Source organism: Gavia stellata, chromosome 9 (genome assembly GCF_030936135.1).
Source record: "Gavia stellata isolate bGavSte3 chromosome 9, bGavSte3.hap2, whole genome shotgun sequence".
Classification (NCBI taxonomy): Eukaryota; Metazoa; Chordata; class Aves; order Gaviiformes; family Gaviidae; genus Gavia; species Gavia stellata.
This window is the reverse complement of record NC_082602.1, coordinates 27523382-27647631: the sequence shown is the minus strand read 5'-3', so window position 1 is coordinate 27647631 and position 124250 is coordinate 27523382. Positions and strand designations below refer to the sequence as shown.

At 41.0% G+C, this 124250-nt stretch overlaps 2 protein-coding genes across 2 annotated transcripts; one reads left to right on the top strand and one right to left on the bottom strand.

Annotated features, from left to right (window-relative positions):
• Window positions 1–29991: 29991 nt before the first annotated feature.
• COL17A1 (collagen type XVII alpha 1 chain) lies at window positions 29992–68032 on the top strand. The gene is made up of 56 exons (XM_059821402.1): window positions 29992–30046; window positions 30796–30840; window positions 32049–32147; window positions 34117–34254; window positions 34617–34664; window positions 35600–35635; window positions 37173–37220; window positions 37607–37750; window positions 38744–38887; window positions 39621–39692; window positions 40722–40805; window positions 41160–41231; window positions 42554–42718; window positions 43092–43181; window positions 43321–43365; window positions 44003–44152; window positions 44609–44824; window positions 45458–45496; window positions 45914–45940; window positions 46409–46435; window positions 46929–46991; window positions 47167–47271; window positions 47770–47832; window positions 48489–48524; window positions 48666–48719; window positions 50015–50050; window positions 50250–50285; window positions 50702–50764; window positions 51095–51130; window positions 51513–51584; window positions 51951–51977; window positions 52619–52654; window positions 53192–53227; window positions 53464–53544; window positions 54534–54569; window positions 55258–55338; window positions 56567–56620; window positions 56742–56783; window positions 57596–57658; window positions 57818–57877; window positions 58784–58810; window positions 58898–58939; window positions 59102–59167; window positions 59534–59581; window positions 60608–60721; window positions 60997–61134; window positions 61725–61808; window positions 62808–62936; window positions 64087–64176; window positions 64734–64847; window positions 65108–65260; window positions 66062–66481; window positions 66672–66812; window positions 67420–67482; window positions 67716–67787; window positions 67983–68032. Exons 1-56 carry the CDS (start codon window positions 29992–29994, stop codon window positions 68030–68032), a joined length of 4575 nt encoding a protein of 1524 aa, XP_059677385.1.
• Window positions 68033–70450: 2418 nt separating this feature from the next.
• SLK (STE20 like kinase) lies at window positions 70451–121780 on the bottom strand. Its single transcript, XM_059820895.1, has 18 exons — window positions 121605–121780; window positions 100440–100604; window positions 98045–98093; window positions 97126–97275; window positions 94408–94480; window positions 93996–94190; window positions 93242–93323; window positions 92114–92242; window positions 88736–90160; window positions 87241–87371; window positions 86843–86966; window positions 86412–86591; window positions 80945–81074; window positions 80575–80699; window positions 79393–79581; window positions 78108–78233; window positions 76413–76526; window positions 70451–75797 (listed from the first exon to the last, which is right to left on the bottom strand). Exons 1-18 carry the CDS (start codon window positions 121752–121754, stop codon window positions 75651–75653), a joined length of 3684 nt encoding a protein of 1227 aa, XP_059676878.1. The 5' UTR covers window positions 121755–121780; the 3' UTR covers window positions 70451–75650.
• Between the last annotated feature and the right edge of the window lie 2470 nt (window positions 121781–124250).

The window sequence follows — 124250 nt, the reverse complement described above, 5'->3', positions numbered from 1 at the left end:
ATTGGGTATTTTAGCAGTCTATCAATTAAGCAGGAAGCCCACAGCACCCAGCAAACATAATGCAAGTTATCACTATTATTTCTTAATGTAAACAAGAGTCTATAAAAAGCTACATCATGCCTACGTATACAGTATGTCACAAATACGCAACAAATCTTACTAAGCAGCTAAAAATTTCAAGCCTAAGAGCTAGCTTCAACAGACTTGTTCAACTCTTTCAAAATAAATCCTGTGACTCTCTGCTTTTACATTCTAATGCAGATTATTTGTCTTCAAGTGACCATGACTACAATGAATACTTTTTCCAACGGTTCACTAATGCTGTTACTTTAATTCTGTTTGGCAGCACATTCACATAGATCTCCTGCACTCTTAAAATCCTTCTCCAAGATCTCAGCCTAAGAACCCTTTACATTTTCAAGCAGCGATGCTATTTATCACACAGAAAAATAATTTTGTCCAGCAAGTAAGGAAAACTTGGGCTAGAAGGGGAAAAGACATTTTTGCACTTCAGTACTTACTTGATCACACTTTGGGTATGTCCCTGATGCTACCTACCTCATTTTTCCTGCTTACAGCTACATTACATAACAGCACTCACTCTTTTACATTCCCCTCTCACCAACCGAAGGCTCTATTAACACTCAGTAACAATTTTTCCCTAACTACTTTCCACCCTACAGAGAAGCAGAAGGTAGGCTGGGCAGTTCATAAGCAGAGCCACAGATCCAATGAGCTTTTTCTGAGGTGATGCACCCCGGAGGGCCAAGAGGCACCCCAGAAACGGAGCATATCAGAGACCCGCAGCACAGTCAGAGCCCAAGCCAGAGGCTGCTCACACGCCATGGAATGAGGGGAGGCCCCTCACGGAGCACAAAGCCTCGGCCCTAACGAGGCCCAGCCCGCCCCTAGGAGCCAGCTGGGCCAGGACCCGGGGTGAGGGTCAAGGAAGGAGACAGCCCTGAGGGACCCTCTCCCCCAGCATCACTAAGCCGTGGGGAACAGAACCCACTCCCCTCAGACACCAGGGAAAGGAGCCGAACGGAGAGAACCCTCCCCGAAACCGCCAGCACCTCACCGGCCTCAGCGCTTCAATCTCCCGCTTCCGGGAAAAAGGGGCGGGGAGAGTGGGGCGTCGGCTGTGCGCCTGCGTGCGCGCGCGGCGTTGTGCCTAGCCGGCGCAGGTTGCGTTGCGCCTGCGCGCAGTGGAAGGCGCTCTGGGGCTGTGGTGCGGGCGGGCGCGCGAAGGTTGTTCCTGCGGTCGGTCGGTTGGCAGATACGGGGCTGGGCGCCGCTGCCGTGAAGGCGCTGTGCAGAGCAGGGCTTGTGGACCCCCCCAGTGCGGGGCATCCCTGGGAACCTCGTACGCTCATCTGTTGCAGCTGGGCATGTAAGGCCATGCTGTGTCCCTTATGCTGGGGTCTTGCCGAAGGCCAGCTGCCATCTCGCTGGAAGTGTCCCTGTGCCAGGAGGGGTTCTCCAGCCTCAGCTTGGGGCATGCCCCACCGTGAGTGGCAGGCCAGGCCCAGGCCCAGGCCCAGGCCCAGCCTTTCGGCATAGCCAAGGGAACCACAACTCTCCACCTCGAGCCACCTATCACTTCTACCTCAGGCACTCTTCTCACGGAAGGGGAAAAACTGTACCCAAGGAACGCACCCGGAGAAGTGCGATCTGAACAGTGCTGTTTTGGTTGTGAGGGAAGGAGAAAGAAGTGAAAATGAAGAAACTTGATGGGAAAAACAGGCAGGTAGATTGTGACAAGGAGCAGCCCTAGCTGTAGCTGCAGTCGTGCAGTTCAGAGCAGGATTAGAGAGTGTCATGACACTCAAAGGCACTGATAGAGCAAGCATGATTTTCGTATCTTTCTCAGCAAACTTCCCTTCCATGCTGCAGACCTGGTTTCCCCATGTGGATTTACGTTTCTCAAGACTGATTTGTACAAAATGTTTTTCCAATATAACTGTCAGGACTGAGAAAATGAACTGCGGAAGGCATAACAACGACAGCTCCCAGCCCGCTGCGTGTAGATGATGTATCAGTGGTTTCTCCAGCCCTGTCTACAGCTGATCTGCTCTATACAGTGCATCGAGGCCTCACACAGCTGCGCTGAGTGTTGTACATGGAATATACGCACCTGCATGCCCTCACCAGATCATGCCCTTTAATTTCCTGCCTGGTTCCTCCTCACAACCACAGACGAGGATGCTTAATTTTCTCTTCGCCTTGTGTAACTCCTGTCTGTATTGAGACTAGATAAACTGTTGCACCGAGAGGTGAGTAAGCACTGCGTGCAGGTGTGACTATGTTAGCAGTTGCTGTGCTTTTGACCGTAAGTATACATAGATTAACTCCAAACAGAATTTCACAGGAATGATAGCAACATTTTCCTCTCCTACAGTAAAAAATTATCTAAGCATTCAAAGCCCATCTAGATCAAGTCACTCTGGGAAATCTGAGAATTTGGGACATTTAGATTACTCCTTGTATAGGAGTTGACTGTCTATGGGTGAAATTGATTTAGAAATAATATTCTCAGTAGCAAATATGGGACGTTAGTTTATGTGACTTAAGTTGTATGATATTTTATAACCATCTAGTGAAAAAACTTGCACAATACCTCAACTGTTGAGGCAGTTTGAAGGCATTTTTTAAACCCGCCCCTTTTTTGGTTTTGGGGTTTTTTTTAATACCTGCAGCTAATCTAATGTCATAAATGTTTTGTTTTTTTAATATGTTAAAAATGTACTCCTGAGTGCAACAGTAAAAGCGCTAATAGAACTTCTGCTGCACATTTATCAAGTGGGTTGGATCGCAAATAAACTGGAGCTTTGAGATGGCATGTCTCCAGGTTCACAACATATTTCCTTCTGTCTCAAGGATGGTCCCTGCTTCAAATTACTCATGCTCTATTGTACAGACATGTTAAAAGTTGAGTTGCACAAGAACAACAGAAAGTTTGAGATATTAGATCAGTTGCCAGCTGAGATTCCAGTAAGATTTTACAGGAACATAACACATGAAAAAGTCATCCTGTGTATTATCATTGCTACTTTATTACAGCAACGCCCACGTGCCCCACCCTGGGTGAGGATTACAGTCTGCTTGAGATTGTGAATATAGAAAGACAGTTCCACACGTTGGGTTTATGAGTTTAATGTACTACACATAGAGTAGAGAAAAGGAAATATTATTATCGGTATTCACTGATGGGTAATCACTCTAGGAAGAGATCCTGTTTCAGGTTGGTATTAAGTGTTTAGCTGTGTTTTCTACATTTACCTATGGGTTTACTTGGTGTTTACAAGTAGTACTGCAAAAGCATGACTTGTCCACGATCTGGCAGGAGGCTCCTGATGGAGCTGGGAATTAGAATGTAATCAGCCACTGTCCAGTGACTATCCAGTACTTTCATTGCAGAAACCCAATAATGATGGATATTATTTTACCTGCAACTTAATGATGGCAAACAGGAGTCAGACTAAAACCTTCCTCTGAAAAAGTGCACATCTGTTGCCCTTGAGCAAAAGAGATTATCCATGTGTTATTGATACTGGCATGTTTATGGCACACTAGAGTGTTTCTCATACTGTTTATTTAAGCTCACCGGTACGTGCACACAGCTAGCAAGTTCATTGCAATACAGTCTTTATCAAGCACTATAATGCTATTGTTTGGGTTTTTTTTAAATTCCTTTTGTGATCAGAATAATTTGGGGTAAGAAAAATAAAAAAAAAAATGCATGGGAAATTGTGCACTGGGTAGTAAAATTATTGAGCTCTATTTGCTGAATATACTGCTTCCCTTCAGAGAAACTTGTTTCCCCAAGGAGCCAGAAGGAAAATGTGCTTCCTGGTTTTATTTTCTTTGGTGTTTCTGTGATGACATTTTAGTGATTGGATTTTTTTTTCAGTTTACATCAGTTTGTCTGCACAATTGAAAGATATTCTTTATGTATCGTCTCTTTCATTAATCTTATATTACCAGAAGAGCACTAGGGCTCACATGTCAGCACTGACAGGACAAGAACATGTTACATTCCCCTATGGGCATCATCTGTAGTAGCAAAGCCAAAGTGGAGAGTAATAGTAAAGGATACTGACTTTGGGATTATTGGAGACTCCAGTTTGACCTTTACGGGGTCTTCTCTTCCAGAGTGCTAGGAGCAGCACAAAACTTCCGTTTAACAGCTTGCTGGGCACGACGGCCAGGCCTTTTCTCTCTGAGCATAGCCAATAACTACAACTGAGATGTAGTTAATGTACTAAGTTTTAAGGCACATACACATTACCCCTTTCTCTCATTTTTCTGAAATCTGTTGATCTTGTTTAAAGTCAAATGATGTATCCTGACGCATGAAGTACACTCTGCACTGTCTGCATATTCTCTCTTGCCTCAGGCAGGAGGGTGGAGTGTTTTTATGTGCCTAACCACTAACTGCTGCAGAAATTTTTAAAATCCTACCCACTTCAGCATGGGCCTAGGGCGGTGTTTTTGCTGGCTGTAATTCACTCCTCAGAAGAATGTTCTGACTTGCTTATAGCCATGTAAATATATCAAGGGAGGGTCTTTATAGACCAGATTCCTGGAGTAAAACCAGTTTATGACAACAAAACCTGTCCTTTGGAGATAGATTCTGCTTTCATAATGGTGCAAATGTCCAGTAATTACAGTGAAGTCACTAGAGTGACATCAGCATGAAGCTAAAGCAAAAGTAAAATTTTGTTGCCTTTTCTGCTTTACATCTGGGGCTTGCTTTACATCAATTTTCAAGGTACCTGTCTTGAAAAGGAAAACTGACATAATTTACTGTAGCTGAGAGGCACTGCAATTTGCCATTGCAAAAGATAATGTAAGAGCCAGCTGAGATGGGCTTCCTAGGTCTCACTGCTGCATGTGCGAGTAACCAAGTGGGTAAGGCATGGTGCTAATAAAAGGGAATGGTGTAAGACTGTCTCTTATTTTTGTGTCTGCTTGTGGGATTTTCTCTGACATAGTCATACCAAAAATTACAATTTGAAGCCTTTATGAGACTGTAGCAAACAAAGGAAACAATAAACAGACCTTCAGTGTTCTTGTCTTTGCTGGAGAACTGATTGATCATTATTTTAAGAAAATTCAAGCCTTTTAAACCTAAGCCCTTGCCCAAACTAGTCCCTGGTACAGCTTTTGTCATCTCTGATGGTCTGATCATATTTTTTTGGATTGTAGTGGAGCTTGAAGAGTCGTTTCATTTTCTCACATACTTAATACAAAAGTTCATTTCATGCTGTGTGCATGTAACACTTAAACTGCTCGCATTTATCCGTGCTACTGAAATTGGTGAAGCTGAAAAAGTGGACGTGGTTTATTTGCTAGTGCAGACAAGCTAGTTTGAGGGCGGTTACCCCATAGTCTGTAGGCCTTGGGTGGACCCGGTGGATTAATCTGGGGTACCAAACAAGTCATCCAGTGAGCAGGTAAGCACAAACAGAGATGCACACCTTACCTTCTTCCTGGACTCCTGGGGGTTTTCCTTTTGCTCTGAGTATAGACATGAGTGAATAGTGTCCATCATCACTTCAGCAGCATCACTGGTTATCATTTTGTTTTAGGACAAATAACCATTCTGCTGAGCACACCTCCTTCCTTACCAAACTGTAGCATCAGCAAGCAGGATTTAAAAATATGCTTCCTCCCTGTTATTAAGAAACAAATTAGGTCATTTACCTGAGCATAGAGAAAGCCTTATAAAGTAAAAATTTAGAGGTCTTTTCCTAAGGATGAAATACGGAATGTGGCGCTCATGGAAGTTTTCCATCTCTGGATACTGCTGACAATGAAGTCACATCTAGCGGGCTGAGATTTCAATGTGGCAATGTTGTCAGGCACTGACCATGCTTATGTTGCAAACCAGGCTCACAGGTTAATACACTCATGTGAGAGTTGGCTTAAAGCTCTTTCCTGTTTTCCTGGTCATACAGTTAGTAACTTAGATAACGTTTTAAGTGTGAATAATTGTTGTGATATGGGGGATATGCCTGTGTATTATTCGTGCAAACAAAATCACACGTCTAAGGACAGCTGCCTCAGGATTGTGAGGCAGGCAGTTCACCAAGAAATATGAACAGGTATGAAACTCTCACTTTTTAATATAAAGGTTGAAGCAAATTCTTTGAAAGTCAAAAGACTTAAGGTACTTACAGAGAATGGGAACTCAAAAAATACTTGCTTATCACCCCTCCTCTCAAAATACTCAGCTATAGGGAAGGCAACAAGAATGTTTTCTGTGTCGTTTCGTTTAGCAAGTAAAAAGTGCAGTGAAGCTTTTTGACTTCTCATTTCTTGAGTAAAATATGCTATTTGTGCCAGTTATGGCTCATTTCAAAATGGATATTTCAGTGTTTGTGAGCTGTATTGCTTTTGTTCCAATTATTTCCAAAGTAATTTCACTGCAAATTTTCTATTCACGTTCATATCTGAAATAACGGTATTTTGAGTCTCTTTCTCTACATAGGCATACAGAAGGAGCTTTATTGATGAGTGTGTAATATTTTCTTACAACCTCAATGGGTTGAAGTGATTATTCTTACGTTATTTTTACCATTGTCCTGTTGCCTTACTGCAGAAGGGCAGCTTAGCCCTTGTGGCATTTGAAGTCATTGAGAAAGTTCCTACTGAAATGAAGGGAAGCAGAACTATGCTATCCTGATGGAAGTTAGTAGAAGTGTGGCATATGGAGTGAGCTAACGGTATGATTTCATGTGGTGCTGAGATACTGGAATTGCAGCTGACTGCATTAGCATAAGTGTTTCACACTGTGTTTAATGTGTGAGAGGCAACCAGTCTCCCTCTCAACACATTAAGGAAATTTTGGGTGAAGAACATTTGGCTTAAATGGAGTCCAGGAATGCTGAACTGATGCTAAGTGAAGAAAAAGAATTCTTTGGTGAACCAGGTTAGCAAGTGCTACCCACTTTAACTGGGGACGTTTTCCCATCAGTAGCCCATGTAGCTTTGAGGTTGTGTCCTGGCATCAGTGACCTCCATCACGCATATTGATAGTCATTGAACAAGCTGGTTTTGTCATCAACCTCTTTGATGACAGCCATGCCATACCATTTCAGCTAACACTCCTCCAACTGGAAATCTCCCAGTACATTCACAGCTGAAAGAAGAGTTATTCTGGTTTTGATGTTTTAAAGTTTAGTGCATTTTTCCCTTGAGTTAATTACAAGCGTTTTATGGGTAACGTGCCAGAATAAGCTATTTTGTCATTGTTAAATGCTTGGTGTTAACTCAACACATGGGTATGCATTGACAAGTTTTCTCTTGAAAGACTGCACAGGAGTTAGATCAGCAGATAGATCACCCTGGAATTTTAGCTAGCTTGTACTCTGCCTCTTCTAGAGTCTGTGAAACCAGGCATGACTAACCTTAAAACTGTCCACACTGATGTCTGGAAGGAAACTCCTATGTGGGATTCATTTTTGTAAGATCATCAGTGCACATATGGATGCACCCTGCTTAATCATGTGTGATACATGAATACAAAGAGTAATCAAGAATATCGTAATCTACTCTGTGCAGTTTATTTTGTTTGGTGATACCTTTCTTTTCCATTTCAGTAAGAAATTCTGGGTCAGAATTTTTTTCCTTAAAGCAGGATTCTCACTTTCTAAAATCAAGCCTAGAAGCTGTTAAACTACCTCTGGTCTAACACTTCCTTGTCCTAAGCTTTTCTCCCAAACGTAAAGAGACATGCTTTCTCACAAATATCGCTACAATGCAGGAAGTACTACTACTTTGCATTACCAGTTAGTGTACCTAGCTGTAACTGCTGATTTTCTAAAGATGTGTTTTAAAAAAAAAAAAAAAAAAAAAGGACGACAATAGGCAGAGGTTGGAAATGGCAAAGAGGAGGAGGATCCCTTCTCCCGACAGAATGTTTGTGCCAGTACCTGTTACTGGAAGGTCTTGGTGTTTTCCTGTTGCCTTCTGAAGGAGTTTCAGGTTCCACTTAGAAAAAATAAATAGCTCTTCTCACTGATCTCCAGCTTCTTAGTTACACCATGGGTACGTCTTGCAGGTAAGAAGTACAAATGTGTCTCCAAAGCCAACACTGGTGAGATGCTGAAAGTTGATGCTGGCCTGCAACATCAGAGTCACTGCATAGCACTGCTGGAAAAACTGCAAATGAAGATGCTGCCCTTTCTGGTCAGTGCTACAGGCAATATCCCTCAGTTCTGCCAGTCTCATTATTCCAGATGTAGTATGGATTTTTAATGGTCAAGCCTGCAGTCTAATTTTGAGACCAGACAACCAACCTCAGGTACAGCTCTCTGGAGAGTCCATCAGGCAGTGGAGAAGTTGGGAGCACCTCAAGAAGCTAAAGAACTCATACGTTTTCCTTTTATCATTAACCTGAGTCCACCAAAGATACATGGCCATGCATATTGCCAAATTTCAGAAGCAGGCCAGAGTGGTGAAGTCATTCTGTCATGCACTCTTAAGACTTGGGTGTGTCACCAGGACCACAGGAGCAATACCATCGAGGAAGAACAAACTAATAAGGACGTTGCTCATGTATATATCTTACACAGATATATTTACTTTTCCTTTTCTAAGTAAACCTATGTGCAAGAACCATCCTCACAGATACATTGGAGAAGTTGCAATGACTGATCATCCAAAATGTGGAGGATCAAACCCCACACCCTGAAGTCACTGTGATAAACTCTATCGCTGCTATTGATTATTGCACTGAGTTTTGAAACAGCAAAACCACATGGGCCAATTTAATCTTTAGCTTAGCTGATTTCATGGAAATTTATGATTTTATATCAACACTAATTTAATTTGATTAATTTGTAAGCATTTTTTTCATCTGCATAATTTGGGTAGAAGAAAGGTATGAAAAGTGTGGTGAGAATAAATGCTCAATGGCTTTCTTTGTGGGAAGAAGCTAAGTGGGAAATGCAGCCTTCTTCAGTGTTTTGGCTTATTAAAGCCGTTACTAGAACGAATGCAACTGCAATCTAAGATTCTCTTTACATTTATGCCCCACAGATGCAGCCATGTTCAAACTGATGCTGTAGGTGATTAAACTGTGACTTAATGTTCATCATCTCAGGCTGAGGAATCCCCAGAGGAGGTCACCAAATCAGGAAGCTCTTTCATGAAGAGATGGTTACGTGTTCAAATCAGAGCATCTTTAGAATATATTCCACAAATGAATGTTGACTGTGTTTTCCCACTGATGTTTAAAAAAATGCAGATCCTAGGTACAGTATTAAAAAATGCATTGAAGGGACACTCATAGCATATTCTTTCTAATTCTTTAAAATACTGCTCGCAGTTATCCCTAACAGTTCCTGAATTCTTGTCACAGAAATATTCTGTGAATATTTCACATGCACACAAGTATATAACAAACAGTTCTCTTGTATTTCGATCACATGCTTGTTTGTTGCTAAGTTGTTTGTAAGTTGGAAGCTGTACATCCCAATTTTTTATTGTACACTTACTTGTATTGCTTCTAGATGCTGGTCTTTTTTCACTAGTTTGTTATTGCCCAGTTGTGCAGACACTGTACGTTTGTTTTAGGAAAAGCTGAAGGATTGCACTGACGCTGCAAATAGCTCCAGTAAACAGAAGTAGGAGCATGTAATTCTAATAGCCCCTTTAACACCAATCCAACCATAGTTCACTGCCTTCCCTCCTGTGAGCTGATTGCTCTGGCAATTGCTTAGTCTCTGTTTCCATTCTGTCTTCTTCCCACTTGGTCTCTGTCTTCTGAAGTTTTCATTATAATATTTTATGTGCATGTATTGGCTTGTTGATTTCTTTATGTTTCACTTGACTGCATATGCTTGGTGTGCATTAGCTACCACAGATGCTATTCTGTCTTCCACATTTTGTGTACTCAAATGGAGGGGATGGAACCTCTTTATGGATGAGGATGGGGATATATGTGTGTATCGCCACATTAGGCATTAGACATGGCTGTTTATTGGCAAAGGAATTTGCTTCTAGACATATTAAGAACACCAGTTTCCAATACACACTGTTCGTGCCTGCACTGTTAAGAAAATACCTTATGAAACTGTAAGTTAAACACTGCCCGCTGGTCAGGTAGACAAGGTTCACAACAATTTGGCACTGCTTGTCCTTCATCAGCAAAATATGGTAGTTTTTACCTGCAGTTACAAATTTAAAGACATTTTGCAAAACTGCCAGATTGTTATTATCAAAACAGTAATTAACTGAAGTGTCATGCAATTAAACTAGACCAGCATGTGTTTGACAGCCTTGGGCAATGCTAGGAATGAAGTCCCCAGTTCAGCACAGTACTTAAATATGCATGTAGCTTTCAGCATGTGGGTAGTCCCCATTATGGCTAGCGGTAGTTCTCATGGATCAGAGGTCTAGGAAACTTGGTGTCTGAGGAAAGCTGCAAGAACAGGAAAAGCTTAGTCTGCTGTTGAAAACCCTAATGGCATACATGACAACAGCATTCAAATACATAAAAGGCGGTGGCAAGAAAGGAGATAAGTTATACTGAGAATGGAAGAAAGGAAGTGATCCTCAGCTGAAGCAGGAGATACTTGTTTTGGAACTTCAAGACATTTTCTAATAGCAAGTATGGTGAGATATGGACCAGATCACCTTGGGAGGCTCTGAAACCTCATGGAAATTTTTAAAAGTCTTTTGAAGAAAAGTCTATCAAGAATAGTTAAGGTGGAGCTGGATCTTGGGACAGAGAAATGGACAAGATGGACCTAATTGAAGGCCTTTTCAGCCTTATTTTCTACAGTTGTATAATTTTATGTGCTTACACACATGTACATCAAAAGAAATGTATAAAGACTCTCACAGAGTTTGTCCTTAAAGGCTAAGGCAAATGTTGTTCTGTCAGAAGGGGGAGCACTGAGTCAGTATTCTTACTGGACTCCCTGTCTGTACCTCATCTTTACAAAAGAAACTGGATTCAGTGAACTCAATGTACCAAACTACAAAAATACACACACTTGCTTGTGAGGGTTCTTCACTTCAGATCACCACCTATACTGTGTTCTATCTATTATTTTTATCTTGCCATCAGACCTAACAGAACAATTTTCTTAGTACAGATTTTTATTATTTGGGGGGGGTGTAAATATTGTGTTCTGAACTCTTTAATTTATGCTGGAAACTAAAAACATCTTTAGGTATTGTGGTTACAAAGCCTTCAGCTGACAACTTTAGTCATGGATGTTATTAAAGTAGAATCCAAAGAGCAGTTCCTTTGCAGGCACTGGGTAGGGAAAGCAGCCACCATAACACACATCTGGCAACCCTGCGATAACAATAAATATATCCAGAAAGATCCATCCCAGCAGGAACATCTGAAATACATAACATATGGAGTGAGGATGAGCCCAGGGTGCCTTGATTTTGATAAGAGAAGGCTGTGTGTTATCACAGGTCTCACAAGCTGAACTTCTGATGGAAGCAAATTAATAAGAATCTGAATTGCTTTGAAATGAAAAGTTTGAATAACAACTAAGTTTCCAGCCAGTCATCTTGCTGAGAAGAAGTGACACACAACAGACCTGGCTTTTGGGAAAGTGCTTTGGATAAGAAATGGGATTTTTCAAGCAGAGACATGAAAATAGAGATGGGCACAGTCAGAAGGTTCACAGCCAAGTCAGAAAAACTGCCAGGAACTGGAAGCAGAGGCTACTTAAATAGCTTGGATCCAAGTTTTGAGTGTTCACTTGCAAATGTCTTACTCAGAACTATTTTAAATATAATCTGCTAGTCTGAAGTCAGTGTACAAGCAACACACTGAAAATAAAAGCTTCCTTTTTCCCCAGGGTTCTGCCCTACCAGCTGAGCAGCTGGAGCGCAGTGTACTTGCCATCATGCCACCATTTCTCCTTTTATTTTTGATTTTAAATGCCTTCTTGGCACTGGAAAAAAGCTGGTTTGGAAAACGAGATCCTCTTGCAGGCAATGTTATGTGAAGGAGTGATAGAATCACTGATAGCCATTACTGGGGAGAGGAAGGAGTAAAAGAGTAACTCTGAGCCTAGGAACCAGGTTATGTAGAGGCTTTTCCAGTAAAGCCAGCTACTGCTCATTACCTTTCTCTGAATATTCCTTGTTTATATCTTAGTTGCTTTACTCATTGCAACTGAAATTGTAATACTCATCTTTTGCAAAAATGGTTAATTATTCTAGGAGAAACCCCATTGTGCAAGGCAGTGTGACCCCAGCCAGCTTAGGATCATCTTTTCCTTGTAACCAATAGGAGAAATGTGTGAAAGAACTCAGCAGTTAAAATGAAGAAGCATTCCTGCCTAGCTCCATAGAAATATGAGTCCTGCTGAAAAGAAAAACTTCCCAATCAGCTCTGGCATATTGGAGAGCTGGCCCTACAGTTGTCACCTTAACATTGTCATTTTGACTGTAACAATGAGTTACAGATCACAGAATCACAGAATCACAGAATGATAGGGGTTGGAAGGGACCTCTGGAGATCATCTAGTCCAACCTCCCCCATCAGAGCAGGTTCACCTAGAGCAGATTGCACAGGAATGCATCCAGGCAACTTTGATTATCTCCAGAGAAGGAGACTCCACAACCTCTCTGGGCAGCTTGTTCCAGTGCTTGGTAGATGCAGCAGCTTGGGACATCTGGGTTCTAACTGTGGATGAACTAACTGTAAGATCATTGTGCATGAGAGCTGCATGATTTCTATAGATATTATTATTATTACTATTTTTACTACTACTACACCAATAAACATGGGTAGATATTCCACAGACTGCATTGTACTTCTGTGTTCTTATGAAGCAGAAATAAATAATATCAAAGGGCCACAGACCCGCACTGATCTGTTTTCTTCTCTTCTGGGCCACAAATCTTCTCTTTGTTTATCCTTCAACAAACAGTTTTTGGTTGGAATTAGCATATCACTTGTGGTTTTGTATGGCAAAGGTGTGTCTGGCTAGAGATTTGCTTGCAGAAGCATAATCTCTAATGAAAAGCGAGAAACTTGGAAAGGTGTGAGGGCATGGGAGCATAAAGAAAATAACTACGAATGGTGCTGAATACTGTTTTTAACCCACATAAGAAGAAAGCTGCAAACTAAAAGATGATCTAGATTAAAGAACAGTGAGGGATCATAAAACATTAAAAAACACTTGTTAATGAGCTGCCAGCTATGACTTTTGACTTCTATAACGTTGCTCAAATATGTACTCTCATTCTAACTATTGATAAATGGTGTGTCTCTAACTACTCTATAACTCCAGCCACAGTTTCCAGCTTTTACATATGCCTGTTCATAATTAACTCAGAGTCAAGGAAAAAAAGAATGTGAGGGGACTGGCTTATTTTAACCCTTGTCTCTGTTTTTTTCTCAATGGTTTCTGAATAGAAGTGTAGAGTCTAATGTTGTGACTGTTCCCTGTGGGTCTGGGCTGTTGTTCGGTCTCACTGGGAACGTTTGTATGCTCAGGAATTCTGTGCCAGGTTGTCATATGTAGATGTGAAACTTGATCAAGGTTACTGAAGTGTTGGATATCAAAATAGAAGGAAGTCCACAAATGCTATAATTCATTTCAACACAACAAGATACACATAAAAGGCACTGTGAAAGAGATAAATAGAGTATTTATAAAAATCCATATATAACAACAGAATTTAAGAAAGATAGACCTTGTACCTTTTGGCCAAGATCTGAAAAAAAAATCCCAGTGTGGAACAAAGTTGGATCCCAACTTCAGTCTGTTCCAGCTTCCTCATGAACAGATCTTCGCTCTGATCTGTATTACCTCCAGGATAACCACTATGGAGCGGGCAGCACACTGTAGACACTTTACTCTCTCCAAACCTTTTCAATGACCAGGTTGAACAAAGAAAGACCACTATGCTTTCTGCAAAGCTGATATAAAGTTGTCTTTTTGTAAACAACCACCTCACCTTGAAAGTCAGGATAAAAGTATGTTCTAGACAAAGACACCTATAACTTCATTACTGAATGAGTTCTTAGCAGACTCTGACTCAGGTTCAGATCTGCTGAACAGTATGACTCCTCTAATGCCTGTTTTTGATGTGCTCTTGTGGAGTCAAGGGTTGCTTATCATGCCCTGCTATGGCATTTGTAGCTTTTATTACCCATGACAGATAGTTCAAAACTTGTTGACTTTGTTTGTTCTATACAGTGCATCTATCATTATCTTTGTTGAAGGATTGAAAGTCTGACATGTAATCATTCAGTCCACCCACCTTATTCCATTTCCTAAGAAATTGGTTGATGAATTTGAAATGGCTTAAGATTTTAATCATATGGATTAAAGACACATAATTAGGAGGAGAAGGATACTGTACTGGTACGCAAGTGATTTAGAACCTGTGACCAAATTCATCACAGCCTAATTTGATGTCTTCCACTGTGAGCCTCCCATCCCTCTGTTGAGGACAAAAGCATTTGCCCTGTTTTCAGATATCTAGATGAAAGCTTCTGTGGATGCAGTATTGAAATTGGGATATGAGCTTCTGGGTTGCATCGCTTTGAAGAACTGCGGTCAGAGTTCCCTTTTTATTCAAGATGTGATAAAAATGAAGTATTTTTCTTACCCTCTCACATATTCTCCCTGCATCCTTGCCATAGGCCTTGTGTGCAGTATAGAATATAGCAGCTTTGGCCTTTATAGCCTCTTTGCTTACTGTAAACAGCATTTAAAAAACAAAATACTTTAAAACTGTTGTATCAATCTTTTATTCTGGACCCAGATTTTTATTGGTGCTATTAACTGCATACTTCTTGTTTGCAATAATCCAATTCTTCATTTTCTCAGTATGTACTGAGCTCTCTACAACTACCTGAAAGGGGGTTGCAGAGAGGTGGGTGTTGGTCTCTTCTCCCAAGTGACTAGTGACAGGACAAGAGGAAATGGCCTCAAGTTGCACCAGGGGAGGTTTAAGCTGGATATTAGGAAAAATTTCTTTACTGAAAGAGTGGTGAAGCATTGGAATAAGCTGCCCAGGGAGGTGGTGGAGTCACCCTCACCAGAGGTGTTCAAGGAACATGTGGACGTGGCATTGTGGGACATGGTTTAATGGGCATGGTGGTGTAGGTTGATGGTTGGACTTGATGATCTTACAGGTCTTTTCCAACCGTAGCGATTCTGTGATTCTGTGATTCTGTGAGGAGGTTTTGGAGGGCGCGGGGGGTTGAGTTAGAAAAGGTGTACATAGTAGCCTACAAAACACTTTTAAATTGATACTGTAACCAGAGTGTCTCTGTGTAATAGCTGACATTTCTGAATAAATAAATATTGCTTCTATCATGAATAAACGCTTATAAAAACTTACCCCCTCAGTATAGATCTGATGGTGTATTTGCTTGCCTCAAGGGAATGAATATCCTTTCAGCAGAACTCAGGAAGAATGGCGATCTTTTTTTTGGAAAAAATAGTCAGGAAAGCTGAAAATCTTAGCACTTGTAAATTAAAGTCTCAGGTATTAAATCAAGGAGTAGAAACAATGCACTGTAAGTTAAATGAGCTGTTCCATTTTGTAAATAAAGAGTAGCTCAAGACACGGTTGAAGTGAATAGACCAGGGAAAGGTACTAAATTTGAAAAACTTCAATACGACAGCTCACACAACTCTGCTGCCCGTCATGTGAATTGAAGTAACACCTTCCCTCCTATGACCGCAAAACTTAGGAATTAATAAAATTCCAAAGCTCCTTGCTAAAAAGAGAAGACAAGGAAAAATTTGTGAAAGGAGTAGAAAGAGAACAGTTAATATATATGTCTTGAAGAGGATACTTAGCAGTTCTTGAAGAAGGGAAGAGAGAAAAAAGTGATGGAGGCAAAATTTCGGTAACGTAGGCAAATGTTTCCAAAGAGGCAACTCTGAAGAAGTGTTATTAGCTCTGCATAAGATTAACTCATTCTTTACTTCAGTAATTTTTACAGTGTGAGAGAGAAAGGTCTCCAAGTCAGTCTCCAACCTCAGTACTAAAAAGATGTAACAAAGCCTCTAGCTGCCACGTGAGGTGTGTTCTGGAGAGCGATTTTACCAAGAGTCTCATGTCCCATCTTGTGCTTGCAGACCTGCAGGAGATCAGCAGTCTTCTACCCATGTATATCGGATAATAATATTTTATGCCTCTGGAATGTATCCTCTAATAAAGGAGTGCCATTTAAATTGGGGCTTTGCAAGCCTGCACATGGCAGGTGAGGCTGTGTGCCCCAGGAAAAGCAGGTGCAGCATGACAGCAGCCAGGAAGAAGGATTTAAGCCTTTCTGAGGACCAGTTCAGCAAATAAAGAGAAGTTAGAAATAGGAATAAAAACAGTTTCACACACCTTGCCACAAGCAGTTATTGCAGATGGTATGATGTTGCCTTCAGAATCAAAATAAGATCCAGATTGCTCCTTTATAGTGCATGGTGTTAATCCAGATCTAAACAAATGCAACAGACACAAGCATAATCCAGCTTTACGCTAATGGAAACCAGTTTCTTGATTTAAAACTCTTTTGCAATACTCAGATAAGCATATGTTTGGAAATCAATTTATGGTTGTAAAGCAGCTAGGAGAATAAAAAGCTGATGTAGACTGAAATGCCCATCCCTCATAATAACACCAATCTTTACTGTGATAAATGCCAATCCATGATAAATCCCTAATGATCAGTAACAATAAACAGGGCTCACAACAGAGCATGTTCCCTTAGAGGGAACGCCTTAGTAGCCCAGCAGGGACTTCTCATTCTGTTGTTTACTTTGGCAGTGAAAAGTGAGCACCACCCTGAAATGCTTGAGAGCCTAATCACAGGAAATACCTTCCTAGAGAAGGAGGAGGATCATGTTGACAGGGACCATCTCTGGAACAGAAATCTCGTAGAACTCTGTAGTCTTCCATTCAAAGTCTGACTTAGGAAATTTGTTGAATGGCCTCAGTCTTCATCATGCATGGGCCTGGGGGATAGTCAGAATTTCCCAGGATATACAGAGCACAGCTGTTCTAACATGTTTGTACAAAACCACTTTTTTTCCCCTCAGAAACATTGCTACCCAAGCTTGACAATTCCCCCAGAAATCTTATTATTTTAAAGGAAATGTTTTCTCAAAGCCCCTTCAGCCCAGGACAGACTGTTTGATCACAGGGTTAGAGAGAAAAATGTGAAAATCACAGGTTGAAATCACTATAGAGGTGTTTGCATATTCCAAGTGAATATATTCACCACTGGGCTGGCCTTCTCTTGCTTCTCCACAAAAAATCGGAATGCCTTGATTTCAGTTTGACATGGATTTCAAACTAAGGGGAGACTCTTATCCCATCAGTATTAATGCAGTGCCAGACAGTATCTGCTACATCATTTAATCTCGGGAGGGTTCAAATATGAAGATAGAAACTCAGAGAGACGAGTTACTACTCCTGAGTCTTAGCCATGTAAACCTGGAAGAACTGAGTGAAAAATCAAGCCTTATGATTGTACATGAAATATGTGTTTCAAAAATGTTTTTATTTGCCTGTTAAAGGAGTGGAAATACGGATATAAAAGCTTTGTGCTTTCACCCCCCCTTTACTATAAAGAGCGATCCCAGAAAAATGTTATGTGGGAACAATATCCAAGTGTTACCGCCATTCAGATCTGGAAAATCAGCTGTCTTATGCTTATCTTATAATTTCTGGGTTTAGAATGTACCAGCCTCACTTAGCAGTGACTTTCTTCAGGCCCTGCCTAGAACCAGACTGCAGCTTGAAAAAGTTAGCAAAGAGGGTTCACAAATGGGATCTATTTAAGCAAATATTTTTGGAAGAAATGCATGGTTTTCTTTGTTTAATCCTTAGTGGGAGGGATTTTCATTTTAAATTATAAAAATCAAAAAGAAATGTTGAAAAATGTTCTAAAAAGCTTTGAATTTATTTTTTTAAAACCATTTACTTTGGGAAAACCTGTGTTCCCAACAATTCTTCTTAGTGGCCTGGGAAAAAATGAGGAAAGGAACAAAAAGAAATTTTCCTCTTTTTATCATTTTCAAACTCTGTTGGAAACAAAAATATTTTTTTCTTGTAAACTTTTCTATAAAAGTGGTGTGAAAACTGAAATCGATGGAGAATTTTTAGTGAGCTAATGATTTTGAGCCATCATTTATTTCCTCTGTTGTAAACAATGTAGAGATTATCCTGGTTCTGGATCTGTCTTTTCCCCTTCTCCTAACCGCCATATACTCTTGAGGAAAAACCCATCCCTGTTTAAGCCACACAAAATCTGCAATAATGTTGCTGGAGTACAAAACCAGGTTTGGCCGATTGTAGTCAATGTCCTTTTGTTTTCTAATTGAAACTTACAACAAAGGCAGTTTCATGATCAACATACACATGAGCACAGACACATCAACAAACACAGACACACCATCCAGGGACTGCAAAAAGCCTATTGTGTGCAAACATAAAAACTGAAAAGCTCAAAAACTTGACTTGGCTTTTTTTTTTTTTTTTTTTAATGCTTTAATGTTTCCTAAAGTGGCAGACTGGCATGCCATATACATGGGGCACAGTAAAGATCTGTGTTAATAAAATAGACTGAGTTTGAATCATCATTTACTTTCTACCCTGAATCCCCAATCTCTAGGTGTGTTCCATGTGTTAGGAAAGATCTTTGCAGAAAGGATCAAACCATACATAGTATACATTGTTGTGCTGCATGTTCTGTGCTTTTAACATGTTTTCTCTGATCTGATACAATAGTTTCCAGCCTTTTTCAACTTGTAGACTTCTAAAGATTTTTAAAGGGAGGGGAAAATCCCTCCATTGTAGACTAAAATAATTTGGCAACATGCTTCTTTTACTTAGCACAGGTTCCTCAGAAAATCTGTGGTTGAAAATGGTGGGCGAAATGTGCTTCATCCACAATGGGTCCCAAATTGTCAGGTTACGAAACAGAAAAATAAACATACTGAATACACATTTAAAATCTCCTTGTGCCTCAAATAATTTTTTACCTGGGTGATCATTTCCTTCTGTGCTAAACAGAATCCCTAATGATTGAAGTGTGTTCTCTTGGTGACCTGCAAAGCTATGTCATTGATAAATTTGTTAGAAGATGTGCTCATTGTGCTTGCTTCTGGTGCTGGGGATCCCCCGCCCAGAATCAGGGGATGTCTGGGATGGTGATGGGAGAAGCTGTGCATGGCACTCTACACTTTATTGATGTGAGTCTCTCAGGAAGCTCCCTTTTTCTCTGGCACCTGGTAGGGCCATAGAGGGTCTACATACACTGCAGGCACCACCTCAAGAGTGAGTATAAACCTGCCACATCCGTTAAGTCATTGACTTTCACTCCACGTACTTGGTTTTGTCTTGGTCTAGGAAACCGGTAGTTTGAGATCATTGTGTCAAGACAGCATTTAGGACAAGCCAAGTTCTGGAGAAAGTACGCTGCAAAATCAGTCTGGACTGCATAAGCGAAGGAGTGTTGGCCACTGCTGATGCTCCGGGCCTGCCCCCAAGCTGCTGTGGACTTCAGGCTAATGGCTAATGCGCTCTCTTAGCACAAGCTTGTGTGTAAGCAATGTGGATAATGAGGAAATCCATTCTTGGAAGCAAAGTTCGATCTTGGCACTATAGATATGGCCAGAGAGCTTGGGGATGGGATACAGAAGATGGACCACAAACAGTATAGACACAGTTGCAGTTCAGCTGTCTCTGCGGCACCACTTCTGGTGCTTTCTTCCCTTACTGCCCCTGCAGTGATCCCTGGTGCTTGGCCAGGTTTCTTGGACTGGGTGTGAGCTATGGGCTGTATGCACAATCTTGAGTATGTCCTTTGCACAGTGTTTCATTTCATTCTCCGTGCCCAGGTACTTTCGAGAGATGTTCTTGCACTACATACAAACTTACCTGAGTGACAGAGCATCAGTGGCAGTTCTGTTCCTAGAGTCTCCTGAAAATCATCTATGGGCTCTGAAATAATCCTTGATCCAAAAATGACCCTTTGAAACTTAGCAGGGAAAAGGACTGTACAGAGCTGGAGAAGGGGAGAGCAAAAGAAAACTGCTCTCGGAGACCTTTCAGTCACCCTTCCATGCATTTCCCATCCTGCTAGTGAGAATCCCTCTCTCTGCGTAGAAGGTGAGTTGCTGCAAGCTGTAGTTGAGCCCGGCAGAGATTTTCCATCAGGATTTTTTTGCCAATGTGTGTTTTGAATTTTCTGCCAAGATAGCAGACAGGAATCAGGCTTTTTTGGCAACACTCAACGTTTTCTGAGGCAGACCTCTAAGATAAGTGTTGTCTCCAGCTTTTGTCCTGTATGCACTGTTGCGCTGCCATACTCCCTGTGTTGCTTTCTGTAGTGGTGCTTAAACTTGCAGGCTTTGGACTGGCAGCAGGTAGAACTGGTTGAATTGTTTGTTTGAAATACTAATTGCTTGGAATTTCGACCATGGGTATGGCTGGTGAGCAATTCACAAATCAAATCTTATTTTCTTTGGGGCTGCCAGAAAGTGGGTTTTTTTTTCATGCTGCCAGTTCTTTGTAAACAGTTTGCTTTGACTTTTCTCCATTATTTATATTGGCAGCACCACAGCCAGGTCATCTGGCATTTGTTGTGTCCCTTTGCTGCCTGGCTGACTGAAATATTTAATGTGCAATGTTAGCAAATAATGCATTTTCTGGTGCATATTTTTTGTCTAAAAGACACTGGTGCTAAAACTGTTTTAAGGGTTCACAGGTGGGCTTGCAAACAGTCAGCAGTTTTCTAAAAGCTATGGGATAGGAAATTATTTGATCCTGTGAATCAAACTTTGCATTCTCTTAAATAAAATAATCAAGGACTGGTTTTTTTTATATTTGACCAAGCAGATGGGCAGTGGGCTGATTGTGAGTAACTAGCTGCATCAAACAAGAGGCTCAGTCCAGCTCATAGCTCTGCTACTGTATGCAGCATGTGTTGCAGGCAACTCTACCTAGAGGACAAAGCGAAAGGGATTATTTGTCGTGCCAGCACTGGGAAGGAGGGGAGTTTTATGGATGAAGGTTACTTAGTTTAAACTCACAGTGATACTCCTCAGAGCGGCAGTGATCAGGACCATCTGCTTCACAGCTGTGTTCCCTGCCAGAGCTGTGGTTTGCTGGACAGCTGGGGTAGCTCCCTAATTGCCATGGATAAGGGAGGAGAGGGGGAGGGAGAGAAAAAGAGGAAGAGATGACAGCAGGTCACCTTTGCAAACAGGTCTGTTAACATCCAGCCTTGATGCCATTAGAGGTGAGTCTGACATGGGTGATAACTCCTGGCTCTGCCAGCCAACTCCTGATGTACAGCCTGCCATGATGTAAAATGTACCCAAGCATCAATGCGCATAAAAAGCTACATAGAGGACAGGGGGATTTTAAGAGGTCACAGGTGTGTTTTGTGTAGATCTGCCTGTCACCAAAGCTTACATTATCAGGAGCAGTGGCAGATACACTGGACAATGCACATGTCCATCCCCAGCCCTTGGACTGGGCTGCTTGCTAGTAGCTATTAGGCAGTTGTATTGCAGAGCACCAAGATGGCATCAGGACCCTAGTGTCTGTACGGGCTTGTCTCTGAGCAGAGGTAGACAGCTGTCTACAGCTGCTGAACAGTCCCACTCCTCCTGCCTACATGGTAATAGTAAAAGCAGCAAGCTCAAGTCTTCAGCCACTTACTCCTAGTCTCTGTCTCCCACCAGAACACCCCAGGCCCTCCTCTCTGGACCAGTACAATTCAGTTTGTCCTTCACTGTTAAGGACCAGTGTTTTATAATGTTCCATATGCATATATAGCTTTATTATAATTATTGCTATTTATTATTTGCACCGTGATAAACCTTAGAAGCCGTAGCAAGCCTCCTGTTGCGTGAAATGCTATATAAAGCCAGAAGGAGAGAGAGGAAAGGCAGTCCCTAGCTGTACAGCTTTTATATTAATGAGTGCAAACAGCCAAGACATCTTCTCTTGATAACTGAAGACTCTTGGGATGTGGGAGATTGAGTTAGCAATGGTTTTTTGCATCCTGACATTACTCACCTCCTGGGACCCCAAAAGCAATGATCAGTTCCCCACAAGACTTTTATTCATGCCCGAGGTTACTCACAGTGAGTTTCTCAAGTGATGTGCAAACTGTGGACTTAGGGCATTGAGTCAAGGGAGTGACTCAGGAGGCTCTGGTTGGTTTAGTAGCTGCCCAGCTCCATTCTGTAAAGCCAAGGCACAGAGGGAACTGCAGTTGCTACCCAGAAATAGGTGTGGTTTCTTCTTCCCTGTGCAAACCGTCATTGTGTGGGCCTGCACTATTCTAATCAGCTTCTTGGCTGATTCACTAGCCGTGTAATTTATGTGTCAATCAAGACAGAATGATCAGACCAATGTACACTTTATCCTGTGCTCCACAGCTCCCTTTGAAGTTGAAGATAAGAAGTTATCATCACTTGGCTGTTTCTAAACCATGAACACACCTTAAGCTGCTAGAGGACAGCCATGACAAAGCCAGCTGGTTCAGCTTTGAGACTATTTCTCTTTGGGCCCCCCTTGCAAATTGAGAAGTGATTCAGATGTGCTGTAGCATAGCCCCCTTCCAGGTGCAGTGAATGTGCAGTGTAGAGTTCTGCCTCATCTTCTCAACTTTTTCAGTGCCAGCATCAGCTTCTGGAGCATCTTTCATGAGAGAAAATGGTGCTGTCTTCAACTATGATTTGATCTCTATAGCTGCCAGACTGAGGCATCAATTGAAAGCTCCAAGTCTGTGCAGCTTCTTCTTGTCCTGGGAACAGGGAAAGCAGCAATCTCTGCATCTGGTAGAACACTCCCACGTACACCCAGCAGCAGCATGACTCCACGTCTACAGATATCACCTGCTACAAGCAAAATTGAGCAGGACAGATGGGGGAATGGGAGGATGGCGATTGTTACCTCCAAGAGTAGCTCAAACTGCCTCTCCTGCTCTAACCACCAGTTTATACACCACCACTGTTACTGCAGAAGTGGCAGCTGATGACCTGAAGCTAGGTCTGCTTCAGTTCATTGCATTGTGCCAGCTACACACCTGACTTTCAGTGGCTCTGAATACCTGAGGCAATCACTGACTTCAGTAAAAGGTGAAGCAGCTCAGGACCTCTCTAAATTATGTCCTTGATGTTGACACTTGCCCATTAGGAACCTGAGTGAACTAATCAATGTGTTTCATCAGGCAGCATCCTCAACTTAATCTTCACCTAAATTTCCTCTTTTAAATGCAGAGTCAGTGGTTCTCAAGATGTGATTTATTTTCAGTTTCCTTTTAAGACACTTCTATATCATACCACCACCACCTCCTTTTTCTTTCCAGTTAGAAACTGGCAAAATGACTCATGAAGAGACGTTCCATGAACACTTTGTTCTCAAGAAACATTAAACCAGTGTCTTTGTTACCGACAACATTGCAGAGATTAAAATATTGTAATTTTCTTATTCTATCAAAATTGTGATGGCTACCTTTTGTTTATACATATATATAAAGAAAACTGGTAGACAAAGCTAAAGGGGGGAGAAAATTCCTCCAGTCCTGAGGACATTATCTTAAAATATGAGGTCCCATCTCTTGCTCCAGTGAAGTCTGTGTGCCATTCCAGTGAGTCTGTCTCATACTGGTGGGTCTTACAGAGCTGGAATAGCTCAGTGCATTCAGTGCTGTCTTTTTGTGAACAACTTCAGTGTGCGTGCAGCCAGGCTATGTCTGAAGCACACAGTTGTGGGTTGTGCTGAAGCAGACAGAAAATGAGAAGACCAAAGTGCAGATTTAAAGTGCAGTTGATGATAAGAGGGACAGTAATGTGTCATGTTCAAAGAGCATGAAGTTTAAAAAGCTAAAGCCACTTTTATCCTTTTGGTCAAGGCCTAAGCCAAGTGCAGTTTGGCCAGGTGCCAGGCTGAGCTCTACACCTTTTAATGACTTTTAATTACCAGATGCAGCTTGTTTAGACAACTAAATGTCCTTTGATTAGTGTTCAGAAAGCAGAGTCATGGATGTTTCCTCCATGCAGAGAGGAAATTATGCTTCATAAGTATCTGTCTGGCTAAAGATAAATATAAACACAAGTTCTGGGATTTCGGAGATGCATTGATGAATTCCGAACAAGTCTTGATCCCCATCAACAAACATGGGGCGTAGTCTTTGGAGTGGCAGTGTAGTGCTGTATAGCAGCCATGTCCCTAAACATACACACCTTTGGAAATTTCCAGTATGGAACTTAAAAGAACAGAGTGCGATCTTCACAGTACGCAGCTACAATCCCTCAGAAGGTCTGTGCAAAAATACGCATGAAGCATCAAGTTCTTTCCCATTCAGTGGTACAAATCTGTCAAAATCTGTGTAGGGTGAGAGAAGCCGAGGTGAACTCTGATTCTTACAATGAAGCACAGGGCACCGAATGACACTGTCATGTTCAGTAGGAGGAAAAATCTTCACACAAGTTATAGTTAAGCTGTGAAGATCTTTGCTGTAGGACAGTGTACGTACTGTAGTGTACAGATTCAAAAAGTAATTGGACAAATTAATGGAAAAAATCCATCAAAAAATGATTGCAATGCTGCTGCCTTTGACTTTGGAAGTCTCCAGTGTACACTAGGAAAATATCTGCATATGCTTGTCCTGTTCACATAGTTTTACCAGGGCCATTAATATGGGCCATGGTGGGAGACAGGGTCATGAGCTAGATGGAGTTTTGCTTTGACCCACCGTGGCTGCTCTTCTGCTCCAGTTCCTATTCAGTGAGAAGTCTGTAGGTGGTATACATGGAAGAAATTTTGTTCCTTACTCAGTTTGGTGTATTTTTATTTATTGGTAGCTGCCTTCTGAATAGAGCATGAAATATCTATGGGGTTGGCAAGTGAGTTCAGACCACTGACTTGAGTGGTTTTCAGCCAGTTTGCACTAGGTGGGAGTTTAGCCCCATGTGTTGCAAGCAGCAGAATATGCTTAGCTTGCAGCCAGCTTTGCAGAGACCTCAGCAGGTGCTGTGTAACTTTCTGTAAGAAAATGCCAAAACAGATCTCAGATCATGTATCAGAAAGCATTGCCATACCAGTTCATTTTCCCTGACGTAAGCCTTCACATCTTTGTCTGTCTGGGATCTAAATAGTTAATCTACCTGAGCAAATGGGTAGGAGCATTTTTTCTTTCAATAAAGTTTGATTCCTGGAGGCAGATCTTTTTTTCCAGTGAGTGTCAGATAATTGGAAGGGTAGGGTGAGGCAGGAAACCACGACACGCCTTTGTTGGGACTTGTTTAAGAGCACGGGAATAGAAAAGAAGAAGAAGGGCAAGAATAAAACAGGTTAAATAAAGAAGAGGTGAACATTTTTGGATGATCACTCAGATTCCACACACCTCTGGAAGGACATGATATAAAGTGTAGGTGGCAAATTTGGTAGAAAGGAAACGGTTGAGGAGAAAAAACAGATTTTCACTTCAGTAACCAAAGCACTCCAGGTAAGTTACATTACTAAAAAAAAAGAGAAGAAAAAGTGTCCTGTATTTTCTGTCTTCCAGATTCCTTGCAGAACAAGGCTGTATTCTCAGGCAAAGTAGAGGAAGTGTTAAATTTTTCGGTGGGGAATACAGTGTAAAAATAAGATTGTGTAAGAGCTGGATCATTTTGGTTTTGTGTTTGTCAGTGAATATATCTCTTTTAAAATGGGCATCAAATGAAAGGAGTATACCTACTGGGAGGTAAGAAATGTGAAGCCAAGCTCTGGGTACATCTTTAATGCATTTTGTGACACTACTGTATGAATAAAGTTTAGCTGATTGTTCTCTGTTCCGTAAGGGTACCAGCATGGTAAAATGCAGATCATCTGTTGGCTGTTTTTAAAACTGAGCAGATCTGAAATGTTCTGGAGGAATAATGATTGTAAATTGGAGCTTCAGATGGTGGATGCAGGGTGTGATATTAAGGAACTGATCTCTAGTCCTGAGAGTGCCTAGAACTACTTCTGAGTAAAAGTTTGTGTTGCCATGGACAAGCTGTGCTTTTTGTCTCAGGCAGGTGGGTTTATTTACCAGCAGTGACTCATTGATTATGGACTTTGGGTCACAGTTTTGTCATAGAAGATTAGGAGGCACTGTAAGGTGTTTTTGAAGCTCTGTCACAGTAAGTCAGAAAAGTCTGATTCGAGAATCAGTTTGAATCCTTTCTGCAGCAGGTCTAGCAATTTGAACATAGTGGCATAAGTTAGAAGACCTGTCTTTTCCTGTCTTTGGATTGACTTGTAGAGTGACTTCGGGGAAGTTACTTGTCCTTCTGTGACTGGTTTCTTCGTCTGTGAAATGGTGACAGCAGCGCTTTCCTGTTCTGCAAACCATTTTTGTATAAACCGAGATTGTTTGTCTTCCTTTCTGTGCCAGAGGCGAGAAGCTTTTGCAGGTCAGAATGGCCTTGCTTTGGCCTGTTTCTCTTTGGGTAGCACAATTAAGTAGGCACTGTGAGGACACATTTTTGAAAAGAAGGCACCTGGCAGTGCGGAGTGAAGTCTGGGCAGTGTTCCTGCTTGTGTTCTGGGAAATGAGCATGTATTAGTGTCAAAGAAGCTAGGATAGGTTGTGGGCAGAGAAGAATTTGGTTCCTACAGCACATCCAAGCTTTGGTTGGGTATTTAACCTGCTTCCCTGGTATTAGCATTATTTCGGTGAGCCTACAAAATGAGCAGATTTGGAAGCATGATTTGGTTGATTCAATTCTGACTGTGTTGGTTTTGGTAGAATAACTGGAAAGGAACAGCTTTTAAAGCAGAATGAGAAGGTCAGATTCCTAGACTGTGGGGTAAAAGAGAGACAAGGGGCCATTTTTTCACCAGTTCTATTAGTTCCAGGACAGTGGCACCTGAAAGTCTTCTTCATTAAGAGGAAGGGGCACCCTAAGAGTCATTTGATATGATGGGAGCCATGGCATTTGCTTTTGACATAGTCAGTGACATGGTTTGGAGGCATCTACTGCGTCTCAGAGTATTCATGATCAAAGGGTTCCACTGACATTAAATATTATTAATCTCAGCAGCTGCTGATGCCTCTTTCTCCTAATGGTGTGTCTCATAGCAGGAGCCTTATTAATGGAAGGAGGAGAGAGCTGAAAGGATGTGCTGTGAGAGTGTAACAGTATTCTGACATGAAAACTGGAAGGACATCGTGGAGGAATAAAAGAATCTGAAACATACCTGCTTTCATTTTTCCATTAAAATATGTCTTTATGGCTATTCCCCTCCCATTTGAAAAATGTCTGTAATAAACTTTATTACCATTACACACACTATGTAACTTCTGAAATAGTAAGAGGGGTTTGAATGTCCCATCTCAGACTGGCTTAGCATCTTTGCCAGTGTGCTGCACTGCAGTCAGGTGGGAGAGGGGGTGCAGGAGATACCCTGCAGTGTCGGGCTTATGTGGAAAGCACAGATCTAAGCATGCCTTGCAAAGCTGGGCAGCTATTACTATCCTGCTTTTCAGTGCTGTGCAGAGGGGAAGCAGTGTGCGTAAGTGTGGCAGTGCTAGACCTCTCCTGGTTCCTAGTGTCATTAAGGTCTGCAAGTTCCCTGTTTTTGTGGGTGCCACAAGTGCACTACAACCCCTGAGCTTATGTTAAAGTGGCCATAGGGTTGCCCTGTCTTATGCTGCCTGCACTGTTTGAGAGTGATGCCACTTCACAAGTTCCTGCTTGTTGCTCAGAGATGATTGCAGGTGGCTTCTCTGATTCAACAGCGCTATTGCTTTGCCACAGACATAGCCCACAGCTATGTCTTTGTGAATCCAGATAGGAGCTGGTGAAATGAGTCAGTCCTGGCAGATAATGGAAATCCAGCTCAGTCAGCCTGCTGGAGTCTGGGCTGGCTTTTGCATTCATGTGGCAAACACACATGCAACATAGATCAAAATGCACCGTGTGCTGGGGCTGGGCTGTGGCATAATTGGCTCCAAAGATGTGGTTTAACCTCTTGTTATTTTTTTTCGGATTGGTGTCAGAGCAAGATATTCCCTTTTCTCAAGGGAAGGCAAAGATGCAGAAGATGCATTTACTCCATGGTGGTGCTGGCCTCTTCCAGCGTCCATACCCAGCACTGCTTCCTAATAGCAGAAAGGAAGTGGAGTTCTGGGGCTACAAAGCAGTAGGAAAGCAGTTTCCAAATACAAAGCTGCCAAAAACACTGGCAAAGCCAACAGTGCTGACATCTAGACAACAGCTTCCAGCATCTGTTTTTAGGAGCTTGAAAGATGCTTCCACTGTTGATGCAATAAGGAAGAGTAGCAGAGATACTGTCTTTCCTTGGAGTGAATGACCAGGAACCCTTCCACTGCAGGGGACTATCATCCTGCTGGAGGAGGAAGTCTCCTAACACATATAGCTCTGGTCTTGCATATTCCTTGAAATCAATGCCCTGGATAATCCCTTGGAAACCCCCAGTGTTAGCAGGCACTGTAAGGCTTGGGCAGTATCCTGCCACCAAGGCTGTGTAAGGATTTAGACGTGGCCTCAGGAGCCCCATTTACAGGGCTGTTTAGCCAAGCTCAGGGTCTGAGGTGCAGAGAGTGAGGGCTGTGGGTGCTGTGGGTGTTCTCTACAAAGTTTAGCTGAGTCTGTGACAGGAGGATAAAGTGGCTTGACTGATAGTGTGCCTTCTACACTCAAATTGTTCCTGTCCAGCTCTGGGAATAGTAGGAGCTGCTCAAAGACAGAACTGAATCTGAACTTCAGATATTCCTTCAGAATCCTGCCTTGTGTTATTATTTATGCATGGTTAGTACAAACATAACATCAAGGGGGCTACTTGGTAGGCACTGCAGAAGGGTAAGTAGAATCAGAAGGATCAAAAGATTTTTTCTAGACTCAGCCTGTTAAGTGTGTAGTTTTTAGCACAGCTGGACCTTCAGTTTTAAGGAGGAGTCTTCAAATGCAGTGGAGAGTTTTGGCCTATTATCACCTTGTGCGTAAATTAAAATCTCTTCCTTCTCATTGTTTGCGGCTGCACAAGATGAAACGTTATCTTAGAGAGACTAGGAGTAAGCAACTGTGTATTTCCTTCTGAGAGAAGCGTTTTCTCTTCTAGCTGATGTTTCTTTTCCACAATCACAACCTTTCTTTGTGGTATTCCTGCCTTGGCAGACAGTCATACCTCTGCAAGAGATTGTAGTTTTGACTAGAGAAGGATCCAAGTCATGAAGAAGAGTATAAACATCATTCACAGCAGTGATTCCAATACTGTGTAGATTGACCTGAGCTGGCATTAAATTAGATCAGATTCCAAAGCTGCAGACAGGACCTCCAAACTGTCTCTACTCTGCCTGTAAAGCAAGATAAAGTACTTTCTACCTTAAGTTCCTTGCTGCTGAAAATAGCTAGTTTAAAGGTACCTCCAGTGTTTTTCTGCTTCACTAAGTCAGTGCTGTGGCTTTAGCATCAATGTACCCTGAGAATGCATGGTATTACTGTCAACAGTGCAACAGTATCTCTGCTTAGGTTTTTCTAGCAGTACTGGCATGGTGCAGGTAGCCTACTCCTGCACCTGCCTGCATTTCTAGTCCTGTACTATTGAGTCCTGCCCAGAACAGATGTGTGAGAGTGACATTTGGATCCTGTGGTTTTGATCAAACCTTTATAGGGGCACAGCTGTAGACCATAGTGTAGTGCCAGAAAGTCTGGATATAAATCCAGGTCTAAACTGACTGGATTTGCTTCAATTGCCCCTATTTCACCTGTTGGCTTTACAACCGCTCCTGTGTTTCAGCTCTGCTGCATTGTGCAGCATCCAGTTTTGTAAGCAAGTGGTGCTGGTCTATTAGTAATACTCACATGACTCTGGAAAGGCACTGTAAACTCCCTGACACAGATGTCTTCCAGGCAGTCTAGTCCCCAGCTGAAGGGAGAAAACTGGTGGGACTTGTGGGGAGCTGTTGTCATCTCCTACTATTTACAGACCTCTGAGTGCAGTCTCTCTGCTTTCCCTGCAGGTGGCAATGGTATGGATTCTGTAACAAAGAAAACGAGGCAAGATGGATCAGAAGTTACTGAAAGACGTAAGGAAAACATTTTTTTATTTTTATGTCACCAGATTAGGTCACACACCAAAAATCCAAGAAGCAGATGCCCAGTTTTGTAAGGGATTGAATGCTGACCAGAGATCCAGTACTAAATTCTGCATCTGTCCTTGATCTCTCTGTTGAAGTCAGAATAAGTAATAGAATGGGGCAATATCAGACATTTAGAGACATGTAGCATGACCTGATTGTTTAACCAGAGATGATTGCCCTGTGGTAACATTTCTAGCCAGCAGTGCAGACATTTGGATTTTCCTCCTAATTCTGATATCAATGCCCTGTGTGGCCTAGAAAATGTTCTTTAGATATCTTTTTTGGCTGTGTGTAAAACAGAGGATAAGTTTCCTGCTGGCATTATGGGAATTACCTAGTAGGAAGCTAGTAGGGGGGTCTGACCATGGGCTTTGCTGTTACAGCAATGGCTGTGGTTCAGAAGTGCCCAGAAGTAATAATACTTCCATGTTTTACAGGGATTTTGTAAAGAAAAAAGTCTTTCATGGCAGTGACATTCTTAGTTACTGTAGAGTTAGAAAGGCCTGCAAACAAACACACAGCATTGTGTGCTAATGAGACTGCAGCTCCCACACAGTGTGATCTTAAGGGACTTTTCTTTAAATGAGTCAATCTTCTTTGAATGAGTCACGCTTTTCCATGGAAATGAAGTAGAACATTGATCTTGTTTGGCTATATTAACATCCCATTGCTTCTGCACCCTTTTATTTCCTCAGTTATTACAGAGACTGTAACCACAAGACTGACGTCCTTACCACCCAGTAAGTAATTTTCAGTCATTACATTACTTCTGCTCAGTGTTCTGTGCCCCTCCATGCTATTTGACTGCATTATTTCCATAAATCCCTGGGTGCAGCAGGTCTGGGTGCAGAAAGAGAAGTTGTTTTCACAAATGCCTATCCCAAAATACTTGTTAGTGGAGCAAAGGAGCAGTATGTGGGGAGCTGTCTGGGTATTGTAAGAAACAAAGCCACACAGTCCACTAAGACTGGTAGACCAGACTCTCCAAGGGTTGAAGCCCAGATATAGGGTCTCCAGTGGTGACTGTCTCTTGGGGACAAGAGTCAAAAGTGATGGGTCTGCAGCCTCCACTGCTGGGGCTGCAGTGTATTCCCATCACCTTACCCAGTTGACAACAGTGAATGAATCTTTTTGGGTAATATCAGATGTCACAGGTGATTTCTACCTTTGTGCAACAAGTAGGGAAGAATCTCCCATGCTCTTTATAGCACCATATTCTTGATTAGCTTGCTGCAGCTGGGTTGGAAAGGAATTGCACTATCATCTCATTTATGATGAGGGTTAACAGAAGTATCCTTCACAGAATCACAGAATCTCAGAATCATTAAGGTTGGAAAAGACTTGTAAGATCATCAAGTCCAACCATCAACCCAACACCACCATGCCCACTAAACCATGTCCCACAATGCCACGTCCACACATTTCTTGAACGCCTCTGGTGAGGGTGACTCCACCACCTCCCTGAGCAGCCTGTTCCAATGCTTCACCACTCTCTCCGTAAATAATTTTTTCCTAATATCCAGCATAAACCTCCCCTGGTGCAACTTGAGGCCATTTCCTCTTGTCCTGTCACTAGTCACTTGGGAGAAGAGACCAACACCCACCTCTCTGCAACCCCCTTTCAGGTAATTGTAGAGAGTGATAAGGTCTCCCCTCAGCCTCCTCTTCTCAAGACTGAACAACCCCAGTTCCCTCAGCCACTCTTCATAAGACTTCAGTCCATGTGTGGAGCAAAATTTGACTACAGACCTGCTGGGTCTGCAGTGCGAATGCTTATCTGCTCTGCCAAGACACTTCTCTGGAGTTCTGATATCTCGCCAGACATGAAGCTATACTTTTAATTGAGTGTGAGGACAGCTTTGGGTAACTCCTGCCTTGTCTTGCAGTGCCTTTGCTCTTCTCATCTTTTACCCTGAGAGAATGTCTCATTTTTGCTCATCTATTCCAGAAGGAGGGAGCAGCAGTGGACTCAAAACATCATCCCACACTGGAGGGAGCGGAGTGGAAAAGAGGTCTTACACCCATGGCAGCAGCTATGTGACTTCAAGTAAGGAATGAAGACATTGCACAGTGAGGAAACAGAGAAAAGGCAGCATAAATGGTCTGAGGAGAGATTCAGGGCAGGGAAGTAGGATGAGCCAGAGGTAAGGAAAACAGGGTTTATGAAAGTAGAATTGGCAAATACTCAAAGCAAAGGTATTCCTTCCCTAAATTTGGGTGTGAGGATGGGTGAGTAAATGGCAAAATTCCCATTTTCCACAGGGAAAACTTGATTTTAGGAGAACAACAAAAAATGCCATTCCCACTGTTGTTAAGAAGTCATTCGGAAACCAAATTTCCCTTCTTTCACGATTTGCAAATCACAATCTTTCTGATCATTTTCGTTCAAAAGTCAGTTTTGATTAATCTTTTTGTTGATCTTGCTGAGGATAGAATACGATTAAAGAATTTCCTAGAAGATATTTTCTTGTGTGTGTGTGTCCATGGCTTTAGCACTTGGAACAGTGTGCCAGGTTTTCTGGACATGCTAAATCAGTATGTGCTGTCTACTCCACAAAAACAGGGTTCTTCTCTAACACCATTCTTTGTCCAGCTGTTAGATTGTCATAGCAAAGGTTTGTGAAGAATAAGCTTCCTAGTGAGGTTTCTGGCACACCCCTCTCTCTGTCCCCAGTGGGACAGACTGTATAACTATCCTTGTAGAAAACGTTCTCCATGCTCCAAAAGAGCTGGCAAACGAAAGGGAGTGAAGAACAGTTTTGAAGCTCAACAGGAGAATTAGCCATACCCAATAGGTCTGACAGACACCTCCATACCAGTTAAAGGCCGGAGTGTGTAATAACTCCCTCAGGGCAGATGTGAAGTAGCTCCAGTGAAAATATCAGTCTAATTGTCTGGATTAGTACCAGTCTAACTGAGAACTGAACCCAGCCCTGCAAACTCAGATGACTCTGCAGGTTTGCCGTCTTCCTTGTTATTTCTTTTCAGTGTGTGGAGGAAGAAAAAAGAGTATGAACTTCAGAAATAATGAGTTCTTGAAGTTTCACAGAGCATTTTCTAATCTCTGCTTTCCCCTCTGCTTGCAGAATGCTTCCAACAGAGGCCTACTTGTCACAGTAGTTCTTTCTGCTGAATTAAGTGGAAAAGTTACAGAACAAAGCAGGTCCTTGTAGAGGGGAAAGTCAGCAAGAAAACACTCTGTTGATATCACAAGGGCACACTCTTTTTGCAGTGATGGGTAAATATCCAGTCTGATCCTGCTGATCAGCGTGGATATGTTGCACTTTATCACAGGGCTCCCTTTTTGCTGCACTCTGATCATACTCCAGCATTAGATTTCATACAAGAGGATGAACATGTTAGTTATGGCTGCTCAGTTCTTTCTCCACAGCACTGATGTGAATTAGGAAGGGAAATTCTTTCCTCTGCCTAAATATAACAGTCACCAATAACCTCCAGGCTGCCTTGGGCCTGATACACACCTCAGTCACTTCTCCAGGAAATGGATTGACATGACTAAGGCATGATTTACTGAGAGTGCGGATAGCTGCTTTGGGAGGGAAGTGAACTAATCTCTGCTTTCCCTTATCTCATGAACTGCATCCTTCAGCACTTTGAGTCTGGCCTAATAATCTCCCAGTTTTTGTGGCCTGTGTCATATAACACTTGAGTTTACAGGTGGATCTGTAGACCAAAACCCAGCACCACCCAGCGCCAGATTTATTCCTGCTCAGGGGAGATGGCTCATTCATCCCCCTAGGCCAAAACCTGCAGTCATATATATAATTGATAAGATTTGGTCTGAAACCACAAAGATAACCAATAGTCCTCTCTGCACTGAATGCTGAGGACAGTCAAAGTTAGACCCAAACGTAGTTTTTGCCCATCTCTAGTTGTGAGGTACCAATGCAAATTTGTCCAGCTCAGAAGACAGTAGCATAAAGCACCCAGGGCATCCAGGGTGTACATCCAGGGCATATCTTCAATTTGCTGAGGGCATTTTGTTTTACCTATAGGTGGAAGTGGTAGACTGCATTCGTCATCATCATCCTCTGGCTACAGACAAACCCAGTCTCCCAGCTCTACTCTCACCAAATCACCGGGCTCGACATTTGAAAGAAAAACCTATGTCAACCGCCATGCAACATATGAAGGTATCGCAGAACATGCCATAGAAAGGAGGCAATGTGTAGTGCACTCTGAGGTCGCATTAATGCAGGATTGTCCCAAAAAGCACAAGAATCCCATTGTGGTTTTGCTAGGAAATAAGCCATCAGAGACACATTTTAATGATTAAGTAAGTCCTATTTATAGTAATGCTCATTCCTAAAAGGAGTTGTGGCGTATTTTTGTTGAAAGACATTAGCAGCTCTTTCATGTAATCCTGAATAGCTTTTTTTTTTTAATGGAAATATTTGTTACCCACTGGGATTAGACAGTTACCAGGAAGACATGTTTTGAAAGCTTTTAATGATCTTGTGCAAAGTATTAATGAACACCTTTCTGTTCTTTTCAGGGAGCTCCAGTGCCAACTCTTCTCCTGAGTTCCCCAGAAAAGAGTTTGGTATGTTCTTTTTAGAGCTGTCCCTCTGAATTTTATGGCAAGGTCATGTGAGATGGTGACTACAGTGGCTTTTTGCACATTGCTGTGTCTTGCTCTACCTATGCTGCCTATTTATTGGGCAGCCAGTGCAGCTGCATGACTTTGGAGGAGCTGTTTGGGATTTACATTAACAGCTGACAGCAGGGTCTCTAGCTGATACATATTCAAACAGAGGGTGTATACCGTATATGTGCTACCCTCAGCTGCTTTTGTGACACTCCCTACATGGCATAGGACATGGACAGGAGAACATAGACATGGGATGCTTCATAGCATTTCTCCGACCGCACCCCATAGCTGGGCGAACAGCTCCAAGAAAGCAAGCCCAGACTCTTAGGATTTTGAGCCCTTGCTGGATATACTTTTCCAGTAGCTCTTTTCTAGGCTTAGCATGTTTATATGGAAAGATAAACTGGCTATCAAGTGATATATTTACACTGAACATTGTCAGCAGGTATGAGCTTGCCCTGTCCAAACTTTGAGCTGCCGATTATACTCAGTGCAGATAGTGAAACAATATGATCAGGCCATCTTTCTGGCTTAGAGAGGAGGTGGGGTTTCACAGTGTCCAACCTTGGTCAATGGGGTAAACAGGCCTATAATCTTCCTTTTGGCTGTTGAAATGGGAGATCACCATCTATGAACAACATTTATGTGTACAAAAAGAAACATCAGTTGGTCCAGAAATGCTAAAGGTGCTACTTATTCTTTAAGATACTTTATGGTCTAAAAGGTGCCTGGCAAAAACTCTAAGGGTTCAATTCCCCCAGCTGTGCCCCAAGTAAAGAAGGTTACTGTCTGAATCTGAGCACTCTGAGCAAGATCCGTGTATTCATTTTCAGAGATGTCACAGGCAGTAAAGCCTAATATTGCTTTTCTCTCATTGGTGTTCACAGCATCTGCCTCCACAAGAGGGAGAAGCCAAAGTCGAGGTGAGTGATACTGTTCTTTTAGAAGCCTCCTTTGTTTTCTTCAGTATGATTCAGGGTGTGTTAAATGGATCTATTCCTTAGCTGGAATTACCCATTTTAAGTGTAAAGCAGTCAGATGAGGTACATGGATTTACACCACTGCAGATGTGTACCATTTATCTGAAAGCAATTGCTTAAACAAGCTCGGTGTAAAAATTGACCCTAGTGAAGGTCGTGGTCATTTGAACTGTGTCAGAAAGGAGGATCTACTTGGGGACCTGCACATCTGGGGTCATAGGACATAGTCTTCCGTCTTGTCTGTTTGCTACCATAAATTCAGTCCATCCATGCTCTGTGACCTGCCTCTGACATATTTGCAGTAATTGTATTCATTGTCCTCCTACTATGGTCTATCTTACAAACCATAAGGCCATATCCTGAAATGATCTCATGCTGGTAGTAAGGACATGGTGAGGAAATTATGGACTTGCTGTGGTCTGTTTAGCCAGCTCATTGTAAAGCTCTGCATTGTTTAAATCATTGAGCTCTTCTAATAATTTGTTAACAGTGTTGGGGAAAGCAGGATTATATCGGTCTGTAAGACTGTAATATCTGTTCCCAGTTGCTTGAAGAGGAAATGATAATGTGACTTTATCCCGGTTAATTTTAGCAGTGGATAAAAGTCAAAGTGTGCTCTTGCACACTCCTCCTGGAGAGTGTAACAGTTACCAATTATTCTACCTCAGATCTTCCCAGTCTCCTCTAGTATACTACATACCTGAGCTCCCAGCAGAACTAGGCCATACATAATAAAACAGACACCAGAGAATCAGCCCCAGCTTCTCATATTACTTCAGAAAATAATTCCAATCCATCAGCTTCTCCACATGAATGCCAAAGCTAGTGTTTCTTTTATAGTGCATGCACTGTCAGATTTCATCTTGAGGAGCATGTATCACATGTCCTGGCTGGCCAGTTTGCTGGCCAGTAAAAGTCAGTAATAAAATCAAATATCTGGTGAGAATGTTGGCTTAAAACTGTCCTGAGAGTTTTGGTTACATTCAGTGAGCCAAAAAACAAGTCAGCAGGTTGTAAGAGACTAAATCATATAACCCATTGTAGAGATGGCAGTGTGAATTTTACTGAAGAATTTGTATATTTAATAAGCTTCTTTTGGCTCTCTAGGTTTTTGTCCAGTAGGACAATAATATAATTGTGATGAGTGGGAATATCAATGTGATTGAGGACTGCATAATTAGGCCTTCTGTATGACTGGCAGTAACAATGCTATTGACTTGAACAGAGGCCCTCGATGAGTAAAATATAGCTCTCTGGAATTAAAAGTAGCAAAATGTGACCCCAAAATAAAAAGTCACCCAAACCAATTTACAACCAATTCACATGGGCCATGAGTGCTGATCAGATCAAGCAGCAAGACAGCAAGATGGAACATAGACAGCAAGAAGGAAGGAATTCACTTCAGCCTAAAGAATCTTTCCCAGCCCAGGGGATAGATGCATCTCAGTCCGTATTCATGATCTGCTTTTTCTCTTCCCAGAGAGTGAAATACGAGTCCGACTGCAGAGCGCGTCTCCCTCTGGCAGATGTAAGTGCCATGTCTTTTATTCCAGGGGGGATAAGGTATAAGATAGAGGATGTTGCTGCTCTGGGTGTGTCTGCAGTGTCTCTGGGACCTAATCTTCATGATGACAGATAGCAGCATGTCATTCTTTTTTCCTATTAAGAACTTGCATTTGTCTCCCCTTTCTGAACAAGGAAGCATGCTGTGGGTTAGATGGTGGTTTTGCAAGGATATAGTTGTACTTAGTTCCAGAAACGAGGCCCTGAAGCTTTAAGTAAGTGGCACCCCCAGAAAGTACAACCTCATAGACACTCACAGGTAAATTCCACTGAATGGTTTACCCAGGGCAAGATTACAGCTCATGGAACAATGGCTTTTGAGTGAGTCTGTACACTTGCTTTTCCTGCCAGGGACAGAGTTGGATGATGTGAAACGTTTGCTGAAAGGAAGTCGATCAGCCAGCTGCAGCCCTACTCGATCACCGTCAAGTACGCTCCCGATACCAAAAAAGGCTGTGGTGGAGACAAAGATGGTTACTGAGAGCTCTCAGTCAGGTACTTGGCAGAGGATGGTTAGCAATGCTGAAGCCATTCCAAACAATGTTTGCCATAAAAATACAGAGTTGCTAAGGACATCTGAGCAAGAATACATGGTCTCTGTCCCAGACAGTGGTGGCAATACAGAAAAAGGGTCAGAAAGCTGGAGGGCTGTCCAGATGTTGCCCTAACAAGATCCATCTTGGGTAGCTTTTGACTTGTCTACTTGTCAAATTTCCATAAAAATAAGCCAATTCCTGCTGACACCAGCTTTAATTCAGAGGTGCTTCTGCCAGAGACAAGAGCTCTAAGCAAACATGTTTTAGAGCAGTCTGATCTCTTATCTCCAAGCAAGATGGAGATAGCACTGAAGAGAACATTTGGGTCAGTGTTTCATTTATTGGCCACACCACATGGTTCAGAGATCACCAGAACTTAATAATAATAGAAGTGGTACTTAAAATAACTATATCCAGCTTTTATTATTTATAAGCCTCACCACAGTGCCTGAGGCAGTGGTATTCACATTCACTCCACTGTCCTCCACCAATATCTAGGAACAAGCAATACCTTTTGTCTTATTCATGGCTCAAATCCTGTCTAAAACTGGGAATTTTAGTCCAATACACTAGTGAACCAATCAGAGCCACATGTGGGAAGCAAAAGTTATACATCCCATGGGCCAGGATGATTTATTAACAGAACGGTGGCCCGAAGTGTGTTATTGCGGTATCATAGCATCTGCAAGCAATGAAATCTCTTCAAGGTGTTTTGTGAATGATCATGCTATCTCGTCAATCTTTATCCATTGGTTAAAATTCAGGTGGGCTGTAATCAGCTGGCATTTGAGATCAGTTATACCATGTTAACCTGGAGTCATTGTGTTGACTTCACAAGAGTAATTGAAATTTAAGGCAGATTAAGTTGTTTGCCATGTAAACGTGCAATGCATGCTAAGCCACAAGCCTGGTCTCATTGAAAACCACTTCTGTTTGTTTGGGTTTTTTACAGTGTCAGGGACATATGATACAACCATACTGAATACCGCCCTCCCTTCATACATGTGGTCCTCCACTCTGCCTGCTGGGTCTTCCCTTGGTGGATACCATAACAGCTCCTCCTTGATCAATACTATGTCTCACTCTACAGGATCAGGTATGCTTCCTGGACTGCCCAGGCCTGAAGGATGTAACTCCATACTGAAACTGAGTCAACTGAGTTCTTTTCTTTGCACAGCAAGAAGAATTAAAATGACAGAAGAATCGAGATAGCAGGGGATATGCTTGAATTTTCTTCGGTTTTCTGTAACTTTGTGCTCTCTGCTTCTACATTGACTGTATTTGAAGATCCTTCTTTGAGAGGATCAATTGTCCTGACTGCTTGATCTGTTGCTAAACTTTGATGATAGCTTTATCACTGAGGTCAGGCTCACATTCCCTACCAAAACTAGTTTTAGACTCTAGTTAACATTGGATTATCCTGGCCCATTGTAAGGACAACTGGACCTAACCCCTCAGTCCTCATACACTAAAAATGTAATCTATAAGTGTTGGCTGTGATTATACCTCGTAAGGCCCACTTCTAAATGCCAGGGATGCTGCATTTCCCAGCTGCAGAGAAAAACACAGGAAGCTTTATTATAGCATACTATTAAAAGCTTTGTTTTCTCACACTATCTCATGATTGCAACTTCTCTGATGTAGGAATTTCTCCCCTTTGTAAGTTCAGAGTGGTTTGGTGTCACAATTTTCAAGATTTTTCCTCCGTGCAATTATTGTGCACTTCCAAGTGACCCTGACTCTTAATTTCTGTGACTGTGCCTCTGACCTTCGGGTGCTGGATTTCTGATTCCGGAAAAGAAATTACATTTCACTTCCTCTTTTTGCAGTTTTTGGTGTTCCAAATAACCTGGCACCCAGCAATCATACTCTGAACGCAGGCCTGAGCACTTCCTCTACAGGTCAGGTTTTTCTCTTCTTCCCTTCACACTTTCACACCATCACAGTCCTGGCAGACATGTACAATGAAATGATGCCTTTATCACTCTGTTTCTTTTCTGTTCCTCATCTCAGTGTCAGCAGCTTGTCGGCACACCCCAGTTATTCTTTGGTTATGGTAGATTTATTCTGGGTTACCCCTGTATATCTGGTGTTAGCACCTGACTATTTTTATCTGGGAGGGAGGGAAAACTAGAGATTTTCCAAGGAGAGTAATTTGTCTTTTGAAAAACCCCTGGTAGACCAGCTTGTTTCTTCCCTAGAACAACTCAGGCTAATGCCTTAAAAAATAAACTCATGTGTCCTAATCCATAAAGGCTCACTGCTCCTCTGTCAGTTTTCCCTGTAATTTCCCTTTTCTTCCCCTGGCTCATGACTTCTGGCAGACTCACATCAATATCACTAAACCACTTCTCTTCCTTTCACAGTCACACACACTATGTCTACACAGCACAGTGACATCATGCAGGGTCTCTGACTGGGCCTGCAGAGAGAGCAGGGTGTATGACAGCAGTCTGTACGCTGCACTAATATTGCCACACTGATTCTGTCACCAAAGGTGCCACCTTCCCAGCCGTTTGCTTCTCTCTAGACAGTACTTTGACACATAGTGTGTGCAGTTATGTCCTTAAATTTCCCTTAGTCAAACCAAGCCAGATTCCCAAATTTACCTTTTTCCCAAGTGCCCCACCTGGGCACATGCAGCCATGAGAGTGGACTCACAATCTAACCTGAGATAATGTTTTAAAAAGATCACCATTATTGTCCTGGGCCAACAATAACTGATAATGGCAAAATGATCTAAGGAAAAAAACATTTTGTAAGGAAGGTCTTGGAACAGAAATGCTTAGGCCAGTGATGCCTCCTGCTAGCTCGCAAAATTTCTTGGGAGAGGTCATCATTATTGTAATTGGTTTTGGTTTGGTCTTAGCCATAATGCCACCTGCACTGCAGGACTCCTATAACCCTCATTGCAATGTTCTTCTTTGCAGTGTTTGGAGTTCAAAACAACCTGTCTCCAAGTGCCTCAACCCTGACTCAGAATGCCACTGCAGCCTCTGCAGGTCAGCAACAATTTAAGTCTAGAGAAACTGTAAGGTCACCAGTATGTGCTGCCTTCTCCCACCTTTTCTGCAGTGACTAGGAAGTTCATATTGACAGAGACTCCTTCATTGCTATTTTCTGGTGTGGAGCAGTGTGGTATGAGTGGATATTGAGGAACATTTCCTCTGCTTTGCGTGTGCAGGAACAGCTCCCCATGCTTATGTAAGCACTAGAGATTTGCTTGCTGGGGAAGCCCTTGCTCTTTTGAGTTGTCCTAGGTATCCTGAATGAGAAAAGATTTTTGAAATGGTATGCAGCCCAAGGTTAGTGTGTGTAGGTACCTTGTTATCCTTCATCTCTTTCATTCTCAAATGTCTTCATTGCAGCATATGGGATGAAGAACACTTCTCAGAGCAACACCATGACAAATGCAAATACTGGTGTGTCTGCCTCAGCAGGTGAGTGTGTCATTCACAGTTGTTTAGGTGTGGCCTTGTACAAGCATATAATGATAAAAATGAGTTAGAGGTTCAGCCAGCTGAGTGACACTAACACCTGGCTCTTCAGGATCGTGACTTGTCACTATCCAAGTCTACCACCAGTACCTTTCTGAACAGAAAGCTAAGGAGCCAGAAGCTAAGAATGAACAAATCAGCTGGTCTGATTCAGATCTCTCCCACTTTGTGGTAACCTGGATGATTTAATTGCAGCTGTTTCTGCTCAACAGGCAGGTAACTGGATAGAAGATCACACATGTGAAATCGTGCTTCATTTGAAGCCAAAACATTTGCAAGGTTGCTCTTCAACATCATTTTGCAGTAGTTCCAGCCTCAACCACTCAAAAATCAAGCAATTGACTTATGCATGATCCGATTATTATTTTTTTTTAATGAGAGAAGTTGAGGTCTTTCTACTGGCCTTTTGTCCTTGAATGGTTGGGATTCATCTTTTCCATCTTTTTTCTGCAACTCTTAGAACTATAAATTAGTCTTTTATTTTTTGTATAAGGGAAGCCAAGTTTCTTTTGTAATCCAAGGACTCCCAAAGATGAGGTTTAAAAATAGATGTGAATACCACAGAAGTTATGATAACATTTCTAATAGAGGTTTATTCCAGGTTTGTGCTACAGTAATGGAGTAATACCATTCTGGGTATCTTGATTTTCAATGTTGTGTCAATTTGTGTGTAAATTCAGGTTTGTACACCATTCCAGGCATACTTGATACTGCCTAATGGGAGAAGGGTAACCACACCTATGTTTTTCAGCCTTGTTTGGCCTGTGCCCAACCTCAGTAAGCTACAGTTCAATGCCTCATAACCATGCCTGGCTCCCAAGGATATAGAGTGCTTTGTGCTTGACAGAGTAGGTCTGCTAGAGGTGCTCCTCCGCTTGGTATGTGCTGATTCTGATGCCTCTTGACTGTCTCTCTCAGACTAAGTTTCTATGATTCTATACTAAGTGTGTTTGAGAAGCAAAGAGGTCATTGAGCAAAGAATTTCTATATGTGATTGAATTCCAGATGGTCTCCATTTCTGGTAGCAGTTGCTCCCCTGCTAGTGAAATGCACATCTCTAAAGAAATTCAGTGAAACGCACAGCTCTCCTCTTAGCTTCAGTGACCAGTGTGTCTCTTACTGGTGTTTATAGTAGTAGCAACCCCAATCACAACGGGACTACCGATTTTAATGAACAAAAGTATTGCGTCTTGTAGTTATGACTCATTGGCCCACACTCATCTCCTCCTTCTCCTCCTCTTTCCCATCCTTTACCAATATTCCAGGGGGAACCATTTTGAGCTCCCAGGGAGATGACATTCTGCGCAAAGACTGCAAATTCCTGCTGCTGGAGAAGGAGAATGCCCCAGCAAAGAAGGAGATGGAGCTCTTGATCATGACAAAGGACAGTGGCAAAGTCTTTAGTGCCTCTAACACTGGGCTTAATGGAGGTAAATTCTCTTCTTTGGGATATGTGGATATGCTGAGGGCAGAGAAATGGAGACTGATCATAGGGGGAGTTCAGAGTTCAGGACACTGCACCAGACTCAAACCCCTGCAAGCCAAACAAGAAGCTCTGGCAGGCAGTTAGCTTTTAGCCATGTCAGCTGCAATCTAGGTCTAGATTTTGCATTTGAAGCTCCAGAGTGTTCCTTGGAACATTTCACAAAGCTCAAGAGCTTTGAAAGCAAAAACTAGATCTACTTTAAACACACAGAGCTATTGCGGCTTCCCAGTAAAAAACATGCCTTTTGCCAATGAAAGAAGATAGACCTGGTTGAACTTCTAGTGTAATGTTTTTAATTATATTTGGTTCCTGTCGAGGATCCTTTGTAGAAGACACCTTGAAGAAAGAGAAGCAGGGATTTTCCTCCTCTTACGCTACAGATACTGGCCTAAAATCGGATGCAAATGGTGAGAATTTGTCCCTGTGGCAATGCAATAGAACTTTCTCCATCTGCCTCTGTTACTGCCTCCCTGTTGTAAGCCCATGGTCTAAGTTTGATCATGCATAGAAAGACTGTTAAAATGTCTTTTACTGCTGTTAAAACAGGAGGACTGAAATCCATGCCAACAAGGGACAAAGCAACTTACGCAGGTAAGTGATGCGATTCAGACTTTCATTGGAGGGAGCTCCAAAGCACAATATACAAAAAACAATCATTCTTGAGTGACATGAGTGATCTCTGTGCAATGATATCCAAGGGAAGGCATGTTCAGGAGTCTACTCTGTCTGCAATGAGCAGAGCACACACCAGAGAAATTGGTGCCAGTGATTTGATTGCGGATGAGTGGGCAGTTGGGGTATTTTTTTGTTGCTGGAGAAAATCAGATAGCTGACAATACAGCTGCATCCTGCTACCAGGACAGACTTATGGGGAGGAGAGGGCTCAGACAGACTATGCTGGCTATTGCTGTCATTTATGGCTCAAAACTGTACAAAAAATTGATACCTAGGGGATAACATTTTTCAGCTCTTATTTTAAAAAGCACCGACTATTGTCCCCTGTTGGAATTCCCAGCTTCCACAGGGATTCCCCCTGTTGGGAATGCTGTTCCCAGCTTCCACAGGGACTAGAATTACACCCAACGTGTGCAGAGTGGGGTGTAAAGATTTTTCTCTGTAGCCCTTTGTATAATGGATTAGACCTTGATGTCCTTATTCTCAAGGGTTTCTTGACTCTGAAGTCAAGGAACTCTTCATTAACCAGGAGACTGCCCCTTCCCTCTTCCAGAAATACGAAATGGTGATGCAGGGGGTGCAATTGGGTCAGCACCGTCCTGGTGTCCTTGTGGTTCCTGCTGTAGCTGGTGGAAATGGCTCCTGGGTTTGCTTCTGGCCTGGTTGTTTCTCCTTGGATTGCTTTTTGGACTCATTGCTCTGGGTAAGAAATACCTGAAGAACAAAATGTTGAATGGGATAGAAAGACAAACAGAGGGTGTAAGCTGGCAAAGAGGCCAAGTACCAGAGATATGAAGCCAGAGAACTGAGGAGGAGCACTTTCAGCTTGGTGGTGACTGCCACTGAGGTACTCCAAATGGACAGAAAGAATGGATATGGAATATAAACCTTTGATGAGGGGTTATATAGTCTTGGAGTGAGTAGAACAGGAAAACTCCTGAGATCTGAGGTCTTACTTCTCAGAGACTAACAGATTCCAAAGTTGTCATTTAAGCTCCAGATATCCCTGCTAGAAAAAAAGATAGAAAGAATAATCCTGCAAAATTCAGTGGCCATAGCTACCTGACACAGTGTTGCCTTGTCCCTGCTATTAGAAGTAGGTATTTCAGGCACATGTCTGTGACAGCATGTTCCCTAGTATTTTACTTCAACTTTCCAGCGGAAGAAGTGAGAAAGCTGAAGTCTCGTGTGGAAAACCTGGAAAAAATCAATGGCGGCCTCCTGACAATTAACCAAGGGAATTCAAAAATAGAAAAGGATGTTTCAAGGGTAGACTTTCTTCATGGTATTTCACCCTCCTCAACCTTCCCTTATGAAAATGAAGAGTCAGTTTGGTTGATGGTGAAAAACAGACTGAACAAGGAAGTAGAACGAGGTGAGTAGAGTCAATGTTTGTAATGCTGCATGAGACCAGATTATTTAAAGGGGAGTGGGAGGATTTGATTGCCTAAAGGCCTAAAGACCAGGACTTCTAGAGTGCAATGAAGTCTGTCAAAAATAGTGCCCTCACCTGTCCTCACAGACAGACTGTGCTGGAGCTGAGAGTGCTGCCACTAACACTGGTGGTGCATCCCTTAAATCCAGCAGAAAAGAGAGAAGAAAGGAGGTTGTGGACATGCCATCCTGTGCCAGGATGTATCAGGATGTGCCAGGATTGCTGTGAGCTCAGCAAGTGAGCTTTGCCTTTTGAAAGAACTACATTGAAAAATGAACCCACACCTTATTTCTCATGCTACTTTTGTTGGCGAGGGAAAGACGATTTACTTCTGTTTAGCAGATGATGGAAACAGGTTGAGAGCAGAGGACCCTACATTCTCCCAGCTTCAGAAGTTTCATGGATTTGCAAAAGCAAATTTGCTGAGGAAACTATACTTAAAAAGCCATAGTGTGCTTGATAGACTGTGCTGCCTGCAGCCTCAAAATCCAAATAGAAAGATCCTTGTATGTGAAGTGAGTAGCTATTCTGTTGTGAAATGCACTCTAACAGCCCCTTCACTTCCTTTTACAGGCTACTTCCGAGGAGAGAGAGGAGAACCTGGTGAGAAAGGTACAGCTATACAGTCCTTCTCTTCCCCTGCCCTATTCCTTGGCTCTGGCAATGCACAAGTTCGGGGTGGATGTTGCCACAAGGGGCAACTGGCAATAAGAAAGATGAAGCTGGTTTATACTTGAAGAAAAAGAATGTAATACTAGTTTGACACATAAACTGTAGAGGGCCTGATCCCATGCAGAACTAATACAGGAGGCCCAATCTTGCACAGTGCCACTGTGAAAGGCCAGATCCTGTTTGCCACTAGTGGGATGGGTCTGATCCTGCACTATCCAAGTGTGAAGTGTCCCTGTTCACCCAAAACTCCTTCATGTTTCATTGAATGTGGGAAAGCAAATAGAAAAACAAAATGAATGAGTAATCATTGGAAATCTTACCAAGAACTCTGCTGATTTTTTTTTCTTCTTTTCTCAGGTGACATGGGAATTCAAGGTCCCAGAGGTGAGTCTGGAGTTCTCTGCTTTCTCAGGTAGATTGGCAGTCTGCCATAGGGCCTGGATAGCAAATGAATTTTTGTTACTCCAAAACTTGATGCATTCTGTAGTTCAGAGATTGTTGTGATGGTTGGGTTTTTTTGCTCTTCTGGGCAAAGACAATTTTATATTTCAGAGTAGAAGAGAAAACGGATCTCACTTTGAATCTAGAAACTTCTTTCACCTGGATGAAAGTGATTCCTGAAGCCAGGCTCTACCTGGTTTAATCACAGAGTGCTTCAGAGGATTTTGCGTGGTGTGAATGATTCAATCCATTGCATAACTATGAGGGGGCCAATGTGGCATTGCTGAAGATGGTAGAACTTGCAAACATGCCAGGAACATAAACTCCATTTTATGGGAAGTGAGGGTTGGCCAAAGTGACAAACAGGGAAGACCTATTCCCCACTAACTGTCTATTTCTTTCTCCCTACAGGAGAGCGAGGACTTCCTGGTGTCCCAGGTGGGCAGTAGTACAATTCCCCTTTGAGGGAGGACATTTAGGGCCGTCACTGTAGGCAAGAACAAATTTTGCACTGCAAACCTGGCTTGAGGTGGTTCTCTAAAGAGTCAATATTTAGCATAGATTAAGTCACTTGATTAATACCTTGGTGCCGAGCTACAGACACAGCTCAGAGACTTGGTTACAAGCAAGGCCTCAGCCTGACTTCCACTGAGTTGAAGATGCCTAATTTGGGGTTGTGAAGATCCCAGCCTACCTTTGAAAGAGTCCCACAGCTGCATGAGTATTTAGCCCAACTTCCTTGTGCTCTTACATGTATTGTGTTCTTCTAAAGATATCCCTGTTCAAGCACCCACCTTCCAAGTAGTATATTCTTTACACCAGCTGATGAATCCCTCCAGGCCTCAGGTTCCCAGGTTCCCTTAACATGCATGTTATTCTTTCATGGTACACAGACAAGGACTCTGAACATTTATTGTCTTTTTCTTTCCAGGCATTCCTGGTCCAATTGGGCACCAAGGACCAGAAGGACCAAAAGGACAAAAGGGCAGCATGGGTAAGCATTTCGATCAATGCTGTGAGTCTTTCACAACTGATTGACACATGGCATGGGAATACAGATACCAGGTTGGTGTTATCATTGCCTTCCCCCATGGAGGTGGCCATGGATCCTTTTGCCCAACCCCTCCCATAAAGACACCTTTTTTTTGCAAGGCATTTGTTTCCTATAGGTGATCCTGGCATAGAAGGTCCCATGGGACAAAGAGGTCGAGAAGGGCTACCAGGGCCTCGAGGGGAGCCTGGACCACCTGGATTTGGAGAAAAAGGAGATAGAGGTAGGAACTAGGTGTCCCATTCTTGGATAAGGCAGAGATGGACAAAAGCTAGAGTTTGGTCCCAATCTATAAAACAGCTCAGTGATAGAATTTGATTTGATTATTCAAATCCAGATTGCATTTTAGACATTTCCCAACACAGACAAATATGGCTTAAGGGATTTTTTTTGCCAAACTTACAATGAGTAAACAACAGTTGTTTCATTTTGCCAGGTTTCACAGTCAGGTTTGAGTTTGACAGAACCAAAAGTGCTTAGTTTCAAGGTCGTCTTCTTCCCTGTTATCTAAGTCATCAAAGTTGGGGGATTTGTCTTGCTTACCTAAAGCCCAGTGAGATGGGATTTTTTTCTTGGACAACGCATGCTTATTTGGGTGTTTTGAACTGACCAGCAGATTATTCATGACACTTGCCAGAGAAAGAATAACAGGAGATGGGATAATAGAAAAATGGGGTCACAATTGTATTCTACAGTATGTATTCATGCTCTTATTCTGCAGGTGGTGTTGGTGAGCCAGGTCCTCCAGGGCCACCTGGTCCCCCAGGTTCTGCTGGCCTTAAAGGTAAATATGAAGATGAACAGAGAGAGCCTAGCAGGCTGGTTAGGAGTAAATGAGCACTCCAGTCTTCCTGTTTCACTTGTGTTGCACTGCAGTAATCAGAAAAGTGAACTGATGGTCCTCATTTTAAATAAAATGTACTTTGATAGGTACCCATAACCTTTAGAGCAATAAATTCTTGGAGATTTTTAGTGAGAGGGGGGATTGGCAGGGAGGTTTCTCAAAACACTAATCTTTAAGATGTGTGATGTTTCCAGCTGTTTGTTCTCTGCTTTCAGAAATAATAAGGTAAACTCCATATCCCTAACAGACTTCTAACAGTTACAGCTCTACAATCCATGTAACAGATAAAAATTGCACTATAAAAAATGGGTCCCACCTGAAGCACAGATCCCAGCTTCTCAGCCAAGATGGAAGGCTTGAGTCTCTTTACCTTACTTTAGGGAAAAACACTTCCTCTATATCACAAGAAATAAATTGTGTAGATTTGTTGTCCTGGTTTTGAGGATGCCAGTGATGAAAATTCTTCTAGTGGCTGGGGGAATTCCAATCTGCTAAACACCTATTGGGTTGTGGATGCTGTTGGGCAAACGGAAAGGGATTTGTTCATTTTCTAATTGTGGTGTTACTGAAAGAAAATCCATATTCCTTATTCACAGGTCTGATGGGTTCTCCAGGCCCACAAGGTCCTCCAGGTGAGTGCTGCATTCCTTTGCTATGGCATCTGGAGACTAGAGAAAACAAAAACAGAGTGACAACTTCTCACAGTTTTTCTTCTTCAGTGATGCATAATGGTGAGTGGGATGGATTAAACCCCCCATCTCATTTTTCTGCAGGTCCTCCCGGCCTACAAGGATTTAGAGGAGAAGCAGGTCTCCCAGGTGCTAAAGGTAAGCTTCTCTTCACAGAATCACAGAATCACAGAATCAGTACGGTTGGAAAAGACCTGTAAGATCATCGAGTCCAACCTGGGGAAAAAAAAAAAAAAAAAAAAAAAAACACAAAACCCACGCCACACAACAACAATAACAAGCCACAACCCACCCAACACCACACAGCACCATGTCCATCAAGCTACATCCCACAATGCCACATCCACACGCTCCTTGAATACCTCCAGGGAGGGTGACTCTACCACCTCCCTGGGCAGCCTATTCCAGTGTTTCACCACTCTCTCAGTGAAGAACTTTTTCCTAATGTCTAGCCTGAACCTCCCCTGTCGCAACTTGAGGCCATTTCCTCTAGTCCTGTCACTAGTCACTTGGGAGAAGAGACCAACACCCACCTCTCTGCAACCCCCTTTCAGGTAGTTGTAGAGAGCGATAAGGTCTCCCCTCAGCCTCCTCTTCTCCAGGCTAAACAACCCCAGCTCCCTCAGCCGCTCCTCATAAGACTTGTGTTCCAGACCCCTCACCAGCTTCGTCGCCCTTCTCTGGACACGCTCCAGCACCTCAATGTCCTTCTTGTAGTGAGGGGCCCAAAACTGAACACAGTATTCGAGGTGCGGCCTCACCAGAGCCGAGTACAGAGGCATGATCACCTCCCTGCTCCTGCTGGCCACACCATTTCTGATACAAGCCAGGATGCCGTTGGCCTTCTTGGCCACCTGGGCACACTGCTGGCTCATATTCAGCCGGCTGTCGATCAACACCCCCAGGTCCTTTTCTGCGGGGGAACTTTCCAGCCACTCATCCCCAAGCCTGTAGCGTTGCCTGGGGTTGTTGTGGCCGAAGTGTAGAACCCGGCACTTGGCCTTATTGAACTTCATCCGGTTGGCCTCAGCCCATCGATCCAGCCTGTCCAGATCTTCCCCTCAGCAATTACAGCAGCACTAGCTGATGTGCCTTTCTAGCACTGCTGAGTAGCAGACTTGGTCTGAGCATGTAGCATTTTGATGCTAGGGGCAAAGAAAAGCATAAGACTGAGGAAAGGGGAGGATGAACTAGACTTAGTCAGTGATTGCAGGCAAATATTGAGAAATACAAGAGCCACAGAGGTAATAGAGCAGTCTAAGTGAGGAAACATGGTTGGATGGATGGAGCTGTACTGAAGGAAAGGAATTTCCAGTTTGAGTTTGTCTGATATCAAGGTACCTGTATTTCCCCTATGACTTTTCTTGATGTATGAAATTCCTTTGCCTTCTGACTTGTTGTTGCTATTCTTCAATCATCCATATATCTTTCAGGTGAGAAAGGAGCCACTGGAGCCCCCGGACCCAAAGGTAAGTTGATCAATTAAATATCTTTTGTGGATATTTTCTTCAGATTCCTTTAGATATGGATACTGTCCATGGGTATTAACCCTATCCTTCTTTGGCTTTTTCTTCTGTGATCTTGTCAGAAAGCAGGCTTTATTTTCTCTGATGGAAACATTTTACAATGAAACAATCTCACAGAATCCTTCCCTTTTTTGTACAACAGGTGACCAGGGTGAGAAGGGTTCTCGTGGAATGACAGGTCAGTGGATTGTTTTCCTGGAGTAACAACCTATCTAATATATTTGTGCATTATTTGAGTTTTCAAATAACAGTATAGCCCAGTCAATCCCAGTTAGCTTTCTGAAGAAGTATAATGATGTTATTGGTTATAGAAGTTTTATTTTTGCACCCAAGTTTTAAACAAATAGATCCCATCCTTGAGTCCGGTAATCTTGGTAGCAATCTTTGTATTTAGCTTTAGGGAAATTCTCCCTCATGTGCCCTGTATTCACTTCACTTGAGCTTTTCTAATGCCCAGAGACAGTCACAAATCATGAGGCCTGAACATCCTGTCAATGCTGTTTTTCAATTGCAAAGCACCAAATATTGCTGACAGTCATAAATTGTATCTTCACCAAGATTTGTTTGATTCATTTTCATACTATTTTGCTGCAGGTGAACAAGGCTCAAGAGGAATGCCTGGTCCTCCAGGAGAGCCAGGGGCTAAAGGACCTATAGGTGGGTAACAGAAAACAGCTGTGTTTATATGTGAGGCAACATCATTTCCACCCAGAGTGTGTTTCTATGAGGACAGACAAGGAAACAACATGGGAGTAGAATCTTATTGGTTGTGATTCTAGGTCTTTTCTCTAGAGAGCTAAGATTAGTCTGTATACTCAGAAAAGATGTCCTACAGTTAAGTTTCAAGTGAACTTTTTCTGGATCTTCAGGAACTGCAGCCAAGGTTTCTTTTGTATGCAATATGATGAAAAGCCACTCTCTTTTGTTAAGGGCTGTGCTCCGCTTAGTAGAACAGGGCAACCCTAACAATCTCTTTTCTTTGGACAGGACAAGCTGGCCGTGATGGACAGCCAGGTGAAAAAGGTAAGGGATTCCTTTGAGGTAGAAGTGCAGGTACTTCCTGATTTGGCAGGAGGTTGATTTGTGAAATGGGTTGGAGAAGATGGCAGGAGATTCATGTTCTGGGATCTTGCTGTCTCAGAAGAACTGTAGAGTCAACCATGTAAGCATGGAACTGAGACGTATAATGGAGCTGGCTGTAAACTTGTGACAGACGACTTCTCACTACAGAACTCTTCCGTCATTGATGTTCACCTCCCAGACACTGATGCTGGAACTGGCTAGTTGGCTGTGAGGGTACAATAGGTAGAAAGTGCTGCAGGACAGCTGGTGGTCAGGCTTGAATGGGTTGGTAGCTTGTAAGTCAGTGACTTCTGGCTTGTTAATGGTGATTATATATCCCTAGGTGAACCAGGTCTTACGGGAATGCCAGGAGCCCGAGGCCCTCCAGGACCCTCTGGAGATGCAGGACAGCCAGGTAAAAGCATACGGAGACCAAAAATACTTTTTGCTCTGTCAGGAACACAGATGTCTTTGTCAACAATTTCCAGTCTTAATTTGAAGTTAAAGCTGGTAGAGGCTCTCTGTACTGTAAGATGGTGATGAAAGGAAAACACACAGGGAATCTAGACCCTTTGTGATCTCAGGATTGCACACACTGCAAACAAGAACATCAGCTGCTATGAGCCAACATTCAGTTTACATACCAGGTGCTAGGCCAATTTACACCACTTGCGGGCTGTGGGCTGTAATGTTAAGTAAATATAATCTTTTTCTCCCTGTCTATCCTTTTCCCACCTGAAATTTGTTTAGACATCTCAGAATTTTTGCCTTTTTCTTCCAGGTCTCACAGGACCCCAAGGACCGCCAGGTAGGTTTTTCCACAGTGTTCTAATTTATCAATGACACACTTTGGTATGGGCTCAAAAAACACTTGCAATTTTCCCTCTGTGCTGCTCGGGGCTTCCAAAGTGATATACCAAGGTTTCTGCATCTCCTTTGGCTTTTGAGACAGGTTTTGTGGTTGGTGTGTAATTTTTGAGAAATGGAGGGCCTTGGAGTGTTTGAAAATTTGCCTCTTCCCAAAACACAGTTTGCAACAAATAACATGTTTCAGTTCCCCATGCATCACTGAAAAGTCCTTCTAATCAGCAGCAGAAACAGAGGGGAGAGGATGTAGCAATAGGGGTGGAAACAGAAGATGTGACATCTGCAAGCAGAGGTGGTTTGGGGGGCCAGTCACCAGGGAATTTATCCAGGAGCCTCAGGACAGGCAGCAGTACCTGGAAGAAGCTACAGGTAAATCTAGGGAGCAGTGCCATCGTCCAGGGAGCAGTGGGAGAAGGGAAGCCCTTAACTATGCCCAGGGACACTACCAGCTCAGTCTACAGTCCACTGTGAATTCCTCCACTTGCTGTCAGGGACCTGCTTACTCAACTGGGGTACCTGGAAAAAGTAGAACAAACAGTATTTGAACTAACGATTTTAAATTGTTCATCTACCTTGTATCAGGACTGCCAGGCAACCCAGGCCGACCAGGGGCTAGAGGTGAGTTTTGTTTCTTCCCTAATACTCATTTTCTCTCTAAGCACTTAATTTTAGGGAGGATTAGCAGCTCTGCTGGCCAGTCCCTGAATCAACAGTGGCATCTAGTGGCTTTAGGAAGGGAAGGTATGAGAAACAGACGGTAGCCAAAGCCTCCCTAAGCATATATGAAAGGCAGGGCATCTGCTGAGGCACTCAGCATGACAATTCTCCACTGAAAAAACAGCAAACCTGGTTTCTGCCCTGAGCATAAGAGTATGATGCCTGGTGACTGCAGTGGAAGCTGTATGCCTGCCTCGGATAAATCAAGGCTTATTGTCTATTCTGGCAGAAGTAGTACTTGGAAAGCTGATCAGAAGATACCTCTGGATTAGCTGAGCTCTGTTGCTTCTCCCATGACCTTCTAGTGCTATGACTTCTCAGACAAGAGATCAAGGGCAAATAGAACAGAAATCACATGTTTAATAAGACAATGTCATTGAACTAGAGACAAATCTTCCCCAAAAAAGAAGTTAATCTTTTGTCTTTTTCTTTTCATAGGAGAACCTGGAGCTCCAGGAAAAGTCGTAAGTGCTGGTATGTAGTGCTGTGGGAGTTCAAACACTTCTGCGTTTGGAGGATTTTTCTCTGTTTTTTGTTATGCCTTCTAAATTCATCTCGACTGTGTGTCAGACCTGTACTGGGACTCCCTGTGTTGAGAGAATACATATGCTATAGAAGTTTGATTCCTTAAGAATAGATTTGTTACATGTTCGCTGGATATATGTATATATGTGTATATGTATGTGTATATGTATGCATTTGTGTTTCAGAGGGTTCGTCAACTATTGCTCTGCCAGGCCCACCAGGTCCCCCAGGCCCAGCTGGCCCCACTGGACCCCCAGGTGTTCCAGGTGAGGAAACTACTCCTCTGCTGTGGTTTTTGCAGGCAGCTTGCATTGCTGTGCATCCAGTTCTTAATTTAATGTGTGATGTTTATTGTCTCTGCCAGGCTGCCCTGTCTGGGAGGCAAGATTGCTCAGGCAAAAAAATTACTCATGGTCCTCACCCTTCCCTGCAGAAAGACCAAGATTTCAGGCTGAGTTAGGGAGGCAGCAGCCTCAAGGGAGAAATGGGATATGATCACAGCGGGGAGGACAGAAGGGAGGCCTGAGAAGATGAAGAAACTGGGAACACTGTTGTTGTCCTTGGATCTGATGAGTACAAAGTAGTGATAGGTCAAATCCAGCAAGTAGAATCAAGCTCTTTTGCCTCTCAGGAACACAGGCTTCTGTCTAATCCCTCTCCCGGCACTGTTACTGAAATCAGGAAGTGCTTGTTTTCCAGCCTTAGCTTTGAACTCAAGACAGCAGAAATCCCACATGAGCATCTACAAATCTTTCACACAAACACACACACTGGCTATGCATGAGCTTGGTCCTCAGACTCCTCTGTCCCAGGTCAGACACCGCCTTCCAGCATGCTGGTTACAGGCAGCAGAGTTCCTGAGCCCTGGTTCTCATGGCACTTTTGTATAGCTGGAGCTAATCCTGGAGCTGGTTTGGTAGAGCTAGCCTCAATTTGCAGCAGGGAATGCGGGAGGAGGATTAAGCCTATTGCATTTCTATTGTGGTCAGTGATATTCTGGTTGTTTCCCCAGTCTAAGAGGCACCAGGAACTTTAATTGCCACATGATGGAAAATAAGCCTCTTCTCCAGAACTTCAAGTAGTACATGAGACATTGATGAATTCATACCCCATAGCAATTCCATTTACTCGTGCAGACAAATATATTATTTGATAGTCTCAGTTCTTATAAAAGACCTATTGATTCTTTCCTGCTGCTGTAAAATACAACCAGGAAAAATCTAATACAATCTGGTTTTTTTTCCTTTGAAACCAGGTCCTGTTGGGCCAGCTGGTCTCCCTGGACAGCAAGGTACCATTCTCCATCAGCTTTGATTCTGCTTCTTAAGAGAACTGAATTTATTAGTTTTCCTTTGTTTCTAATTCTCTCAGCCCTTGGGGCAATCTCTCTCCCTTTTGTTTGCATATTTCTTCCTTTCAGTTGATTTTGCTGCATTATTTGGCTTAATTAATCGTGTAAAGAATTTCTATTCTTTTTTTCTTTCCCAGAGGAAGAAGGGGGGGTGGTAAAAGCCAATGTGATGTGGATGCTGCAAATGTCTTTTTTTCTTATGTTATTTTTTTCCGGAGGCTGGTATTTCTAAGGCACTTCTCAAGTGCAGTTGCCTTTCTGTGGTCGGGGATATAGACCAGCTGGATACCTCCTGCTATTTTGAAAGGTGTGAGAACAAACTAGAGCCAAATTTGGAATAATGTCACTGTGAAACCATTGCCAGTTGGACAGACATCTGTTTGGAAGGGCCTGAACAGAGCTGACTCCTAAGAGCCTTTCTTATCTGGTTTTCTATGATCCTGTTAGGGCAAATTGTGCAGTAATTTCCACATTTGAATACAGTGTCCCTCAGAGCCAGGGACTGAGTTCATGCTCCCAGTTCACATAAGCAAAGTCTGAACCCGTTGTTGAGGAGGTGAGGAGTGGGTACAAAATGTCACCCTCTCTTAGTTAAATAATTCACTTTCTCTTTTTTGTCCTGAAAAAGGTCCACGGGGTGAGAAGGGATCCCCAGGTGAAGCTGTGATAGAAACTATCAAAACAGAAGTCTCATCATTAACATCTCAAAGTAAGTGGGCCTGCCTTCCCACTCCTTTGCTTGGAGAGGTGCCAGAGGCCCCAAGGCCTGCTCAGAGCTAACAGGATGCCTCTACCTCTTTCCCCTCAACGTGACATAGGGCAAATGTGTGTGTATGTATGTTTGGTGGTGGGACAGCAATACCAACTACTTCTTCTGCCCTTCTTCTCATCTGTGCATCCCAAAGTGCTTTCAAAAGGAGGTGGATGGCACCAGGCCCATGTCACAGAGAGGAAAGCTAAGGAATGGTGACTGATGAACAGTCCCCAACAGCAGAGATGGTCACAGAGCTGTGAGGTTTCAGCCTGGCCTTTTAGCCACTGTGTTTGCACAGGGCAGTTCCCTTTGTAATGTGAACACAGGGCCATCCGTAAGAGGAGAACCAGTTTGAAAAGGCACATTGATCTAAGCAACAGAAATTAAAATCTCTCTGTGAATTAGAGGACAAATTCAGAGGGGAGTAAATGCTATTTTAAGGTGAAAATAAGTGAAACAGAACAGAATGGTTTAGCAGTATCCCGAGAAAAGTGTCTGCTTGCTCTGTGCACTCCTAGATGTGTGGTGCACTTACAGTCAGTATTCCTAGGATCTGGGACCTCTGCAAGTGTGCAGGAGAGGCAAGGTAGAGGAGGGCATAAAATCATAAATGGTCCTTGCCTGATCACTATCTGAATGGGGTCATGTAGATCCAGACCATGCTTCAGTACTGTCCCACCCCCCATTCAGGAGTCTTGCATCTCAGCATCACTGAACTTTGAGTTTGTGCCTCAGCTTGGAGGTGAGGATACATCTCCAATCAAGATAACACAGTGCAGCTACTTGTTAAATAATGGCTGCATCATGTTCTCCTCCCAAAACTTGCCTCTTGTTGAAAGAATCTTTCCTCTCCTTGAAAGTTCTTTCCCTCCTTCTCTAGCCTTTGAGTCCTTTGCTTTTTCCCTCAGCAACCATTACTCTCCAGAGAGATCTCCTCCCTGTTTCCAATGTGCTGCCAGCCTGCTCAGCACTGTATTTTACTATGTCCTAACCTGCGTGCTGGCAACCAAACACAGATCTTCTCCCCTCCCTGCCTCAACTTCGGCTTAGGTCACCCAGGTCCTGCCTTAGTCCACCTTTGACTATAAGAGCTTCTAACAGCAATGTAACGACAATGTTTCGATAGCAGCAGTAGCTCCATAGCAACAATTTTCCCTTTTTTGTGTGTGTTTCATTCACACAGTGCTGGCAGATTTACCAGGGCGAGCAGGACCACCAGGTCCCCCTGGGCCACCAGGTACGTAATATAGCAGAGCTCAGTACGTGAGCAGGGGGATGCTAACACGCATGGCATGTTTCTGGGCTGTGCAGTTTGCTGAGTAAATATTCTATAATACCCCTGTTTCTTTCTCCATCAGGTGAATCTGTGCAGGGACCCCCTGGACCTCGTGGCCCCCCGGGTAAGAGCTTGTTTCTCTGAAACAAACCTGGGAAGTGCAAGGTTTTTCCAGTGCCTCTATCCTGTGCCTTGCAGTATCCCAGTTGCAATCTTGGACCTGGTAGAAGTTAGTAGGACTGACTTTACTGGAAGCGGAATTTCACGTAGTGGGTTCCTACTAACACAATTTCACTGCAATATAGTTTCACAGTAGCAAGACACTCCCCAAGAGAGGAGTTTTGCTTTGGCAGAGGTTTGCTAGCCGGAGTAGTAATTCATAAAAGCCATACTTCTGGGGAAGACACTCAACGTTCTCAAGTCCCCAAAGGAAGTAACTGCAATCAATTCTGTCTTTACTTCTTACTTGTCCAGCCTTAACTTCAGGCTGGGGACAGATGGAGTGGTTCTTATCATGAGGAGCATATCCCCACGCCACTTCCTGTAGCACAGATTTCCCTTTCACAGCCAGAAGAGGGGAGGTGCAGGAGGACATGAGACAGGAGCATAACCCCATTCCTTGCTCTCTGCTCAGTAACAAAGGGGAGCAGGTCAGGTATGTGATGAAATGAACCTTCCCTCTCAATGTAGTGAAGGCCAGCTGGGATAGGCACTCTGTACCACAAAGAAAGGAGTTTCTCTGTTCTACATCTGGTAGATGGTAATGAAAAATAACTAAAACAGGGATAGATGTGTGTGGGGAAAACAATGATACTAGCTTATACTTGGAAATATTTGAGCTGTGGCCATGGCTGGAGATGTAGCAGCTCTGACATGCATTTACTTACCCTGCTGAGGCTTATCCTTCCTGAAGCCAGTTTGTGTCCCTTTGCCTAGGAGAAGGATTGCCAGGACCTCCAGGCCCACCAGGGAGACCTGGATCTTCCATGTCTACCTCAGGTAAGTTCTTCCCACTCATTCCCTCGCCTGTGCCCTGGGAATGTCCTGACTGTTGGGGTTCCAGAGAGCACATCCTTGGCTAGGACCAGGTGGAGCCAGAGAAAACTTGTGTCATGTTCTGTTGGATGTCATAAAGAAACCTTTTTGTTTTAATTACAGAAACATTCTTCACAGGCCCACCAGGTCCACCAGGCCCACCAGGCCCGAAGGGAGACCAAGGTGGGTATATCCCACTGCCTCACCAAGATATTAGATGGATCTCAGCACCTCAGACTGAAAAGAAGGAAGGAGGGGCTTGGAAGCAGAAAGTGTCCTGCCTTTCTGTGGCTGTAAGAAAGCTAGCACAGTGGTCACTAAATAGGACTCCTATCTGCTGCCATAAAACAAGTCAGTCTTTGTCTGAAAAATTTATTAGCTTCCAATACTGGTGTTAAGGCAATCGCTGTATTCAGATCCCAACTTTGCAAGCCCATTAGATTCAGGAGCATTCAGACCTTCAGATTTGCCATTAAAGGGGAACAATCACAAAATCACAGAATCATTAAGGTTGGAAAAGACCTGTAAGATCATCAGGTCCAACCATCAACCCAACACCACCATGCCCACTAAACCATGTCCCACAATGCCATGTCCACACATCACATGAATGCCTCCAGTGATGGTGACTCCACCACCTCCCTGGGCAGCCTGTTCCAATGCTTCACCACCCTCTCAGTAAAGAATTTTTTCCTAATACCCAGCGTAAACCTCCCCTGGTGCAACTTGAGGCCATTTCCTCTTGTCCTGTCACTAGTCACTTGGGAGAAGGGACCAACACCCACCTCTCTGCAACCCCCATTCAGGTAATTGTAGAGAGTGATAAGGTCTCCCCTCAGCCTCCTCTTCTCCAGACTGAACAACCCCAGTTCCCTCAGCCGCTCACTTGGCTAAGTCAGTGCAAGAAGGTGGCCCTGTGAAGTGTATCATCCCAGGTCTCAGCTGGCAGGAAAAGGTGGTACCTACTCCCTTTACCCATTTCTGCCCTGCAAATTGAAGGCCATGAAAATATTCTACATTGTGGGCTGGGGTGTTGCAGATCAGAACAAAGCAAATGCTAACGCTGTTCCTCTGCTTCCCTGTTCACAGGCGAACGAGGTCCACGAGGATTCACGGGTAAGGAGGCTTCCAGGAGATATCAGCGGGGTGCAGTGTAGCTTGCCTGTGTATATGACTGCTCCTCCATTTCTGTGTCCCATGCAGGAGAACCGGGTGAGCCTGGCCTTTCAGCATTCTCCTCCCATGGTAAGTCTGTGCCCCCTTTCCTCATTTGAATTCATTGTCCCTAGGCTGAAACCAGGGGGCAAAATCCTGCTCTATTGATTCTAGCTTAGTTTTAGTGGAGCCAGGATTTTGTCCACACACTTTATTCCTGTGATTCTCTGACTCTTCTTCTGCAACTGGCAGGTGACAGAATCACCATGCAGGGACCTCCAGGAGTTCCAGGCCCACCAGGCCCACCTGGACCCAAAGGTGAAGTTAAAAGTCTTCTTTCTTTCTTTGCTGGCAGCCTCACGCAGCCGAGAGTGGTTGAGACTAAAGGATGGAGTAACCTGGTCCTTTGAGAACTACAGCTGTGCCCACCCCTGCCTTTTCAGGCGGAGTAGGACTGTGGCAATAGAATTGCTCTGAGCACAAGGCACCTGGGCAGATCACAGAAGGCTCAGGAAAGCTGCTCCTTCTGCTCTTCCCCAACAAGCTGCTAATTCAAAATAGTCATTACAAGGGCTGGGTAGTTGCTTCTCTGACAACATGTAGCTCAACTCTTTTACACGACCAAGTATGCAACATGCAGTGGCACCCATTTCAATTGACTGTCTCACTCACTCTGGTTTCCAGGTGATGCAGGTGTCCCAGGCGCTCCTGGAATCCCGGGAGCATCTCGAGGTAAGAGGCCAGACCATCATTTCTCTGATATTATCAAGAAATGCTGACATCCTGGTGGAGACTTTGAAAAAACTCCTTTGGGTTTTACAAGTGTGGGTGCCAACCTAACGCTGCTGGCATTTGTGTTCAAAACCTCTTTTTCTACAGCCTGCCTTAAATCAGACAATTTAAGAATTGCAAGTTTTCTGTTTCCAGCTTACTGGGAATCCTTTGAGCCAGAGTTTGTCCTCATGGGACATGAAAGAAAGGGATTCCAGGCTGGCTAACCATGTTCCACAAGGGATTAGGGAAGCTGTATGATCAGAACAAAAGTGGTCTTTGTTCAGTTTTACTTACCCTCAGGTGGATTCATGTGAATTAAGCTGCTTTTGTTCTGAATAAGAGCATCTCTGTGTGCAGGATATTAATGCAGTTTCACAAAAAGTGCATATGGATTAACTTAAGTGTCCCTCCATGTGAACAAGTCCTCTGCTTCTCCCCATCATGTCCTAGGAATACTACTTCAGGGTGCTGTGAAGACAGACACCTTAAAGAGCATGAGGTGTCACTGGACACCATGGTGACAGGAGTTACACAGGGTCCACCTGTGTCTTGCAATGGAGACAAGTGAGGAGGTTCTTGAGCTGGTGCTGCCTGGGCTGTCTGGGATTGGGAGCACCAGGGCAGTGAAGTTAGCCTAATGAGCTTGAGTGCTTTATGGATCTCTATCTATATTTCTGCACAGCATTGCACTCTGGTGCACAAACTGACCAGGTCTGTCAGTACGAAGCCAGGGAGGTCTCTGGACTCAGCCCTGCAGAGCTGCGTAGGCTGAATTATAAGATGCCAAATTAATTGAAGACGTTATGCTGCCTAATTGCCCATGCTCAGACTGTGTTTAGAGATGAAGGCAGAGCCCCTCCATAGTCCATTCCAAAAACTCTTTCCAGACCTGTGGGAAGGGGTCAATGCTAGCACACTTTAGCATCGCTTGGTCTAATGCAACCAGGCCAAAAACATTCCTTCTCCTTACAATGCTTTCTGTAGGTGGATCCAGGCAAATTCAGGGACCCCCAGGACCTCCTGGGCCACCCGGTCCTCCTGGCCCAGGTGGAAGTTCATCTCAAGAGATTCAGCAGTATGTCACTGACTACCTGAAAAGTGAGTATAATGAGATTTTGCCATGGGTCAACAGATGCATGCCTATCTCTCTTTTGCTCCCTGAGCCCCTTATCACTCTCCCTTTAGAAGCAGGAGCCCTACTGCTCTGGCCTTACTTTTGTTGAATACGATGAAGTGCTGTTGCCCACTGTGGCCTCTGCAGAACTGTCCTTCTATCAGCCTGATTTTTGCCAGGGGAAGAGGGTCCAGTAATTGTGCGAATGGCCATTGTCTTCCTTCTAGTGATGTGGGCATATCTTGGGCTTCCTACCTAGGTGACAACGTAAGGCATTATTTGACTGGTGCCCAAGGCCCACCAGGCCCTCCAGGCCCACCTGGAGTCATCACCACTGCAGACGGGACAAACTTGGATTATGCAGAGCTGGCTGCCCGTGTTATGAGCTATATGACAAGTAAGCACCATGTTGGTAAGCTCTGTGCTGAGTCACGCTTTCGGCTGAGCTTGTGCAACACCTAGGAGGTGAGAACCAGAGGAGAAACAACAGTCTTTAAATAGCAGTACCCCAACGCAGTTATTCATTTCTGCAGCCATGGCCCAGGACTCCACACAGCTGAGGTGGCCTCTGAGCTTTGTCCCATTTTGATGGCTAGATTAACTAACAGGTGCTGCTATTTAAAAAGTCTCACATTAAACGTTAAACCCTGTAATGTCCCCAAGACCCAAACAGAGGTGGTTGTATTTGGTATACGTGGTCTAAGGTATTCTGGGGCTGTCTTGTATGCTTGGGGCCCTCCTGAAGTAGATGAAATTCCCAGAGCTTTTGGAAGCAGCCTGGAATCTTAGTCAGAAGATCACAGACCACATGGCTGTGGAGACAACCAGGCTGTGTGAGACAGCAACTGATTCATGGCTGGGGGGATGGGAAGCCCATTCCACCAGTTAAACCAGATTAATTCAGCTTTCCTTTGTCCCTGCCTGACCCCTCTTCACCTTCTGTCTCCTCTTAACCCTGCCTGACATAAAACCTTTTCATTCCCCCAGGCTCTTCAGATCGCTATCAGTCATTTGCCAGTTCAGTGTCAACTACATCCGTTTTGTACCAAGAACTTCTGGACATGCTGCAGAGTAAGTGACCCTGAAGGGAAACATGGGGGATGGGGGTAAAGCAGCCTGGTGATCTGCCCTTCCTTTCCAGTCTTCTGCCTCCAACCAGAGTTACCAGCAGCTGCTTCAGAGGGCAAAGGCCTGCCATAGGTGCTGTTGAGTGACCTGCAATTCTCCTTCCAAGTCCTTTGGAGACAGATTTATGTGTCTGGTACTGGAGAGTTTGCATGCTTTCCAGAAGCTATACTTTCTTACCTGTTTGCTTTTCATACCCACTGTTGTAACTCTGCAGTTTCCCACTCTCTTGCTTCCCGTTCCCTCCTTGGCTCTCTAGGTGGCATCTGCCTATGTCCCTCCTTTTCAGGAATTCCCCACAATTTCCCCCAATCTCCCACTAAACCTTGGGCTTCTACTTTTCAGCTCCTCCACTCTCTTAGGGTTCCCCATTCCTTCTTGCCCACTCCAAAGCCTTGCTATGTCTTTGTTCTTAAGGTGACAAGGATGCCCAGCTCTATATTCTTTTTGACACACTGTTACTGTGGGCTGATAGATAAATCACCAGGATGTAATTTTGCTGTGCCTGAAGGTATTGATGATGCTGGCCAACACTGCACTCCTCCTATGTGATCCAGTGGGGAATCATTCAGATTCAATGTTGCAAACAGATAAATGGCTGCTGAAATGCCACAGAGCTCAGCATGGTCTTTTCCATTTACCCAAGATGTTGTCCAGGGTGTCCTGAAGAAACAGACCACAAGAAGGTCCCTTTCACATTCCAAATTCTCATCTTTCTCAAACCCTGTGTTGTAGGAGGTTCCCAGCCCTGTCATAAATGTTTGTGACAACATACACAGGCCAGATCACACTCAAAAAGGGTGCAAGGGAGGAAAGTAGCTTTGAATCCATAGGTTTTGATGGTCTCCGTTGTGGTGGGGGCTCAGCTCACAGGCTGGGAACCCCTCACACCTGGCATCTTTGCAGCAGCTGGACAGTCTTAAAAGATGCATTTTTCATTTCCAGGAGAAGAAATTCGCCAGTATCTAATTGGACCTCGGGGCCCACCAGGACCTCCTGGACCAGGGGGAGATGGCATGTCTCTGTCACTGGATTATGATGAGCTGACCAGACGGTTTATCAGCTACTTAACAAGTAATGGTCTTTATTAGTGTGCATTCCGATCTGTTCCTTCAGGAGCTGAGCAGAAAGCTCATGCTGTCAGTGAAAACTCTTCCAGTGTCGACTGTGTGAATCCCTATGTACAGAGAACTCCTCACATGGATTGTGAGAGACTTGGAAGAGAACAAAGATACCCTGTAGCTAAGATACTATCCCCAGACTCTAGTAATGAGTTCCTGCTTTGCTAAAAACTGAGCTTAGGAACATCATTTCACCTTAGCCATCTTAGAAGTCCCATCAACACCTTCAAGTGCCTTTATAACCCTTTTCTCACTGGCTCTGTGGCCAGGATATATCTCTCTGTGGAAGAGCTGATCTATGCCCACTTTGTGTCAAGGCAGCGCCCAGGCAGCAATCTCTTAGAAGTTTAGAGTGAGTTGAAACAAATTCTACCTTTCTGCTTCATTTTCCCATCTGTAAAGGGGTGATATGGCATGTAAGAACTGTTGGACAGAGAGGACTCTGGAGCATCCCCAACAGCAGTTCTATAAGGCCTAATCCTGGTAGCTGCAACTATCTGCTTAAAAGCAAGGCCTGGTCCGTGCTTACTCTCTCTGAACTCTCCTTGGAGACCAGATCTCACTAATGGGCTGCTCCAAAGATGGTGGGAATTTCCTCTTTGGCTCTGGAAGCAGGAAACTGCTGTTTAACAGCAGCACCCCAACAGCTCAAGCAGGACAGCTGCATTTTATCAGCAAGGACATTTCATTAACGCAAATCACGAAGATGCAAAGTTTTACACCAGAGCTGCTTGCAGATAGGCAGACAGAGGGAGAGCAGCACATGCACCAATCAGTGGGTCACAGCTGAGCTGCATATCCTGGGGTGCCCCCCCCGCCCTGTGTCAGGGGTTCATGAGGTGTGCAGAGCTTTTGCCAAGAATAGAGGCCTGATGCATGCCTGTCTGCATGTGCCCTTGTGTTGGGATTAACAGGGCAAGCTTTGACTCCAAGTCCAGAACAAGGCTTGAGTCCTGGTTCCCAGCACAATCTGCTGATGGGAACACTCTACCCTGCAGGAGTCCCTCCTGCATTGCCTGTGAACAGGCCCTGCAGCCTGTCTGCTCACACTGTAACAGCCTGTTTTAATAATGTGCTACTGTTGGATCTGTTTGATTTTGCAGGTTCTGGGATGAGCATCGGGCTCCCTGGACCACCTGGGCCTCCAGGGACACCTGGTATTTCATATAGTGACCTGACAGCATACCTGCGAAGTAAGCCAACTTCTTTACTCCCGTGACATAGGTCCCTACACACCCCCAGAAGCCTTTTTTACAGGCTTAGTTACAGAATTTCCCCTTTTGCCCATCACCACAAATAACCCTCTGTGAGACTCTGATGGTCCCTCTGCCTTAGTTAGCGGTACTGCAGGCCTCCTGGGCTCTGCCAGCACCTGCACAGACTGCAAGGGGCTGCGGACAGACCACTGTGCTCCTGTGGAGAGCAGCAGCAGCAAGGTGCTGTATTGGTGATGGAGATGGAGGAGCCCTTTGTCTTGTCCAACTCTGCAGCATAAACTAATTTCTAATGCCACTTTTTAAAAGTATATTTAAAAAATGGAGACTTTTACCCTTTTTGGGATCTCCTGACTTCCCAATGTGACATCTACAAGCAGGGAAGTGAGGTGTACCAGGAAGGCTGCACCAGAAGGTGCTGGGGAGAAAAAAGCACCTTATACTTGGCTGTAGCTGGCATTACCTGTATTGTCAAGGAAGGTTCAACAGGGTTGCAGTGGTTTGGGTGACTCCTTTTCTTCCCTTGTGTCTTACAGACTCTGAATTCAGTGGTCTTGTAGGGCCCCCTGGTCCTGCAGGGCCCCCAGGACCTCCAGGGATCCCCGGATCACCTGGCACCTCTCTGGAGGACGTCTCTGCTTACCTACAAAGTAAAGCACTTGTGTTTCTCACAGCTGGCAGGGAGATTCTGTTTGTAGGTGCTGAGGGGACTGAGGCTGAGATTTAGCTTACCAGGGGCTTTGACTGACCGCTGAGAACAAGGTCACTTTAAAAAAAAAAAAAATCTCATCAATGTCAGCTGGAAAGGGATGGAAGTTGGGGTTGGAGCCTTTAAACTGTCAAGATCCCCAGCCATGTGTGATTTTCTTGTCCTCTCACTGTCAGAAAATAATTCTTCCTCTCTGTCAAGGTGTGGGATACTCCTCCCTCTCTGGAGTCCAGGGTCCACCTGGCCCTCCTGGCCCTCCAGGACCACCAGGCTTCTCAGGAACCGGCCTCCTGTCCTATGCTGACATCACCCACAGTGACGAGTTCAGGAGTGAGCTGATCCAGTACCTGAAGAGTAAGGGGATGCCATCCATCCTCCCTGCACACACCCTGAGCCATGCTCTGCCTTGTGTAGGCTGCTGGCTCTGCCACAGCTGACACAGTCCTGTAGGAGCCTTCACTGAATTGGGGCTGCAGCAACACCTTATCTCTACAGCCAGGTCTACACAGGCCTACACTGCACCCCATAGGCTTGTCCCCTCTCAGTCCGACTCCAAGGACTGTCTTGTGAGCCAAAAGGGACAAGCGCTGGGCAGTTACAATTGGCCTGTACCGAACAGCAAGTCCCTAGTAAGGTCACCTGCAGAGTTTGGCAGTGGGAAAAGCATTTTCTTTGACACTTGCCTACAGAGCAATGGATGACGTAGGGGCTGGAGGGCAGCGCCGAGCCAGCTGTGAAGCAGCATTGGTCTGAGCTCTCATGCTGGCAAGTTATCCAGAGCAGCCTTTCAAAAACATGGGGATCCCCTCCCTTGTGGGAGACTGGTCACAGAACAGCTGTTTTGGCAGAGGTGCTGAAATTGGCCTGAGAGGAGTGCAGCCTTTTGCAAAATCACTGGGCGTGTTTCCAAGATTGGGCACCCAAAACTGTGAGAGAGATGGGAAGGAGGAGGGTGTCATGCCATCTGTAGAGATCAAGGTTGACATATGTGCCTGCTGCCAGAGAAATGGCACTGGATGAAGGTTACTGTGATGATTGGCAGGACAAGAATTTCACACTCCAGTCTTCGTTCAGGTGGTAGCACAGGACTTCTGCCAAGCCTGGGCGGCCCAGGTACCCCAGTGTCCCTAAAGTCCCCTCTCTTGTATTTTGCAGGCGATGAAGTTCGAAGCTACATCTCAGGGCCGCCTGGGCCCCCTGGGCCACGGGGACCACCAGGACCCAAAGGAGATAGCGGCTTGGTGGCTGGGTCTTTATCTTCATCATACCAAGGGTTACGAACTTCTGAGCGGTTGCATGGAGGATCCCTTGGTGCTGAGGGATCCCATGGGGGATCACTGGGCACCAGCAGCTCATATGGCAGCTCCATGAGCAGCATGTCATCTTACAGTGCCTCAATGGGCAGTGATGGCTCTTATGATGCCTCCATGGGCAGTGATGGGTCTTTCGATGGGTTGCTGACAGAGGAGGAATCACACAGGAGATCAGCAAGTTCAAGCAGATCCTACAGCAACTCCTTCACTGGGTCCCTGGATTACAACGAGCTGGCACTCCGCGTGTCAGAGAGCCTACAGAGTGAGTGGAATGCCTGCTTGTCCAGACCCTCCCTGTCCCAACCCACAATTCCTAAAACCCCGTGCCTGGTGTCACACAGTTTACTTCCCTCACCCTTCCTGCTACCTACAGCTCTCCCTTACACCTTCCTGCCTCAGCATCTAGCCAGTTTTCCCAGAGCTTCTTTCAAATGACATTTTTAATTCCTCAGGCCAAGGTATTCTCCAGGACCTGATGTCTTACACTGCACAAGGACCCGCAGGTCCCCCAGGCCCTCCTGGTCCCCCTGGCATCAGCAGGGTTTTTGCAGCCTATGGCAATGTCACCGAGGACCTCATGGACTTCTTTAGAAGTAAGTGACATATTGACTTGGTGTTTCTGGCTCATGCATGTGAGATCTCTTCAACCTCTCATAGACCCTGTGATCTTTTCACCTTTGCATGCTGCAAAAATACAGTCAAGATACAAAGCTGGAGGCAGATAGTCTTTCCATCCCCTTCCTCCCTTGCTGGGGAGGTGAAGTCTCATCATTAACAAAGACATCAGGTTTTCCCAGTATTTGTAGGAAACTCATCCCAAACTCTGAAGGCCGCTGTGCTTGCAACCCCTGTGGCCCATTTTAACGTGGCTGAAGTGGCACAGGTAGAGCAACATGACAGAGCTGCTTGCTCTGTTCTCAAATTCCCCTCCCTGAGCGTGGGCCAGCTCCAGCCCTGGTGAGAGCCAGGACACCCAGAGAGGGTAGCAGAGCAGCATTGGTGAAATGAGATCACAGCCCACCCCTGGGACTTTGCTGGGACCAAAACCATTTTTTAAAAACCTGCTCTCAGTCAGTCTAATCCCATCTAACCTAGAGAAACATCCTTCCAGTGTGACTCACTGCTTCTCTAAGTCAACACAGAACCCTTTGCAAGTGGCTTGTCCCACTCGCTCATCCGCTCCTTCATTTCCCTTTCCAGCATATGGTACCATCCAGGGGCCACCCGGTGAAAAGGGGGAGAGGGGTTATCCTGGACCCAAAGGTAAGACTTGCCATCCTTTCCCTCTCAAGTCCTGTAACACCCAGGAAGCAGCACTGTGTCCACAGATATAGCGGGCACTGGGCTGCTCAAGGTCACAGCCTCCCCACAGTGGAGGTGGCACTCTCAGGATCTCAGCCCAAGCATTATCCTAACTTGGTCTTCCTTACCCTGGCCCATCCCTGTTCATGGGCCAGTCAAGCTCAAGGGCAAACTTGGTCTTCTTATTCCTTCAGGTGACCCTGGACCAATGGGCCCACCAGGACGCCATGGGCACAGGGGACCAAAAGGAGAGAAAGGAGAGAAAGGTATGAACATCTGCCATCCCCAGGAGAGCAGGGCTTGCCTGTCAGGGAGTGGAGGATTCCCCAGGCACCAGCCCATCTCTGGGAATGGCTGGAAAACCCACACAGCACCATTTTTTTTTGTTTTGGTTCTTTTGTCTTTTTTTTCCCCCGCATGAACTTTTCCAATAACTCTCCTTTTGACTTTCTTGTCTCCAGGTGAACAAGTGTATGTTGGCAGAAGAAAAAGAAGAGGTCTTGGGGTTTAAGGAAAGACCCAGCTCAGTTCTGCACTGGGCAGCATTCCCAGCAGCCTGTAGAGAATTAGCCCGAATCTTCACTACCTTAATGCTAAAATGTCCTTGCTGATCGGTTAACCACTTAGACTTGATAGTTCAGTGTCACTGCTGAGATTTGAATGGCTCTTTTACATGTCCAGCATGGCCCTAATGTGGGTATTTGCTCCTATTGCTGATGTTTGGCTTAGCGCCCCTGAGTTCCCAGGTTTATGTGTCTTCAGGCTGACAAGGGCTTCCTGTCTCACCCAGTCCAGGCTTCTTGTATTACTCCCAGCTATGTAAAAACCTGGGGTTTTTTAACAACTAGCCAGCAAAAAGAAAAAGAGAAAGCAATCCCTGCCCCACCAAATGCATGATTTTTCAGAGATCAGATTCAGCCCACAGGACAAAAGGCCTTGTAAGACACCCTGGGACTAAGCTTGCTCACCGCACTGGGATTTCCTCTCCGCAAGCTCTGCTGTGCCAGCCCTATGCAGGAGGACCTGGGACACAAGTGTTGGTGGTACTGAGTGGGGCTGTGGCTCGGGGGTCTCTGGGAAGGGTACCCCAAACAGTGACCCGCATGAGACATGCTGCTGCAGCGTAGCAGGTGATACAGGGAGAAATAGCTGGACTCTGCCTTCCCCACCCAGCTGTGTGGCAGTGCCGGTGTCTGCCCCGTAGTCCCCACTGTAGAGCTTTCAGACCCCTGGGGTCAGCACCCACTAGCAGCCCAGCCCGTGACTTGCTTTGGAAGGCGATGCCCTCCCAGCTCTGCAGTTTTGCGATGCTCTAGTGCTCCATGTCCATTAACCCCACTCCTGAGCCCAGCTCCTTGGACAAGCTGTTACTGGAGGGGCTCAGGCGGCAATGGGGTACAGCACATGCAAGCGCTCTGCAGGGACCCTGGGTTGGCACGTGCTTTGCGATGCCTGTTTATAGCAGCACAGAAAACGTGACATGCACAGGGAACGAACTGAAGCACTTTTAACCATAATTTGTTGATCTTTTAAAAATATTTTTGTATTTTTTTCTGTTTTTTGAACACTGGGGAAAAATAATTTTTTTATGTAAACAGCCTAATTAAAGAGTGTTTTTCACCCCAAGCCTACCTGATCAGTGTGACATGGGGCAGTCTGTCCCAGCGTCACTGTGACCATGGGCAGACGCACCTTGTGGTTTTGGTGGCTGACGGTGGCTGGTTTGTTTCCCGTCACTGGTACGTGACCTGAGCAGACACTGAGCTGCTTCTCAGGTGTTGGTGATTTCCAGTCACATCAGCAGGAGACTCTGCTCATTGTCCCAGGGTGCCATAGCCACCATCTTCTTCCTTGCAGTGAGGCAGTACTCAGAGTTTAAATATTTGAGTGTTGGGGGGCGAGGGGAAGCCTAGTGCGGGTGGAATGGCTGAGCTGTAAGGTATCGCCTGGCAGAGGCCGGCATTTTCAGTGGAGGCGTGCAGCCAGGGCAGCTGCCAGCCCCTCGCACAGTGCCTGCTCACCGCCTGTGACATGACATCAGCTTTATGGTGTTCCTGGGGCCACACACACACACACTCTGAAGTGCTACTATAGTTCCACGTATTGGCCAAAGCAGTTCAGTGGCTCATTTTTACAGCAAAAAAAAAAACTTGCTTGAATTGCTTGTTTTCAGGTCAGGTTTAAACACCCATCATTTATTTTTATTCCCAGTGTTAGCGATGTCAAGTTTTGGTGTTCTTCCCGCATTATTGCTTAGAGCAAAGGCCTGTGTGAACCAGGTCAGCTTTCAGAGCACCGCACTTTGCAGCATCTGCCAATAAAGCCTGCATCCTTCTGGGTGATTCATACTCCCCCACCCGTCTCTGCCGAGATGAGACAAAATGCATTTGTTGTCACGTTTAAGCACAGCAGCTGTGTTTCCATGTCTGAAGCCATCCCTGAACTACTCGGAACCATCGTAATGTGCTTGCAGGTTATGTCCCGGGGCAGGGTTAGGCAGCCGAGAGCGGTCTGAGGCACCGCAGCCCTACAACCTCTCATTTGCTTCGTAATCCAGCCCACAGCACTTGGCCCATTGCTCAGGGTTCTCCGCTGCCCAACAGCGACACCTCGTTCCTTTGCCTGTACCCGAGTGGGGAGGGTGACTGTCGTGAAGGGGGACCCATGGACTGGGGGACAGAAACTGGAGCTCCCACAACCCCAAGTTGAATTCCCACTGACAGGGCAGGGCAGTCACTGAAAACAGCATCCTTTTAGTTTTGTGCTAAATCTGCACTCCTCCCCCGGGCTATTCCAGTCAGGGAGCCACACATTGCACAATGTTAAGTACTTTATACACGCAATTATTTTAGAAATTCTAAATTGTCCCATTCTCTCACGGATTACTTGTATTTCATGCGAGTTTTCCATGAACAAAACAGAGGCCATCTCAGCAAACTGTGATTTTATTGTATTTACAGCAGAATTATTACAATATTCTACAGAAAGCCATGAAATCAAATTACTTTTAAAAACAAGACACAAAAAAACCCTGTTGTATGGCTGCTACTGCAAGTTCACTTCCATGAGCTGTACATACAGAGACCCTTAGCCAATTATTCATCCATCTATCTCATGATTTTTGGTTGCTTTCTGTGAGGCAAAAATAACTTGGTTTGCAGTTAACACAAAACACTCAACAAACTGCTGGGACAAAGCGAGGTCGGAGATGCCTCAGATTTTTATGTTTTATCACAGAAGACCACCCTGCTTGGCTTTCTTACAGAAAACAGGGGTATGACAGTTCAACTTTACGGATTTCAATGTCCTTTTCTAGTTTCTGTTCTTTCCACCATTTTAGGATTGACAACGAGTAATAGGTTTTACCACCTAGCTTGGTAATTGTGGAAGAGATCTTGGAAAATTAGACAATCTTTGGGCTCAGCGACGCCCTTCTCCTTTCAGTACAGTAGAAGCACACAAGCCTTCCTTATTTATTCATGAGCTGGGTTTGAGCATGTTCTTACTTAAGAGGTTGTCTTCTTTCTCTGGCACCACTGACTGCCCTAATGTCAGAAGCAGCTTCAGAAACGTTGTATGAGGATTGAGGCGAGAGAAAGGGGATGGAGAACGACTAAAAGCTCTGCAAGCAATATAGAGAAAGACTAGAAAGTTTGGTTTGCCTTCTCCTTCCTTTTATCTGTTCTCATCTTTTGTAAGACTGAGAAACATGTCAGGGCATCCTGGCCTTGGCTTGCCTGTGAATGAGGAAGGTTAATTCTCTCTGACTTCATTTTGTATCTGCTGTGAAGCTGACAGTACAAGCCAGGGAATGGGAAATGTGCGTGGACACATCAATGGAAGGAAGTTTCTAAGATCCGGAAGTAGGTTTTGAAGTAAAATGACCAGATTGTAAATGCCAACATAAAGCAGAAAGTTATCTACATAGTGACCATCCCCAATCCTCCTCCCTGCCCTTTCCTCTAATGACCATATAGTCGCTGTCCTCGAGAACTTGCCCCGCTTCCCCAAGGCAGATGAACCAAAAAGCAGTTCAGTGGAAGCAACTAGCACTGAGCTTATTTGCACATTTAAGTCTGTTCCCTAGTTTTCAGCAGAGATGAGCATTTCTGAGGTCCTAGGAGCTGCAGCCACACAGCAGCTCTGAAAATCAGGCTACCTAAAGGTGGATATATGTTCCTGAATTTATTTAAAGCTTTCATGTACCATGTCTTCCAAGACAGATACTGTTTCAGGTGGAGAATCAACTTAAACTTCCTATGTGATATTGCTGTCATAAAAGACATTGTGGTGTGATGAAAGTAATTACATGACTGCTTTGCTTGTCTCTGTCTTAGTTAAGGTGCTAAGTTTCCTATTTATTAAGAAAAAAAATTCAGTAGCATGTAGTTATAATAGAGAAAGCCCTCCAGGACAGAAGAATAATTTTTTTAAACAATGTGATTGATTAGATATTGAACACCCATGAATGTAATTTTAAAAGGATTTTAGCTTAAAACATTGTCTGAAAAAAAGGATGCAGCTCAGAATGAATATCAGGATTTTAAAAGTGATGTGAAAAATCCATTTGAGTGAATGCCACAAGTTAGGACAGGACGGTACCACCACCTCTGAATTTGAATTCAGGTGTCAATTCAGTTAACACCTTCTAAAGAAAAACCTTCAACAAATCAGGATCTAGCTAATCAGTCATAATAACCTCAGTATCATATCTTTTCATGCCTACATGCTTCTCATGTATTCAGCAGAGTGCTTGGAAAAAGAAACAATTTTTTTTAATGGGAATCAGAGAGGAAAAACTATGCTGGAGTATTTTCCCCTCAACCAAGTAAACAGCAAAGTTCCCCGGGGACAGCGGGAGGCCCAGGGCTGAGACACAGCCCGTTTCCTCCACAGCTGGTAAACCCTCCTCAGACAGCCCTGTTCAGGTGAGACACATAATTTATTCAAGATGCAGAATCTCATTATAACAGGGGCAGCAAGACCACCCGAGGCTGGGTTAGCCAAAGATCTCCCTGGGCTACTGGCAGTGTTGCATTAGCAGAGGACTACGAGATCCTGCAGACAGCTGAGCTCTAGTAGCTGTTAGGATGCGAGCAGAGCAACCGGCTCCTGTACTTACAAGGCCCTATCCCACGAAAGCTGACTTAACAGGTGCTGAAATCTGCTTTCAGAGGTCAGGAAGAACGAGCTGTGAGGACTGAATATGCCGGAGGCCATGGGCCTGCAGGCAGGGGTTTTTTGTGAGAATCAGTTGTAAATACAGGAGGACAACCAATATATTGCACTGCAATTCATGCATTTTATTGCCTTTGTTCATTTTCCTGTGGAAAGTATTTATGATGTAGTAAAATATAAAGATGAGCAAATACTGATTTGTGGTTGCCTTTTAAAGGGCATGTGGGGAAAATAAGATCTGTCAAACACTCGGTAAGAAAGTACATTATTTTGGCTAAGGAAAATACACCTAACTACCTTGTAGATGGAGCTTTTAACTTTTATTAAAGGGATGTGACATGTGAAAGTAGAGAGATTGGATGTTGTATCTCAGGAGATCCCTTCCAGGCCTATGTGAGACTAAATTAATTTGAACTGAATTTTCTGACATTGCTACAACATTGTACACCTCTTTCATGTTCTGCAACACTTAAAACCAATTTTATCAGTCTAAATCTGTAAGTACCCGTGCTAGTTCCTGTTATCCCCCAGAAGAACATATTTTCACACTTGGTATTAATTCTCAGCACAGTTCACAAGGCTGCAAGTGCTTCACAGTGCTCCACACCTGGAGACCTGACCAAACACCCACTAAGGCTTCAGTCGCTACCTCCCTCCATCACAGAACCCAGTTACTTGTTTCTACAATGTACAATGAGATCAGATTGCAGGGGCTTGTGCAAAAAGGATCTTCAAATAAAAGATTTAAAAGATTTAGACAGAGGTAAACAGTATGCCAGTGTACATCAGCACGTTATCACTGAAACTGCCAAAATTGTAAGGAGAAGATTAGCATTTCCCTCCAAGGATTTAATGTGGATGAAGGTAGAGATAATCCAGAAGGGGAAATCTGCCTGCCCTGTCCACTCCCCGAGTAAAGCACTGAGCCTACTTCATATGAAATTGCAAACAAATTCTGTTAAATACAGAGGTGAAGATTATTTAATGTTATTTTAGTAACAGTCAATTTATGATGGTGGAGCTTAAAAACAAAAAGGCCTTCAAAGACATTTTTCACCCTACTAAATAAACAATTTAAAGAACTTTGCATTTAGCAACAGATAACATTCTAGAGATATGGTATGTGAATTCACAACAGCACACAATACACATTTATATAATAAAATGCCAGAAATTAAGGCTAGCTATTAAAGTAATTATGCTATCAAAAAGTTACAAAATTTAAATTAAAACATGCATTTTCCAATTTTTTTTACTGTGCTGTAAATTTTAAGTGTCTTCATTGACAAGGTAGCGGTTCGATGTCTCCGGATTTCAGCATCCAAGATTTCAACCACATCTGATTAAAGTCCTAAGTTAATTTATGAGTTCATTCCCATGCATCAATACTGCTCCCATGAAATGAACGTCATGTAATGTTCACCAGTCACGCATTTAATGCAAGCTAGCAAAACAAAACATTTACAGTTGATACCCAAAGAGACTAGAAAGTCAGGCCTCAAATGACAGAAAGCAAATACTATTTTACAAATTGAACTCCAGCATACCGAAGTACAGCTTATAAGACTGTCTTGATATGACTCAAACTCTAACCACCAAAAAGAGTGCAGTAAAAGTGACCTAATACAGTTGTATTTCCCTACCAGCTATATGAGAAACATTTCAGATTTTTTCCACTGCAGATGAGTCAGGTAAATAACTTATTGTACATCTATGAACTTGAAAAACAAAAACTGCCTATGTTAGTATGTGGCAACACAAAAGCAAAAAACCCAGCTTCATAAAGTAGTTTGTCTATATATTTAACTTAAATCTTTCTATAAAATAAAATGACTAAAATAAAAAAAATCAGCTCTAACACTTCTAATCCAATCAGACTTTAGCCGTGGTTATTTATAAATATGACCACCCACCTCCACTTTTCTCATGGAGTTTAAATGAACAGGCTTTGGTAAGAACAGAAAAATGGCTCTACCCATTCCAGGTACAGTTAGAGAAACCACGTGCACTTTGCACACCGCTTCCTGAAAAATACATTCTACATTTTTCAATTTGTAGAACTAACCACCTGTAATAGCTAAGGAAAATAATAAACTGTGCATTTTAAAGTTAGCATTTTTTTCACCTTTACATATTTTAGTGCAAAATATTTTAGGGTGAGGATTTACAACAAAAATGGCAGTAGCAGCAAGAAATCTTCTGTTTTGTACAGTAACAACAATGCTAAGGAGTTTTGTTTTCTTAACTGACAAAACACTATCCTGTTGCCAGGATTAGCATATCTAAGTGTTTCAGGCACTGTATTAATTAAACTAGCACCCCATTTCATTATGGAACTATTAGACAAAATATGCAATGGAGATCAGCTCAGTTTAATTTATGCCAGAGGTTTCTTTTTAAAGAAGTTGCAAAGGTTTTTGCTTTTACCAATCATGTTTAAACGTAAGGGTTCATTTTTCTGATTATTGGCATGCTCTGAGTAATTAGTTTCAGTCCTTGCTATGAAGACACTGCTCAACATTATAACATTTTAAACCTCTCATGGCAGTTTCAGTTGTGGAATTCTCTCATGGAGAAATCAGACACTTAAAAACACAGTAGCAGAACTAATATTGGACCATTTAAATGTTCACATGAGAAACCATTTTTTTGTGATCAGAAAGAGTATAATTAATATTTTAGGCTTAAAGTCAAAACCATAGATAACATACTTTGAGACTGAGATAAAAAACCCACTTATTCTTGAAACATCTGAAGGACATAACATTATCATTATACACCAACACCTTTTTTCTTTTCTTCCATTCTGAGAAGAAACTGATCATGACACTGATTGTCTCCACTGAAAACAAAAAGCACTAGGTCCTTTGATGTACACTGCAGATTAAGTCAGGTTAGACGATGAGGATGGAGAATTCCAAATATGAAAAAACCTACAGCAGTTCCCAGAGTTATGACCCAGTGGAGTGAAGGCTGGGGATTGGATAGAATTTGGAAATCCGGCTTTGTGTTGAAGGGTTAAGGCATTCAGATTCTCCAGTCATTTTAAAGAAAACTTCCTGTTCCTGCAGTTTTCTGGCAAATTCTTCTTCCAGTGTCTAAAACCCAAATCAGATCGTCACAGGATTACAAGACAAAGTACAAGAAACCTATTATACTGGTGACATAGATAGCGTCTGATAAAACATCATAACTTCACACACCATCACAAAAAAAAATAAATCACCTAGCAGTTATGAAATTGCATGACACCCAAGACACAGCAAGCTAAGAACATCATCTGACTGTAGGATACTCTCTGAACTGTGTGAAAATCTAGCACTTTCCATTTTAAAACAAAACATAAAAACCAAAAACAACCTCTACCACCCTCTGTCTGTTATTTAGCACTCAATTTTTGTAGCAACCTACTGGCTTCTGAAATATATTCCTAAAACCAGATTTACCTCCAGCTAAGAAGTTTTATATGCAAATATGCACACATGCGCTGCAAGAGGGAACACAGTAAGAGGCTGAAAACATGCAAGCCTTTTTTGCTGCACATGCCCTTTGCTCAGCTTCTGTACATTTTTTAAAATATCTTTTATTATTCAGTGAACTATAGCAGTTTTGTATAGTAGCTTGATTCTCCTCCTCTGCGATATTTTTCGTAGTTTGTATTTGCCAGATACAACTCTTGATTATTTTCCGATTCATAAACTGCCCCGATTTACCTTTTTTCTTGGTCTCAATTTCTCTCTCCATTCCTTCAGTTCTTGGCTGTGCTCTTCATCTAGCTCTTTTAGCTTCTGAGTCTCGTGCTCAACCAGTAGATGGCATTTTTCATTCTTAAAACAAGATAAAGATAATCCTTATGTAAAACTAATTCAGATTAGGCAACTCAACATTTGTACAGTGACATATGTTGTCCCAATTCTTTTTAATTAGCTTATTTCGTGTAAATAGTGACGTGAATAATTACAAGATAAAAGTATGTTACAAGGCTGCATTATCAAAAGCTGATCTTTCCATCAGAACCAATTGAGATAAGAAATACTTGTAAATCCAAATATACTGTTGAGTATCATTAAGGCAGCAGCTGACAGTGTTACTCAAAACTGTGTTTCACTGCCTAATAATGCTTTTCAAGGTCATACAGCATTTCTGCTTTGCTTTCTAAAGACAGTTTGTATAATTTATTAAAATCAATTCTTAAAAAGGAGGCCGTTTTTTGGAACTATTTCAACTCTTGATGCCAAGGAGCTGAGACTAACAAATGGGGCTTAAGAGAGGAGAGAAATGTGCGTGCAGAAGCAGCCTGAGAATCACCCTATAAAAAGGAAAAGGATAATCAAACCACACATCAGCTTCACATTCCTCTCAGTCAGGTACACATGCATCTGCCTAACTTTCAGAGGACTTTTGAAGCATGGTAAGAAAAAACATTAAGTATTTGGCTATATCAATTCTTAGATTTCGAAAAGCAGTTGTCAATGGCAGTCTCTAAACCCCATATTCTTGTTTCTCGGGTTCCAGTCCCAACTGGGTCTGATGCAGAGTACAAAAACACAGGAACAAAAATGACAAGCACTTGGCTAGACCCGAGTGCAACTAGGGGCCAATTTTTCCTTGGTGAAGCTCAGAGTAGCCCTAATCTGCTCAATTTTACTTGAGCTGAAACTCTCACAAGACTCCCACTGTACTTGGGCATTTACTGAGGCGTATTAGTGGCATAGTCAGGGACTGTTTTCGCAGGATGTAAGGAAGTGAACAGAGTAGAACTAGCTTCATTGGTCGTTGGAAGACTTCTCTACGCCAAGGTTGTCAGCAGGTGATCATTTAATGCTTTAAAACTGCCTTGTGTCCCTGAAACAGGGAAAAACCGATTTAACGGAAAAGGAGATCTGACCTCTGGTATACAGCAGCAACTCTTACAAAATGCATACCAAAAGAGACAAAATAGAGTTCCTTATTGCAAGAAGATAATTCCTTCTAAGTACTTTCCAGAAGCTCAAGTACAAACGGCAGCCTGCACTTTGTAAAAACCACCTCATTCCCTGTATTGCTGCAAACGTCTTGTGGGTAGTGCCTGGTGCTGCCTACCTCTGTTCTAATTAATGACATTTCAGCAAAATCAGGTTAAAAGGAAATGTTGCCTACAGAAAATAGCACTGGGAACTTGATAGATATTCTAGAAGTGATCAACTGCTTCTGGTTCATGCTCTTCTTGCATTTAAAATGATTTCTCATTAATTGATGTAAGCATATGAATCTGGTTAAGCAGTATGCTGCAGGCCTTTGAAAGCAAAGTTGAAAAAACCCTACACCAATCAGTAAAAGTGAAGGAAAAGATGTTTCTGCTTTGCCTGCATCTGTTATTAACCTGAGCCTTCCCACTGAATGTTCATTTAATATAATCTATTTTTAACCTGTAACTGATGCAGTTCTCTGATGTTTGCTTCACACTGCAACTGAAGGTCCCGCATTTGGTTTTCATGTTTCTGATGCTGAGCCAGTCTCTCATTCTTCTGTCTCTTTTCTTCTTGAACAGCAAACTAAATTTAAAAATACAAATATTGTGCCTCTAGATACAATAGTTCATATAAGTCATACAACACATAATAGCGTAACTGAAAAGAATGGTTTTAAAAGATTTAAACAATAACTGTATTTTATTTATTATTTCTTTTTTATAATTCTTACAAAGGGAATGCCCGCACAGTTTTATCTATCATGCCATTTCTCTGTCTGCACTCTGATTTTTCCTTAAAACACAGCACATTTCACTTTCAGACTCCGGAAAGTATCAAACTCTGAAGCCAAGTGACACAGCAGTGTAGCTACAAGTGTCAGTGAAGGCTGGTGTTATACAGCTACAGGAGACTGTATTTTCCAGATTTTTCATCCTTCCAGAGCTCACCATATGAAACCACGATTCGGGACTTTGTGCATCAGTATAAAAGAAAACTCTAAACCTCTTCACAACATTGTCTTTTGAAGAATGAGTGAATACCTACAGTTTTAGTTCAAAAGCTCACAAAAAATCAAATATACTTAAAAATATTTCACAGAATCACAGAACAGTTGAGGTTGGAAGGGACCTGCAAAGATCAACCCCCTTACTCAAAGCAGGGTCAGCTAGAGCAGGTTGCGCAGGACTGTCCAGTTGGTTTCCGAGTATCTCCACAACCTCTCTGGCCAACCTGTTCCAGTGGCTGACCTTCCTCACACTAGAAGAGTGTCTTCTCACATTTAAGTTGGATTTTCTGTATTTGAATTGTGCCCACTGCCTCTCATCCTGTCACTGGGCACCACTAAGAGTCTGGCTCCACCTTCTTTACTCCCTCCCATTGGGTACTTATACACATGGATAAGATCCTTCTGAGCCTTCTCTTCTCCAGGCTGAAGCATCCCAAGTATTCAGCCTCTCCTCCTGTAACAAGACCCACCAGTCCCTCAGTCATCTTCAAGGCCCCTTGCGGGACTCGCTCCAGTAAATCCATGTCTGTGTTGTATTGGGGAGCCCAGGACTGGACCCAGCACTCCAGATGTGTCTCACCAGTGCAGAAGGGAAGAATGACTTCCTCTGACCTCATCCAGTGCATCAAACCAGTTTTGTACCATCTGTGAACTTGCCAAGAGTGCACTTTATCCCATCCTCACATTTACATCACATTAAGCATTTACACTATTAAAACTGTTTTTATTAATTACCTGCTTAATTTTTTCACGATCTTGGTCTGGAGAGGCTAATGAATTGATTCTTAAACTTTTCTTAAACATAGCCATTCGAGTCTTTGCTTCACTTCGCTGGATTTTAGGCAGTCTCGCTCTTTCCTGAGTTTGCTTGTTCTTTAACTCCTCGATAAGGCGTTGATTATATCTCTGCATTTGTTCTGTTTCCTAAAACGTTAACCATATGGAAATGTTACAGAGTCACTATCACGTTAGAATATTTGCATCCCATTTCATCAATAAGAATGCTGTTTGATTCAGCTTCTTTCAATAGAAACCAGTCCTAGCCCTAGTGATATCAATGGGGAGGAGGGGGTCTTCCACTTACTCTAGAGAGCTCTGGATCATGCCCAACCCAGATAAAATTCTCTAATGCTTTAATGAATATGAATACACACATTTTAGATGTGGTTGTTCAACTCCTGAATTGCATTTTAAAAAGTCTATGTTATTCAAAGGGAGAAACTTTTGTGGAACTGAACTTCTACTACTTCAGTTGTGAAGGGTCAGTTTGTTGGAAAAGCTGGTGAAAGCAACAGCCGTTACGAGAATAAACCAAACCCTATAGAAACAAGCCTCAGTGGAGGCTGCTCATGCTCCAATCACCAAGATGATCCTATAATATCTCTCTTTTGGGTTTACATTTTCAAAAATTGAACTATTCTGTTTAGTGTATTCTATAAGAAACAAAATGCTTTGTGGAAAATAAGTGTTGTCTTCTGGGCTTATGTAGGATTTAGCTATAAAGAGACAGTTGTCAGCTACTTGCCCAAAAGCTAATCCAGTTCATTCTGCTCATTTAATTCCAGGATGATTTACTAATGAGTAGATTTATTTAAACATAAGCCAAAACTGGTTTTGGTGTATAAGCAGAATTTGGTATTTTTAATAGAAAAAGGCTGATGTTGTGGTTGGGTTGGTTTGGGTTTTTTTAAGAATCAAAAGGGAAAAATATGACCACTTATACTTCTACATACTACTAAGTTATTAAAGTAAGACAAAGAAGATATTTTTTATTTCAACAGAACATACACGACTTCAAAATACCTGTGTGGGTCTTGCCTGTGCAAGCAAACAGCTACCAGCAGAGATCATGAGACTACTTGATAAAAAAACCCGACATTGTCATACACAAAAGAAAGTGTCAAAGTCAACACTAACTTTTTCATGCCTCTTAAGCAGTTGGTGTCTCTGCATGAAGTACTGATCTTTGAGTTGCTGTTTGAAGAGCTGATGTTTCTCTTGTAGATGGCGCTCTTCCAGCTCCCAGATTGCAGCTTCTCGAGCTGGAAAAAAGAGGAAGGCTGGTTCAGAAAGTACAATACAATACTCTCTAATCTACCACCTAGTGTATGTTTATAGTGGCCTACAAGTGCATTTTAAGAACAGCGCTATTCCACAGCAAACATTTTTATTACAGTTCTAGATTAGTCATGAAGGTCTTTGATTTCATAAATATAAGACAGACTATTGTTTTATTAAAATACAACACAAATGTCTGGTTTTGCAAAGAGAGTCTGATACTGGATACCTCTCATGAGCTGCTGTTTGTTGTTGAGGCAATCTCGTTCAATAGTGGCTAGTTCTGTCTTCTGCTGCTGAATAATTTTCTTCAGAGATGCATCCAGTTCTTGCTGCTGCTTCTGCACAAATTCCTGCTCCTGGTACAAACCAGTAGAAGTAAATTAAATTGTATTCTTCTAACCAAATTATGCATCTCTTGTATTTTCTTCATAGACAGTAGGTAAGAGTATATTTAATGTTTAAATAATACCTTCAGAAATAAGACCAAAGGCAACAAACTAGTCAGCAATCTGCAATTCATTCCATCTCTAGTCTCTCTTCAAAACAAGCTCCACAGTTAGCAAAGACAAGTATTCAACATAAATTTGATCTCATCATATCAAGGGTTAATTATTCATGGATGTAAGAAAATAAAAAGATGTACAGTTATTTTGCTTTGGATGATTAGTTAAAGCCTATTTATTTACACAGTTGGGTTTCAGCTTTCTGTCTCAGTCTCAAGTGGCTTATCTTGTCATGAACACAAAGATATTGAGGTTGGGAGTTCTGCAAGACTGCTATGAAGACACCCAATGGCTTTTGCAGGAACTGCATTCTGCAGGGCTTGTAAGCTTGTCACACCTGAGCTGAGGTGTCTCCTCGCATAACGATTTGCCATCTGCCTGATGCAGTCCCCGTATCACCTGCATCTTCCCATTACCCAGGGTGTATCACTCTGTTGCATCACATCATGAAAAGCAGGCAGTAGTAAGAATCCTTCCCCCCCATGCCCCAAGACCATACCGTTGCCTTTCTTCTTTGCAACTATCAAAAAGAAAAAAAGCATCTGCAAGCATGCAAGCATGCACACACACACACTCTTTAAGAACAAGAAATTAAAGTAGATGTGTCTACCATGGTATAAAGGTCAAAAGAAAGGATGATGGCAGTGTCCTATCAAAGCCAAGGTGGGCAGCTGAAGCATTTGCTGTTATATATAACAAAGCAACATTAAAGATGGTCTGTTGGAAGCGAGATGGGATGAGGCAGGAAAACAGTACTGGGCCACAGATGATCAGTGGAAGGGTCTCCTGAGCTACGTATTTTTACTTTTTTACTGAACCTATCCTACTTGCTAAAAGAGTTGTCAGCAACATATGGAATTAAATGTTCATTAAAAGTACTTTCTATTACGACCAGGAGAGTTTCATTTTCACAGGAAGTTATTAATAGATGAGGCTTTCATCTCTCCTAGTGGACAGCAGAGTTACACTGAGACAGGTAACAGATAACCAGAGGTGGAATAAGTTGGTGAAAAGTTCCGACAGTGACAGACCTGAGGGTACAAAAAGAACCGGAAGGCCACATCTGTAAATTAAGTCAGACATACCTAATCAAATGTATGGACTGATAAAAATACTGTTGTTTCCCTTTCCAGATGAAAAGGATAAGAAAACTGCAAGTTTATTATTCTGATGGTGCAGACACATAATTAACATGGTGGTTAATTTGCCAGGAATTTTTTGATTTGGAGGGAGTAGGGGGAAAGCTGTTCTAGTCTAGCCATGGTCAAAAAGCAATTATGCTTGAGCTTTACTCAATCACTTAAATATCATTGCTGCTCTCTCTACACGGTAAATCTTAAGAAGTTTTATAATTGCTAGCACTGTAAGATAAACCAGGCAATCTCAGAAAACACTCCAGCCTTTCCACTTCCCACATCTACTCAAGTATCACATATAATAAAGGTCACGGACTTTACTGAAGAACATGTTGGATAGTTAAAAGGCAGACAGTGCAAGGCAGTCCACCTTTCTAAAATTACCACGTGGTTTTGCCCAATAGGTATCTTAAAATAAACTCAGATATCTTTAAAATACATGGTTTCACTGCACACACAGCACAGAAGTCACACATTGTTTCTCACATGTGCTGAACAAATAATAAACACCAGAGAACAGTATTATATTGCATTTGTGTGAAACTTCAGTGCCTTGCCCAGAGTTAATAACTACTGTAATTCTGATCTTTTTACTATGAATAGTGCATAATTACATAAATTTGTGCTAACTAGTTTGGAGACAGCAGTGACATTGATCAGCACATATGAGCAGAAGAGGAGAAAACACACATCTGGAAAATTAGGGAAATAAAACTTTTGTTGTTTTGCATTTTAAGACTTACATCCTGCATTTGTGCGTTGAAAAGTGTACATGAAGACAACTGAAAAGACTGAATCATAACCTGAGCAACGCCCTGTGGGACACAATGTACTTCCTATGTCAGAATATAATGAAATATATTTCTGCTCTTAAAAAAAAGAAGAAATGAGATCTGCTGTATGTTAGTAATACACATTTAAAATGTCAAGGCTAATCACACAAAAGCAGTCACTGACAAAAGTTCTAGATATTCTAAAACTAAACATCTGCACCTTGTCTAATACTTATCATTCCAAGTAAGGATATTTCACCTTTAAAATTGTCTCTTTCACCTCTCTTACTTCAACAAATTGAGACCAGCAATGAAAACAAACTAAGTCACTACAAACACTATGAAAATTTAGGTTTTTAATCCTTTTCTGAAAAAGTTCAGAGACTCATATCCTTGGTATGGGGAGGGCGCTGCAACTCAATCACATTCTATCCTGGAAAATCCACTCTTGAATTAAACACGTAATCTAATAAAGTTGCTATTATTTTCTGCTAGGTCACTCACATAAACATTGATTCTTGAAGTTACTCAATCCAAACCTGCTCTGTTGTGGTGCAAAGTCACTCTGTATAAGCTGTGGCCATCACAAAGCCAGTATTTTCTAAAATACTAGCCCCCTTTCTAGCTGGGTCATATAAAAGCAGCAAGTCTGAAGGTGTGAAATTATAGATGATGTCTTGTAAAGTTTCCATACACCTACACTTTGACATTTAAATAACTTCATTTTACCTAATCTGTTCTGCTTCTATGAACAAGATGCCTCATGCTTACATATTATATATGTTTTCCTCCCCTGTGCTTATATTGCTCAAAACTTACTTCTGACTGTAACCTTTATAATTAGATGGACCTATGGGATACTTACCACTCATAAAAGCACTGTAAACAAACCTGCTGTAGAAAAATACCTTTCTTTTTTGGTACAGCATACAAAATATTACGCTTAACAGCACAAACCTGGAAATCGCAGCTCCTACATTTCTACACAGCATACTCTATGGGATGTGACATGGGAGTACTTGAAGACAGAGAGCAGTACATAGGGTTAGTTTGAGTTAAGTTCCATATTCACTCAACAACAACAAGAAGTGAAATCATCAAGCTGTGTGAATACTGCTGCCTTTTGTATTTTAGTAGCTTGAAGCTGCCATTGTTACCTGAGCATGCTGGCTTTGTGCAAGCTCCTCTTTCTTGCGTTTCATGAGCTCTTTTCTCAGCTCTTTTGGTGCTTTCTCCACTTCACATAAAACCTACAGTGTATATAAGCATGCAGAAGGTGGCAAAAAGAACACTTTTTCTCCACAGCAAGCATTACTGTGAACACAGGACATGCAGGTCAAGCACTAGAGGTACTGGGAAGCGTGCATTACTTCAGTGGCAGGGATGTTAGTTTAGTGAAAAGAGCTTAGTGAGAAGAGAAGGAACAATACATGCTTTATGTATGCCAGCACAGCGCAGAAAGGAGGTATATGCCAGCCTCTTTTTGCATGCAAATGCTGCCTAGTGCTCTCAGAAACAGCAGCCTCTTGCTTGTGCTTTCATGCAGCAGCTAGAATGGTCAATAGTTAAGAACCACCACCTGCAAAAGTGGTATTTTCTTGAAGCACTGTGGCAAAAGGACTACAGAGTATGTTTACCTCATGGTAAAGCTGTGAAAAATCGTTGGAAGTTTAAAATAACTTCCACTGAAAACCAGCTATTTCTGACACTGTCTCAAACATGAATTTATAAGATGCCATTATTAGTGTCTCCAACCATAAATGACATCTACACAGGTTATGTCTTTAAAATAGTCATACAAGCAAACAAAATATTAATTGGTTGTAAGTGTTTGGTTCTGAAGAATTTAAGAGCAAAACCCACCAATAAATAAGTATGTTTCCAAGAAACTTTTCATGACACGTATGCCAGAATGGAATGTGTTTCAGTGCAAGGTGAATTAGACTAGATTAGTAGAAACATTCTAAATATAACCTGGCTAAATCAACTGACTATTAATCTGTAAATTTGCTGATGTGTTTTATTTAAGAATTATAAAAATTGTAACATTGCACACTCCAATATAGCATGGCTAGTTTTAGAGCACCAGCTGCATTTTCCTTCAAACTGTAAATTGCCTTCTTAAGCTTTAAGTACAAAACTATGCACCCAAAAACAAATGCCTGTTTGTTTAATAGTGGAAGCATCATCAGAAAACAGAGTCCAAATCACCACATGCTATTCCTGTTTCCATGAAAGAACTGCTTTTAGCTCAAAGCAATACGTAAAATTCTTCCCACTTTCCCATGTAGGACCCAATCACCAGTAAATAGAGAGAGACTCAAAAATGCAAGAGGTACCGCAAAAGAAGAAAAATTGTTATTTACATATGAGCATATGGTTCAAACGGAATACAGCTTAGATTTTTTTATGCACTTTTGTATTACAGGATCATTCTATGCCAAAGCATGGACACTACAGATTTCTAAAGACATCTCTGAGTCTAGTAACTATTAGAGCAAACACTAGAGCCACTTATATGCAAATGAGCACTACACAATTGATCTGAAAATTAAATAAAACGTCTTTTAAGATGCAAAATCCATATGGAAACGCATCACCTTCTCTTGTTCTAATGCAAGCAAATTAACAGCATAAGGCATCAGTGTCAAATGTCATTCATTTTGTCTTAACTGTATGACACGTATGAAGTTAACTGTAAAAGGATTTTAGGTTAACTTTTCTCTTCTGGCTTTCCTTTCTGAGTTAAAAAACTAAATCCATGTAACTGCGGTCACTTCATATAAAGAAATTCTAAAGAGCAGCAGCACACGTTCAATAAAAATCTAACAAATTACTCAAAAAAAAAGTCTGGAATTTGAGTAGTTCTCGGTAGTAATCAAGATCATATTCTTTTCTTCAAAATTCTAATTTGCTAAGTATTTACTAAGTAGCTATAGCTGGATTTGTTTAAAGTAGAAATCTCAATTATTTTTCACAATCTTTAAGAAAATACTTTTTCTTAATTTAATATTTGAGAGAAAATACTTCATTAAAGATTCTCTGAAAAATAAAGTCTTTAACTTGGTGATGTTTTCTAGATTAAGTCAATACCTAAATCTTCCTATTAGCTGTTGGCATTTCACTTTAGGCAGTAAAACAAAAGAAATAATACTGACTGCTAGTTACCTTCCACAAATCAGTATAGCACATGAGGTTGACAAGGCTTCTGGGAGACCTAATCTCAGCTGTTTGCTATGGCCATACTCCTTATTTTCTATATTATCATCATTTTCTCTTACCTCCTTTTTTTTGTTCTTCATCATGTTCTGGAATTTGGACAATTCCTTCTCCTGTTCTGCTTTGATGCGTTTTGCTTCATCTCGTAAACGATTTGTGTGTTCCTGTTCCAAGCGCTCTATTGTCTGTTTCTGCTGTTTTTCTAAATTTTCTATTTCTTGATCATACTGTCGCTTTTTACTCTGTAAAAACAATTTGGCATCTTTTTTTAGAATATTAAATTCTGTTCAGTGGAGTGCTGTACCACAGCAGAGGATGGCCATGATGAACTATCCTGGCAGGCAAGTTCTAGCGTACAAGCTGGACACCCCACGATGGAATGAAAAACTAAGCTATAGCCATCATAAAAGGAAACACCTGATTGCTGCTGGTAGTATTCTGCCTACTCCATTAAGACGCCATATTTTAAGAGCACCAAAATCCAGAAACTCACTGTCATTTCCTGTTCAAAACGTCTGTACATCTGTTCTCGCTGTTGCAAATGCTTATTACTGAGTTGCTGTTGGGCTCTCTGCTCCTCTTTCTGAAGAAGTCTTAGCTCTCTTAGCTCTTGACGTCTAATAATGAAAAAGAACACTTAATATTGATGGAAAACAGAAGAAGTGGAAAATAACAAAAGATGAAAAAAGCAACTACAACTTGGGTCCAGTAAAACTAGTTTTGAATCGATTGTCTTATTAAGAAACACTTTACATTCCTTTCTACTACGAAAATAATGGAAATTAATCCCCAAATATTAGAGAAATAAGATCATTAGCTGCCGCCTTTTATTCAAAGAGAAAAAGAATTAGCTGCTAACCTCTTGTAAATTATGCTTTTAAAAACACTTACCGTAGAAATCTCATTTCTTCACTTTTTGAGTCATTTTCAGTAACTATTTTTGATGTGGTTACACTCACTTCTACTCCATCAACAACAAACTTCCGAGTTTTCTTTAAAGTTTTCTTCTGTCTTCTAGTTTCCTGAATAAAGCATTGGTAAGTTATTCTGTACTTATTTAAGTTATATTCTTTTTTACCTTTTTTTCTTAACATTAAATTACTTCAAATAATTCTGTGAAGGCCTACCGTACAGTAATCAGGAGTTCTTCTTGCTTATCAGGTACCTCACTAATCAAGTGAGAACTTGAAAAATTCTAATGTACTGAAACTTTCACTAGTCAGCAAAGGAAAACTGTAATTATTGATGATCTAAATTGCCAGAAGAAAAAAAAAATAAATCTAGATAAACCCTGAACAGAACTGATGCAGTTTTCAAGAACCGAAGACAGTTGCAATTACTGTTTGCTTTTGACCATCATTTTCCCAGTTACCAAAAAAGATATTTCATTCTGAAAAACACTACTGAAACAGAATAGCAGTTTACTCACCTACTCGCTTGTGCTTTGGACACAAATTAAACGAGCAAGGTTTTTTTTTTTTGTTCATATATATTAGTCAAAAATCATGTGATGATCTTGCTGACAGAACTGGAGACATCTCAATTCTCAGAGCTGCTATTGTTTCATTACAAGAGAAGAGAGACCCCAGCTGAAACTGCGTCTCCGTTGTGTTAAGGCTACTGCAAACAGCCTGAAGTCACACTTAGCACAGCTAAACCAAGTTATGATTTTTGTTTGGGTTTTTTTTTTGTTTGTTTTTTGGGTTTGTTTTTTTTCTTCAAACCCACGGTTACACAGTTACTATCCTAGTATGGCTATCATCATATTAGTATAAAGATATAAATAAAGTTCATAATCTGAAATGTGCTTCCTCTGAATAAGCTCATTCATACTGGCATAATTTCATCAATATAGTACAACCATAGGAGTATAGTGTTCGGAATAAACAAACCTGAGAGGTTATCTGCCTTAGATGTTATAAATCTAAACAGAGAGACAGAAGATGGAAGTGACAGGAATTCCGTATAAGATTAGATGTTATAAGAGATTTGTCCTGTTAAACAGGGATTTTGTGCAGAGTAAGGCATTGAACAAGTCTTCTTGACTATGAGCTCCGTACTACGACCATTCACAAATCTTCACCTTTAATATTGTTAGACTTCCTGTTATATGCTACTCTACATTTTTAAAATACAACTATGCAACAAAATATGAAAATAATTAGCATCTCTGTAGCTTCTACCTTTGCTACATAACTGCACAAAATCCAGACATCATTAGAGCATGCAATTTAGAGTACTTCGGTTTCTACAAAATTTTATATTCCATAATGTCATACTAGTTTCTCACTCAATTTTCTTTGTTGCAAAGGTCAAACCTGGAGATAATTTTAGGGTCACACTCACATAGGATTTTATATAAAAATATATGATTGCTTATACTTACCTGTAAAGATATTGATCCTGTCTCTTTGTTTTTACTAAGGAAACTAGAAATTGACAAGTTCAAATCAATGCTGCTGTTATCAGCTGTAGAACCAGTGCCTGAATCTGCATCATTTTCCTTCAAATTCTCCGATTCTAGCTGCTGTAAAGTTTCAGTATTGTCTTGATTATCTGTTTTGACTTTCTCCTCACTTTCTTCAGTGCTGATACTAATACTGGGGACTGGAGTGACTTCAGAGTCATCAGCTTGTTCATCGGCAGTATCTTGAAGCTTATTCTTCATTATTTCATCAGAAGTAACTGCCGAATGTTCTTTGTCTATCTGAATATTGTTTTCCTGGATATTCTCAGGTCTGTGCTTTTCTGAATTTTGGTCCATATCAGTCAGTCTATCCACCACTTTATTAGAAATATCCTCAGGCTTGCTCTGCATTGCCTTCTGGTCTACATCATCTTTTCCAGAGTCTTTGATCTCTATTTCCTCCATGCTGCTTGTATTACAAATATCCTCATTTTCAGTTTCTGCCAGTTTCTTGTCTACTTTGATTGCTTCATCTTGGCTTTCTGATAGAGTTTCTTCAGAGCTGATTATCTCATGGACCTGCTTATCCTGACTTTCCACTGGCTTATCCTCTGTCTCAGGTATTTTATCCCCGTCACTGATCTGTGTTTCAGCAATACCACCTATCTCCTTAATGTTGTCAATTCCATGCTTTATTAGTTCCTTTTCTTCATCAGCCACTTTATCTGCAGCATTAAGTAGAGTTTCTGTAGTGGAGTCTATTACTGCCTCTTTCTGAGCTTCATCTTTATCTTCCTTTTGCTCTGTAGTATTTTCTGCAGGGACCTTTTCTTCCTTACCCTTTGAGAGATCTTTTCTGTTCTCTTTCTCTTCTTTTTCACCAGTTTCTTTAGAAATGGCTTCTTCAGTTTCTACACTATTTTCAGTTGTAGGTACTATTTTCAGTTTATTATCTTCTGTCTGTTCATTTACCAAGTAATTTTCTTTCTCTATTTTTAGGTTGGGTTCATCCTTTATTTCTGATTTTGTTACCACATCAAGTTCTTTCCCTCCTTTCTGGAGTTCTGTATCTTTATGTGGTTTTTCCAGGGTTTCTGTATTCTTTTCAGCTGGCAATATTTTGCTTTGCTCATCTTCACCAGTTGGCACAGAACCATTCTGCACTTTCATATCACCAACAGTAGTACCGCATATGTTATCAGCTGTTTTCCTAAATTTAATGTCCTCAGATTCATCTCCAGTTGTTTTGTCAGCTGGAAATATAGTGCCAGCTTTGTCCTCAATTGCATTACTTTCTGTTTGCTCAGAAAGAGATTCCAGAACAGAGGCATTCTGTGAAAGTTTATCCTCTTCAGAACTGGCAATACTAAGGTCAGAGGATGCACGCTTGTCTGCGGGTAACTGCTAAAAAATTAAAGGAAGAAAAATATTTAATCATTTTCTAACTTAATTAAAGCACAGTTCTACTGAAGAATACCCTATTAGAGATGAATATTGTATTTACAGGCAGTTATATTGATGGTCTCAGAGTACTTCACTTGGTATTACCACAGAACAAGTGCACAAACTGTAGACAGGCTCTGAACAGAACAGTTTCACAGGAACCCTCTTCCATGTCTCATAATTTAATAAAATATACTGTGATTGAAGGAAAGGGATCATGGTCAGCCCTCTGCCTCATGCTTAACAGAATCTTCAAGAGTCTTTTTCCAGTCACATTGTGGGGTTTTTTTATTATTAGTTTAGCTCCCCAGCAGTTCCAGCTACAGTTGGATTTGAAAGACATGTGTCATTGTGCCAGTTTGGCTAGGGAGAAGCTGTGTAGCTTTAGTTAGTGCAGCACTGATAAAATGCAATATTAAGACCTTCCTTTGCTCCATCAAAAAGAATATCTTTCCTTGTGTTCTTTGTTAAAAATGCCCGAAAATTTTTGGTCTATTTTTTAATCACTGTGAAACTCCATTAAAATGGTGAAAACCTCCAGCAGATTTGATTAAGTGGCAATAAGGAACTAGAATAGGAACAGTTACATAACTAGAAATTGCTGCTGCCGGAATATGAATGCATGTTATCAGATTACATACAGACATACAAAAGAAGATACTAATAAAGTGTCATTTTAACCATAATTGCCCTTTCATTTTTCAAAGTGATTGCGATATCTCTCTGTCTACATTTACTTTTAGAACCCTGTAATTTGCAGATCAGGCTTCTGATTTGCCATTGGGAACATACTAGGTTAGCTATTGTAACAAGCATAGGTTAGATTGTGCATTTCCTACCTTAAGGTTTTCCTAAGCATACAAAAAACAATTTCCTTATAAGTCAAAAGTGCATTTAAAAGATTCCTTCATGTAATTGTTCTAGAAGCTTAGTGTTGAGCTCCAAGCAGTTTTTAAAACTACCACAAGTAAATAATGTAAATGCATCTACCTCACAGTTTCCTAACCTGCTGGCTGAGACACTTGAGTCACAGGGTGGACTTCAGCCCAACCCTATTGATGGCCTAGCAGCTAATCAGCAGAAGGAGGTAGTGAGTGATGCCTTAGGAGATAGACAATAAGTCCTGGAGGAAGTTGGTGGGAATGCACGCTTGGAGATCTGCTGGGGTGGATAGGGAAAGTGGTATGAAGGGCAGGGGACATGACTAGCTTGGTGAGGGGTGAGGAGGGAATGGAGGCACGCTTCTTGTGCACAAGTATTTGGCTTCGTTACCATTGCTGCTAACGGCAGCTACCGCTGGTACTGGTCACTGTCCATGTTTATAGTGCTTCAGCCAGTTAAGTCAGAGAGCACACTACCTGTATACCCTGCAACCTACTACCATATAATTGAACTTCATGGCTTTGCCCTTTGAGGAACATCTTTAGAAATACACTTATAAATGCAACCTTGTCTTGGTGAAATACAGGTTTTTTTGCTTTTGTTTTTTCCTTTGACAGCCATGCTGTAAAATCACAAACGTAGTTTATAGTATAATGGTCACATGCCTTCCTTAATGTTTTAAGCATCTTATGGAATACAAATACACATTTACTCATTCATCTAGTCATTTTGACTTAAAACCATTTAAATAAAAATCAATATCTGATTTTTAAAACTCTACACGTAAAAATAAATGAAGATAATACCCTTTATCAGCTAACATTCTTTATCATTAGTTCTTAATGAGTTTAAGAACATGCTAATTTTGAAAATGCTGCCTACTTATTTTGTAATAAGATTACAGTATGTTTATGCTGTTATTCTTAGAAGACTTGATGCAAAAGTTGAGTAGTACATCAGAAACTGAGTTCTCCATAGGAAACTGGTGATTGAAACTAGTTGCATATTTAAAAAAGTAAGTTTTAAACTGACCAGAGAATTTTCTGTTTCTTCTTCTTCGTCCTCATCTTTACCATCTTCAACTTCTTCTGTAACTTCAGCCTTAGCTTCTGCAATCAATTCTCTTATTGGTTTATTGGAAGTAGCAGTAACAAACGGATGCTTGTGAAAGTAAAAAATAAGCACAATATTAAGTGCTGACTTCATTGTACATAGTGGGAAAATCATAACTTGAAAGGACTATAACTTCAGAAAAACGTTACTTTGGTTCTCTCAAACTTCAAGATTCACAGTTAACATTAATCGTAACTGTCTTAATGTATTTTTTCTGCAGAAGTTTTAAAATCAAAACATTTGTATTCAAATATACTGTGTAAGTAGTCTAACAAACTTGCTAAAAATACAAATAATTAATTTATACTGACCTGTTTCACAATCCAAAGAATAAAAGTAGAAAGATTTTTTAAAAGGTTATTTTTTCTGGAAGTGGGTTTCATTTCTTTTCAGTTCCACAGTTAAATTATTTTCTGATAAACTTTATCTAGAAATATTCTTTCTAGAAGAAGTCTGCTTTGTCTTTAGAACTATTTTTCCTAACAAGAACATAGAATTCTACATTTTTCTTTAAGAAGAAACAGCTATCTGTTCTTCTCCTATTGTCTGAATCTTCTTTCTCTGCTTGGCCCTGCTGCTTAAATCTATTCAACATATGCCGGATGTATTCTGGATAAAGTAAATGCGTGCTGACGTTAAACAGAATCAAATGTACCTAGTCACATCTACTCCTCTTTAGCTATTCTGCAGTGACAGCATTATAGAGGAAGGTTGAGCACTAAAGCTTTTAAAACACCTGTCAGCAATTGACTACTTATGTAAATATCTCCTTCATCCATTATAAGTATCAAAGTATAATTTAAATACTTATGCAAAGTAATTAGTTATATTACATCAAAATATGTAAACAAAGAATTTGATCTGCACTTAGCATAATTTAGTCCCATTTTACCAAATAAGGATCAATCTAACAATGTTAAAAACAGATTGTGTACAAACACTTAATTTGAGATTATTTAAATTGTTACCATGATACTGATCTGCTTTTAAAAAATACAAAATATGCTTCCCTTTAAACAATAGTTCTGAACAATTAACTCTTCCTACCTGTAGAAGTTGAGTTGCACTCCATCTTGCATCTACATTCTTTTCCAAACATTTCTTCAGAAAATCTTTAAAATCTGATGACCTACACAAAAAGCACACAGGTAGTAGTTTTTCTTTTGGGTATACTGAAATATTCTTTTGCTTTCACATGCATCTACACTGCAGCTCCAGGTCCTGCTATTGATTTAGAAAATCACCAAGATAGTATGGGAATGCAAAGACCAATGTGGCACAAATACAATATTAAAATGTTCTTCCATTTATAGGAGAGTTTACTTTTGGCTCTAGATTTATAATATACCACATCTGCTATATCACTAACTGAATCACATAAAGATATTAAAATGACCAAATAGATAATGGCTTTTTAACATGTTTTCTTAGTATGAAAACACTTCAGTCTTCTTTCACACAATTTTCTTTTTCAGATGGTCTTCCGATCTTCTACTGCATTTGTAAAAAGCTATTTTGGATACATTTTAATGCAAAATCTGCAACATATTTCAGTGTAAAAGCTTCTATACAGGACTACGACAAAAAGGCCATAGACCCAATTGTGTAAGGAGATGTATGTACATATGTATACATGTACAAATGTATATAGAATATGTACCTAACTTTATGCATAAAGCTAGTCCCATAAAGTTCAACAGGTCTACGCCCATGAACATAAATTTAGCAAATATACAACTTGGCATGCCTCATACTCAAAATCCACAAATTGTGTTGGGAAAGTTGTAAATAAAATACTAACCATTTTGAAGGCTGTGCTAATGTAGGCGGATCAGATTTTGCTATTTTCAGAAGCACTCGCATTGGATTTAATTCATGATGAGGTGGCTCTATTTGAGCCATTTCTATTAAAGTAATGCCAAGAGACCAAATATCAGCCTTGTAATCATAAGGCCTGTCTTTAGAGGTCTCACACATTACTACTTCTGGAGCCATCCTGTAAAGAGAATAATGAAGTACCACATTAGAAAATGCACTCTTATTTGTTCTGAAAAACGTTCTACATAGATAAATTCACTGAAGCATTTTAAGAAGCACATTCTACTCTCACTTGATATATTTACACGATATTGTATCAAGCTTGTAATATTAACAACAAAGGTAATATTAAGATATGAGTTCATACTAAAAACTCAGCAAAAGAGTGCACTTACCAATATGGTGTACCAATAAAAGAATCTCTTCTTTGTATTGTTCTTGTGTTTTTAGCTGATACTCCAAAATCCGCTTAAAGCAAACAGTAAAATGCTATTAACTGGGTGGTGGAAAACATATTATATTTTTGTATTTTACAACTGTTTTTAAAATGTTTTTTGTTCCAGAACAAACATTCTGCAGTATTAAAACTTTAAAGTGATAAAAGAGATAAAAATATTTGTGTTCTGATAACTGAGTGGCAAAGTTCTACAGCATTTTTAATAAAAGATACTAAATAAACGTGATTCTTCATTGCCAAAAAAAGCAATGCTACTGTTGAGTTGTGTGGGACAAGACCAATGCATGTATTTACTGTAGGGATAAGCAGGTTAAATTATTTTAATTAGAAAATAATTTCTTTAGCCTATAAAGGCTGTATTCCTCAGACATGGCATATTAGCTCTCTCATTAATTCAACAACTCATTCAATTTTTAACTTCAGGATTCAAATTCTCATAAAGCTAGATTTTCACTTTATCCTACGGGTTTCTTTCCACATGACTTTTCACTTTATATTAAATAAGTGAAAGCTCACATATGCACCTTTGAGGTAACATCCAACCAAAAATCAACTTTACCTTTGCAATTAATATTGCTTGTTTATAAATCACTACATTTCTCACTTAGAAAAAAAAGATGACATTTAAGTAAGTGTTATATGCTTATTATAGATGTAACTTTCTTAATGAAGATCTAGATACTACAGCAAAGGGAAAAAATAGCCATATGTTGCCATCTTTAATCTGTACAAAATTACTTTATGGGCTCAACACTTGAGAAGCCTAATTTTGCTCTGTCAAAAAAAAAAAAAGGATTAACAGAGCTATTTGTTCAAATGCAAAATCTGAAATCTTGAGGGACTACAGATACTGAAATAATAAAACTCGAATTCTTAGAAAAATAAAATGCAACAAAGAAAATGTATTTGCCATTCACGTATTTTTAAAACAAGAAATTACCCATTTCTTCGTGTACCAGAAGCAAAACACAGAGAGTTTAAAAGGAGCAAAATGCTCTTTCAAGGGATGCTATACACTTTTCAAAAAAATAAAGCAAATCTTTTTTTAGAAATCCTAATTAGCAGACCTGAATACATCACTAAATATATGTGTGGAAGAAATCTCCCTGTGGTCTGAATGGTAAACTAGTATCTTGACAGCCTGCACAGTTCTATATATCAGCAAAGCTTGACAAAAACTTAAAATAGTTCCAGTCTGTATAAGGAGGAGCCACGTCATGCGAGGCAAATAAAATGAACGGGAACAAACGATTCTCTCTCTGACCATAAGACTCTTTCTATGATCTGTGATTTCTTTTACAGTAGTACTAATATACTAAGATAGTGGTTCTAATACATTTATAAATAAGGCCTATGAGACTGAGTCCATCACTAAATAATCAGGCTTCCAAGAAAAGCCAAAATAGTGAAGTTACCCATACTTTGCGGATGAAGAGAAAGGTACGTGCAAGTATATGCACAAGTAATAATCTTGTGCAAGGGAATCCATGCAAAAAGCACAGATACACTTAACTGACCAATCTAGCAAAGCAGGTTCTTAAGTATTCTCAACTTCTTAACAGAGATGATGCACTATACCTTGCAGAGACACTGCGATCAATACGAGTTAGGTAGTAGATATATTTGTGAATTTGGATATATCTCGCTTATGTTTAAAAGGAACATCTGTAGCAAGGCTAGGAATTTAGAGCCCCAGTTCACTGTGGTGATGTTCCGATTCGCCTTACCTTTACCCTCTGTTTACCTTGCATCCAAAGAAGTACAACTAATCCCACATGTCATGTAGAGAGAAATTTTGAAACCTGCAAATTTTGAAACCTGCAAACCATAGCAAGCTGCTATGTCATGGAACTATGACATCGGTAGAGCCACTATAAAGGCTGACAGCTTATACACATTTGCCCCTGATGAAGCCCTGAATAAAGTGGATCCAGACAATTTCTACCTTCTCCTTGCTGAATGAAGGGATGCTATTCACCACCAGCAGTCCTTTATCAGTACTTCATGGAGGAATCCTCATAGATTCCCTACCACATCAGAGGGAAAAATGTGGATGACTGCTTAAATTCAGATAAAATAATAGGAATCAACAACAGAAAGCTTGTATTAATTTTCTTCCAGACTGTTCTATCTTAATTTCAGTGCCACAAACAATTAGAAAGGCATGAAAAAACTAAGCTGAGTAATTAAAATTATTACTTCTCTCTCTCAATAAAGGAAGAGACAACAGTACTAGGTTCTGGTTTTTGGTGATAGTGAAGGATGTTCATTTCCTAAACTAACAACTTTAGAGGGAAGTTCTAATGTTACCACAGTAAAGATAAGTATACTTAAGAACATTATACCAAGAAACAGTAGGATGTGTGTCTGACTTCAGGCAACTTGGTACAGATATTGATATGACTCCTACCCTTGCTAATTTTGAAGTCTGAAAGCTGCGCCAAGCACGGTTAGGACATTTACTCAAGCTTTTTTTTTTTTCCCCCTTCCTTCCTTCTCCAGAGTAGCAAACCACTTGGAACTGAAAAAAAATCTCATTCTTAGATTGATATTTAAATAGAGAAATACTGAACTCTACCAAACTACAGCCTAAAGAAAATACAATTATAAGACCATGCAAAGTACTGAGAAAGACTTTTATATGCAACATGCTTACCTAGTTTAATGTCTCCATCTAATGTGAAAAGAATATTGCCAGCTTTTAGATCTCTGTGGATGATCTTATTTTCATGCAAGTAGTTCAATGCTTCCAGTGTCTGCCTGCACACCACTTTGATCTGCGGCTCTGTTAATGGCCTTTCAAGCTCTACAAGAGAAAGAGACAGAAATAAACACAACATTTTTGCATTTTATGTTGTTATGTGTTCATAGCAATCAGCATAGAGGTATATGTGAAAATTAATTAATCTGACAGATTCTGAACATCGTATGTCAGAAAGTCTTCTATCTTAAAATATTTGCTCCTTTCAGTAAAAATTTCATCCCTTGTACCCAAAATCCTCCTCGTTATGAACTATGTACATCTACCTATCTGAACTGTGAAAAGGCTATACAGTTTAGAGATTGGTTCTTTTGTACAGTACACCGAGATGTTAAAGACTAGATCCTTTACTTACTGGTATTAGTGTTCACCTAATTTGCAGAATAAGCGCAGAAAAATCTAACTTTAAGGTTGATGCAATATAAAAAATTATCACAATGTAATTTGGAAGATGGCAGGGGAAGGGGAAGAATGAGATCCTGAAAAGGGCTCATATAGATTATAAAAACTGAGAGCTCCATAATCATATGAGACCTCATCACATTCACTTAAAGGATCAAGACAAAAACATGCTTTGAAAAGCAAATAAACACTGTAAAAATGAGAGAAAATTAATCTAACTTAAGAAGTTAAAATGTCCATAGATATAGCTGTAAATGCTAATTTAAAAATCCCAACGTTCAATGCATATAGCATATCACTTACATAAATATTTACACTTCAAAACAATACACATGTGAAACAAGTCTTAAAATATATATATAATACAATTTTAAGATATTATTAAATTTATTATTTGAAACAACTTATTTACCCAACATTACTGCATCTACTGCTCCACCTGCACAAAATTCGATCAGGATCTGTATATAAAAAAGAAGAATACACAAATTACAAATTAAACAGTTCCACTGAACTGAACCATTGATTAAGGGAGCATTATTGGGAGACTTGAGTTTCAGACTACTTGGCCTTGACAAATTATTTCACTAACCTCTGCAAAATATTTGTACTGCTACCCAGCTAAAAGTAGGGCTGTGCTGCTCAAGCAAACTATTTGAAAAATGCTTGGAGATCCTCAGATGAAAGTTTAAATCCAAGGATAAAATTGCATAATAAAACAGTCATCTTGAACCTGACTCATTGTAATGTGATTCACGCAATCCCTGCAAATTTGTTTCTCGATTATTAAACTGTACTTCTATAGTATAATCTCTCTGACTGAAATGTCCAAGTGTAGGAGCTACATGATTTTCCAGTAGCAGTTGTTATCTCCTCTATTGTTTCAGATGAGATGAAAATATGGAAAAATACTCTTAAAAGTTACAGAAAAGGAGTAAATTCAGATGTTTACATTCATTTTCCTCCATTTTTGTTGATGCCTACAATACATCAAGGCTTTAATCCCAGAATCTAATAATAGTAGAACAACTCAATCTCCAGTTCTCAGTTTCCATTTGAAACAAAAATAAATTGCAACTATTTTGGGGCAGAAACTATGCTGACATGTAGGACAGAAAGAACATACACAAAGGAGAAAGACAGTAGACAAAGGGAATGAGGAGGGCAAGAAAGAGGAAAGGTCATCCAAGACTGACACCCCACTCTTCCATATGTGTTTTTTCTTCCTTAATTTGAACTTTAAACATTAAATTACAATTTTAAGTCTGATAGCTAACAAGTATTTCTTGTCAGAATCTTAACAGTCGATATTCTGGGAAATAATATCTTAATGTTTTTCCTTTAGAGTACTTTTACAAACAGAGTATGATTGCCCATAAAAGAAGAAACCTCAAATTATACCTTATACCATAACACTTGTATACACAGCACTTATGTTACATATTACTTCAAATTACTATTATAATTAATCCTCACAACAATGGTACTAACAAATGTATTATATAATGCAAGGCTGTAAATCCTTTAAACCATTATTCCATTTACATGCTTCTGCATACCTACTACCAAGTAAGTTAAGTGTGGGAAATTGTAAATAAAGAATTTCTTTCTCTAAGATTTGCTGTTTGATCTGACAAAGGCCTCTTTGGTAGAGAAACTGTGTTTCTAAAACTGGAAAGCAAAAACATATTTTATGTCCAACTACCATTCTCTTCTTTTTTTCCTCCACTAAATTCTGTTTACCTACCACATTATTACAGGCCTCCCTTTGCCGCTTTCATGTCTCTGCATTTCACTGTAACTATATATCTACAATTTTATTTTAAAACTATTTAATCCTCTTCTATCTTTATTCTGCCAGTGAAGCCTATCCACTCAGTTTCATATTCTGCCTTTATGCATACTTGCTTTCGTGCTGACCTTTATGCATGGAAATTTTTTCACTATTCCACTGTTTTATACAATCCTATTTTACTCTGCATTCAGATCACACGAAGTTTTCACAAAGCTTATAAAAATAAATCTACATCAGGAAACATGGTTTTACAATTCCATTGTTTTCAACCTTAAAGGATAAAGCATATTTGTAAGACTCCAAGGAAATTTTCTTTTAGTTGTTTTAGGTATCTTTTTTAAATATAAACTCTTTTTTAAAAAAAAATATATTCTTTGTACAATTCCAAAAGCACTTATAAATATTGCACTGGATCACCTGAAAGAAGAAATTGTATTTTCATAGTTAAAGTTATTCAGTGCACAGGGTATTGCAGAAAAGTAATGTACAGTCATAGGTATGCCCACTATACGCCTGTGTACAAATATCTAGATTTTAAGTAAATTAATTATGGTTCAAGTCCTGGTAAACTGTCCTTCCTGGAAGTACTCATCAATTCATTCATATCTAAAATACATACTTCACAGACTGACCTTTTCAGCACCTTATTTATTTTTCAGCTGCGGATTCTGAATCTCACTCTATATTGTGCTAATGTAATTAAAATCTGAGTCCTGCTGTTACAAATAAGCACTAAGAACTCTGTCCATACACCAAAATGAACTGCTCATTTCCAAATTTTAGACTCAAACTGCTGACCAAATGACTCAGTGTAGCTCCATTTTACAGTGACAATTTCCTAAAAGTCATACTCACAATTTAGAAATTAGTTTTGAAACCAAATAGTTATCACAACAGTGACAACCCAGAAGAACTGTGACTGACAAATGATCTTTTAATATAACCAAGAAAAATGTAATTTCAATAACCTTTTGAAATAAGTAAAAGGATTTGGAGAAGAAAAAATACCTACCCACAGATTATTTTCATAGTAGAAAGCATCTAGGAGCTTAACAATATTAGGATGATCACAGGATGCTAAAATATCAATCTCAACCATGTAATCTTCAAGTTCTTCTTCTGATTTAGTATCAATCACCTTTGCAGCAGCCAGTACTTTAGTTTCTTTGTTCTGAGCCTATAAAAGTCACAGCAAACATATATATGTGAATTTCACCAGACAACTGTCACCAGCAAAAAAAAACACAACAAAAACCCCTCTCTTGACATTTCAGTACTACTTCCCTGCCTTTAGTTTGCTTTTCTACAAAAAGAGAATAGCTGCATATTAAAGACTAGATAAAGTATAGCAGAAAAAGGATTTAATAACTTTTCTCAAGGTCAAGAAACAATGAAAGACAGGAATATAAAAATACTTAATTATCATCACATTATTTGAACCATCATGCAGTCATTAGCTTAGGGTCGTTACTACTTTGTACTCCTAACTAAGATGAAGTTCTGTGCTGCTCCTCATAAAACTATCTATTAACACTTGGCAAGGAGTATTAAGTAGCCGCCACCCTCTAATTTCTGACTGCACATTCTTGCTCTTCTGACACTCCCCACGTTGTGGCAGCACAGCTGTTTGCAAAGCCACATAGAAAGACAGATCCTCTACCAGTAATCAGTAAGTTATGCTCTTCTTCAGCCAGGGGCTGTATTCAAGCTCGTGTTAAAAAGCTGCCAAGCCATCATTCATTTGTCTGGGCATTTTACTCTCTTGGCTTCAGAAGTCTAGGAGCAATTCCATAGATGGCTACTCATTGAAGTTGGCCATGCTGAAAATGCTGCCAGCCTCTACTTTATTAGTCCACACCTTAAGACTAGGAGCTAGAACTGTTGTAGTGATAATGATAAGGTCAACTGGAGAACAAGTAAGATTTTGATTTGAAAACAAGACCTTGGGTACCCAAGGTAAAAAAAAAAAAAAAGCATTTCTGCTATGCATTTAAGTATTCTTTGGCTTTTTTAAACATAAGAAATTACAAACAATTAGGGTGACTGAAATTTAAATAGAAAAAAAATTTCAGAAACCAGTTGCTGTAAATACTTATTTATAGAATATTGCTGAGAAACCAATCCAGCACAACTAGGCAAGGTGAGTTTATGTTTTTTTTTTTTAAATATGGGGGGGATAAAGCAAACATTACACACAGAGCTTATATATGTGTGTGTATATAAACACACGCAAAATTATACACACTTCCTAATAATTCTCTTGCAAGTTATGTTTGAAGGAATACTGTAACTTGGAATTTAGTAAACTTTAAACAAGAAGGTGTATTTTCTCAAGCCATCATAAAAACACTAGTTTGCCAAGGTATTTCCAGTGGCTACCTTTTGCCTCTGAATAAATGAAGTTGTAGCACTGAAGTCTACTTTACCAATTGTATGTAAAGACTATGAAAAAAAGGCCTCGATGTACTTCACCTGGCTTTAGATATTCAAATGAAATTAAATGAGAAGTAGGGACATAGGCTCTCTCCAAAGCAGCAAAAGACAAGAACCTGCAGGGGCAATTCTGACTGGTGGTGTGAAGCATCACAAGGGGGTTCGTCCTGTCTCTCTCCTGGCACAGCCAGTGCATGGGGCATCTTGGCCCCAAACCTAGTTGAGATGAACCCAGGAATCCCAAAACCTGACTTTTTTCACCCAATCTCGTTATACTAGTATCAGACAAAAGCTGATATGAGACAGCAAGCAAGAATTCTTAAGAATTATTTCCAAGGTCTAAATATTATTACTTTCACAGCCATAAATAATTCTCTCTATGTGGCAAAAGAGAATCAAAGATTTAAAGATAAAGGTTTATGATAACATTCAGTAAAAAAACAATAACAGCAAAACACACTTACAAGCATAGTCCTAGCTGATTCATCTTATGTTGAGGGTAAAGTTTTCTGTAACATTTATTTTTATCTCAATATTCTTTCCAAAACAAAAAACAACCAATCTTCCCAACCTCAGTATTTGCCCTCTCATTTTTAAAACAAAGATAAGGGATCTGTACAACATTACTCAAAACCAAACTACTAAGAAGTTTTCCAACACACATTCTAATAATAAAAAGAAAAAGGTCTGCTTAACGCAAACATTTGTTTTGGTTTCACGCTTTATAGCAAGAATGAAAGACCAACCTTCCTACTCTAGAGCTGCACTATAAATTAAACATGAAAGGTGAAACAGATGTCTGATGCCACAACAGAATTAGACTTGGTAGCTTTGCATGTGCGGAAAAATGGTTATTAAAGCACCTTTCTGAAGAATTCAAATATTAACTGTAAATTTACTTTTTTGAAACATGCATGGACACACACTCTCCCACTGTACCTTACAAGAAGCATACTTAAAAATAATTTAAAAAATTCTGTTAGCCATTTTTACACAAATTTGCATGTAAACTATATAATGGTAATAATAGTTTTTTTTAAACAAAACTATTTTAAACTTCTACATCAGGTAACAATAACAGATGTTACTGTTTTCAGATTCAGTTTCACCTTTGAGAGAGAGAGAGAGAGGAAGGCATTGGTAAATTAGCATGCATGATTATATGCTAGGGAGTTCGCTGCATTTATAGCATATATTGCTTTTTTTCTGTTGACAAGAGTACTTTGTATTTTGATTTTTCCCAGATCCTTTTGCTTGAAGTAACTAGAATTCTACTTTGAATAAGTCTCTTTTATTTCCTCCTTGTGGTAGCTCTATTAAAATATCTCATTAAAAACCAGAAGTGATTATAGAGACAGTATGATTATCTTTATGAGCATCGTAACAATTATAAACAAAACAAATGTTCGCCTTTGTTCTGACTTGAGATAGTAAAATTCTGTAGATGTAGATCCAGACTTTTTTCCCAGTTCTTAAAAGAAAAAAAGCTTTAGAATTAGCACATTTCCACTGGGTATTTTTGAGGACTAGTAAAACATTTTAAGTATACATCAATTTACAACTGAAAAAAAAAACCCCAAGCTCTATAGATTTTAAAAGTTCTTTTTGAGTAAGACATCTCCACCCCACAACGCACTCAATAATAAATACCGATCTATGCGACTTGCTGCAAGCACGTCAGAAATATGCTCTTTTGAACTGCGTAGGAAAGGATTTTTACTGTTCATGCATAAGATTTATGTAGCACTGTATTGTATGGGAAAAAAACCCCGTCTGGATTAAGAGGAACAAAAAGCATTTACAGCTTTGTGTGGGCACGTTTGGTTTTTCTAGACTTTGGCTGAAGTCTTTCTTCTGTCACGTAACATTCTCCAAAGGTCAGAGCAGGAGCAAAAATGTTTGTGTAAATCCAGACTTGATTTGCATATACTCACTTCGTGTTTGGGTACATGAACATTTAAAGTCAAATAATCATTCATGTTACTCAGAGGTTCTGCCCTTTCCAAATATGTCCTGTATCAGAAGCCCAGTGGTTTCTTCTGTATTTTAGCTCTCGACTACCAATTCAAGTTATTCCAAACGCTCTGCTTAAATACATTTGATTCTGCTTCCATGACAGGCGATTTAACCTTCAGTCCTACGTTAAGAAATCCAAACTGGCATCATCAATGGTTAAGGTTCAGTCCTGCCTTATGTGGAGACAGAGAAGAAAGGAGGAGATTTTCTTTCTTTGCAGTAACAGAATCTGATCTTTTCAAAAGATTCATACATAATGGTTGAAAACTGCACTGGAATAACTCATTCCCCCAAGATCTGACTAATGCAATAAGACATAGAGATTATTAACTCTTACATGCAACAATACAGAAATATTGCAATCCTTCCACCAAAACTTCTATTTGGATTGTATATTTACGGTTACTGCAGCGAATATTAACTTACAGAGAGATAGCATGCACAAGGGAATAGCAAACTGTATGTTACAGCATGGTTCTTGCAATGGATGGCACAGTCTCATTAGCAGAAAACACACAGAAAAATACTCTTATTCCCCTAATTCTAAGACAAAGTACTTTTAGAAAGATGGGTTGCAAGTTTGCATAGAATAAATATGATCTTGTAAATTAGAACCTGCAAACTACTTTCTCTCTGAACCTAAATCCCTCACACTGAAATGGCAATGACATCTAATGCACAAAAACATTGTAAACATTTGAAAACATATCAGAACAAGAAAGAATAACCATTCTACACAAAACTAGGATCTGCAAGTATGTGAAATTAGTGACTCCTCCCTATCAATCCTGGATTTTTATACAGTATCATATATCCAAATATAAGTTCCAGAGCCAGAAACTTTGTGGAGACTGATAGCAGAATATTAAAAGGCAGGTTTACTGTCTGGGCACTCAGCCAAGACGTTGCATATTCCCAGCCATGGACAGCAGGGAGAGCCGAGCCACAGTTGCAGAGTAATAGGATTACGGCTCAGAGATAACTCATAGTCTTTCATCTTCAGATGACCAATACGAAGTTTCAGCCTTGGTTGTGAGGAGCTGTTTCCTCACCAGCAAATGTTTCCTTCCCAACTGTGCAGCTCCCCTCCTGTGATGTACCATGTAGACATCTAAAAATTAAACACCATTTACAACTGAAAAAAGTTAAGTACATCCTTCATCTATTGTTCAGCCAACTGGAAACAAAGCTGAGAGCAAGACAGAAAAATGTTCATCACCTTTCTTCCTGATGCCTGATCTCTTTTGAGATGTTATATAACCATGCTGCATGTTTTGCAGGCAGCAAAACAAATCAATTAAGAAGCTTTTGCTTTCTGACTCATTCTTCTCAACAAAACTATAGTCATAATCATAGATCATCAAGGTTGCCAAAAAGTGAAAAATATGTGTATCCCTATCCAGCAAAAGATGTTTTTGCATGTAAAAAGCTACGCTTTTGTGTAAACCTGGGATTGTCAGATCTAGCACCACATACGCTTTCTGATGATGTCTGAGTAATCAGTACTGAAAAACTGTCCTTGTACAACACAAAGGCAAGAGCTGTTTCACAGTTATCAGAAAGGAGTAGATCTCAGGCTTTCTTAAACATATGAACCAAGGAAAAAAAATTGCTATAATTTCAGATTTTAACAACCTGACCAAATAAATCTGTAAGAAGTAGTGTGGCCTACTAGAAAAACTACACTGGACTTTGTATAAATTTACTATGCCATATTTAATATTGACCTGTGCATTTTGAAACCAAAAAAACCCTGCATGATTTACCAGTATCAAGTGTTCAAACTTCTTTGCAAAACACGGAAACGTGTTATTAGTGACTTTTAGAAAAAAAAAAATCTACTTTAATTGATCAGATAAAAGGAAGCATTAATTCTAACATCGAATGTTGAGAAATGTAATTAAAAGTACCAGTTTGAATTCAAGAACAAATAGCTACCTCTGCAATATTAAACCACATTTTTTACAATAAATCACAAGTTAGGCCAATGAATTAGATGGTAACCTCCACATATTTCTGGAAATTAAGATGAACTAGTCATTTCAAAGAAGCTATGTTATTTTGCACCAGTCTTCATCGCACAATGTTTGAAAATGTCGTAGTAATAAAAAAAAAACTATAGAAAACTTTCATTTTTTGTTTAATTATACTTATGGTTGGTCCAAGGAATTAAAAACCAGCTAACTTCAGTTATAGCTGCTAAAACCTGTTGAAATGACTGTTACAAAAGAACTACTCAGAAGATAACGATAGTATCTACCAAGGAAGATGATACACCCTCAAACTACATCTGATCAGCCAAAATTTTTCCCTGCCCGCACCATGTATCATAATTACCTAGTATACAGTTTCTTCCACTTAAGAAATGTTTAATGTCAGGGGAAAAAAAAAACTGAAGTAGATGTGTAGATGAAAGTGTCTGTATTTCCTACAAGCAAATAGTATTACTAACAAAGTGGAGCCCAGGGTTCAACCCAGACTACTGAAGTACATCTTTATGATACTGTGGTCTGGTGCTGCCTTTGTGGCTATACTAGTTTTGGAGTGGTTTCCATGACAACTTCACTCTTTTAACATTATCCTTGTACTTTGTACTTACTGTGGATCTTCTGCTTCCTCCATAGTTGGTTTCTGAGGATTCCACAAGTTATTTTTGGGAGTGGTATGGAATATAATTTTCATGTTTAACCTCATGATTCCCTTTATGTATTTTCATTAATTTTGTGGTATTTTGCATACTAGCTAAGCAGAGTTCCCACCCTGATTCATGCATTGTGTCACTGAAATCAGAAGAAATATTTATATGCATATTTGAAAAGTACCAGGGCTGAACTGGCAAATATGTGCAAAATAACTGAAACAGTCCTTTAGAGGAAACGTAACAGAGGAGATCATATCAGATTTTAGCAGCGTTCTTGTTATTTAAGCAAATCCATTTAAAAAAACAGGATAAAATTAAAATAAAAATTGCTAAACATTGGCAAGAAAATCTCCAAAATATGCTATGCTGTTTTATAATAACACATTATTATTTTCCCTTCTCTTGTTGCATAACAGCTGACAATATTGGGAAAACATCTGTAATTAAAGCATTAAGTGGTGTCGGAGGTATAAGTGCACAGGGCTGGTGTTTTTTTCCTAAATTCAGTTATGACAACTGTACATACTACTTTCAAAACCAACATTAAAATACACAATTGTGCATTACAATCAACTCCTATACTTGAGAAGGGGGACATGTGACAAATTAAGATTTATCCCTGCAGTGCTAAGCTGCTTTGCCAGGATCTTTCATCTGCAGAAGACACTAACAGTTGCCAGCAGAGGTTTGCTCCATTTTATCCAGCACCAGAAAATGTCAGCCCCAAACTGACTTACACTTCATCTATCTACTGACTACAGGCTACTATCTTTCCTGGGAAGTTGTATCTTCATCTTGGATTACAGATATCCTACAGTTTTTAATTCAGTCTTTTGTCATTAGAAAAAAAAAACCATAATGCTTTCTGCTTATTAATTTACAAGTTTATTTTAGTCACTACAGGTTAAAATTAAAGTCTTTATTCCAGCAATAAACATACCTTTATTCCAGATGACATAAATTAACAATGCTGCCAAGAAACAATGATATCAAGAAATAATTTTTAATCAAACAACAATTGCTCATTCTAGCTGTGCACTAGAATTACTCTTAAGACAACCAACAAGCCAGAGTTGAAGCTGTCTCCATACTGTTGTTTTTTCAGAACATTATCATGCTGCCAGGTTTAGAGTTAAGAATTTTATTATTTGCTCTTGACAATTTTATGACTTGTTTGAACACAGGACTTAAGAAACCTCCAATTCCTTTACCTGGGAGGATTCTATGTTATAATCTTGTTTCTAGTCATTTAACATCTGTAACAATGCTTTAGTTCACTTCAGCTCAGAGAGCCAGTGTTACTCCTAACATCTTTTCACAGGGAGACATTTGGAGTTGTAAAAGGTAACTCTGTAGCTTTCTGCAAAGAGATACACCACAGAGTGTTTTGGCTTCATGTAGCACTAAGTCATTTTGTTTACTAGCACTTTACAGACTACATAGTGTACGTTCACAGATGTACACTATCAACCTAGAATACTCTTTTGGTGGTGTTTTTTTTTTGTTTTTTTTTTTTAAATGAAGTGGCTAGGTCAATCCACAGTTCCTCCTTACCCTTTTCCTCCGAGTTAGGTTACAAAACAAAATTGGGATCTCCTCTGCCCAGAGTCTTTAACCAGATCAAATGTAAGATGGCTACAGCTGTTTGCTGACCCAGCACAGCTACTCATGTATAACAAAACAACAAAAAAAAGCACATCTGACTTGAGCACAGAAAATTCTGTCTTTCAAAACTGGAATTGAACAAGTCAACAAAATAATAAAGAAAGAAAAATGACAATTTCTTTGGACTTTAGGAACACTTCAACAAAGGCCTTCTGACACGTTACTAGGGAAACTACATAGTCATAGAAATGAAATGTGGCACAGTCATTAAGTTAAAAAACCTCACTGTCAAAAAGTAAAGAATATTATTAAAAGCCCTACATCTCATATAGCAGAAGGAGGGCAGTTAAAGAGCTGTACTAAGACAATTTATTTTATGTATTTATTGTAGAAGATTATGGGATGTAACAGATGTAACTTAACTGTCATTTAAAGTGTATACATCTTACCAGCTCAAAAATATGGGCAGTTTGGGAAAAGGTTCTGTATAATTTGATACTGCAATACAAACCATATTCAAGACTTGCAATGAGCACAGCTAAATAGCCAGAGGGGAAAGATTAAATGAAACAAGATGAAGCATTATCACCCCATTTCATTCTTTGTCCTGTTAAAATGAACAATAAATAAAGTATACTTAATATTTTAAGGGAAAAATATACACTATATAGGCAGCTTAAGATTCAGTATTTTACAAAAAGACACAGTTGTAACAGTGGGAAATGAAATCTGACTACATTAATACCACATTAAAACTGGCAACAGCTCTTGCAAAACTATCAAAGCATATATTCTCTTGCTCCTTGTGTGCTCTAGTCTGTTGAGATGAAACTTCCTCTATTTCTGAAGTAACAAAAAAAGGAAGTAGCGTTGCTTTTGACAGCTTGCATAAAAGCTGTACAACATCATCCCTGTTCTTAAGAGTAAAATTGTTATAGAAACCAATTATATTCTTTTTATGGTATTGATATATTTTAAAAAGAATGGGAAATTTAGAATTCTAGAGGGAAGTTATTGCTTCCTTATGTACATATCTTTAAAACAATCTAACAGAAACCAACTGCAAAGACAGCAACAACAAAAAAAAGAAATCAATACAGTTAAGCCAGTGTCCTTCAGCTCTCTTTAATGTAAACAAGTTCTTTTCAAGTCAGTTCTTCAGTGAACTTTATTAATTACAAAATTAACTATGATGATGTATGCTATGTAATGCTCATACAATCTGTGACTTGCCAGTAGTTTTCTTGTGAGTCTTAAGTAATGACCCTAAAGCTACATACCATCTCACAAAACCAAAGTGAAATCTTAAGTGAAATCTTCTGACATGCAAGTTAGAAGGCTGCCTCACATACAGTTTATAATGACCTAGCTATCTTTGTGCCGCAAGTATGACATCTCAAGAGATGAGGAAGAGCCATCTGAATAAACATTTGGTATTCCTTGAAAATTGGCTATTCAAATGCCACAAAAATAGCATCTCGGGTTCTGTAAGTAAACTTCATTCATATTCAGCACAGTAGTGGAACATGTTGCTTCTGATGTTGCCTTTCAAATGAACTGTTTGGTTTGTTGGTTTTGTTTGGTTGGGGTTTTTTAATTGGTGAATTTAAACAACTAAACAATTAAGAAAACTGACTAATCTGAGAAACTATATGAATACCAATCCTATTATTTATCAGCTGATTTCAAAAGAAATTTTAATTTAGAAGCATGCTGATGATCATCTTTTTCAAATTCTGATATATTTTTTGCACTTGTGCTTGCCATTTTACTGATTAGTGTAATTCATTCAGAATTTACCTAATATGCTAGTGATAAGTACAAACGGCCATAAGAATAATTGCATTACTTGATAAAATTATTAAAAACAAATCCAGATAAACAAATCAAGATAAAATACTTCAACTCTCTTTGCAGAGCTTGATGGACAAAATACGCAAAGGGAAAACAGTTGCTTTACTCAGACTTTTGCAACTAATGAACTTGTGAGCTTCTATCGGTAGATTTTCATGCAATGTAGGAACAATGTTCTTCCTCCAACAGAACTGCTGAGTATCATGATAAAGTTAAACACACAGGACATTCAAGAGGAAGCACTGTTCTTGTCTCTTAATAGTGTAGCAATGTTACTTTTAATGGAATTATGAAAGCTTTATTTTGCCCATGTCCCCAAGAACTGACAGCAGTGAGGATGCACCAGCATAGCTGTTAGAGATGAAGTAGTTTTCTTTTGGACAAGAATTCCCCCTTTCTCCTAGTCCTCCTTTTCTCTCATGTTTATTTTTTTTTACTCTTTTATTAGGCTGAAGACTTTTTGAAGCAGAGGGCTACCTTTTATTGTGTATTTGTACAGTGAGAGGGAATGCAGAATTCCATTCCTTTTGGAAAATCATCAAAGCTGTTTCTTGCTTCAAAACACTCTGCTCACTCCGTAATTCAATTCAGTTTCTGTACTTTCCTCATACAGGTAAATTTAGTTCCAAATAAGAAGTCTTATAAAATTTTCATTCTTTTCTAGCAGTTATGTAGCATACCTGACATAGAGAAAAGAATCACCACCTGAAACAAAACTGGGAACATAGTCTTTTAGTAAATTTCCAGTTAAAGATATATCTACACAACAAAATTCTTCTAGCATGGATGTCAGTGACGCAAAGGGACAGAACTACCAGCTGGTAACAATACCAACAGCAGCATTTAGCAAAACTGCCTTTTTATCAGTACTGTTGCTAACAGCAGATGATTTATACAACAGAAGTACGTCTATTTTTTCTTTTGTCCTGACAAAAAGCATTCATCTGACATACCTTAACAACTTCAGAATATTGATATGCCACCTTAATGCTTCCCTGTTATAGCTATTTAAGCCAGTGCTGACACTGTCTTGTCATTTTTCCCTTATATGAGCACTGTCACTTGTCTGGCCCTCCCGTGAGCTAGTCCGGGAGCCAAGAAGATTACATGCACAATCAGCTTTTGTGTGGTTTAGTTCCTTGAAACAGATCATCAAAGGGTTGGCAAGCACCAGACCTGTCACAAGGAAGGAGGTGGGAACGGGAATACACTGCCACAACTCTGGCTGCATTGACTTGCATCATCGGAAACTGTTGTGGAAAACAGTCATGGTCAAGACCCAGACACTCATTATTCAGAAGTCTCTTCTGTACTTACTGAAGGTATTGAAATGCACCACTTTGAGAAGATGTGTTATTGACTGTTTCACTTAGTGTCACAGTTCCATACTGGTTTAGTGCTTTTCAGAAATTCAAAAGAATCTTCTTCATATTGCACTAGCTCAAAGGTAAGGTCTCATGACGGGCCACTAAAGAGTAATAAGTTACAACAGCATCAATAAACGTTGAAATGGACATCACAAATAGAGTTAACAAGTCTGTACACTAGCTCATGTTTATATTTCACTTTTAAATGCTAGGGTAGGTGTGTGGGTTTTTATTTGTTTTTATTTAAGTGTAACACACTAAATTAACAAACAACTTCTAGGGTTATTGAGCTAATCAGAGCATCTAAGTTCACTACTAAGAGACAGCTTAAAGTTCTTGCTACAGCCAAAAGCAAATGAGGCATTTTCAGGTACCCTAGCTATGCCTGTCAATCAATTGGAAACACTTGACAGTATTCTTGTTTATATGGCGAACCTTAAGCTTTCAGACTTTCCACCCCAGAGAGATGAAAAACAGCAGACAGTGCCTCCTTCTTTCAGGTTACTTATAAACTCAGTTAGTGCATCTTCACTCGTAGTAAAAACTAGTTGGAAAGGGTGAAAACCAAGCTTGGCTTAACTCTAAGAGTACCCATTTCTCCACATTCCTGGAATGATTTGAGTTCATTTTGGGGTAACTCCTGTTCAAACTCTTCTGACCATATCTCCCAGCAATGTTCACAGTTCACAGCTTTCACAGTGGAATGTAGTTGCACAGACCTACGGTTCTGACCCATGGCTATCCAGCACTGAAAGACAGAACAGTTTGCCTGAATGGCAAACTGAAAGATTTGTGGCATCCGCTGAAGTTGAGCAAGTAAGAGAATGAGAGAAGGACAATTAAAACCATTAAAGGGTCAAGCAGTTGTCTTATAAAAAGCAGACTGAAAAGGTTGGGCCTCTTCAATTCAAACAGGAAAAGCCGAAGGTGGGGCAGGAACATGACTGAATTTTACAAAATAAAAAAAGGCAGCAAATGAATTGAATAAAGCCTGATTGAGACAAAGGCTGTGAAGGAGATGAGGTTTTACTGCAAGATGCTAATTCTTGCTGAAGCACTCAACTTACATCTGTCCATTAAGGTTTTATTGCCTTCTGATTACAAAGTGTTAACTCTTTTCCTGGTAAAGTACTGCTTCGAAATACAAGTGGAAAGTCATCTTCTATAATGAGAAATCTAGACATGTGCTAGAGAAAAGCTTTTGTTTTATAGCACAAATCTGTGTCAGGAGAAGCCTTACCTACAAGACAAAGAAGGAATAAATTTCAGCACAAAAAGTCTTGCCAAGTTATTACTGTATCATTAACAAAGTTACAATAACTTCCCTCAGAACACTGTTTTCTGACTCATGGTTATGTCTAAAGATTTCTAGAGACAAAACCCAGTTCCTTAAAGTCCTCCTTAAACAAGAAAGTCTCAGACAGATCTAAAATGCTGTTCAATGAGATATGAAGAAAGTAAAGGGACAGTCTTCTCCAATTCATTATCAAGCTAGATGGATTCAAAAACGATTCTGCCTTAGCATGGGGATTCACCATTGCTTTCATACTACGGACAACTACTTTGATATAGGTACAACTTAAGTTCTAGGGTAATGGTTCCCCCAAAAACTTCAGCAGACTGTATAGTTGCCCTTCCACTCTCTGCTCACCCACTAATTTTGAATAACTGCATTAATGCAACTTTATTATTTTCAGAAAAAACTTTTTCTTAAGTCCCTTTATTCGTCATGGCCTCCTTCAGTTTCAGATTTTCTAAAACAACAACCAACAGACTAATTTTTAAGATTGACACTTCAAGGTAACAGTCACTTACTCCTCTGTAGTATGGAGAGATTTAGCAAATTTTAAACCCTAATCAATAAATTGCTTTGCCTCTTGTAGTACGATCCTACTTTTTCACTTCTTCATATTCCTCTCCATAGAAAAACCAGTAAAAATTAAAAATCGTATCACAGAATAGCATGCTTCAGGTAATCAGAAGCTTCTTAAAGCCAGATTTTGGGTAGAACTTGATTCAAGCATGAATCTATGCTTGAGCAATTTCTTGCTCTAGGCTACACGTCATTAACTAAATAGAAAATGGCTCGAAAATATAAACACGGCTACGTAAAGGTGAAAAAGGTTGTGTCTTTCTCTTAGCTTCCAAATCACCATTCATGCTTAGCTGTTTTACATTAACCTCTCTGTATAAACACATGCAATCCCACAGAATACTGCAAACCAGTCTTAATCCAGAAGAGTAAAAATAAGCAAGAAAAATCTTGGACTTGATGATCTTGCATGTCTTTTCCAACCTCAGTGATTCTGTAACTTAGTTTTACATACACTTAGAACTGCTTTAAGAAACAGTATGTCCTCCTAAAACCAAATATGATAGTTTAGGTAGGTGCATAAAATATACGAATAATCTTCCACTACTATTTTATTGTGAATTTTTTGCTTTAGGGAGGTCTTCTGCTGCATGTACTTTAGTTGGTTTGTATCATGAATGTAGAGCATATTCAACAGAAAATTTGAAATGCCAATGGAAAATTAACATTCACAGGAAAGCCTTAATATTTTGTTGAAGTATGAATACCATTGCGAAGTGGTTTGAAGTAGCCTACTAGCTTATACTGAATATTATTTACGCAATTTTTATTGCCTGACATCCTTCAAACATATTCTGCAACTACTAGGTCTTCTTTCTCTCTAAAAAGATTCTTTCCCATTTCTGAGTGGAAAAAATGTGTTTCCACATGACATATCTGAGACAGTTAAAATTTCTTTCAAGCATTCCATCCTGTAATCATGTTATAAAGCCATTAAAAATTAATTAGAGGGAGTTACAATATGTATTTTACATGGGTTTGGAGAAAAATTATAAAACACCATTCATTTTTTTACTCTGTGCTATTAATCCAGTCTGTTTTGTTTTCTAACTGCAAATTTCATGGCTTTTCTATCACTAAACATTGAAAACTGGAACAATCCAAACAGTATCAAGTGAAAAGATAGCACAAGCATTGTATTTGTGTCATTTGGCAGCTACTGTAAAGTAAGACAATAGGCAAAAGAGGTGAGACAATATGAATTCGTCAATTCCATGTATAATCTGAATATAATTAAAGGTTATTGGGGGAGCACAAAGAAGCAAAGACCAAAAAAGTATTCATAAATGACACTTCAGGCACCAGGGTCTCAAGGAATGCATTTAAGATCTCAAACCAGAGAGTTTAATTACATGCTGCCTGTTTTACACAGACACAACTGTCACTGAAGGAGAATGATGTTTATAAAATCATGCAAGATTCTCAAAACATGGGTCATGGCCCATGAAATATGTAAGGCCCATTCATAACTGCATTCAACTTAAAAAAAATAATCCCAAACTGGGGATTGTGGCATTTGTAAATACAAACCCAACAAACTATTTCTTCAATATTCTTTATGGGGTGGTCAAAACTAGAATTTGAGTCACCACCAAAAGAAACTTGTGAACTACTGCTCTGCAACAATAGCACGTATTACTGCTTGGAGGATTGTATTACTGGAGGACTACTTCCCTGCCAAAGATTAAGCTCAAAAGATTTAACCAATTTGTCTACAAAACCTGTTAAAAAAACAAACAAACAAAAAACCCAGTACCACAACATTTTTTAGCTCCTATAACAGAATTACTTAATTAGGTAGACTGCATCTGACTTAGATATGAAGAATTATTTCACCAAGTTAGAACAGCTTAAAGGAGCTTCATTCTGCAGTCTATCTGACAACATTAAACAGTCACATTTAGCTTATGCCTGAAGTCCAAAGTTTTACTCTCCAGACAAGGAACCAACAGTCCAAGCACTTACACAAATAGTTAGCTAAGAAATATGAAATATCAGATGACATGAAAAAAATAGGAACTTTTATAAACATAGATAGAAAAAAATCAAATAATGATTTCCTATTTACTTAGGAGTTTTAAACAATTTATATAACTGTGCTCACACCTTGGAAAAGATGACTGCCTTACCAAGGAGTGATCATGAGCATTCTATATTTATCCTCCATAAACTTGTCTGCAGTTTTAATTCTGAATGTAACAGACAGACAATACATTACTCATAAGTTAAGTATTGTGATCCTGATCTTAAGCCAAGTGACTTCAAGATGTCCAAAAAGTGAGACACGAAACACGTGCTGTAGTTCTTACTTCTTTAAAATATTTCCCTGCTACAGACAAAATGAAAGGAGATATTACCTTCAGCAAATAGCCATTTAAAACAAGAAAACTATCTCAGTTTACAATCTACGGATGACTTTCTTGCACTGCCTATTTCCTCAGAAAACTTAGCTAGAGTGACAATAGGTGTAAAGAGCTCTGTAAAGCTTTCCCCTTGACACATTTCCCATGGTTTAAAACAGTGATACTGCCTTTTCCTTATCTGGTATCTTCAACATGCTAAAACTGCAATAGTGTGAAAATAAAGATAACATTATAGAGCAACTCACCAAGCTGATCGGCAAGACTAAAATCTTTTTTCTTCTGTGAACGGTCACACATCTTTTTTCATCTAGACCATACACAGCAGACCTAAAATACTCGTGCTACTCTTACAGGAATTACTGTTCTTAGCAAGCTTTAGGTAAAGTTTTAGTTCTATTTTACTTAGACTAAATATTTAAAATTGAACATTGCCATCTTATACATCAGTCTCTTGAGAGTAAATCAACTCTCTTCTCTCTATCTACTAATGCTTTTATGGCTAAACAAAGCAACGTGGCATCTAAGTGAATATTATGAATTCAGATCTCCTGAGGACAACTGCACTATTTTACTGCTCCAGTTTAATCAGAGGACAACTTATATAGTCAATTATGAATGAAAATAGATTAGAACAAAATATATTTAGTATAGCGAACAATTTTAATAAAAATTGTCAGAAGTTCTGCACTGATTCATTCTTATGTATTAAAATTCAACTTAGGACACTTTCACCTGCTTTTTCTTTCCAGGTCTAAGCTTATGGCAGAGTGAAACTTCGGGTTCACGAAACACAGTATTTGACTGGAAATTTTCAAACTAGTACCAAACATACAGGATTTCAGACGAACTCAAGCAATATCCTTCCACAGGGAACTGTATCTTTTATATAGGAATGTTTGTGAGTTCCAACAGCTCTTAACAATTTCTTCTAAACAACTAGTGGAGCTAATGACACCAGGTTAAGTCAAAAGATAAAGAGCAGACAAAAAGCAGCCTATCAGTGCTTCCCCTTAGATATCAAGTGGTCAAAATCTATTCCAATGAGTGTTAAGTTACAGATGTAAAAGGTATCCACCCTAGCAAGCAGCATGGTACATTAATATCATTAAGATAACTTCAAGTTGCAATATCCAACTGTAGGAATTATTTAGAACAATGTGCTATAAGGCCACAGAAACAAGGAAATACAAATTTTCCTTGCTCTGCCCTGATTTTATTTTCAGGTCAGACTAGTTAAGGTATTTTCTAGGGTTAGAAAGTAAGTTATGATGTTAGTGCTACACAAAGGTACTTCTAAGCAGTCACCAATTGTCAGTTCATATTTTAGCACTAAAAGGAGTTAAGGCTGCACTATCATTAAATGATATAATTGGTCCAGTCTTATTAAATCACTATTTAAAAATTCTATTTGTTTCTACCTGCTGTAGGAGACATTAAGGCAAAAACAAGCTCTGCTGTAAGTAATATTGGTACATTACAGGTACGATTGTTTTAATACAGAAACAAAAGCTTAACTTAATTGAAGCAACGGCATTAGTTTATCAGACTTGAAGAAACACTGTCATCAGAAGTTCACTATCATTACCCAGAGATGAGTTTGTATTGGCCACTACCGCAAAAAGAGTATATATGAATACTTAATGTAGTTGTAATTTTCAGAAGATAATGCATTTGGGTAATGCTGTTCACCATGATTATGGCTACCAGCTTCCACAACATTTCTTCTCTGAACCTAAATAGAAAGCAGAATAGGCTTTTTAATCAAGCACCAGTTAATTGCTGAGAGTTGGAAAACTTGTCTTCATAACTTTAGATGAAATGCAAATATTTCATTTTCCAAATTCCTATGAGAATCTTATATATGCAATGCTTCCAACATCTTAGATTCAGGGTAATAAATGTGATATTATAAATGGGCAGAATATTCCAAATCAAACTAAGAAGCATGAATGCAATTAAAATCCAGACAAGTACAAAGCATTCTCTGACAATAATTTGCCCATTTCTATTAAAATATATAGACACAATATAGTCTCTCTATATACATATACAATATATAGATACCCTATATCTTATATAGTATACTGCTACATATATTCTACCACTATAGAATCTGTTCCCGCAGAAGACTTAAAATTAGTATATTCATACAGATGGTAGCCATGATTATCATAATGATGGTCAAGAGGCCATGAATTTATTGGAGGAGTATCCTCTAGTGAAGGGCTCAGAGATTACACAAACTAAACACTAGGAGAATGCCTTTCTGCAATTTAGTGTACAATGTTCTTACTACCAAAAAAGGCTGGCAAATTTTACTGAAATATAGTTCCAGCACTTTATTTCATTCAAAAAATCTTAGGACTTCCCTTAACTTAGGAAGATATCTTAATTTTCATTAGTTATGTGCATCTGTATGCTAAAGATTCTCAATGAGGAACTTCAAGAAAGAGCCACAGAACACATTAGGCATTTTAAACATCCGTTTTCACACCATCTAAACATTAACTTCTGGGAATTTAGAAAGCAACTTAAAGCTGATGAAAATCTTCACGTGCTTATTTAAAATGACTACAGTTTAATACTTACTTATACTGATTCACCATAAAGCAATGTTTACTATGTGTGCTGAACTGACACTTGATACAATAGGGCAACATAACACACAATAAAGTAACATGATATAATAATGTAACTCATTTCTAAAAACAAACTGATTACAATTAACTTTAACACTAGGAGCCTAAGATTTTTCAGAGGACTTAACCTTATCAAATCAACAGCAGTTTCAATCTCTCAATCTCTTCCTCTTAAAAAAAAAAAAGGAAAAAGAAAAAAGAGTAGTTGGAGATCTAACTGCCAAATTTCAAAGTTGAAATCAGGCCCCAGTGCTAATATTATGCTTCTTCAGTCGCTTTCAGACCCCTGGCAGCCCATTCAGTAATTCTAAATAACCCATGAAAAGCAATTTTAAAAGATTGGAAAAAAGTCTATCATCAGCAACCTCAAAATTCTCTTTATAAGGGCCATCACCTGATACTAAAGTACTGCAAGGGTCTGTAAGTTGAAAAAGGATGGAAAACTACACCATTATTCATTAGCAAAGAGTAAAAAGAAAAGAAAACAGCCTAAAAGGGGCCTCTTTGAAGAGGCTGAAAAGAGCTAGAATGAAAAGTCCTATACAACCATAAACCTTTGCCATCAGTGGTCTGCAGTTACACAGCTCCTCTGATCACAAGAGTATTTTTAAACATTACTTAGAAGTTAGAGAATACAAATGTACGAACTGTCAGAGCAAAGAAAGCTTTAGAAAACCAGAACAAACTGCTTTGAAGGAAATAAGCTCTTCTAGTAATTTGGCTAAGTTATTAAAAAAAATAATCAAGACCCTTGTACTTCATCGGGAAAAAGGGGAACAAAACACAAGTTTGAATCACATACAAAACTAGTTATCACTAGACATAGCATTTTTGTAATGTAAATAATTTAATCAGCTAGGCTTCATAATACTGTCAAAATCATTTAAGAGTTGCTTTTGAGTTTTTATTTAAATATTTGATACTTCATCAAGATGAGTTACACAACTAAACAAAATACTTCTCTATGAGAAATCATAGGTTAGATTGGTTACATGCTGTGTTTTATTGTAAGTCCAAAGTATACAAAGCCTTATTTATCTGGCAATTCCATTTTATCATATGTCTGCCAAAACCCTGTCATAGACTGACTCCTAGGATCTTAAACAAAGGCAAATGTAACCGACACTAGGATGTTGGGGGTTTTTTTGTGAAAAACAAAACAAAACAAAAAACCCACCACACAAAAATTAAAACCCCACCCCCACACACACTTACATTACTTAAAGACAAAGTCTTCAAAAGTTGACAGTCCTATTCTAGTTTATAGTTTTGATTCCAAAATTTGAGAAGGTATTGAATGGCGATTCTTGCAGTTTCTCATTTGAGGTGCATATCCAAGAAAGAATAACCTAACACACCCTTGCTTTCAAAACAGTTTCTTGCCAAGCATGCTCAGATGCAAGAACACAAGTACAGTTAGTATCTGTGTGCAATCCTTGTTCTCATACTAGATGGAAACAAAATGAATGCTGCTGAAAACATGCAGTAGGAGACTTTTTTTTTTTTTTGAAGTGGGAATTTTTCTCCAGGAATGCTAGTACCTGTAAATTTTCACATGTGCTACATTCACCCAGTTCACCAGTGTAACTGCATGTGTAATTCTGACTACTACAATTTTTAAAATAGGGTTTAATTTTGAAAAATTAAATTTTAACAGTTATCACTGTCATTTCACATTCAGAAATAAATCTCAGAGTGAAAAATCATATCCAACTGGAAAAAAAACCCCTCTCTTCTTGTACAGAAAGTACACTGAAATGCAAAATTTACCAGTTATCTTGCTCAGACACCTTCCTCTACAGACTATTGCTAATACAGACATGCCTACAGATAAATAGGTGAGAAGAGGTTTGAGAATGGGAGGGGAAATGCATGTGGGGGAGGAGGAGAACACGTTTAGTATTGTTATCTTTGAGGCTTCCCCAGTCACCTTTATGGGACAGAGCATTATATTCACAGAAAAGGGAATCAAAATGCCACTATGAATTTTAAAGAAATTCTTTAATACTCTGCAAATGCCGTTAGAGACATTATGTTTTTATAGTCACCAAGTTTTATGATATAGCGACTTCAGACATATTTCCCAGTCATTTTAATCAAAAAAATCTCTAATCTTTCACACTGACATGAGAACCACCATCTAGACTATGTATTACACCAACATCAATATAAACTAGATGCTCTTAAAATAGAAGATTCACACAAATTCCTAGGGTGGAAAAAACCCCACCTAGCATTCTGAACTAACTGTGGCACTTTTGCTCAAATTTACAAACAGGTAACACCATAGTACAATAAAATCTAAAATAATTTCTACCAAAAATAGCACATGTTTCCTGAGTACCCAGATTTCATAAACTCTCAAATGCAGTACTCTAACTATAACTGTTTCTTGAGCGAATTAACTCTCAGAAACACTGTAAATGCTCTTCTTTCTCATACTATTTTTTTCTAGTCTCAAGAACCTGCTCCAGAGTCTCAATTCACATCCGTTCCCCAATTCTCTCATGCTTACCCTCCATGATGTTTTTTCCACACTATCCCTAAACCAAATGTGGAGCATTAATGCCCTTTTAGAAAAAGGAAAAGTATCTAAAGATTTGTCTGAAAGAGACAGTCTTGTCAAACACTAGCAGCATTATACCTATGTCACTGTACTCTACTTTGCTTGATAAATTTAGATAAGCACCCTTAGAAACACTACTTGCACCAGTATACTTAAAGATCAAACAACTGAGAGAAATTAGGAGATCCAACACAGGAATTCTGCCACGTGAAGGAAGTCAAGATAACACAACTATTTAATTCAATTCCCCATAGAACAAGATAGGAGAATGCCCATTAAAAGCAACGTGAGCTTGGCCCTAGAAACTACGCACGAGGCACACAAGTAAATTTTACTGTTCCTGGGTTTCCTTCCACACAGAAACTTTAAAAAACAAAAGTATGAACTTCACACCTACAGTCTTTGTAAGACCAGAAGCCATGCTGTCCATGAGTCAAAAAAAACAAAGTACAGAAGAAGCGAGCGATTCAGCAACAGGCAGGGTGGAGCAGAAGGCGGGACAATGACCTAATAGGTCTTTTCTATCTTTAGTTTCATGAGCTTCTGTGAACAAGGGGCATCTGGATCGCACGCTCTGCTCTCCAACGACACACCACGGGAACTCGGGACACGACCCTTCTCGCAGGGCGGCAGGTGGGCGCAGCGCTTACCCGCCTAACGAAGTTCTCCGAAAACTCGATGCTTACAACAGGTATCCCAAGGTGACAGAGCTTACAGACAGGCAAGCTTTAGACAGCGTTGAACTCAGAAGCAATACTACGAGTCGTTTGTTAGCTACAAGCAATTCTGCAAGTGATTTGAGTGGCCCGCTTGCCCTTACCTTGAACACTTTACCGAAAGCACCATCTCCCAGCTCTCCTATAATTTCCCAGAACTCCTCAGGGTTCAGATCCCTCTTGACGTGCTCGTACTGTTTCTTCTTCTTCTCACCACCCAGCTTGAAGATCTTACGAAAGTTGAAGAAGGACATTTTTCCCCCTGCCGAGGGCGGCCAGCCTTCAGGCGACCAGGCGGAGGGAGGCGGCGGGCGGCGTCTGGCGGTGCCCCCTCAGCCCGCCGTGACCATCCGGGGCGGGCGGTCCCGCCGGGCGCGATCCCCACGAGGGCCGAGGAAAGTCCTCACGCCGCCTGGGAAGCCGTCACCCCCGGGCGCTGAGGGGAAACAACACCCCGAGATCCGTCGGAGCTCCCCAAAGGGGCCGGGCCCTCGACGCCAGCCGCAGCGGTCCTCCCTACTCGGCCGGGCCGGTGACCATCGCGTCAGCAACAAGTGCCGGGCTCTCTCTCCTCGGGACGGGCGGCTCGGCGGCGGCGGGCGGGGCGGAGGACGGAGCCTGAGCAGAAAGGGGGCGGCGAAGGGATCACGGCTCCCGCTGGAAGGGGGCAGCGGCTGCGCGCCGGGCAGGGGGGAGCGGTCACCCCGCTGCCCGCCGAGGGCGCTCCCGCCTCGGAGAACGGGGCGGACGTGGAGAGGGGAGGAGGCTGCCCCGCTCCTGACTGCCGGCCGCTGCCCTCACGGAGCGGGGCCCCGCGGCGTCCCGGGGTGGCAGCGCGAAGGAAGACGACGCTTCCTTCCCGGTCTCTCTCCCGCTCGCTCCCCCGCCCTCTCGCAGAGCGGGGCCCGGGCGGCACCGTTTCCTGCGGGGCGGGGCGGCACCTCCTCCTCCACCCGCCGCCGGCGCGTGCGCGCGCCCCGTGCCCCCGCCCCTCTTCCCGCGCTCCCGGAACCGCCTCGCGCTCCGGCCGCGGCCGCCGCCGCCACCGCCACCGCGCGAGCGCACGCGCGCCACCGCCTCCTCCAGCTCATGCGCACGCGCCATGCCAACAGCCCCACCCCCCCAGCGAGTCGTCGCCGACAAAGGTGGGGAAGAGGCGGGGCTTCCCGTCCCACGTGACGCGGCGGCGGCGGCGCGAGCCAATAGGAGCGCGCCGAGGCCTCCGGCGGGTAAGTTGGTGTCTGGCCCCAAGATGGAGGCGGGCATCTTCTTCCCCCTCATCCTCCCTTTCCTTAGGGCCTGGGTGACAGTGTTTGGGGGGAGCGAGTTCTCGTCCTTTCCTCCTGTTTTTCTTTGGGGGTAGGCTGCGTACTCGCAGTTGGGGGGAGAGGGAAGTGACTTTTCGTCCTCTGGTAGCTGTTATCGGAGGGGCTGCGTGGAAAAGGGATCCTTTACTCTCTGCTGAGGTGCTTATCCTGAAGGATACCCTGCTCCTTTCTTATTTCTTGTGTAGGGAAGGTCTCTCCAGTCCTGGGGCAGAGGGTGATGTTTCCTAGGTAGGGGGACAGCTTCCTTTCAGGGCTGGCTGGGTACCCTCAGTTCCTCTTTTCAGCGTAGGTAGACTCTTTCCTCCCCCCCACATTGCTCCCAGGTCTGATTGTGGGAGCTGAAGGGGGTATGAGGCCCTCTTTGTGTGCCAGAAGCGTTGTGATGGAAGGTGGTGCCTCCTGGAGAATTTGAGCTCGGTATGATTCTTTGAGGAAGGTGTTGGTAGAAAAAGGGAATGCTGGAAGACTCTTTTGTTTGTGGTCCAGTGCTGTTCCTAGTCCTGCTACTGGTTTGTCACAGCAGGGTGTGATGTTAATGTGCTGCACATGTTCAGTATCTTGTGAGATTTAATCGGTAGGACAGGCTTGAATTTCCTTATCTCACAACCCTCTCTTCCCACAAGTGATTCCTTCATCAGCCTAAAGTATGATTGTATTTTAATTGTTGTGTTGTTTATATGCCAACAAATGTGTGGTATTTCTTCACATGAAAGCAAGAGGTGTTCCCAATGCCTGCATAAGGGGCAATTAGCAGACATCTTGGAGACAAAGTTTAGGCTGTGATGAGAGGCAGGAAGTCGATCTTGCAGTTAAGGCAATGATGTGAGACCTAAGAGAGATCTGACAATGAGACAAACAACCAGTGAAGATCATGCGATCCCTTATCCTCATATGAACCTGAGTGCCTGCAGTTACCACTAATTTAAACTCTGTTATAAGCTTCTAAAGATCAAGCCTCTGGTGTGTATCATTCCTTAGACCATTTTATTAGCATGACAGTAGTTTGCTATCTAAGGAGGGTAGTCCATGTGTAAACTCAGTAATAATAATGAGGCATTGAGATGCACCAGTTACGAGGATCACATGGCAACCTCTGCAGTCTCCTTGAAAGAAGCATGTCTTTAAGAAACAGAAAGTGCTGGGCTGAGTCAAGGAAGGGATATCAGCAAGTGAGTTGTCTATTAGTACAGGTGTTTGTAGTATTGAAGATTAGAAAAATGGTTCAGAAAGAAGCAAGGGCATAGAAGTAGCCTGGAACTGAACTTTGCATCCTGCGTTAACGATGTTTTTTTTTTAGCTGAAACGTGCTGGGGTAGAAGCCTTTTAAGAATATGTTGGCATGGTATGTTGAGTAATTAGTGATGCTAATAGTATTTATAGTGTACAGGAACACATTGTGCTAGGCACTGTCCTGCCACAGAA

Coding starts and splice junctions, on each gene's coding strand:
- SLK (XM_059820895.1), bottom strand. CDS start 121,754: ATGTCCTTCTTCAACTTTCGTAAGATCTTCAAGCTGGGTGGTGAGAAG. Junction 97,276..98,044: donor AGTAGATGCAGTAATGTTGG/GTAAATAAGTTG, acceptor TTTCTCTTGTAG/AGCTTGAAAGGCCATTAACA. Junction 87,372..88,735: donor CAGGATCAATATCTTTACAG/GTAAGTATAAGC, acceptor TGCTTTATTCAG/GAAACTAGAAGACAGAAGAA.
- COL17A1 (XM_059821402.1), top strand. CDS start 29,992: ATGGATTCTGTAACAAAGAAAACGAGGCAAGATGGATCAGAAGTTACT. Junction 50,765..51,094: donor AGGGGCTAAAGGACCTATAG/GTGGGTAACAGA, acceptor TTCTTTGGACAG/GACAAGCTGGCCGTGATGGA. Junction 51,585..51,950: donor TGGAGATGCAGGACAGCCAG/GTAAAAGCATAC, acceptor TTTTTCTTCCAG/GTCTCACAGGACCCCAAGGA.